Source organism: Panicum virgatum, chromosome 8N (genome assembly GCF_016808335.1).
Source record: "Panicum virgatum strain AP13 chromosome 8N, P.virgatum_v5, whole genome shotgun sequence".
NCBI classification, from domain to species: domain Eukaryota; kingdom Viridiplantae; phylum Streptophyta; class Magnoliopsida; order Poales; family Poaceae; genus Panicum; species Panicum virgatum.
In genome coordinates, this window is record NC_053152.1 from 1,665,002 (window position 1) to 1,808,375 (window position 143,374).

The 143,374-nt window shown below is 47.4% G+C and overlaps 6 protein-coding genes, 1 long non-coding RNA gene and 1 other non-coding gene across 8 annotated transcripts; 1 reads left to right on the forward strand and 7 right to left on the reverse strand.

Moving 5' to 3' along the window:
• Positions 1-1,818: 1,818 nt before the first annotated feature.
• LOC120685293 lies at positions 1,819-4,816 on the forward strand. The gene is made up of 2 exons (XR_005679460.1): positions 1,819-3,939; positions 4,043-4,816. It is a non-coding gene; the product is annotated as an uncharacterized LOC120685293 (long non-coding RNA).
• A 371-nt stretch (positions 4,817-5,187) lies between these two features.
• Positions 5,188-7,241, reverse strand: LOC120685292 (cyanidin 3-O-rutinoside 5-O-glucosyltransferase-like). The gene is made up of 2 exons (XM_039967122.1): positions 5,685-7,241; positions 5,188-5,334 (listed from the first exon to the last, which is right to left on the reverse strand). Exon 1 carries the CDS (start codon positions 7,136-7,138, stop codon positions 5,693-5,695), a length of 1,446 nt encoding a protein of 481 aa, XP_039823056.1. The 5' UTR covers positions 7,139-7,241; the 3' UTR covers positions 5,188-5,334; positions 5,685-5,692.
• Positions 7,242-23,636: 16,395 nt separating this feature from the next.
• Positions 23,637-23,743, reverse strand: LOC120686998. The gene has a single exon (XR_005680503.1). It is a non-coding gene; the product is annotated as a small nucleolar RNA R71 (small nucleolar RNA).
• An 18,281-nt stretch (positions 23,744-42,024) lies between these two features.
• LOC120686308 (structure-specific endonuclease subunit slx1-like) lies at positions 42,025-43,723 on the reverse strand. Its single transcript, XM_039968511.1, has 3 exons — positions 43,463-43,723; positions 42,718-42,824; positions 42,025-42,496 (listed from the first exon to the last, which is right to left on the reverse strand). The coding sequence occupies exons 1-3, from the start codon at positions 43,666-43,668 to the stop codon at positions 42,333-42,335; spliced, it is 477 nt and encodes a 158-aa protein (XP_039824445.1). The 5' UTR covers positions 43,669-43,723; the 3' UTR covers positions 42,025-42,332.
• A 2,587-nt stretch (positions 43,724-46,310) lies between these two features.
• Positions 46,311-48,827, reverse strand: LOC120685490 (protein Rf1, mitochondrial-like). Its single transcript, XM_039967449.1, has one exon. The coding sequence runs from the start codon at positions 48,762-48,764 to the stop codon at positions 46,380-46,382; it is 2,385 nt and encodes a 794-aa protein (XP_039823383.1). The 5' UTR covers positions 48,765-48,827; the 3' UTR covers positions 46,311-46,379.
• Positions 48,828-49,671: 844 nt separating this feature from the next.
• On the reverse strand, positions 49,672-59,082 carry LOC120685491 (suppressor of mec-8 and unc-52 protein homolog 2-like). Its single transcript, XM_039967450.1, has 7 exons — positions 58,994-59,082; positions 58,372-58,441; positions 58,154-58,222; positions 57,950-58,073; positions 52,225-52,568; positions 51,621-52,007; positions 49,672-50,219 (listed from the first exon to the last, which is right to left on the reverse strand). Exons 2-7 carry the CDS (start codon positions 58,396-58,398, stop codon positions 49,944-49,946), a joined length of 1,227 nt encoding a protein of 408 aa, XP_039823384.1. The 5' UTR covers positions 58,399-58,441; positions 58,994-59,082; the 3' UTR covers positions 49,672-49,943.
• A 793-nt stretch (positions 59,083-59,875) lies between these two features.
• LOC120685492 (CBBY-like protein) lies at positions 59,876-89,428 on the reverse strand. The gene is made up of 11 exons (XM_039967451.1): positions 89,041-89,428; positions 87,571-87,641; positions 85,827-85,985; positions 85,035-85,101; positions 82,459-82,554; positions 71,742-71,788; positions 70,746-70,826; positions 64,114-64,228; positions 63,774-63,846; positions 60,450-60,499; positions 59,876-60,365 (listed from the first exon to the last, which is right to left on the reverse strand). The coding sequence occupies exons 1-11, from the start codon at positions 89,350-89,352 to the stop codon at positions 60,348-60,350; spliced, it is 1,089 nt and encodes a 362-aa protein (XP_039823385.1). The 5' UTR covers positions 89,353-89,428; the 3' UTR covers positions 59,876-60,347.
• A 533-nt stretch (positions 89,429-89,961) lies between these two features.
• Positions 89,962-120,002, reverse strand: LOC120686553 (long chain acyl-CoA synthetase 6, peroxisomal-like). Its single transcript, XM_039968764.1, has 24 exons — positions 119,946-120,002; positions 119,389-119,527; positions 118,727-118,787; positions 118,580-118,657; positions 117,990-118,061; positions 117,816-117,897; positions 117,604-117,709; positions 117,443-117,519; positions 116,960-117,004; positions 116,776-116,862; positions 115,645-115,734; positions 115,458-115,537; positions 112,949-113,042; positions 112,735-112,823; positions 112,535-112,623; positions 99,722-99,851; positions 98,975-99,093; positions 98,170-98,293; positions 97,961-98,047; positions 91,449-91,552; positions 91,289-91,374; positions 90,830-90,916; positions 90,642-90,728; positions 89,962-90,559 (listed from the first exon to the last, which is right to left on the reverse strand). Exons 1-24 carry the CDS (start codon positions 120,000-120,002, stop codon positions 90,464-90,466), a joined length of 2,166 nt encoding a protein of 721 aa, XP_039824698.1. The 3' UTR covers positions 89,962-90,463.
• Positions 120,003-143,374: the final 23,372 nt, after the last annotated feature.

The window sequence follows — 143,374 nt, forward strand, 5'->3', positions numbered from 1 at the left end:
AAATTTCAAGAATTTTTTTTGCGTCATTAAAAAAATATTCATCAGAAAAAAATCAAAAAAGGAATTCAAAAAAAATTGTTGAAAAATTTTTGCAAAAAAAAAAACTGGAGGCGCGAGGCGGCGGCGGATCCGCACTGCCCCGTCGTCCTCCCCGCCGACAGGGGAGCGCGCAGCCCAGGGAGGCTTGAGGCCGCCGCACCCCGGGGAGGCGTATCCGGCGGCGGCGACGTCGGTGGAGCGCGCGCGGCGGCGGCACGCGGATCTGGCGACGGGGTCGCGGAGGAGCACGGCGAGGTGGAGCGGGGGCTCCCTCCTTGGCACGTCGCGGCGCTTGTCGAGATCCACCGCCGCGCCTGTCGCCGACCCCCCAGCAGCTCGAGCGCCGCCGAGCGCGCCCCCCCACGAGAGGAGGAGTGGCCGAGATCGGCCGGAGGAGGGCCGAGATCCGCTCGGAGGAGGGGGGGGGGGCGAGATATGCTCGGTCCGCCGGAGGAGGGCGGTGGCGGCGGGGGCCCGAGATCCGCTCGGAGGAGGGGGGGTCGAGCGAGATCTGCTCGGAAGGGGGAGAGGGAAATGGAAAGTGAAGGAGGAAGTGACCCGGGGGGGGAGGAAGATGGACGGGTCGACCGCATCGGGTGTCTGCCCTCAGATGTTTCTGCCATCTCAATGTCTCCGCTCCTAATCCTTTCCCCGATTAAAAAAAAACCCCTGGCGGTTCCCTCTCCCACTCGCGAGCCAGGTTCACCAAACCGTCGGTAACCGGTCCGGTTTGACCGGTTACCGGTTTGACCGGTTACTGGTTTGACCGGTTCCGGTTTGGTCCGGTATGAAACCGGTACAAATTCAAAATTTAAATTTGAATTCAAAAAAATGAAAAATTCCCAAAAAATTCCTAAAAATACTTCAAGGTGCGACGAATCTAATGGTGTCAAATTTTCTTAAAAATTCGTTCATTTAGTATAGTTTGCGGGGATTTGAAGTTAAATAAAAAAACGTGCATACAAAAGTATACAACTACAATGTAAAAGTAGTACAAAAGAGGGTTGGAGGATTCATTTAGACTAAAATATATTATACAAACATTTATTTAGTATACTTTGCGGGCATTTGAATTTAAACCAAAAAAGAAAAAAAATTGAATTTGACCGGTTACCAGTCAAACCGGCCGGTAAACCGGTCAAACCGGCTAGTAAACCGGTCTAACCGGCCGGTATACCGGTACGAACCAGTTGAACCGCGCCATTTGAATTCAAATTTAAATTTAACCGATCAAACCGGTCCGGTAAACTGGAACCGGAGACTGGCGGTTACCGCTGACCGGTCGGATATTTTAACACTGCTCGCGAGTCGCGAGCGGTTCCCCCTCCGCTCGCTGCCGTCGCCCCTCTGGCCTCTCCCCGGCTCGCCGCTCGTCCCTGCCCGCCGTCTCGGCCGCCGCGCCGCCGCCGATCCGTCCCTGGACGCTGCGCGCCTACGCCGTCCGCATCGTCTGCCCGCCGTCCCGGCCGCCGCTCCGTGACTCCGTCCGCGTATACGTCGTCCCCGCAGGCCGCCCTCCCCGCCAGCCTCCCTTCTCGCCGGCAGTCCCGCCGGCCCTCCACTCCCGTCGGCGCCTCTCCCGCACAAAGGTGCATCTCCTCGAGCTCCCCTCCGACCCTCCCCAATCTCTTCCTGACAAGATTAGTGGCGACGTCTCTGTTCCCACGCGCGGACCTCCTGCTGCTTCCTATCTAGGCCGGAGCGACCGCGGCTCGGATTCGGTCGCGCTGGATTCCGTGGCCTCGGCCTCCGCAGGACCCCCCCCCCAATCTGGTGAGACGACCGCTCCATGCTCCTCTTCCCCTTCCGTTTAATTGCCGCAACTCTCACTGCCTGCCTGCCTGTTGTTCGGAATGCGATTCTGATTACTACATGCATTGGAATTAATGTACTACTTTGCAAAAATTCTTGTCTGCTAATTCATTTTTCCATCCCACTGTCGTTAGTCTGTTCTTCAGTTCCCATTCATTTTATTTTGTCTCTTGTGTGAGATGTGTTCTGCAAACTGCTGTCTTCTTAGGATTATTTTTTTTATAGAGTAATAGTTTAAATTTTGAAGTAAGAGGTGTATCGGATTTTCAATTACATTATTTGCTAAATGAACTAGCCTTTGGTTAGTTTCCTGAAATCCTGTCAGTATCTCTTTTAAATTGTGTATACTGAACATTAGGCTTAGGTCCTATTTTGTGTTGGATCTGTGCAGCTAATAATTCATGAGTAGCTATATTATTTGATGGCTTCATGTTTCAAAAAAATGCTGGCTTAATGTGGTGCACAATTGATCTAATAGCTTCAGATTTCAGTAATACAGATTCTAGACTAGGCTCTTCAGATTTCAGCAATACAGAGGTATAATAATTACCTTACCAAATACTTATTCCATACCTAGGGTATTCCATACCAAATCTGCTGCTGTTTTGAGTCGATTAGCATTTGATCCTCCCTGCTGTCGCTTGATTGTCCGCATTGGTGGCAACGATTTATGATTGGATTCCTCGCGTTAAATCGAGTAGTAGGCGTACCTTCTGGTGTTTTCAGCCTATTAGCAGTCCCAAATGTAGTGACGGCTGGGTGCAGAAGCAACCAATTCAGATTTGTTCTAATTTGGTGATGTGAGCAGTTTGATTTATTTTTGTCATATCATGATTTCATTAGCCGGAGTGCAGGCTCGGGCCTTTGGATGTGGTACGACTGTATGAGCGCCTGTGAGTCATTTTTCCTCATTCGTAGTCCTTATTCATCGTGTGCGGGAGTGAGTTTAGAGGTTCCATTTCTGGTTCCTTTGCTCTGAGTTGATGTAAAAGACCCAGGATTGGGGGAGGTTGGCTGTTCGTCGCTTCAAGCTCCTGTTCGAAGAAATGCCTGCAAGCCGTGTGTAGCCAATGCAAAAGTAACGTAAACTTGCTATGCAATCTTGGCCGTGTACAGGTGTGGTCACTGAACGGAATATGACATCAAAATTGGTAAAGGTGTGGTCACTGGAAGGAATCTGACATCAAAATTGTATCTTGCTAGAGTATATGATCAATTTGCCGTACTCTCTGGTTATGGCTAGCATATATTGCGGTAACTGTGTCCAGCATAGCTATGTAAAAAGCTAACAGGATGTCTTCTGCAATGTATTGATGTAAAAGATCTGGTATTGGGGAGGTTGGAGATTTTGAAATCTGAAATACTTAGCACATTAATATTGCCTGAGCTATGTTTTCTATGCATTTTTGTTTGAACAGTTGAGAATAGAAGTACATCATGCAACCTTATATTTATCCTAGGTTCTATTCAGAAATTTGGTCCATTCAGATTGTTTATTGAGAATATAAGACTGCTGAAATTTCGTCTCTCATTTCACAGGTGATCCAATCACCCTCTACTTTGAGAAGCTACAAGCTAGATGGAAAATTGCTGCAGGTAGGTAGTAGTTCAAATCTTTCTGTTCAGAAAGAACTGAGGAGGAGACTGGGATCTTCTTTTATCCTGAAATAATGTGTCACTAGCAATGTTCTCACTAGAGGTATTCTATTCAGTTTCTTTGAACTTTACATAGAAATAGCAACAAGCTTGTAATCCCATAGAGTTAATTTTATAGTCCATAATAGACTGATCTAACCGATAAGCTGATTTCCTGCTACTTGAAACATGAGCTTTGCTAATGGGTGATGAGACGCTTCCCTGCTAGATCAGAGACAACACTTATCTCTACCATTTTTCATTCTTTCAGCTAAAAACTCATGAGAGGCTTACATGTTGGATCAGGATGTAAATATAAGTTAGATATTGTTACAAACTCACATGGCTTCTATTGGTGAAGTTTGCATCTATACTCTTTTCTTTCAGACAGATAGGATGTGCTTTACTCTAAACAAAAATAATTGACATTTGTCGAGGATCCACAGACAACAGGTACTCATCGTGCAGATCCCCTATTTGTTGAAATGTTGTAGCATGCAAACTATTTCAGTATTTTTGAAAAGAGAAGAATCATTTTGAGTGGTTTTGACAATAGGTCAATCTGGTAACTTATGGACACGCCAGAAAAATTGATGACCCGGTGTGGGCTAGAGATAGCTGCATCAGATGTCTAGACCTTTCAATCTAGAATTGTAATATTCTTCTCTCAGTGTTCAACTTCAGCTTGGCCTTTTCTCAACAATAGATAATTTTGATGCAACGATCTATAGCCATTCAAACACCTGGTTGCCGGGACATGAAGGCACAAGTATTTTATGGGATGACTGATATGGATGTATGTCCAGCAACTGAGTGTAGCAGAGATGCGGATGTTGCGGTGGTTTTGCGGAGCATACAAGGAGGGATAGAGTCCGGAACGAAGTTATTCGGGATAGGATCGGGGTGGCACCAATTGAGGAGAAACTTACCCAGCATCGGCTGAGATGGTTTGGACATGTCCAACGAAGACCTCCTGATGCGCCGGTGTGTAATGGGGTTCTTGAGCGGGTCGATAATGTAAAGAGAGGTAGATGTAGACCTAAACTGACATGGGATGAGTCAGTTAAGAGAGACCTTAAGGATTGGAATATCTCTAAAGAGATAGTTTTGGATAGGAGCTATTGGAGACTAGCTATCAATGTGCCTGAATCTTGAACTTATTTCTTTCGGGTTTCATCTCTAGCCTACCCTAACTTGCTTGGGAAAAAAGGCTATGTTGTTGTTGTTGTAGTAGTAGTAGTACTGATATGGATGTATGGCTTAACAAAGCTGAGCCGAAGGGAGAGAATTTTAAGCTTAATAAAAATGTAGTGAATCATTATATGAGATATCCATTGTTGTCATCAATTTTTTTTACCACCCGTAGCAACGTACGGGCATTCAACTAGCAAGATAAATGGTTAAAGTTATAAGAAAAATATTACTTGCGTACTTCCTCCATCCCAAGTTTACTAACCATTCAAAATATTTCTAAGAACGCTTCCAGCTAAAGCTAATAGAACTGCTTGTTACGTTTTATGCACTCTAAAATGACATGACAGGTGCTTTTGAATGGAGTGTACATCAAGTGTAAAAAATACTGAGGGCACGACCATGCTTGCATGCGCTGATGTGGTCAGAGATTTGTCAATGCATGCAAGTAGTCATATACAATGAAAACAACACAGCTTCTTTTTTTTTCTTTTCTAAAACCATGTCTAATTATTGCCTGAACAAATTCCAAGTTCAGGAGTCCATCTTAAATTTCCAGCTAATAATTTGGCTGGATTGAATTTGTGATACATACTGCGGTACAAGAACAAAAGAGGTCGCTGTCATGAATGGACCAGATCCAGTTTTCTATCATGGGCCGTGTTTGGTTGAGGTGGTAAAAAATTTCGCGAAAACTTTTTTGCCCTTTGACCACTAATTTAGAGTATTAAATGAAGTCTAATTATAAAACCACCTCCACAACCCCCGTGTAAATCGCGAGACGAATCTAACGAGGCCTTTGACGTGTGATTAGAGGATGGTTACTGTAGCATCACTGTAGCAAATCATCAATTAATTACCGTCATTAGATTCATCTCGAAGAGTTACCTCCGTCCCTGAAAAAGTTTTGCAAATAGACTACATGGTATTGCTTTGACAAAGTCACGAAGGTTTCTCTTAATTAGCGTGTAAATCTTGATATGACAAGTTACCAAACACGGCCATGGCTTTATTATTAATTCCGACATGGTATTGCTTTGACAAAGTCACGAAGGTTTCTCTCAGCAGCCCCGCCTATACCTGCTGCTGCTTGCGCTACCTCTTTCAAGGCCTTTGCCTTTTCCCTTATCGCCATTGCTTTTGCACCTTCACCCATGACCAGCTCAACACACCTCGCCAACTCTGTTCCCATCAACACACCATCATTGTTGCTCTCGGCTCTGATGCCAACCTCCCACTCCTCCTCAATGAAGAATACATTCGTTGGTTGGTCAAACATGTTCGGCGCACCGATTATCGGCACGCCGGACAACATGGCCTCCATTGTCGAGTTCCATCCGCAGTGCGAGACGAAGCACCCTATTGCAGGGTGCGATAAAACCTCCAATTGGCTGCACCAATCCACAACCATGCCCTGACTTTGGTTGTTCTTCTCCAAGCTGCCGCTTTCATCATCGTCGTCCACGAGCCCGTCCCTGCGCACAACCAGCAAGTACGGCCTCCCACATTGCCGCAGCCCTCCGACGATCTCCTCCATCTGAAGTTTGGTGTACTTTGATAGGCTCCCAAACGACACGTACACCACGGACTTCTCCGGGTGACCCTGAAGCCACTCCATGTACCTCTTCTTGTCGCTGCTGTCATGCTTGAACAAGTGGATGCGCGTCTCCGTTGAGCTCCCAACCATGGGACCAATGGTGAACACTTCCAGGTGTCGCTTCATCTCCGCGACCGCGCTCGGCTCCAGCTCGTCTAGTGTGGTCACAAGCACCTTAGGCTGCAACTGGACTATGTACTGGAAGAACTCTTGGAACACCTCGATGAAGGCCTTAGCGCTCTCGCTGCCTGACATGTCGATCAGGTAGGACGGGATGTTGCTTATCTGAAGAGGACGGCTCAGACCGGGCAGGCGCACCTCGTGCGCAGGGTCGGCGGCGTGGGGGACGATGAGCTCGCTGTAGCCATGGACGAAGTAGTGGTAGTTGATGGCAAGAAGAGTCGCCGTCTGGATCCAGTAAACGGCGACGGGGATGCTGTGCTCCCGTGCGACGTCGAGAACCGGGAGGGACACCACCGTGCACATGATGCACGTCACCGGCTGCCCGCGGCCGGCGAGGCGAGCGACGACGGCGGAGAGGCTCGCGGAGGTCGCGCGGCGCCGCACCGCCCTGTTGGCGGCGTCCCTGGGCATGGAGCCGTCGTCGACGCCGTCGGAGTAGGGGACGTACGAGATGACGCCGTCGTTGGTGGTCTCCTCCTCCGCCGCCGCGGCCTCGGCGTCCGGCGAAGGGAACATGGATCGGTAGGTGGCGACCGGCACGGAGAGCGTGGCCGAGATGGAGCCGTCGGCGCCGCCGAGCCGCGCGAGGCGGTGGGCGAGGACGCGCCCCGGGTTGATGTGGCTCTGGAAGCCGTAGCTCACGAGCAGGAAATGGTGGCGGCGGCCCTCATCGTCGGCCATGGAGAGCTTCAGATCAAAGAACTTCAGAAGATTGATGGCGAATGATATTAGAACTTCAGGATTGAAGAAGGCGAAGATCGATCGTGTGTGCGTGGATGGTCGATGGCCGTGGGATATATATATCAGGATTCAGGAGTCTGACGTGTATCGATCGTGAGCTTATCTGCTCAATGATAGATTCATTATAGGGTATCGATCGTGTGGACAGCCACTGCTTTTATTTGTGACGTTAGCAGTGACATCTGAGATACGCTAGTCTTCAAAGTACTACTAGCTAGCTAGTAGCATTGATCAGTGTCAAACTGTCAATTGCAGGGACTAATTAGCCGGCAGCTACCTATTATTGATTGGATGTGATCCCAGATGGCGAGAGGTGTGCGACCTTTCGTGCTTATTAGTAGGTGGTGCCACTTTGATTGAGGCAGGAAAAATGAGGAAAGGCACATTGCGTACAAATCGTTTGTACGTCACTCGTCGAGAGAGAGAGAGAGAGAGAGAGAGAGAGAGAGAGAGAGAAGTATCTCCACGTCTACTGTATTTCGCCTGCACACCATTGACTGATGCGCATGAAAGCAGGCTTGTGAGTTTTGAACGAGTCAGGGAATACAAATGGGTGGACTGGATCAAGAAGATGATGGGCTCTTTTTGCTACTGAAATTATATGTTGCTTCGTTCAAGCACTTAAAATTGGTGCAGTAGTGCAATGCAATCGCGTTTTGTACACTCTCGCCTACTCTATCAATAAATGTCTACGCTGCTAATAAGTCCTTTCAGCTAGCTTCAAAGCAGGCGCTTTGCTGATCATCATCTATCATATCATCCGGCTCCTATACTCATCCAGCGCATATTGCATCCGATCCACATGTCAAAGACTAGGTTGCAGGGCACTGGCTTTGGCACAAGCTTATCGAGACCAACCATCTTCCTACTGCTGATCCTGAGCCAGTTGAAGATGCACTGCTCATGGAAGGAGTGAGAGTAGGGCATCGTCCTGTTGTTGCTCCCCTCAAAGTTTTCCAGGCACACGCTGCCACTACTAGTCTCCGGTAGCCTCACGATCGCCTCACCTGAGGCCTGACGAGAAAATGACGGGCTCCTTTCGCTATTGAAATTATGTTGCTCCGTTCAAGCATTTTCAGTTGTTACAGGTGCAGTGCGACCCCATTTTGATGTCTACACTGCAAATAAGACTTTTTTAGTTAGCTTCAAAGCAGGCGCTTTGCTAATCATCAGTGTATCATGTATCTACCCTCCCTGAGTCCATGCCTTAAGATCTCCTGCACCCCATCGTAAGCTAGGTAGCTTAGTTTCCTCCCATGGCGATGGATCTTTGAATAATTGAACGGTCTCCAACATGATCGCTAAGTACCATGACATGGACAAGGTCGCCCCACCGGTTGATGTCCTCGTAGATGGGAGGGTATAATACGATGCTCCGTCTGTCTCTCTCCATCTCGCAAGGAACTTCACCAAGGAACGAATAGACAAATGAATCAACCACCAGAGTCAAACCAAAAGACAAAACAAAGTCCGTCTCCGGGTCCCGATCGCAAGCTTATTGACAAATCAGGTTGAGTTTTGCACCCCTAATCGGATTTGGGGTGGCTTTGGACAGCTAACGGTGAACAACCTTCCTATCTGCAACAGAATCAATTTTCCCTACAAATCTCACCCCAAGAACTCCAGGAGAAAGCCCTGTCCAGTGCTGCGCTGGGCCAACAACGACGGCACTTGTGGGCGTCGTTCCCCTCCCTGGAGGCGTTGTTGTGTTCTCTTGGGAGATGTCGTTCTTCTGCCTCGACTCCGCGTTACTGTTGATGCGTTCCACCGGTGCTTTCTCATTGGTCGCCGCGCTTTGGTGTGGTTGCCATCACCATATGTGGTTCCATCCCATCGGCACTGCTTGTGGAGGGTCGTTGTCGCTTGGGGCGGGGCTCTGGGGTGGGGCTGAGGCGAAAGCCTTTGCCTACTTGCAGGCCGATGATGGCGACGCCCTTGGGCGCCGTTTTTCTCCTTGGAGGCATCATTCGTTTGCCCCTTCCCCCTCCGTGCCCCATGGCTGGTCGCCTGGTCGGTGGTTCATCCTCTATTCCTGCCTCGCTTCATTTTACACGCCGTCGTCTTGATTGCCTAGGTCGTGGGATGCTTTGCTGCCTTGTCGCCATATCTGCTAATGTTGGCAGATGGTGGATCGTTGGCCCTAGCAGATGCGTTGCTGCCGTACTTCATCTCTGGCGGATGCCTTGCCGCTGTGATTGTGTTGTTACTTCGAGCTTGGCGGATGCTTTGCCGCCGTTCCTTTACTCTGACGGATGCTTTGCCGCCATGGTCGTGCTATTCGGTGGATGCTTCGGCACCATTTCGTGCTTCGTGCTTGCTCTCCCTTGGCATCTTTGGCGGCAATATATCCTCTTTGTGCAGGTTCAGCTCTCCGGGTGGCCTCTGTTTGGGTGGTAAGTTTGGAGTGTCCTCCCTCTTCGTGCTTCTTCTGTTGTGTTCGTGGCTATGGTCGTTTGTGTGTTTGTCTGTACTTTTCTTCAGTGTTTCTCTATCTTTAGTTCTTTGTGCTCTTGTGTTGGTCAAGCTCTGCTTGACCGCACCAAGATTGTGTCTGTAGCTGATTTCTTCTTAATGAAAAACTTGCTCAGGCACGGTTGCGAAAACAAAATCTCACCCCAAATTGGCTACATTTGGGGAGGATTTGCATGGGGGACGATAACCGGTGGGCGGTGGCGAGCTTAGCTAGGGTTGAGCTGGTTAGGAGGTAGAGAAATAAGAAGGCTCAGCTAGCACAGGCCTGTCATGCTAGCTCAATTTGCACACAAATCCAGTCATGCCAGAATAGGTGCGTAGCCACATCAATGCCTTATTGGTGTGAGCGTGGCTAGTGCATGTGTGATACCATTAATTAATAAACTAACATGGAAGGGCTAAAAGTAAAAAAATCCATTAATGTACTTTAAAAATCTCAACTTTCTACGCTTAGTTGGTTATGTTCTTATTGTTCTACACTATCAACTTTGTCCGTGTGTTATTGCCTGATAGAAAGGAGATCAAGAAACCTATCCTTGAATTTCTATTTCATTTTCTCCTGTAAACAAATAAAATTTTAAGTTTTTTATGTCTCTCATATACTTCATGTTTAGGGGTTGTGAGAAGGAATTGTCTAAAGAGTTAAAATGGACAAGAAACAATTGGGTTCGTAAGAAGTTTCTGCAAGAAGAGAAATTGATACGAAGAGAAAATAGAACCAAGGTTTGTATTTCCCTGAGATCATTTCTATTCGATGCACCCATTGTTTCATGTTTTACGCTTAATGTGATATTCTATGTGACCTCAGTCCAAAGGAAAAAAGAGAACACCTAGTGCAATAGCTGCTTATGTCCAGAGCTAAGTGTCCACTGAAATTCATATTGCTGCTTGAATATGCTCAGATTTTTTTCTATCGAATTCTCAAATATTCTTGATTTTTTAGAGAATTTGGAATGCAGACTAGATTTTTACTTGAAGAAAGTTCCTTTCTAAGAATTTTATTTTCTAAGTTTGTGCATTTCTTCTGATGTCATGAAACCCCCACATACACAACATGATAGAAAAATTGAAGAGTGACTTGAGCGGTAAAATTATTGTCATCTAAAAATACTTGTATTCTATTTGTGAAGTAAAGTATGACTTTTGACTTTGACTCTTAATTTGCTAAATTCAAAATCTAGATTCTAAGGCTGCGACACTACTTGTTGACTTGTAGGTATTCAGCGTTTGATGTGCAATATCTTATCAGTGCTAGATATGAATATTTCCATTGTGAAAGATGCAATGAAACTCTACTACATGTTTATAGTGAAAGCAAATACAAGTATTCTTTGGAGAAGGTACAAAATTTGAAGGTATATTTTACAAAAAAATATTTGCAGACGACTGTTTAACTCGTTCAATTGTTTGGGTTACATACATACTATTTGTGATCCACATACATGTTAGTTATATCCTTAATTCTTACAATTAGAATGTGATAATGTAGTAGGAGCCCATGGGAGTTGCTGTTCCATATGTCATTAGTCTACAACAATGGATATCTATCACACAAAATGTTAATGTTATAATTATTACACCAGATTCCATTATCGAAGCAACATATGTGAGTATTTATGGTGTTGTTTTTAGTGAATGAATATCAAGTATTTTTTTTACTAAACGAGTGCTTTATGGATCCTTTTCTTTTCTTTTCCAGATTAGATCATCCACAACAGTTGTCATTTCCAATGATGGTAAGTTGGTAACATAGATTTGGAGGGTATGTTCAGCCTGTTGAATATGATCCAATCTTTGGAAAGGTTAAAAAACTACTTTCCTGGATTATTAGGGATAGGGTGTGAATGTTACCCAAAAGAAAAGATAATGAATGACTTCTTTCTACACGTAGAAGCCAAAGATAATAGGAAACATGTCTATTGAGGAAAAAGAACAATGAAAGGATGCACCCCTAGCTGACTGTGCAAGAGCACTCACCACTACCAGCAATGTGAATTACCACATAGTGCAGTTTCGATCTTTAGCAAACTCTCAACCCAATACGTATTGTCAAATAAATACATATATAATGTTGAAAGAAAGCAAGGAAACCTTCTAGAGACTTCTCCATCATACATGTACTAGGTGATACCCCGTGCGTTGCTGTGGGATTTCTTAAATAAAATTTTAACGTGAAATTTAAAAGTAGAAAAATTAAGATGATTGCATGGCAACATTCACAAAAAAATCAATGGAAAACATAAATAGATGGCCCTAGTGGACGTTGATGTGACATTTGATATAATGGGTTCCTATATGATGCGGATAACTTGCATGTTAAGAGAAATAGAGTTAATAACTTTAGTGGGTGTCATCTATATAGGCTATATAGGTGATATGAATTTTACTTGCATGTTATTTTTTTTCAGGATCTGGTAGAAATTGATAAACTAACAGAAGTAACATCAATAGAATATTTGATCACATTATAAAAGAATAGGTGCTCAAAGAAATAGAGTATGTATATAAGTCTTTACGTTAATAGATTAAACATTAAAAGTATTGCAAAAATAGAGTATGTATATGACTTTATGTTAATAGATTAAAGATTAAAAGTATTGCACATAGTAGAGGTCATATGGACATTTTTAAAAGTATTGCACATAGTAGAGGTCATATGGACATTTTCTTGTTTATTGAATCTCGTAAAAATCGATAAGCTAAAAGAAGAAACACCAATAGAATATTTGATCACATTATAGAAGAATAGGTGATGAAAAAAATAGAGTATGTATATGATTTTACTTTACTTAATTAAAGATTAAAAGTATTGCATATTGTAGAGATGACATGCATATTTTTTGTAATTAATAAGGTAGTTGAAAGTTAGTGGGACACTTAGTGGAGAATGAGGTGGATACCTTGCATGAAGAGAGAAATAGTTAGTGGGTGCTATCTATATAAGATATATAGATTAGAGATATTTTTTAGAGTACTCTAGAATTGGTAATAAAGAAAATATCTAGATAATGTTGTACTATCCAGAAAATCTCTAGAAAGGGGACACTGGTCTCAACATCATGATCCCCCTTAGGCTATAAATAGAGCGCCCCTCCCCCCAATCCCTTACCATGTCATTCAATAATGAGCATGGTAGATGAGAGCAAGGGTGGTAGTACTAGGCAGAAAAAATAGTGAATGTGGGGCTAGCCACCAAAAAGTGTAAGAGTGTTCCGTTGTAATACTAATACTGCAAAAGGTTCATTTTTTTAGTAGCAACAGCTGTCAAGTGGTGGCCACCTCCTGAAAGTAATGTTACAGTTACTAGAAGCAAGATCAGCTACAAGCTAGTTTTTTATTAGAAACATCACAGAACATAGCAGTGACAACAAAAGCATCCAATCCACACACATTGCACAACATAACAGTTGCTAATTTTTGCTCAAAAAATATAGATGCATGTCCTTGTGATAGCTATATTATTCATTGTTCAAATAACTTTAAGCCAGAACAAGTCAATCATAGATAACCACAATATAATCACAAAGAAGTATGCAGCTTGCTCGGCTGCAGCCACTGTAGCAGCCGGTTGTAGGCAGCATGGTGATCGATGTGCTTGAGAGACTGTTTGCAGCCGAGCTGCTGTGCTGTAGCTGCCGCTATTCGGCGCAGCCGCAGCTGCAACAAGCTGCGGCGAGCACACACATTGTTGCCTGGATATGTCTTAGATACGTACAATGTCGCATAGAGCATCCAAATGTAAGTACTAGGATTCAGGGCTCTAGCTTTAGCACAAGATTATTGATCATCCTCCTATTGTTCCTCGGTAGTTAGCGGGAAGTGGCAAAGTGGGCAACCATGGATGATCATGAGCCAGCTGAAGGCTCATGGAAGAAGTGAGAGCACGTCATCATCTTGAGCTTGTTGCTGCTCCCCCAAAAGTTTTCTAGGCGCACCCTACACTCACTCTCCTTCACACTAGTCTTTGGCAGACCCACGGTTGCCTCACTAAGGCTAGCATACCGCCAAGCAATGCTGCCCATATGAGCTCTCCACCCCAAGCGCATACACAACAGGTCAGGGAAGCCTCATATCATTGTGATCCTATGGGTAGAAGTCTTTGGCTAGGTATCTACTCTCCCTGACACTATGCCTCAGTACCTCCTGCACCCTCATGTGAACTTCCTCCCATGGAAGTGGATCTCCAAATAGAATGATGGCCTCCGTTCGATTGCTAAGCACGATGTGGTAGACAAGTTCACCCCACTAGTTGGTGTCCTCGTAGATGGGAAGTTCTCTCTCACTCCATATGCGGTTGGCAACAACTGCTCCCAAGTGAACAATAGGGGGATGGAGGTAGAGATGACTGTGGCAAGATTGATCCACCAAGCCAACCGGATGAGGATCGATAGAATAGGGAGGGACTGCGGCAACGAAAGACCGAATAGATGAATCAATCCCCCTTACCACATAGACGATGATACATCTCCAACTCTGAGACCGATTGAAATCTGAAAACGTGTCCCAACCCTCAAAAGTCGGATTTGGTTTCTCGCCCTTGATCACATATTGCAGCCTGTTACCTGGAAAAAAGAAGGAGATTTTTTAGAAGTGTCCCAATCGAATATGATGCAAGCTACCCATGGAAGGAGAAGTGTCAGACCAATACTTGCTAGCAACATCATTGGACATTAAGGCAAGGATGCTGAAAGCCAATTATACTTAACAAAAATGGCTGAGGCGCCATGCGCATGGCTAATGCATAGTCAAGCAGTAGGTGGGCGGCGGATGGCGACTGGGGAGCCATGGAGGAGGACGAAGGCAACGACGACGCATGTCGGGGTGAGGTATTTCCGTTGTAGGCTGCCGCTTGAATGCATGGTGTGTTCTCCTTTTTGTACCTTCTCATTTTTTCTTTGGCAGAAGTGCAATTTTCATCCTCGAACTAGCACGATAGTCCGATTTTCAACCCTCAACTATAAAATCGCGTTGAAACCAGGCAAATTTGGATCAGACGGGTCCATGGACCCGGGGTCCCCAGGGGTCCTACTTCCTGCTAGTATTTATGCTGGTCCAAGACGACGCCCGTCTTTATGGGCCACAAGTTCAGCCAGGACGCTCCAGCCCACGGTCCCGATCAGGCAGTTGGGATGAGCCTGTGCCTGCATCCCCGACCGAGGGGATGACCAGGGGATGGGCCCGCACCACGGCTCCCACTGTGGATGCTGACCGGGCCCCGCCACACACGTGTCGATGTCTCCGACTGACAAAGTCGGAGGATGGAACATCCCCGCACGCCAGCTGGTCCAGGAGTGGGCACTGGGGATAAGGGCAAACGACCAGGGTCAACATACCGTACTTGGCCAACCACTCCCCCACGGGGGTCACACTCCCCCTCGCTGCCACAGTAGGGGGCACTATTCTACCTGCCTGTCCTAACAAGGGGAAGGGGCACAACGTCCTCATTATACGACGAGCACGCTTCCATCATGATGGAGTGATAAGGCGTTACGCGCGGGACGAGGTGTGGCTACCATACCATACTTATCGGCGCACGCCCATCCCCGACTGACGATCCATGACGAACAACAACTGACGAGAACGACCACTCTGTTGATGGTCCTTAAGTGCAAAATCAGACTGTCAACTATACACTTAAGTACAGGAAAACCATGCCTCTTACTCGCATATTTGTATCACTAACCTAACTCCATAGTTGTTTTGTCAATCTTATCATTCTAGGAGTACAAGTCTGCAATAAGAAGAAAACACAATGAATACACAGCAACAATGCACAGAAGATCCCCCGCTGTGACACACTTACAAAGAGGGCCCACCTGACAGAGCAAATGGGCGCACCAAGCAAGCAAACCTACGGAAACTACACAAGGATCCACCTGTTAGTGTACCAGAGGAAGACGTACCTGGGGTGTACCCAGGGTCGGCCGAACCTAGACGGGTTCCCATCCAGGTACGCTTCGACGTGGAGTCGCCCCCCAAGTCTCCTGATCATAGATTATAAGGTTTCCATACCCGGAGATGGCGGGAACTGACCTTGAAGACTATATAAAGAGGGCCTCACCCCTCACTTCAACACACACCTCACTTGAACCCTCTCTCCCTCTCTCACTCTCTTGACTTGTACTCTCTAGGGTAGTAGAGCTAGTCTAGCACTTTATTTTTTAGCGAATCCAGTCGTCCTTGGGGTCGTTGAGCAATCCTCGGTCTCCGATGGCTTTGTATTCCAACTATCGTTATGCTATTCATAAAGAGTTCGTTCATGGTTGCTTAGCTATTCTGATAGCCTGTCATACCATGTTCTGCTTATACTTAAGTTATCTTAGTTATATGCTTAGGTCAGATGATCTGGGTAAGGATATCGGTTCGTTGTACTTTCGGGCTTGCCTTAGCGTTTTACTTATCCATCCGAAGGGTGGGAGACCCGGGGATGTTAGGGTAGTGACCTCATACACGGGCTTTGTCATGGTTAGTGTATGTTGGCGGTCGATATTGATGATTTTCGCCGCCAACGCTCTGCCTGATTTCATGAAACCTAGGCCATAACCATGCTATAACCATTATACCTAATGAGTTCCCCAAGTTTTGGTGTTTATTTGATCTCAGAAATAACATATCCAAATTTGACCCAAAACGGACACTGTTTGGACCGGAAGGCCCGAGTCCAGCCGACCGGCATACTTTCTGTGGAATCTTGGCATGAGAATTTACCAAAGTCATCTAGAGGGAGAATCCAAGCCATTCCAATGGGTAGTTTCCTAAAATGCACAAAATGGAACTGGAAGGCTTGAACCCATATGCAAAATGAAGGAATCCTGGGCCATGATAATAGCACAAGATGTCTACCCATCAAGGAATGATGACCTACAGTCATGGAGGATCGTGTCGGTGCAACGGAGGGCCAAGAGGCCTCCAGAGCCAGGCCGCCCGGCCCAAAGAACGTCGGTTGATCAAACAGCCACAAGGACCGACCTCCAGAGGTGATCAGATCCACCCACACGAAGTCGGTGGACGCGTTGCGCTAACCCCAGGCCGGTCGGCCTAGGGGAGGCCGCCCGGCCCCACATTGCAGCCTCTCAGCTCCCGGCTTCGTGTGGAAGTTAAGCACAACTGCCACAGTTGCATGCCACCGGCGCTACCTGAATTACCTACAGGAACCAACCATGGAGTACTATAAATAGGACCTCCCTCCATCACTTGAAGACATGGAGAATTGGAGCAAGTCCAAGGTGAAGCGTAGTGCTCCACATATCTTTAGAAAATAGGGAGAGAGGAGAGGTGAGAGTCCGGAGAGGAGCCGGAGTTTCCGCCCCTCTCCAACTATGTGCCTCCGAGGAATGAAGCTTCGATTCGAGTAATTTCCTCTTCTTTCGTCAGTATTACTTTCTCTCCTTTACTTCATTAGTACTTGAATACTTGATCTCTCTAGTTGCGGGATCCCTTGTCTGCGTAAGTAGCAAGTTCTACTTATTTGATGTTGCTCTTTATCTTAACATGAGATAGGAGTAAGTAACTCGATAGTTTAGGTGTGGTACCTAGACTTGGTTAGTTACCTTGGGTTGTGTTCCACCCCACGAAACTACAGTGGTAGGTGGCAGGTGGTGACAGCCCTGTCTGTCCTTTGTAGTCCATCATGTTCGGTTGTTTTCATAGGAGTAGTTGTCGACGGACGTTGGACTCCCTTCTCATCCCAGTCTGAGTCCTTCTCTTAGGCCGCCGAAGCAACTAGAGTATAAGTCAAGTATTCTTGACAGGAGTAGTTAGTAAGACGATGTTAAACTACCTCTACCTATCTTATCTGGACCTCTTCACTCCCGTCATACCCCCTGAATAAACAAGAATCACTACTCAGTACACTTCTCGTTCCTCGTGGATTCGATACCCTGGAATACTCTAAGGTGAAAGCTACATCGGTATCCGTATGCTTGCGGATTTATTCTGTTAGGCTAAGGACTGCCAACAAGCTTTCTGGCACCGTTGTTGGGGAACGGTAGCTGTACTAGTATCGATTCAAGTTTATCCTTGTATCACTCCACCTTCCACATGGATTCCATGACTATCCGTGGTTTCTCAGCTCCAGGGCCTCATTATCTTGAGTGTCCACCTTCATGTCATCCCATCCTTACACAAGGCTATGAGATCCGCCCTAGTCTCATAGCCATGGTTCAATCACAATGTTTTTCTGGGTGCAAGGGTGAAAATCCTTACACTCACCTATGTGAATTTGAGCAGAACTGCTCTATCACTTCAATACCAGGCATGCACCATGAAACCGTGAAATGGAAGTCTTTTCCATTCTCTTTGACTGGTCGTACCAAAGAATGATATTCCATAACCGTAGGAAGCATAGAGGGTGATTGGAATATTCTGAAAGACAAGTTTTTGTCTCCGCTACTTCCCCGTAAATAAAATTGTTGACCTTCGTATAGAAGTTCAAACTTTCGAGCAACAAGAGGAAGAATCTCTAGGAGCTGCATGGGCTCGTTATACCGAGCTGATTTCTTCAGGCCCAGACTTGAGTATACCCGAGGATATGCAATTACAACACTTTTCCTATGGCCTTAGAACAGATAGTGCGACCTTTTTAGACAAGGCCTTCGGAGGGACCTTCTTGCACAAAACCGTAAGAGAGGGAAAAGCCATCCTTGGTAGAATCCTTCATAATACCGAGTGTACCGGAATATATGAAGACCCACCTGAAGAATCTCAGGAGCCCACTCGAAGAGCAGAACCTTTTGCCCAAACCCCAACATCCTGCCCACAAAAGATTGCTGAACCAAAACCTTCCACCTCAAATCCTGAGCCCTTCAGTGAAAATCATCGACCTTTCTTCTTGTCCATGTTTGACGATGATGAATCGACAGTAGATGGTGATGTCTCATCATTACCAAAGGAAGAAAGTGATGCTGATAGAGAATCTGAGGTAGTGACTCCTGATCCCGAAGAAGAATCCTTGTCCGAAACTGATCAAGTAAAGGAGGATTCATCATTCCCTAACATGGAGTTCCAATTGTCGGAGGATGAGTTTGAATTTTCTGATGAGGAGTTCAAAGCTTCTATCTCTTCAAGTTCCTCCAGGCCCCAAGAATCATATCAATGCCTTGATCCATTTGGTGACTCCGAGGAAAAATCTTTTCTTCTTGACCCGGAGCAATCCAAGGTTTTCCAAATCAGAGGAATTGATTTTGATACGCCTCATGAGTATTATAAGCTAGAGCATGAAGTCGAAAATGTCTGCTCTATGGATACTCTTGAGGCAGTAAACTCCATATCGGATTCGGAAGTCAATGATGAGCATGAAAGTTTCATCTTGGAAGGACCACAAGATACAAACTTCTTCGAGGAGACTCCATCTCCTCTCGCTATTAGCACACACACCGAGACCAACCATCATATGCCCCTGTATCAGAAAATTTTCGAAAAGGTGGTTGTGGATGATTTTGTCTATCATAAATATTGCAAATCTCGTTGTGGTTTGTTGTGCAAATCTTGCAGCTAGATATCATGAGTTTAATCCGGAGATTGGTGATGGAGGGAGCCACAACACCAAGCTAGCTGCAACATCAAGAAGAGGCTCCCAAGGTCGAGCTTTTGACCATAAACAAGCATTGCCGGGAGGTAACCCGTATTTTTTTTCTGGTCTTCTAATTTTTTTAAAAAATCCACATCAATATCAAAAAAAATCTTTACTTTCCAATAAAATAAACTTGAAAAAGAGCTTCAAGACTTAAATCTAGGACTCCCTCCCTTCGGGTATTCTTGCCACTAACCTTTCAAATGAACAAAGAGTTGGTACAATTGAAAAAAAAAGAGAGACTCACTTCCAGGCTTTAATCGAGAAAGATGACTACAACCTCTGACGCTCAATTTTTGGCATCAAGTGTCGCAACATCTGAGCGTGGGGGAGGATATAGTTCGAAAGTGAAGATTCCTTGAAGAGCTCGTGAGTACCCAGAGAACGATAGCACACAGAACGAAGGGAGAGCACCAGAGAAAGCTGAGCACAGTTCGCCACAGGAAATGCTGGGAGGTCTAATCCGGGCCGGCCGGCATACCAATTTTGCAATCTCCAGCAACACCCAGTGGATTTGTGACACACACATCGCAACGAACACAACGCAATGGGAAGCTCACAAATCGGTGGAAGATCAGGCCGCCCGGCCTATCTTTAGGCCATCAGGCCCCACTGTCAGCGAAACGCCGAGATCTTTCTCGTGGTGCAGGTTTGCGATCTCTATAGATCACTTCTCTAAAAGATCAGTTCAAATGATGCCTATTTTAATTCAAACTAAAATTTTGAACATGAACTTAGAGAAAGATGAAATCCTTTCATGAAAATCACCTTATGCCTAAGTCTTATTTCTCATGCAAGTATTTACATGCCTTTGGAACTAACTTTGTTAGGATCATCAGATCTTTTGTTTATTGACTCTTATGATACTATGATCCAAAATCATGCTTGCTCTGATTCAAGGACTTGGAGGAATTTATTTCAAAAATAAAACCATGGCAACTCTCTTGCTCAAACACCACCAATGCCGCATACATATATGAGAGTAGCGCTTATGATTCCATATAGCTATCTTGTACATTTTGAGCTCGTTCGAACTTATTGCCTCTTGAGTTATGCTTTGCACATTCGAAGCTTTGATCATTCACGTACACGACATCAAACACTGCCCATCAGTCATGAAAATCTTGCAAAAGTTCATCATCCCCCTGAAAGAAACAGAAAAATAGGAAGTGAGTCATCATGCTCAAAGTTCCTCGTCAAAAAAAAGAGAAAGATGGGAAGATAATAAGAGCAAAAGTATAGATGACAGACAAGTGTCACTGCTTACACATGCACAAGATCAAAGTGTTTGAATTGCATTAGCTACTTAAAGACACATTGTTTGAATTTGCAAAATAAATGGAAAAGATGAGCACATACCTTTGTTACAATATATACAAGAGAGAGGCTTTGCCTTGAGGGAATCATACTCCATGAGTGCCCAAGTGAATTGAGCATTCAAGAGTTGGCCTTATTTTCAAAGGACCGAAAACCCTCCAAGCTCCGAGAAGGAAGGCTCGTCTTGATTCTTGGTGATCGGTTCTGAGGATCAATAGACGAAGGTGACGATGTTAGCCACCTGGAATCCAAGGTATACAAAGAAAGCTAAGAAATAATTCTTATGCATAGTTTGAGTTCATGAAATCAGTCTTCGCTCTTTTCTCGACCTTATTGCTTGCGGCAAGCAAAGTCTGGCTGTGGGGGTGTGTTGGCGGTCGATATCGATGATTTTCGCCGCCAACGCTCCGCCTGATTTCATGAAACCTAGGCCATAACCATGCCATAACCATTATATCTAATGAGTTCCACAAGTTTTGGTGTTTATTTGATCTCAGGAACAACATATCCAAATTTGACCCAAAACGGACACTGTTTGGGCCGGAAGGCCCGAGTCCGGCCGACCGGCATACTTTCTGTGAAATCTTGGCATGAGAATTTACCAAAGTCATCTAGAGGGAGAATCCAAGCCATTCCAATGGGTAGTTTCCTAAAATGCACAAAATGGAACCGGAAGGCTTGAACCCATATGCAATGTGAAGGAATCCTGGGCCATGATCATAGCACAAGATGTCTACCCATCAAAGAATGATCTATAGTCATGGAGGATCGTGTCGGAGCAATAGAGGGCCAAGAGGCCTCCAAAGCCAGGCCGCCCAGACCCAATTTGGCCGCCTGGCCCACAGAACGTCGGTTGATCAAACCGCCACAAGGACCGACCTCCAGAGGTGATCAGAGCCGCCCACACAAAGTCGGTGGATGCGTGGCGCCAATCCCAGGCCGGCCAGCCTAGGGGAGGCCGCCCGGCCCCACATTGCAGCCTCTTAGCTCCCGGCTTCGCATGGAAGTTAAGCACAACCGCCACACTTGCGTGCCACCGGCGCTACCTGAATTACCTGCCAGGAACCGACCATGGAGTACTATAAATAGGACCCCCCCTCCATCACTTGAAGACACGGAGAATTAGAGCAAGTCCAAGGTGAAGCGTAGTGCTCCACATATCTTTAGAAAATAGGGAGAGAGGAGAGGTGAGAGTCCGGAGAGGAGCCGGAGTGTCGGCCCCTCTCCAACTTTGTGCCTCCGAGGAATGAAGCTTCGATTCGAGTAATTTCCTCTTCTTTCGTCAGTATTACTTTCTCTCCTTTTCTTCATTAGTACTTGAATACTTGATCTCTCTAGTTGCGGGATCCCTTGTCTGCGTAAGTAGCAAGTTCTACTTATTTGATGTTGCTCTTTATCTTAACATGAGATAGGAGTAAGTAACTCGATAGATTAGGTGTGGTACCTAGACTTGGTTAGTTACCTTGGGTTGTGTTCCACCCCACGGAACCGCAGTGGTAGGTGGTAGGTGGTGACAGCCCTGTCCGTCCTTTGTAGTCCACCACGTTCGGGTGTTTTCATAGGAGTAGTTGCCGACAGACTTTGGACTCCCTTCTCATCTCAGTCTGAGTCCTTCTCTTAGGCCGCCGAAGCAACTAGAGTATAAGTCAACTATTCTTGACAGGTGTAGTTAGTAAGACGACATTAAACTACCTCTACCTATCGTATCTGGACCTCTTCACTCCCGTCATACCCCCTGGATAAACAAGAATCAGTACTCAGTACACTTCTCGTTCCCCGTGATTTCGATACCCTGGAATACTCCAAGGTGAAAGCTACATCAGTATCCGTAAGCTTGCGAATTTATTCTGTTAGGCTAACGACTGCCAACAGTGTACTCCCCGACATTCAAGTACGGTGTAGGAGTTCATGCAAACATGTAACGGAACGGGACTGGATGTACTCCTGTGCGGGATATTCTCTCCGATCTCCCTAATTTCCCGGCACCTGCAGTCCTATGTATATAGCTAGAATAACCCTTGCTTGTACGAATAGTTGTACTAGGATCCTGTTGTTTGCCTATGCTCCCTCTAACCTTAGGTGTATCGTTTATTCTTTATCTTGAGAGTTGGCTGATGTGTGTGTCACATTACCCTTGATCATCATTTATCATGACTTACCCCTGTTTAAGTTGTGATCTACAGCTTATTTCATATTGTCATGCTTATGTATCTAGTAAACACCTTTACACCATGCCATCCTTTGGGAAAATATAAATAACGATACCCTGAATACTTTCGGGTGAAATGCTATAACGGTATATCCGTGCGCTTGCAGATCCTTTCGGATCCTTTCTTTAAACGTTAAGACATACCAACCTTGGCATTTCTGGCGCCGTTGCCAGGGACTTAACCGTTCCTAGTGATTAAGCTAAGAAATATCAACAAGCATTTCTGGCGCCGCTGCCGGGGATGGCATTGGTTTAAAAAGGATTTACTAATACATAATCTTGGTCATGTGAATAAGAAGTAGCTGCTGCTTATACAGGCTAATGTTACTTTTGTTTTCTCCTGAATTGGATGAAAACAGGGTAGTGTATGACCGGTTTCTCCTTGCCGTCAAACTTCGTTGAAAATCCAAAGAAATTCGTGAGAAGGGTCCAACTTCACGTCGTCCCTCCTCAGATCATCCTCTCGGCATGCGAACCAGTCACCCCCCGCACCAACAACCGTTATGGCTGAAAAGACTCTTCATGATTTCTCCGTCCCCTCCGCCACCAACGTGGCTACTGGACCAAACATTAGTGTCGGGGATGTGAACTTCGAGATCAAGACGAGTCTCAACAACATAGTGCAGGCTAGCCCATTCTTCGGCAAGCCTAACGAGGACGCCAACCCCCATCTCCAGACATTCCTGGAGCTGTGCGAAACTGTGACCATAAGGGGCATCATAGCTGACACAATCAGGCTTTGTCTGTTTCCATTCTCCCTCCTGGGAAAGGCAAAATAGTGGTTTTACAAGAACAAAGATGCTGTCAGCATGTGGGACAAATGTTCCATGACATTCCTTGTGAAATTCTTCCCATTGGGTAAAACCAACGCCCTTCGAGGGAAAATTTTAAGTTTCCAGCAGATAGGGATGGAATCCGTCCTAGAAGCTTGGGAGAGACTACAAGAATACATATTCGCCTGTCCTCATCATCGGATGGACGACTGGCTCGTCCTCCAAAGCTTCTACAATGGGCTAATGACAGCATCTAGGGCCCACCTTGATGCCGCTATTGGAGGAGCCTTCCTCGACCTCACAATTACCAAGGCTACTGCCTTGATTGAGAAGATGGTCTCCAATTAGGGTTGGAACAAGGAGCGTTCCCAACCCCGTACCAAGGGCATGCACACCATTAATGAAATGGACATGCTCGCTGCTAAAATGGACCTCCTGATGAAGAAGCTGGACGAAGGGAGAAAACAACAGCTATTCGCTCCCATCCAAGTTGTGGACTCGCACCATCCGTGAGAAGTCTGCAGTAATGTTGGCCACTCGGGTAATGACTGCCCCGAGACCCGTGAAGATTGCGCCTACATGAACAACAACAACAACAACGAGTATCATCCACAAGGAGGCCAGGGGTGGAATCAGTCACACCCCCAGTACCAAGGAGGAGGTAATAACTTCAACTCAAATTTCAATTCAAATTTTAATTCAAATCAACCCTCCTAAAAAGATCTTATTCTTGGCCAAGTTAAAATTAATGAATCTTTAAACAAAAAGTTTGCTGCCACTGATAAAACATTAGTATAAACATAAAAATTGAAATTCTTTCTTCTGCATTGAAAAATCAATTAAGTTTCAATAAAATGATCGAAACTCCATTAGCTCAAATTGCTGCCGTTGTTCCTGTTGTTGATTCAGGGAAGATCCCAGGGCAACCTGAGACTCCCGTCGAAAATGTAAGCATGGTGTTTACCGGATGGGGCAACTCATTACAGCGGGCACAACGCGCTAACCATACAGGAAGATCCACGTGTCACAAAATGAACGCGTGGGGAGGACTGATAACAAAATTACACGGAGACCCAGGGGTGCCCATGATCAGCTGTTCCATCTTTGATTGCTTCTACAACCGGGCCCTTTGCGACCTTGGGGCAAGCGTGAACATCATGCCCAAGGTAATCTTTGAGCAACTACAATATCTTGCTCTTTCCCCAACTCGTATGCTCGTACAGCTCGCAGACTCCACAATTCGACATCCCGAAGGGATAATTGAAAACATGCTCGTACGAGTCAGGAACTCCTTTGTCCTCGCTGATTTCGTTGTCCTCGACATGGAGGGTGATCTGGGCATGCAGCTCATTCTTGGACGACCTTTCCTGAGGGACGTCAGGGCAAGGATCGATGTTGGGACTGGAGAAATCCGATTTCACATCGGGGTCGACAATATATTTTTCAAATTTCTATACAGGAAGGAGCAATGCTTCGTGATCCAGCAGGCCCACGATGAAAGCATGCCTGGGGAGCACTAGAACCCTAGCTAGAAGAACCTTCGACCACACAGTCTAAGAAAAAGAAGACAAAGAAGGTGTGGTGGAGAACAGGAAGCTCGTCCCCATCTACTTCTCCGAGACGAGATGACAAGTGGTAAGCAACGCAGGAGAAAGGTCCTGCTCGTCGGACTCAAAACAACGAGCCATTGCCAAAGGTAAATCGGTACTTATCTCATATTTTATTTTTCCAAAATTTTACTTTCTTCAAACATTTTATTTTTCCACTGCATGTTTAAATTTTCAAAACCTCTCTTGCATGCTGGAATTTATTCTAGCCCTTTTCTGCTTTTACAAAAACCTGAAAAATATTTCTAAGCACCAAAATCATTTGAAAAAAATATTTTTTGAACATCTTTTCAGAGCAAGTTTGACCCAAGCACCAAGGCATGAAAGAACATAGCCGTTAGGGAGAAGGTGGGCCAAGGCTGTCAGCCGGTGGGGCCACCAGGGGTTCGGCCGAACCCCTGGATTGGCCGACCCAGGAGCAACGACTCTTGGGCCCCACAAGCTCCAATGGTCACTAGCCGTAGTGTGCTGCGCCTCCCTTCATGTTCCCGGCCATTGCTCTTTAAATAGAGGCTGAGGGGTGGGTGTTGAGCTCACACACTCAACTCTCATTCACACACTCCCTCTCACACTCTTGCAAACTTTGCTCTCGGGATTTCTTTGGTTTTGTGCTCAAGTTCAGGTGCAAGAAACCTCTCTCTCTCTCTCTCTCTCATTTCTTTGCTGCAAGAAAGTCTACACAATTGGAGGAACAACTTTCGGGTAAGAGATTTCATTTTGATTCGCTAACATAACCTGATTCGAGTTGTTCATGTTCATTTTTTTTTCTTCAAGCATGAAGGGCATTGGGCGGAAGTTTTTTGGTGCTATGAGGAAGATGACGGGTGGAAGCTCATCCCGTTCACAGGGTGCCTCGAGCTCGCACCACACGCCCGAACCTACGCCAAGCCCGAGCACGATGGACTACGAAGAAGAGCAAGAACAACACACCGAAGAGCAACCCGAACTGCAAGCCGAGGACATGGAGATTGATGAAGAAGACGCACCCTTCCTCGACTTTCAAGATGACCATGAACGACAAGGCTACGCCATCCTCAAGAATCGAAGTTTCGTGCACACGCGAGCCTTCGATCCGGGTCTCCTCACGAAAATAGGTATGGACGTGGACTTTACTAATGTTTGGCATGCAATTGGATGGGACAAGTTTGTGCCCGTTGAGGAGTACGGATCCCGTCTCCTCACCATCCAATTTCTTTACACTCTTTGGGAGGTGTATGATGGTATTTCTTTTTGCCTTTTTGAAAAAGAATATTACTACACTTGGAAAATTTTAAATTTTCAGTCACTACCTCGGGTTTAGCAAACGCTTGCCGGTTTCCCTTGAACAAGATTGCCATGGTTTTAATCATCATGAATTTTGGGGTTCAATTTCGGGTTAAGTTGTCAATGGCAAGTTTGCACCTCGGTGCAATGAAATTCAAAATCTGGCTCTTCGCTTGATGCACAAGTGGTTGGCAATCACTCTCTTTCCAAGAGATGATTATCGACCCATGCGCAACGATGAGTTAATGATTCTATACGCCATGGTCAACAAGATCAAAGTCAACCCCGTAAAGGCTATGGTTAAGCAATGGCTTTTGAACTTCAAGATGATGGGTCCTATTGAGTGTACTTCTTTGGTTACTCGCATCACGTCTAGCATTGGTGCCTTAGACGGGAATGCCATTCCCTTCATTGAGGGCGACCGCGCTTTTATCAATGAGACCTATCTGGTTCAAGGTCCCATACTCAAGAGGGGCCCGAATGATTCTTTGCTGTTCTTCACTCTTGGCTATGCAAATGAGATTCTGCTACCCAATGCGGGGTTCCATTTGTACAATTGTCAGTCGCTAACCATTCCTCTTGTTCCACAAAAGGAGACCCGCAAGCATAGTGTTTCAAGTTTACCTGGCAGGATGGCACGAAGCAGAGACCGAGCTGACACCACCGCCTCAGCAGCCCCAGTCTTCATATCACCATGAGGGCGGGTGGTTCGTCCTAGCACAACGCAGGTACCGACAAGTGGGCACGGCAGGCCCCAAGCCGCTGGTCCACCAGTTCCAGCTCGAGTGGAGTCTCGAACCTCGCACGACGGACGGCCTCGTCCCGCGGGTTCGACGCCGTCGCCCAGCAGCTAGGAGAGCTGCGGGTGCAGGCCAACGACATCCAAGATACACTGCACTAGCACATCGATACAACCCACGCATGGCAGCGGTACACCAGCGAGAGACTCCACGCCATGGAGCAGAGGCAGCTGCAGCAGCAGGAGGAGTGGAGGGCCTACTACCGTTGGAGGGGTTTTAACCCCGACCAGCAGCAGTGAGCCTGAAGATAGCTTTGGAGAGGACCCCACGAGAGGTACTTTTATCTTATATCTTTACAACTTTCAACCTAATGCGTGAAACAAAATAAAAATTTGCAAAACCCCGAAACCTAAATAAAAATTTGCAAAAACTTAGAAAATACCAAAAATATTTCTTGCTTTTTAATATGTGTAGTAAGCATGGTGTAGTTTTTCTTATTGAGATGATGAATAGTTGCTCTGTTAATCTACTTCATATATCTAGTTACAACTTTGTGCTCTACCTAGTTTTGGGTTTGTTGGCTAAAATGATGAAACCTTAAATTTCAAACTTGTGGGGAGCGAAAAGCATGATCCGAATCTAAGTTGTTGTGAGCTATGATATGGTTAAGTGGAGCTGCTATGATCTTCTCCTATGTGATGCTTGATATCCGGAGTATTTTAATTTTGAAAATACAAAAATATGATAAACTTCCTCGATGATAGGAATTCCTATCCATAGCCATATGTTGATCCTATTGCAAACTTTCCACATATGCAACTTATTATCTTATTGATCTTTGTCAAATTATTGTGACCCTTTGTGAGATGCATTTCATACTCCCATAATCAAGATCAGGTACACGTTACCACTACATGCTATGCTTCTACACTAGAAGTAAGCAAGTACTCCATTCATCCATCCACAAAATAAAAATCCATGTCGTACCATGACCACTCTCTCCCAAGTTACCATTATGAGAAAAGGATTTGGGCTATCCAAAAAGAAATAAACATGCTCAAGGAAGCATGATAAAAAAAAGAAAGATGCATACCCAAAGAAGGTATGCCACATGCTCACAAGGCATGTCAAAAAAAAAGAGATGGCCCGTATCCTATAGAAAAAAAGTGGGAGAGACTTGGTTCATAAAAATGAGTTCATACACCATCCACCCAAAAATATCCACACACTTGCACATCTTGATCAAGATTTATGACTTATTTCTCATTTGGATCTGGTCTTTGACTCAGCAAAATATGAGGAGCAAGTATGCCTCCAACTCCTCCATACCTACAGCTCCACAAAAACAAAGGCATTAGAGATAGGATGAGGAAGAAAGGCACAATAAAAAGCCTTGGTGAGAAATCATACACAATGAGCGATTCGAGAGATCATCCGAGGAACTTTATAAAATTCTTTTGAAAAACTTTACAAAACCTCTGGATTGACGGTTGAACAAAATATTAAAAAAATATATGCCCCACATATGAGGAAAAGCTATATGCCTCACAGGAGTAAGGTAAGAGGTAAGATCAAGACCAACTTATTCAAAATCATGATAAGAGCACTTGGTTGTGCCTAAGGTATATGTTGAAAATGGAACATTGAAGCAACTCCTGATCAAGAACAATAAGGCAAAGCTTTGCTCGAGATGAGCAAAGGGCTAGCTTGGGAGTGCTGTTGACGGTCCTTAAGTGCGAAATCAGACCGTCAACTATACTCTTAAGTACAGGAAAACCATGCCTCTTACTCGCATATTTGTAGCACTAACGTAGCTTCACAGTTGTTTTGTCAATCTTATCATTCCAGGAGTACAAGTCTCCAATAAGAAGAAAACACAATGAATACGCAACAACAATGCACAGAAGATCCCCTGCTGTGACACATTTACAAAGAGAGCCCACCTGACAGATGATAGGGAGGGAAATCTCGTGGGATCTTGTTTCTATAAACCCTAACCGAGATTGCCCTATATATGTACACCCTTGTATACCCTAATCATCAATCAATATACGCAATTATCATTGCCTTCATGGTATCAAGAGACCGGGCTCTTCCCGATCTTGCTTCCGCTCCCTACCGCGCGCCGGCGCCGGTGCCGCAAACCGCACGTGATTCCCTCGCGTTGCGTCCTCCCTAGTGCACGCCGCCACCGGCACCGGCACTGCAAACCGCATGCGATTCCCTTGCGTTGCGTCCACCCGCCCTCATCTCGCACTGGCTTCTTGCCGTCGCTGCCCGATGGCCAGCACTCTCCCTGCCGCGGCGGCTGCGGAGCGCAAGGCGGCTGCTCCCTCGGACGATGAAGACAGCGACGACTCCTCCGCCGTTGACTCCGAGCCTCCTGCTACTCCCGATCCGCTCCTTCTTCACGAAGCTGCGGTGCACCTGAACCTCCACGCTCAGACGGTCGCCGTCCAGAGCATCCGGAGCCTCGTCCCCGTCGTCCTCGACGTCAACTCCGGCAGCTACTCCCATTGGCGTGAGCAGTTCCTCCTCACCGTCGGCAAGTACTCCCTCCAGATGCACGTCTTCGACGACCGCCCCACTGCTCCATCCGCTGACTAGATCCGCATGGATTGCGTGGTTCGGTCATGGCTCTACGGGACCCTCTCCGGCGACCTCGTCGACATCATCATGGCTTGGAGCGACGGCGGCGCCACCGCTCGCTCCGCTTGGCTTGCCATCGAGGCCCAGTTCTTGGGTAACCGCGAGGCTCGCGCCCTCATTCTCGATGCCAAGTTCCGAACTTTTGTGCAGGGTGATCACTCCATCACCGATTACTGCAAGAAGTTCAAGCGCATGGCCGACGACCTCGCCGAACTTGGCGAAACCGTTCAAGACCGCACCCTCGTCCTCAACGTCATCCGCGGCCTCAACGAACGGTTCGCATCTATTGGACGTCACCTTCGGCGTGGCCGTCCGTTCCCCACCTTCATCGAGATCTGCGACGAGCTGATCCTTGAGGAGCTCACCATGGCGTCCCCGGCATCCACTTCTTCCACCGCGCTCCTGGCCGGCTCCACCTCCGGCGCCACCTCTGGGCGCGCCTCCGGCCAGCCCCCCCAGCACTCTTCTGGGCGCAACTCCGGCTCTGGGGGCGGCAAGGGCACTGGTGGCGGGGGGCTCCAACGGCGGGAAGGGCGGCCGCGGCAAGCACCGCTCCAACAACACCAAGGGCGGTTCCAGCAACACTGACTCCGCAGGCGGTGACAAGAACTCGAGCTCCATGGGCACCACCTCGTCCTTAGCTCCTCGCCAGGGCTCCGGTGCGCCGTGGCCCTCGTTCTTCAACCCGTGGACCGGGACGATCGCCATGTATCCCGGTCCGCGGCCGTCCGTCGCCCTGCTCCGGCCGCCAGCCCTGCTGGCGTCGCTGCACCCCACCAACAGGCGCTGGTCGCCCAGCAGCTCGCCATGTAGGCTCAGCAGCAGGCCATGCAGGCGCCCTTCCCGCTGGTCGCGCAGCACCCCTACTACGGTGCCGTCCCGCAGCAGTTCTACTACGGGTCGGCCCCTCCACCGCAGACCCCAGCACCTAGATAGGCCAACCCCACCACCGGCCTTCCATTGTCCTAGGATCAGCAGTCTCTCGCGTCGACCTTCAGCAATATGATGCTGCAGCCACAATCTCAGACTGATTGGTTCTTCGACTCAGGTGCTACCTCACATATGACCTCTCACCCCTCCACTCTTTCTCATATTTCATCCATGCGGTACCCTTTTCCTTCATCAATTGTCGTCGGCGACGGTTCCTTACTACCTGTCACTGCTACTGGCTCCACGTCTCTTTCTGGACCTTTGACTCTTAATAATGTTCTTGTTTCTCCTAGACTTATTAAGAATCTTATCTCTTTGTGCCAGTTTACCACCGATAACAATTGCTCTGTTGAATTTGACACTATTGGTTGTTCTATGAAGGACCTGGAGTCTCGGAGGGTGATCATCAGGTGCAATAGCTCCGGTCCGCTCTACCCCTTGCGCCTTCTAGCTGCGCAAGCGTTTGCTGCTTCGTCTGCTGCTGCTGCACTTTGGCATCGTCGTCTTGGTCATCCTGGTCGTGAGGTCTTAGCCAAAGTAGTGTCGGTCATTCCTTTTTGTAATAAAGAACCCAGCACCATATGTCATGCTTGTCAGCTTGGGCGCCACACACGTACCATTTCAGTCATCATCTTCTCGTGCTACTAGTATTTTTGATCTAGTTCATTGTGACCTATGGACCTCTCCTGTTCCTAGTGTTTATGGATACAAATACTATTTGCTTGTTCTCGATGACTGCTCTCATTATTTGTGGACTTTTCCTTTGCGCCAGAAGTCTGACACTTTCGCGACTTTGGAGAACTTCTTCGCTCATGCCCGTACTCAGTTCGGCGTCGTCATCAAGGCCGTCCAATGCGACAATGGCTGCGAGTTTGACAACCTCAGCATGCGCACGTTCTCCTCACTCATGGCATCCATCTCCGCATGTTGTGCCCCTACACTTCGCCCCAGAACGGTAAAGCCGAGAGTATCATTCGCATCATTAATAATGCTACCAGCTCATTGTTGTTCCAAGCTAGCATGCCTCCCTCCTACTGGGTCGAAGCTCTTCACGTCGCAACACATTTGTTGAATATTCTCCCCACCAAGAATCTGAAGTCCTCCACGCCGCACCTCAGTCTGTTTGGCGTGCAGCCCTCTTACGAGCATCTTCGAGTCTTTGGTTGTGCCTGCTACCCTAATCTTTCAGCAACTGCATCCCATAAACTCGCTCCTCGCTCCACTCTGTGCGTTTTCCTTGGCTATTATCCTAATCACAAAGGGTACCGCTGTCTTGACCTCCAGTCTAATCATGTCATCATCTCTCGACATGTTGTCTTTGATGAAGACTCCTTTCTTATGTCTCGACAGTCCTCCACGCCTTGTGCTGAGGAGTTTGAGTTCTTTGATCACACTAACTTTGTACCGGTCCCTATTGGTACCGTACAAGTGCCTACTGCTGTAGGTCATGGAGCTCCTGCACAGCCACGTGCGGCCCCTAGTGTTCCCGCACAGCCACGTGCGGCTGATGTTCCTACACAGCCATGTGCGGCCCCCGGTGTTCCCGCACAGCCACGTGCGGCCCCGTCTTCAGTTACTACCCCGGCGCTGCCCGACGCCTCTCTGGTGCACCCAGGAACCATGCCCGTGCGTCCCGGGCCTGCGCCTACTGCAGCTTGGCCGACTCCCAGTCCGGCTGCCGGCCACTCGCCCGCAGGCCACACTGCTGGTGCTAGGCCTGCACCTCTGCAGGTCTACTCGCGCCGTCCCCGACTTGCGCGAGTTCTTCCTCCTGGAGCTGTCCCGGTGCCGTCCGTGTCTAACCAACACACCATGGTGACACGCAGGAAGGCTGGCTTTCGACTGCCGGCCATCTACCATGTGGCTCCTCTGTCGCCCGTGCCTCACACTTATCGTGGGGGTCTTCCTGATCCTAATTGGCGCCAGGCGATGCAGGAGGAGTTCGATGCCCTGCTGGCTAATCACACGTGGGACTTGGTTCCACGTCCGTCTCAGGCCAACATTGTCACTGGCAAGTGGGTATTCAAGCACAAATATCAGGCAGATGGTTCTTTGGAGAGATACAAGGCTCGTTGGGTGCTCTGTGGCTTTACTCAGCGTCCCGGGATTGATTATGATGAGACTTTCAGCCCTGTTGTGAAGCCGGCTACCGTGCACACAGTTCTCTCCTTGGCGCTCTCTCGTTCCTGGCCGGTTCATCAGTTGGATGTGAAGAACGCATTTCTTCACGGCAGTCTGCCTGAGACTGTTTACTGCTCCCAGCCCACAGGTTTTGAGGATCCATCTCACCCTGATTATGTTTGTCGACTTAATCGCTCCCTTTATAGTCTTAAGCAGGCTCCACGTGCTTGGTACAGTTGCTTCGCCTCCTATCTCATTCAGCTTGGGTTCGTTGAGGCTAAGACGGACACTTCTCTGTTTGTGTACCACCAGGGCGCAGACACTGCTTACCTTCTGCTTTATGTCGACGACATTGTCTTGACTGCCTCATCGACTCCTCTTCTACGCCGCATTGCAGCACTATAGCGAGAGTTCTCTATGAAGGACCTGGGCGCCCTTCATCACTTTTTGGGTATGCATGTGCAGCGTTCTGGCAGTGGTTTTCTTCTGTCTCAGAGGCAGTATATGATGGATATTCTGGCTCGTGCTGGTATGGCTGATTGCAAGTCTTGTTCTACACCGGTTGACACCAATAGGAAGATGTCTGCTGATGATGGTCCCCCCATGGCTGATCCTATAGATTATCGCAGTCTTGCTAGTGCCCTGCAGTACTTGACCTTCACTCGGCCTGACATTGCATGCGCTGTTCAGCAGGTGTGTCTTTATATGCATGATCCTCGGGAGTCTCATCTTGCCACTCTGAAGCGCATCCTGCGTTACATACGCGGTACACTGCACTTGGGGCTTCTCATTCGGCTTTCTGTTCAGTCTGATCTTGTTGTCTACTCTGATGCTGATTGGGCTGGCTGTCCTGACACTCGGCGCTCTACTTCTGGCTATGCAGTCTTTTTGGGGGATAATCTGGTTTCCTGGTCTTCCAAGCGTCAGAACGATGTGTCACGATCCAGTGCAGAGGTTGAATACTCTGTTACCCCGACACTTCACTGAAGTCACGTGTTGATGTCGGACACCGTGTCGGACACTGATACGTCTCCGATACGTATCGAAGAAGTATCGGCGATTGAAACATTTAAAATAAATATTTTCGGTTTCTGACACGTTTTCGACACATCGCCGACTCGTCTTCGACATTGGCCAGCCCCAGAACAAGCGCTCGAGCCGCCGCTTCCTCTCTGTTCCACCCGCCGCGCTGCCAGGCCGCAGCTGGGCGCCAGGCCGCGGCCGAGCTCCAGGGCCAGATCATGATTTCCAAACTGGTAGTCGCTACTTATATTACATCCAAAGTAGCATTTTTCTTACAACCAAGCATCACACACCCTTACCACATATAATACAACAAGTGGTACTCCTTCCTAGGGCTATTTTACAACATCTCTTCCCTTTGTACATAAGCTACAACAAGAGAAAACACGAACTATCTAGGACTAGTCTAAGGCGCCTAGAAGTCGTCGAGGTTGCCCACAGAAGAGGCACTGCCAGAAGAAGAGTCGTCCGGCTGAGGGTTGGGCTCAGCAAGTGCGTGCTCTGAATCTAAATCAGATACTCCCTCAATCTCCTCTGGGTCCTCTTCTGCTGCTGCAGGCTCGGCTGGGGCATCTAGTTGCTCCTGGAGCATACCAACATGTGCTAAAGCATCAGCCCAATCTGCTTGGAGCTCATTCACCTGCCCCTGAAGAAAACCAATAACTATGTTGCGCTGCTCTATCTCAGCACCATGCTCCATAGCCTGATGCTCAAACTGTGCAATGGCCTGATCCCTCCCAGCAACGGCATCCTGAAGCCCCTGAATCTGGGTATCTCTCAAACGAAGACCTCGCTAAAAAGTCTGGGCCAAGTCTATCACCTGGTCCATGTGTCGCTGCTGGAGTATCTGGTAGTGTGACTGAGCATTCATATATCTGACTACGGCCTCAATAGTCTCATCCGCTACATCTCCAATTAAGTGCCCGAAGTGTGTGACCCTGAACAGCCACTCTGCATTGCCCGCACTGACTGCTGGAAACAAACCAATAGGATATGTAGCTACCTCCTCGGGATGGTGCTCACAAAAAGTAGTAATTGCTTTGAGAGCTGCTGTCTCAAAAGCATCAACAAGACGGTACCCAATCACCTCAATCTCAATCGGTGGCCACTCCAAGGTGGGGTGCTGAGGAATGGTCATTGTAACTCTGTTCTTCTTAATTCCATCCTCAGAAAACTGGTGTCCCGTGTACTGGGGTGGCTCTGGGTAGTGGAAGATACGAAGTGAATCCCAAAGAATCCTTGTAAAACCCTCCCAGTACAGACAGTCGGTATGAGCATTTCCCTTCTCATCCCAAAAGATATGGGGACAAGTCGCCATCTGAATCAAAAAGGATTCAAACGTGAGTAATGTGATTATCTCAAGACTTCTTAAATAAAGATTTTAAGAAGACTGCGGAAAAGCAAATATGATTCTAAATCAAAAGATGATATGGTTCCAAACTCAGAGAATAATAAACCACAATCGGTACTGGTTCATCATTTGAGATTCAAAGGAATGAAAAGATCCTTGTAACAACAAGATGGGGCTTAGGATGAAGGCATGACTCAAAACCATCATTTTCATCCAAGAAAGTCTAAGCATTTAACAAGCATGCTTCCAAAATCAAAATCTAACCCACTTATGGTTTAAGCACACTAATACTTATCTATGAGGATTCATACTAGAAATTCCTTAAAAAGCTCATGTAACAATTTCAATTACTAGGAACAAAATCAAACATCAACCAAATATGCATGCACGTCCTGACCGTTCTCACAAGATAAACAATTGCCAACTATGGTTGGGCTTACGTGGTTAGCACGGTGGCATACATAGATACGGCTCTCCCTATATAGCTAGTCGACACATTCTAACCGTTCTTAACTCATCGAATCGCGGTTAGTGTACCTGCAGAAGATTGACAGAACATATATATATATATCCAATGAACCTTTCATGCCAGCACTCATGAAAGCGTCCCCAAACATTACCGCTCACTATAGAAGCGGCAGCCATACAATTTCGCCATATGGCCAACGTTAACATACGCTACTCAGAGGCGTATTCACAAGTTCCTTTACTCCCAATATAGTCGACCGAGATCGGTATATTGGCAGCAGCTCAAGTAGGTCACTGCTTGAGCGCAGCGTTCGGTTCGCATCGCCGACGGGAAGGTCAGACTCCCTTAGCTGACTGAGCACACTTTACTTCCAATATAGTCAACTAATAGTCGATATATTGGAAGCACCTCAAGTAAGCCACTGCTTGAGGGCAGCGTTCGGCTCGCATCACCGACGGGAAGGTCAGACTCCCTCAGCTGACTGAGGATCCTTACCTTCTTACCTCAACGTAGGTGCGTCGTTACAAGAATTAAGAGTTGCTTGTGAGTAAGGTTTGACAAAATGTAAAGTGCTGGAAGTCAGATAACATAAACCATACATAAATAGCCACCTATTAATTCCCGTAACTCCCCTAGGACTTTACGTTCTAGGCACAACCCTTAACGAATCCAACGTAGTTTTTCCGAAATACCTCATTGTTCCAATTTTATACGGAAAATGATTTTAAAGGTTCCTATACCTCTGGTGTACGCTTGCAGCTCTGATACCAGCTGTGGCAGAACCGCCTAAATTATCCCGGCTCAAGTGCGCAGCCCATCACCATAAAGGCAACATTAGCTCAAACGCACTTCAAACGGAACAATTCTTGGTCTGTCGGGTAACGTCCCGATACAACCACCGGTTCTCGGATCGAACAAGCATACCCCGCACGAAGGCGAGTCCAGAGATATTACAACCACAATTTTACAACACAGGCATAGTAATGATTACAAACCAGTTAAAACCATTATTACAAAGCCAACTTAAGTAAAACAGTTATACAAACCATAATTTAAGTTCAGAGTTTAGACAGCGGAAAAATAAAATACGACGGCTACAACACGTCGTAAAAGGATACCAGGCTAGCCCAAGCATGGTATCACTCGTCAAAGTCATTGCCGGTCGAAGACGTATCCCACTCTACGGACCAGCCAGGAGGCAACGAGCAAGGATAGGTCAAGCTAGCGATCTGATCCTCAAAACTCATACCTGAAAAAGGGTTCAACAGCAAGGCTGAGTATTCTAATACTCAGCAAGACTTAACCGCCAACGGTATAAGTAGCCCACTTTAGCTAGACTATGCAAGGTTTTGTGAGGCTCTGGTTTTCCTTTTGCTGAAAAGCAATAAAGAGTATGTCCTTACTTTCAAGTTTTAGCTTTCAAGATTCTAGTTGATTAACCATTCTATGTAAGCAACTACTATTCAATCATGGTAGAACTTTAAGCAAACATCAAGATTGATCATAATATTGTTGCTCTTCTTACTCTATGTGGCAAAGAGATCAAGCAGTCTCATTTCATCGTGAGAGGCGGACGATTCTGAATCGAAATTCAACCTTGCAAGGATAAACCTAGCACACACGTCTGGAACACCGTCGGGTCATTCCCAAACAACCGTTGACCTTTCTTTCTGGCTTGTGGATAGTGCCACTCTCCCCGACTACAGGGCTCCAAGGCCGAACCTTGTCCCTTGAAGTCATAGTGTTGCGCAACATAAAAATAAACCTATCCCTAAGAGAGAGTGGGAGGTATATCCACTCCCCGGTCCAATGGGCTACTAGGCTTGCCGCGTACCATATTTACGGCATGTGACTAGTACTTTCAAAAACTTAACCAGCACTACCACACACCGCGACCTTAGCAAGTTCATCAACACAGACGGGGTCTCACATAAAGTCATGATATTGATCACAACCCCGTCCGTCGTCCTTATATTGATAACAGAAGTAACAAGCAATTCCTATAAAGCTCGCGAGTGATAGGCAATCACTCGACTTTTACCGGTCCTATAAGCTTAGCAAGTAGTCGAACTCAAGTCTAGTGTTCAGTACATAGGTTCCTAGGATCATGCATCTAGGGTTTCAATTCAAATCCTAAGAACTGTAAATGCACAAGTAAGTAATACAGTAAATGATATTAATTTATAGTATAGGTTATGTCCGGGGCTTGCCTTCTCAGTAGTTGCTAACTATTTCAGCCCTAGGCTCTTCCGAACTTTGGTTCGGGGCTTCAGTTAGTTCCGCAGTGTTTACTTGAGCTTCGAGATCACCTCCGTCAGGCTCCGGGATCAGCTCGTACGTCCCGTCTGACAAGTAGTCGTATCTATATGTAATGCAAGAATAACATTATAAATACACACATGGGCAATCGTTTATAGAGTAGTTAAATAACAAATTTAACTACACAAGGCATCATGATCAACAGCACAAGCACGTTATACTAACTTCATAAAATGAGTGATGGTTGATTCCTATAGCAATTAATTCAATGTTTGCTAATAAAAAAATAACTCAAAGCACAAATAGCAATAAATTTAGCAAAAATTACCCTAAGCAGAACATGAACATATTAAGCTACCCTGTAAAAATCATGCCAAAACATGTAGCCATTTCATCACAACAATTTATTCATTCAGACAACACCTAGCACAATCTTGAATTATACAGGTCAAACTAGAACAAATCAGAACCTCAATATTTAACAGCAGGCCTACCCAGGGATGATTTAGCTACTGTGAAGTTTTCATGATTTTATCTACAGAGAAATAATTATGAGAAAATAAACAAAACAGACAACAGATTAGCAAGATATATTTTTAGCTCCTAATCTAGCCATGAACTGAAGCTCAAATTTCCTGGACAAGCTAAGATGCTCCAGATGAACACTCAGGAATATTTTCAGGATTTAACAAGAACAGAAACTATTTAACATAAATAAAGTCTATTAAACAAGGATTAAATCAAATAAATAGCTACACCAGAGAACTGATCATGAAATTTTTATAGAAAAACTAGTGTTACCTGAGTAAACTACCATAAAAGTTTCACTACAAGACATGGCTTTATACAGTAGTTAAGAAAAAGATAAAACCAACAAATAATTATGCACTAGCAACACAAATCAAAATCTACCGCAAAAACTTGCAACTAAAGCCTAACATATTATGGTTCTACTACATAGATCTCTTCAAGAGGATTCCAAAACATCCAGATTTACTATTTTATGAATTTTCCACGAATTGATATTGAATTTCAAAGATCACAGCAAACTATTACAAACAAGTCCCTGCTGGCACTATTCCTATGAGTCACTGTCTATTCACAAAACCCCCCGAAGTTTCTGGAATTCTAAACCATAGGTCCCTGGGCCGGGTCAGAGGGGGAGCGCGGGTTTGACCGGCTGTTTCCCGGTGAGGGGCTCACCGGCGGCGAGGTATGGGTTGGGGGAAATGGAGTAGAGGTAGATGCGGTTCTCTGGAGGCTCTTGGGTCGCGAAATAAGGGCGGTAGGAGGTCGGTCCACGGCGAACGGCGGTCGGTGGAGCTCGGAGCACGGCGGCGGGGTGGCTCCGGTGAGGTTCGGGCCAGGAAAAAGGGCTGGGGAGCTGCGCGAGGTCGAGGCGCGGCTAAAGATGGGGGCTATTGGGGTGGAGCGGGTCTGTGGTGGCGGCTCCGCGGCGGGGTGAGCTCGCCGGGGTTCGGGGTGGTGCGGCGGCGGCGTTCTGAGGCGTGGGAGCGAGGGGAAAGCAAAAGAGAGAGAGGAATGGGTTTCTGGGGCTCTTGTAGTGCTCGGGCGCTCGCTAGCAGGGTGCGGCGGCTTCTGCAGCGGGCTCTCCACCGCGACGGCGAGGTGGCGGCGGCGCGGGTGCTTCTGGACTCGGCGGCGCACGTGGCACGGCCGGGGAGCTCCAGTGCGAGGCAACAGGAGGGGGAGGAGGAGCGGTGCGACGCGTGGGTGCCAGCGCGAGGCGAAGTAATGGCCGGGAAGTCTCTCCACGACGCCGGCGGGCGGCGCTGTCGGTGGGCGGCAGCGAGAACAGAGCAGGGAGGTGGGAGATGGGGATAAGGGTCGTTTTGAAATTTCCAAAAATTCCAGGGACCACTCTGTAAATCAGCAATAACTTTTAAAATAGGGCTCAAATGAAAAAGTGCTCAACATGAAAGTTGTTCAACTTTTCAAGATCTACAACTTTGATGTTGTGCAAAAATTCATTTGATCAAAGATTCAAGAGCTAAAATTAAAAACATTGAAGAGATTTTGAATTCAAAGGAAACTTGTCTTTTTCATTGCAAATTCACTTTAAATTCACACTTAAAAGCAAATTTTGCTGCCATGCATTAAATGCACTGAATTTTTGCAAAAAGACCCTCCACAAAAGCTATAATTACACAACCTATTCAACATAACTAGAGAAAGGACCTTGCATAAAATTATAATTACACATATAACCTTTGTATTTACAAAAAGATCCTTTTCAAGCAAATCAAGCACATGATGCATACGAAAAATACACAATTACTGTGCAGACACCTATTTAATTACTGTGCAGACACCTAGGGTGTTACATACTGGGCCCGGGCTGTGTCACGCCTAGGCCCATGCGCGGCTCATCCGAGCCTTCTAGATGATATGGAGGGCAATCTCGTGGGATCCTATTTCTATAAACCCTAATGTCCTATATATGTACACCCTTGTATACCCTAATCATCAATCAATACACGCAATTATCATTGCCTTCAGTATGGTCTAGTTAGAAATCCCAATTGATTATGCTTGAGAGGTTTTAGTTATCCCATTAGTGCTAAAATGTTTGGATGTTGGGTGTTCAATATGTACTAATTGGTGCGCCTCTTTGTGTTCCATTAGATCACACTTTGTTCTGCACTCATGAATAGAAAAGGATGTGTCCCAACAATGGCTCTTTTACACCTATGTTGGTCCATTATCTTGTTTGTTCAGAGTTCAGTTAATATAAATATTCCGTGGTTATTGTATATGCAGGGAGTGAGATATGCTACTTCGAGAATGGGGTATGCCAAGGCAATGCCTTCAAGGACATTCCCGGAGGGAGGTATTACCCAGCTGCGTCAATGTATACGCTCCCTAGCAAGCCAAACTGTGTAGTCAAATTCAATTTTGGGCCAGACTTCGAGTTCTTCCCACAAGATTTTGGCGACCTGCCAATCCCTCAACCAATGAGCGAGGTGCCTTATCAGGCACTTGAGGGTGAAGAATGAGGGGCCTGTCGAAAATGGTATTGCTGAAAAAAACTTGCTAGTGTAGTCAACAAGTTATTTAGCTATGTCCACTACCCCTGTGTAAACACCAAACAGGCCCTGACTAGATTATAGGCTTATGTTGTCACCAAATGGGTTCAATTTCCTTTCCTTGGCTGGGTGATGAAGTTATTATGTGCTGCCAGATGGTTGGGAAATGGTGGTGGTATGTAAGAGCAACCAGAGGGTGTTAACTGTTATTGGTCATGCGGCATTCTGCAGTAGTGGGACAAACGAGTAGTGATGGGAGGGGAGGTGGAGGGCGTTCTGGTGGAGCTGCTGGTGAAACCTTATGCTGGGAGTTTCACTGCTCATGATGGATTTGTATGGTTAGAAAAGTATCTGCATGTAAATTCGCCTCATATTTTCATTTTCCGTCCAAACCATTTAAGCAATCCAATGGTCTTTGCCAGTATTTCTCTGTAACTGTGAAATCTATCAGTCGGATTGTTGATAAACAAATGCAAGTACAGAGCACTGAACATTGCATTATCCAGTAGTGTACTTGTGTTTCTGTGTAGAATACAATGACAGCAAAAGTCCCTGTGGACCAAGAAGTAACACCTCGTGCTGTAGCTTTGGGTGCTGGATAAGAACATTGCAGTGACATTGCATATGAAAAATACATCAGCGACCTAAGAGTTTCTGAAGTCGAGCCTAAGTTTCACATGGCATCCTGCAAACTTCAGCTTTGCGCTTTGCTCAAATGGCAATCAATAAAAAATAGCAACACCAGAAGGCAAAAGGCAAGCAGAGGCAAGAAACACACAGCATGCAGAAAATGCAAGAATCAAAAGATTTTCAGCATCTTTTCTTGGCAAAAATTGATAATTGTTGAAATAGTATTGTTCATATTAATACGGGTTCCATTCTAGTGGAGTTGACTGAAGGTACCCAAATCCCAATCCACCCTTGGATTCATTTTTCTTCCTATTCCAAGGGGATCACAGGAAATGCCCACAGACACGCCTTAATGAAATGGGCAATGGCATTCTTAGCCCTACTTTCAAGGTCAATTATAAGTAATCACATAGTACATAAGTGTCATTTACAATTAGGCAGAGGTCCACCAAACAGTAGTTGGCTCCTAAAATAGAGGAGGATTTATCCTTTTGAAACAATTGCTCGTACAGATATAAATGAACAAAAACATACAATTGCAAGCTTACACAGTTACACATGCTGACCAAACTGACAGGAAACCGAAGTATTGTCTGCACAATGAGCTAAGACATGGAATTATTTTATACAATTTATGGTTAAGCAGTGATAATTATTTTTCACAGTTAGATGCCCGCAGCTTGCACAGTGTGAATAAATAATCTCAACTTGAGCGCCATTTGATTTGTAGGTGGCTACAATCCATACAGGTTTCCACTCTGCTCAATGCTGCCTGTCGATGTTGCAACACCGACTCCACACTAGGCTCAGTCCTTTTCCGTGCCATTTTCCGGGAGATATTTTTCCACTTCGATTCAAACTCACAAGCTGCAAAAAGGATAATAGAGTGATAAATAGGACACTTGTGTATTTATTTAAACTCGGATATCAATTGACCTTTTCTCCTTTCTACGCAGAAATTTCAGATGCTAGCAAGTACAATAAGCAATAGATTAAATAAAGAAACATTTATGGATTCAAGCATTCCAATTTATTGTTAACATTTTCATGTGCGACGCAGGAACCTAAAACTGATAGTTACCACTAACCTTCACTTCTGTTCGCAAAGCCTTCAACAAGGCATGCGAGATTCCAAGGCCTCCCAGCAGAGGCAGCTTTTGCACCACCTTTTAATTCACCATTATGTTGTCGCAAACTGCAAAAGGACTCCTTTCATTAACACATAAATAGAACTTCAATGTGTATGAATAGTACTACATATATTCATTCATTTTCAGTGATATACTAGTTCCTTAAACTGCTAGCCGTTATATACACCTATACAAGAAAAGCTGATAAAATTTTGCATTTTCAAGCATATGTAACTGACAAACCAGAGCAAGAGTTCTGTGATAAGAGAAGGACATGCTGAAAAATACCAACAGCGCGCCATGTATGCATTTATGCTCAAACTGGCGCAGCTGTGCACAGAACCTTGGATCTAGCTCGTAGTTTCTTTTTGTAGTTCTGTTTTCCTAGCATCGTCAAAAAAGGAACTGGAGAACGGCACAGCAACTAGAGCTGTAGTTATGTTTCTTCCTAGCAATCACCACGAGTCACCAAGCAGTGGTAAAATCATGCAAAGCTCTAAAACTTCGATCCTAACATCATCAAATAATAGCGTTGTGCAGCACTTTCTTGTGTGCAATCACAAGAGAACTTCAGAGTTCAGACGGCCTCCCCAAATGCTGCACAAACGCAGCCGCGCCGCAACTATCCTGGACAAGTTCAGGAACCGCCAAAGGAGAAAAAAAAAGAGGAACAGGGAGATAGGCACAGCGAGAGAGAAATCACCGGCGGGGGAAGTCGGTGGTGACGCCGACGTAGGTGCGGGGCATCCGGGAGGAGGCAATCAGGTACACGCACCACGGCGGCGGCGCCTTCCTCTTCTCGGCCCCCGCCGACGGATCCCCGGACACGGAGGCGGAGGCGGCCTCGCCGCATTTCGGAGGGAGCGTGCGGGGGATCTTCGCGGCTCGGAAGGCCGCCGTGAGGCTCATCGTCTCACCTCGACGGCGGGGTCGGAGCCCTCGCTCGCATCCATGGACGGCGAGTAGGGATGGCAACGGGTACCCGAAACCCGAAACCCGATGGGTTTTTGCTCCATTAGGGTGCGGGCATAGACTAAATTCTATACCCGCGGGTTTCTTAATGGGATAAACTTCGTACCCGTCGGGTTTGCGGGTGCGGGTTTGTTCTTCAAGTACCCAAACCCGCAAACCCGTGGGTACAATAAACCCGACAACATATAACCTAAAATACTAATGTCACAAGATCTTGTATCAAAATAAGGTCCAATCACATGCTAAGAGAGACTTAGACTCATGTACTTCCATTTCCATCGATGATTACCTATTCATAGAATCATTTGGCTATAATGCATTGTGTATTTGTTTATGTTTTCTATTAAATTTTGTTGCTTCTTCTATCGGGTACGGGAAACCCGCGGGTACAAAAAACCCGCACGGGTACGGGTACGGGCATGAAATCGTACCCGCGACGGGTATGGGTTTTTTAACGGGTACGATTTTATCCTGGCGGGTGCGGGTTTGGGTTAGTGATACCCGACGGGTTTGTACCCGTTGCCATCCCTAACGGCGAGATTCGAGGGGAGGTGGGGAATGGATGACGTCATCATGGTTGAATGGGCCGTGATGGACACACCGTCGTGGCTGCTGGCGAGTTCATAATTGGGCCGAATGTACGGTTAACCACGGCAGCAATCATGACTTTGAGCCCACGGGCGTGGTTGAAAACGTGCTGCGGCCTGCGGGTGACAAACGAACCAAGTTTGTGCAGACAGTGAACAGGTCCATTGGATACAAACTACTAGTTTCGGAGTTTCAGAGGGAGCATCGTACTTCCTGGCATAGTGGCATATGTGCTGGAACAGGCATGTGTGCAAAACTATTGAAAATGGTTTGTGCAAAAGGAAAAAAACATGAAAATGGTTTGTTTGAACTAAAAGAAAAATGAAAAATCCGTTTTAAAACACCGGACGGTTTTTAAAATGCGGCCACATTAGGATGCCCCTGTGCCGTAGTCTAGCTTAACTGATCGGCAGCCGGTAGCCTCATGCTTGACGAATGGTGGCTTTGTTTCTGTTTCTACGAGCGGTGTAACTGAATTCTGAGGGCAAATGCAAGGTACCGACCACAAATGTAGCTGAAAGGGTGTTGCTGAATCCCCTGAATGCACTGGCTGTACACAAATGTAAGTTTCTCGAATCCAATTCAATTTTGCAAAGACTGCCCTTTCATAAATGAAATCAACTATGGGGTCAACCTGGCAACCAGTGCATCAGTGCATATTACAAGTCAAGTGACAAATCCTCCACTCCCCACCTCCAATTCCTTGCACCCATGGCACCTCCACCCCCCTTGACCTCCCTCCTCCAGAGCATATCGTTGAGCTCTGGCCACCGCCATGCTAGGGATTTCAGATCACGAGCTGCCATTGCCTTCCCCGTCCCGAGCTCCACCCGTTGTCGAAATCCACCTTCTAGCCATCATTCGCTCCATCCAACCTGAAAAATCGGTTGCCGGTGAGCCCTTTATGCCCACGCGCTCGCTATCTGCTCGTGTTCATCGGCGCAGATATTGTATTCAAATATAGCAATGCTGGCTTTTTCATTGAAGAATCATAGATATTGCTTAGAACTTAGAAGCACAACAATTAAAGAGGACAGACATAATAACTCAAAATGCCTCCATGGTGTCATTAGTGATCTACCTGCCGCACATCTTCTGCATGTCTTGTGTAAGACAAAGAGAGGAAGTCAATCTTATTCGGAGCACCCCATTTTCTGATAACCCGAAAGCAGTTCATGCCTGTAAATCTTAAGCTGGACTAGAGGACAGAGATGCAACTTTACAATAATAAAGCTAGTTTAAATATTAAAAAAAACTTTATGATTTTAAAAGGTGACATTCTAAACGAAATGAAAAGACACCAACACAACAGATACACAAGGCTATACATCGTTCCTCTTGTGGTGGCAGTTGATGTATACAGAAACCTTGGACAAATATTGCATTTATAAGTTAAAAATGTTACATCACAAAGAAAGCAAAACAATTAGAAGTGTGCTGACTGCAGAGGGGAGAGAAACAAAAGTTCTAACCATTTCCAAATAACTGAAAAGATATGTCTTATGCACAGTTGCACTCATTATCAACAATCCAACCAAGGTCACAACGTGGATGCTATGATAGGAAAACAATCATCAGGGGGCATCTTGTAGCCCATCAATCAAAACAACATAGAAATCAAGGGCTTGTTGTTGGAGCTTGTATGAGGGGAAAACATATCAAAACCTTTTACATTGCTAACAATGGGGGAATACACAAGCTTAAATGATAGGAATCACCTCAAGGATCAAGAGGTCCAGACTCCAAATCACATATTTTATCACCATGAGTGCAGGGTATCTTCACAAATAAGCAACAAAATGCAGAGACTTAAGTGCTACCAGTTAATTTGAAAGCTAATTCTTCTGTAAAGCTAGCTTGGACCGCACCAAAGGTAATTTTACCAGGAGATACACTTAACTGCACTAGCACAACAGAATTTCTCTAGAGAAAAAAAAAGAGAGACAACAGAACAAAGCAAGTAAATTGGAGCATGAGACATGAATAGTCACTTCACCAAATTAACATGTCTCATTTAGATGTATCTGCACTGCTAACAATTTGATTCATTTACAAAAGACTCATTTATTGACCCCCTTAAGAAAATGATACTTTTCAGGCAGGGATTTTGCATGGTGCTGATGTTCCTCCCTCGAAAAAACTGATATTAGCAAGGAAGTAGTGGCTGCCTCAAGTGAGAAGTTCATCTCATCGATTTTGGAGAGGTAAACCCCAGCCCTCATTATCTCACCTCTATGCAACAGCCTCCTAACAAGAGAATTTAGCATATATGAGTCTGGAGTGCATCCACTCTTTTCCATTGCTAAAAACAGATTGTCAGACTCATCTAGCATCCCTTCTTTTATGAGATTTTGTATCATTAAGTGATAGATCCTAATATCCGGAACTAAACCATGGGCAGAGATAGCAGCGAACATATCCATAGCGCCTTCCTTTCTGCCAGTTTTGAACAAAGCTTCAATCATAATGCTGAAGGTAATGATGCCAAGTTGAAAATCCTTAGAACATAGACTCTTAAATATTTTAAATGCCTCATCAACACAATTATTTTTGCAAAGACCATTCAGAATTATGTTGTACGTGTAAATGTTCAGCTGCATTCCACTTTTGATCATATTGAGATAGAGTTCTTTTGCTTCAGGAAACTTCCCAGACCGAAATAAACCATGAAGTACCGTGTTATAAGTGACAATATTAGGCCTAACTTCATTGCTTAACATTTCTCTGAATAGTCTAACCGCATCATCTATCCTGCCAGCTCTACTATAGCCATGAAGCAAAGTATTATAAGAAAAGCCATCTGGTTTCAAGCCAACTCGGACCATATCATCAAGCAACTTCATAGCTTCCTTCATCCTACCAGCTAAGCAGTAGCCATCAATTAATGTATTATACGAGATAACATCAGGTCTCACACCTACACGCACCATCAAGTCAAGGAGACTCTGGGCTTCTGTGACCCGTCCTTCTCTGCAAAGATTACACATTATTGTGTTGAAGAACATGGAATTGGGACGCACATCCTGATTCAGCATTTCAGAAAATAATTCCTCAGCCTTCTCCCATTTGCCAACAGTGCACAGTCCATAAACTAGTGAGTTAAAAACAACGATATTAGGAGTCACCGCTTCATGGATCATCTGATTGAATTTAAGCATAGCCTCATCCACTCTTCCCAACTTGCAAAGTGCATCTATTATTGCTGCATAGGTGACTTCATTAGGATTCAACCCTTGCTGCCTCATTTGGTCAAATATATGCATTGCCTCATCAATCATACCACATTTACCATATGCACAGAGAACAATGTTAAAGGTATGATGGTCAGGTGAAATATCATTTCCTGCCATCAAATCCAAGAGACCATGCATATCAGAAAGAGCTCCTTTGGTAGCATACCCATTAAGCAGAGTGTTATATGTAGTTACATTAGGTTTTATGCCCTTTTCAATCATAGAATCAAAAATCTTTCTAGCCTCTGTGCTTCTTCCACTCTTGCAAAGGTAATCAAGCAGCAAACTATAAGTGACAACATTTGGCTGAAGACCATATGCGGACATTTCTCTGAGCATTCGAACCACCTCTTTCCCCTGTCCTGAAGAGCAATATCCATAGATTAGACAAGTATATGTTTGAATATCTGGCTTGACACCTTTATGAATCATCTGCTGAAGGACACCCTCGGCTCTGTCAACTGCTTGAGCTTTGCACAAGCCATCAATGACTCTGATGTAGGTCACAACAGTCGGCAAAAATCCCTGGTCATTCATTTCACGAAATAGGCTGTAAGCTCTGTCCACATGGCCATCTCTAAACAAGCCATTGATGATGGTGGTGTACGACACAACATCTGGTGGGCAGGTACGACCTCCATCATCTGCCATCATGTGGAGCAGCTCAAGTGCCTCCTCAGCTCTCCCTTCATCGCATAAACCCTTCAGAATTATGCTGTATGAAAATACATTTGGCATACAGCCAAACTCGGCCATTCGTCGGCTCAATATCTCCATGGCCTCACCCACCCGCTTTGCATCACAGAGACCTTTGAGAAGTGAACTGATGACTCTGGCATTCACCCTAAAACCCGTCTTAATGACGAGACCAAAGGCGGCGAAACTGAGCTCAAGGCAGCCCATGCTACAGAAGCTGCAGATGATGATGCTGTAGGTCGATCGGTCGGGAGCTACAGCTACCTTATTTGGGGAGGCACGGACCATCCGTTTGAAGAGGGAGACGATGAGCGTAGAGGTTGAGGATCCCCTTCCCTGGGCGCGAGAGACGACTGTGAGGAGCTGGTTGAAGGCACGAACTGAGGCGGCCCTGGCGATCGGGAGCAATTCGTCGAATAGCTTGATGGCGTCGTCGAGGCCAAGGCTTCCCGAGCGGAAGCGAGCAGCGATGGCGCGCTCCAGCTCCAAGCAACGGTCGCGCACGCGGCGGGACATGCCGACGGGGCACGGCACAGCTAGCGGCCTGGGAAGGAGACGGTCCGATTTGACCTGCTGCCCCCGAGACAAAAAACTTCACAAATCTGCAATCCACCACCAGCAATTTACCAAAACAAAACAAATGCCAAATGATTTGACGTCAAATTGGAAGTGCGGAAATTAAAAATTGCAATCTGTACCTCTCGATCAGGATTTTGCCTTGCGCTTGGCCTTCGTATGGCGGCAGAGGCTGGAGCAGAGCGGCGGCAAGGTGCTCCGCATCGTGAACTCGGACGACATCATGACCGAGGTGCCGGGCAGCCGGGGTTCTCTGTCGACGACGACCGCTGCCGCGGCGAGCCGGCGACGCGGAAGGCGAGCTAGGGATTAGTTTGCGCAGAGACAGTGGAACAGGTCCATTGGATACAAACTAATTTATTTCGGAGTTTCGATAGGGAGCATCGTACTTCCTGGCTGGCGTGCTAAAATATTGAAAATGGCTTGTGCAAAAGAAAAAAAATGTAAATGATTTGTCTAAAAGAAAATGAAAATCCGTTTGAGGACGAGCAGCAGCTGAGTCTAGTTTAACTGATCGGCAACCGGCAGCCTCATGCTTGATGCCTGATGGCCTTGTTTCTGTTTCTACGAGAGGTGTAACTGACAGGGTGTTGCTGTTTATCTTCTGACAGCAAATGTAAACCACTAATGTAGCTGAAAGGGTGTTGCTGAATCCCCTGAATGCACTGGTTGCACACAAATGTAATTTTCTCAAACCAATTTACCTTTGCAAAGACTGCCTCAACCTGCTCATGGCTAGATCAATCGGTTTCGGATCAAACAGGAAGAACGTAAATCTTCCACCTCTGGAAAGCGCCTACACCTCTTTTTCATAAATGAAATCAACTATGGGGGTCAACCAGGCAGGAGGCCGGCAACCAGTGCATCAGCACATGTTACAAATGTTAACCTCATCCCAAGGGGCAGACCAGAATCAACAAGAGCAGCGCGTTGAATCAAACTGTATTCAGCAGCGCCTCCCTGAACATATACAAACATACTTCTTCCATTGCTTCAGCAAGAGTCAAGAGCATAAATTTCGTACCAGCCACCTTTAACAAAGGCTGCACACCTCAGCTGCCAGCTAAACATGGCACATAACTTACGCTTTCTGCAACGAGGAACTAAAATTGAGCTGTGTCAGCCGCATTGCTTCTTCGCGCTAGGTAAATCATCATCGTAATGGCCGCCATCATCCGTTCCATCTTTCTCACCCTTCTTCCTAGCAAGGATCTTGTTGATCTTGTGGAGATCATTAGTGAGCTTCTGGTCCTTGTTCTGCTTCCTCGTTTTCCTGCCGTCCTGCATCTTCACCCCAAACTGGAAGGCGGCCTTCGGCATGGCTTCTTTCTGATCGTTGTATTTCGCCCACTCCTCTTCCGTCTCAAAGTCCCACCTATGCAGACGCCCCTTAGCCTGCTCAAAAATTGTATATCAGAATACACTACTGAGATGGTCCACGAATACCATGGCATGGATGAGATTCTGTATTGTTTTACAACAGATGTGATCATGGACTTAGGTAAACCATTCAAACCAAAAGCTACAAATACAGCCCAAAGCAATGACTACTGTATCATTAAACACCAGAACATGTAATGGCTAAAGTGCTAAAAAAACCAGAATGATTACTATCAAGATTCAAGAGCTCAGGACCGAAAATAAAGGAAAAAGTCCTTTTTAACCCCTTGAAATATTGGCCGAGTCCGAGTTTCCTCCCTGAACTTCAAAACCGTCCGAACTGGTTCCTCGAATTCCCGAAACCGTGCAAAAGACCTCCTTGAGCGGGTTTGAGGGCAGTTTTCCTATTTTTCTTTTATGTTTATTTTAACTGAATCTTTGAAAAATCATAGTAAATCACAAAAAATCATAAAATAGAAAACTCAATTTTGTTGGACTCCATATGAGTAGATATACGCAGTGAATATATTATATGGTATACTTTAGTACAATTTTTTTACTGTAACTTTAGATATATACTTTTCTGTAATTAATTTATAGCTATAGTTTTCGTCATCCCATTATGGTGAAATTTTTATGGTGAGATAATCATTATATGATTGAGCTGTAGTAAAAATTTTATGATTATTGGATCATGTATGACTAAGTTATAGATTTATCTATAGATTCGTCTAGATTTTTCTAGTTTATATAGATAAATCTATAGATCAGTCAAACATGATCTAATAATCATAAAATTTTTACTACAACTCAATAATATAATGATTAGCCCATCATAAAAATTTCACCATAATTGGACGACGAAAATTGTAGCTATAAATTAATTACAGAAAAGTATATATATCTAAAGCTATAGTAAAAAAATTGTACTAAAGTATACCATATAATATATTCATTGCGTATATCTACTCATGTGGAGTCCAACAAAATTTAATTTTCTATTTTATGATTTTTTTTGTGATTTACTATGATTTTTCAAAGATTCAGTTAAAATAAACATAAAAGAAAAATAGGAAAACCGCCCTCAAACCCGCTCAAGGAGGTCTTTTGCACAGTTTCGGGAATTCGAGGAGCCAGTTCGGATGGTTTTGAAGTTCAAGGAGGAAACTCAGACTCGGCCAATAGTTCAGGGGGTTAAAAAGGACCTTTTCTGAAAATAAAACACAGAAAACAGATATGTAGCAGTTTCGGGTTTTGTTTGACACCAGACTGAACAGTGAACAGAAAGTAAGATCTCACAAGAACAGTGAGAACAATACATCATTAAATTCTAGAACATCAAATCCAGATGAACAGTTATCAGTGTCTGTATCTCATTATGTGCATGCATGGTTTTGAAATTAAAATTTCACTTACCCGTCCACCCATATCCATCTTTGATAAATCATCTTCATCATCGCTCCCTGCAATCTCACTATGGTACTCCTGATAACCAGGATAACACTCTGAGTAGCTATCCGAAATAAAATTTGGATCTTTCTCCCGTGCATCTTTTTCCCTCAGCTGATTAAGCCTTTGATCATCACGTTTGAAAACAGAACCTAGACCCCGATCCTTGTCTGCTTGAGTCATGAACCTAGGATCCTGGGCTATACTAGGATCAGGTAACACATCATATTCCTGAGTGTTTTGTTGCACATACTGTTCTGGATAACCCAACTGCTGTTCTGCATACACATAGCCTGACCAATCGCCTTGATATCCAGCTGCTACCATTTGGGCTTGAACAGTATCATAACCATTCTGACACCAGAAAAGAAAAACACTACACATTTAATATTGATCGAGCTGAATAAAATATAGAACAAACTAGAAACAGTTTATAGAAGCTGCTTTTGTAGCAGGTCATAAATATGGATAAGCAACAAATAAATTGTTAGCCTCTTAACCTTCAACGTGCATGGTTCAATTTATACAGGTATCCATTCGAACCAAAGTCACAGAACATCTATAGGCTTACCGGCTGTTGCCAAGCTTGAGCAGGTTCAGATGGTGGTACTGGGCCATACATGGGTTCTGCGAAATAGGACTGCTTCTGATGGTTACGCGGGGATTCTTCCATATCCTCAGAAATAGGGCTCCGGCTCATTTCCTTGTTAGGAACAGAATAGTCAACTCCATCACCAACGAAAATGTCATCGTCGTCAGCTCTAGATTGTTTCTCCTTTCCATTGGAATCATTGTTCCGAGGGGGTAGCGGCGGTGGCGGCATATTCTTTTCTGATTGGTGTTTCAGAGCAGAACTGCTACTTTGCAAAGGTTTTACTGCCTCATCACAGTTACTACTCGCCAAATTGCTCTTCCCTGCATTGTAGAAAAACATAAAAAGTTAACATAAGCACAAAACTCAAGTGTCCTGGCAACATAAGTGTATGAGAGAATAATGTGTTGTATTCCTCCAAACCCTAGAATCCTAAGAGCTGTTTGAGCCAGGACGTCTCTGTCACGACGTTAGCGACAGCCCGGTACTCCGCCTCGGCGCTGGAGCGGGAGACAACGGGCTGCCGCTTGGACGACCAGGAGACAAGGTTGCCGCCCAGGAAGACGGCGTAGCCGGAAGTGGAGCGGCGAGTATCCGGACAGCCAGCCCAATCAGCGTCAGTGTAGACAACCAACTCAGCAGAGGGCGAGCGGTGAAGCACCAGACCGAAGTCAACAGTGCCACGGATGTAGCGGAGGAGACGCTTCAACGCAGCAAGGTGTGACTCCCGTGGATCATGCATGTGAAGACAGACCTGCTGAACGGCATATGTGAGGTCCGGCCTGGTGAAGGTAAGGTACTGCAAGGCACGGCAAGACTCCGGTAGGCAGTAGGATCAGCCACGGGATCACCCAGATCAGCAGACAGCTTCGCCTGAGTGTCGACCGGAGTGGAGCAGGGCTTGCAATCAGTCATCCCAGCTCGCTCCAGAGTATCGAGAGCATACTGCCGCTGGTGAAGGAGAAGGCCAGAGGGACGAGGCTCAACAGTAACACCCAAGAGGTGGTGGAGCTGACCAAGATCCTTCATAGCAAACTCCTGCTGCAGGAAGGAGATGACGTGCTGAAGCAACTGCTGATTGGAGACTGTGAGCACAATGTCATCAACATAAAGCAGCAGGTAGGCAGTCTCATCCCCACGGCGGTAGATGAAGAGAGAAATGTCAGACTTGGCCTCGGTGAACCCCCAATGTCAACAAGAACGTCGCGAACCGAGAATACCAAGCCCGAGGAGCCTGCTTCAGACCATAGAGAGACTTGTTGAGCCGACAGACCATGTCCGGGCGACTGGAGTCCACAAATTCCGCTGGCTGAGAGCAGTAGACTGTCTCTGACAGAGTGCCATGAAGAAACGCATTCTTCACATCCAGCTGGTGCACAGGCCAAGAGCGAGAGAGTGCAAGCGAGACGACCGTGCGCACAGTAGTAGGCTTCACCACTGGACTGAAGGTCTTATCATAGTCCACACCAGGCCGCTGGGTGAAACCCCGGAGAACCCAGCGAGCCTTGTAGCGCTCTAATGTGCCATCAGCCCGACGCTTATGCGTCCAGATCCACTTGCCAGTGATCACATTGCAACCAGACAGACGCGGCACGAGATCCCACGTCTAGTTGGCAATAAGAGCCACGTACTCCTCTTCCATCGCGCGACGCTAGTGAGGATCCGCCAAGGCGTCGCGGACAGAGGAGGGTACCGAAGAGACCCGCGGCTCTCCCTCGGTGGCGGAGAGAGTCGTGGCTTGAGACGCCATCCGCCGAGTCACCATGGGATGGATATGCTGAGGATCCCGATGGATGACTGGCGGGTGGTACACCACCGGCTCGACTCGAGAGCGAGTCGGCGGAGGCAGCGGCGGCCACGGCTCCGGTATAGGTGACAGCGGCGACGACTCTGGTGTAGGCGCCGTAGGAGCCTCCGAAGCCGGAGGTGGCGCCGGTGCCGGCACCGAACGACGCCAGTACACCTGCACCGGCTGAGCGTACCGCGCAGGTGAAGGGGGAGGCACCGGGGCCGCGCATGGCGCAGCAGGAGACACCGGGGCCGCGTGTGGCACGACAGAAGGTCCTGGGGCCGCGCGTGGCGCAGCAGAGATCACCGGAAGTGGTGCCGGTGTACCGGGAAAACCTGCAGGGAAAGGACAGACAGGTAAAGGTGGCTGAACCACTGGGTCAGTCGAAAACAGGGACTCCGACACGGGGTCAGGAGAAGGTGTGGAGGAGGTGGAGTAGGGGAAATCCGACTCGTCAAACACGTGTCGGGAGATCAGGACCCTGCGTGAGGTGAGGTCAAAGCATCGGTACCCCTTGTGGTCAGGGGGGTAACCAAGAAACACACAACGAGTCGAGCAGGGCGCCAGCTTGTGAGAAGCAGTGGCGGAGATGTTAGGGTAACATGCACACCCGAAGACCCGAAGGTGGTCGTAGCGAGGAGGGGTACCGAAAAGAGCGTGGTGTGGAGTGGGAGCAGGAGAAGTAGTGGACGGAAGACGATTAAGCAAGTAGGTGGCGGTGTGGAGGCTCTCAGCCCAGAAGCGGGGAGGCAGAGAGGCCTGAGTCAGAAGGGTGCACATGACGTCGTTCATCGTGCGAATCATCCGCTCAGTCTTGCCATTCTAGGGAGAGGCATACGGACAAGACATACGCAACTGAAAACCCCGAGAGAGGAAGAAGGAACGGGAGGTGGAGTTATCGAACTCACGCCAATTGTCACACTGGACGGCCTTAATGGTGAGGCCGAACTGAGTGGACACCCGAGCAAAGAAGTGGAGGAGGGTGGGGAAGGTCTTAGACTTAGCGCGCAAAGGAAAAGTCCAAGAGTAATGAGAAAAATCATCAACCACCACCAGATAGTATTTATAGCCAGAAATGCTGAGTACAGGAGACATCCACAGGTCACAGTGACCAAGATCAAAGGCATGCGTCGCATGCGAAGAAGCAGAAGAAAAAGGAAGTCTAACATAACGACCTAACTGGCACGTATGACAGAGGTGCTCAGCAGGAGTCCTAGTACATGGAACATCGGTACTACGACGGAGCTGAGCCAAAATGTCGCGGCCGGGGTGACCAAGCCGGCGGTGCCAGGTGGTGGAAGACGGCGTCGCAGCAAAGGCAGCAGATGAAGAAGAAGTCGAAGGCGAAGCAGCGGAAGCAAAGAAGATGAAGAGTGCAAAGGGGCCCTGAGGTGTCACATCGGAGGAGCGAACGCCGGGAAGCCGAATCCTTCACAGTAAGACAAGAAAAGTCAAATTCGATGGAACAAGAATTATCAGCAGTAAACTGGCGAATGGAAAGAAGGTTGTGAACCATTTGAGGAGCAACAAGGACATTGGGAAGACGAAAAGAACCAGGAGCAGAACCCACGGCGGTGAGAGGAAGGCAAGACCCATCACTAACCATGATGGAAGAAGGGCAAGAGGGGTGTAGGGGTCGGACAGAAGAGAGGATACCAGCATCAGGGGTGGTGTGGAAGGAGGCACCCGAGTCGGTGATCCACTCGGTGCTGACCGGCGGTGTCAGCCCCATGGTGCTGAAGGACTGCGCCAGTGCGGCCTGGTCCCACCCCCTAGGCCAGGTCGGCTGCTGGTTGGGCTGAGTGGGCGGGGTCCAGGATAGCGCGAACATGGGGGCAGCACCGGTGAACATGGCCGCCGGCTGGAGCTGAGGACGAGCCCCCCCACCCCCCCGGACCCTGGAACGGCCACATTGAGATGTGCCCTGACTATGAGTTGCTGAAGGATGGCCCGGGCGTACCTCCAAGGGCAGGGGCAAGGAGCCGGAGCCGGAGCCAGCGCACTCCGACGGCCACCAGCACCGCCACCGGTACCCCAAGAAGCAGGACCACCAGTACCACCACCACCCCGTCCCCCCCGCCGACGACGTCCATGCCCCCCCCACCGCTAGTCTGCCCGGTGGGAGCAGCACCAAGGAGGGAGGTGGCAGGAGCGGCGGAGGAAGCCGGTGGAGCAGCAATGAGCGCAGTAGGGGTGGACGAGGACGATCCGGGCGCGAGACCTTTGGTGATCTCATCGAGGACGAGGTCGTCCCGGACCTGCAGGGAGGGCAAGGGCCTCTGGCAAGTGATCCATGTCTTCAGGTGGTCATAGGTGCTGCTCAGGCCCCGCAGGACATTGAGCACAAAGACCCGATCGGACACCGGATACCCGATGTCGTGAAGAGCATCAGCCATGCCCTTCATCCTCCTGCAGAACTCTCCCACGGAGAGGTCTCCCTGCTCGAAGGTGCGGAAGGTGGCGTCGAGGTCGAGCTGGAGGACGCGGAACTCGGTGTTGCCGAGGAACTGCCCCTCGAGCGCGAGCCAGGCCTGTCGCGCGGTGCTGCCGTAGGTCCTGACGATGTCCTGAAGATCTAGGGAGATGGTCCCAAAGATCCAGGACATGGCGACGCTGTCGAGGCGCAGCCACACCACGTCCCGCGCCTCGATCGGCGTGTCGAGGAGGACGTGGTCGTCGAGGGCGTAGCGGCGGAGGGCGAGGAGGACCTGGTCCCGCCAACGTCCGTAGGAGGAGGACGTGGGGTCGAGGAGGACGGTGACCAGGGCCCTGATGTTCTAGACGCCGGCGGCCTGGAGGTGGAGCTGGGCGACCATGGGGTCGATCGGGTCGTGCCGGGGTCCAGACCCAGAGGGCGGGGCCTGGTGGGAAGAGGAGGCACCATGCTCCGGGACGACGGGCTGCTGGCTAGAGGAGACACGGAAGTAGTGCTCCGCCTCAGCGACCCGGAGAGAGAGAGAGCATCGGCCGTGGCGCGCTCGCGCTCCCAAGCGAGGGCAGCCACGCAGACCCGCACCTGAGCCGCCGAAGCCTCGGACTTGGCGGCGAGGAGGGCCGCGGCGAGAGCAGCGTCAGCTTGCTGCCCACGGAATGCGGAGGCGGCGAGCGGCGCATCCGCGGGGGGCATCCCGATGCCAGGCCACGCGGGCGTGAGCGCGGCCGGCGTGGGGAAGACCTCAGGAAGGGCGGCGTCGGCGGCGGCCTGCTTGCTCGCGGCGACCGCGGCGCGGTGTGTTGCAGCGGCGGCGGCGTCCGTGGCGGCGACGGCGGGATCGGGCGCCTGCACATGCAGCAGCGGTTGCAGGGGCCCCCGCGCCCCCCGCGCCCGCGGCCCCTGCGCCCGCGCCGGCAGGGGCGCGCTGCAGGGAGGCCGCGGCGGCGTCGCCCCCCGCACCCGCGACCCCCGTGCCTCCCGCGCCAGCAGCCGCAGCGGCGGCGGCGGCGCCAGGGGCGGGATCGAGGAGGACCAGGGCTGGCACGGCGGGTCTCCATGCGTGCGGCACAGGTGCAGCGGCCGGAGCAGAGGAGGGGAGGGGAGGGAAGGAGGAGAGAGGAGGTGGTGCCAGCGGCCGGCGGCCAGCCATGGCGGCAGCAGCGGCGGCGGCTGGAGATGGAGGAGAGGAGAGAGACTATGATACCATGTAGGTGAGAATAATGTGTTGTATTCCTTCAAACCCTAGAATGGTGGGTAATATAGTAGCTATACATGGGCCTCTATACATGGGCTCACATATACACCAACAATAAGTAGCACTTTTACTTTTTCTATATCACTAAAATATAATTATTCTTAGTTCTTCCAGACAAATGACATAAGCATATATTCTTATTCATTTACCAAAAAACTTTCCTGCTCTCAGTTTTCTCAATAAGATCCACTAGTATAGCACTCAATTTCATTTTGCAGTAACACACCTTTTGTGTCTCTTTCCTTTTTCTTTTTCTTTAAGACCTTCCCTGAAGATCCAAGTCGAAGGTATGTCATAATTTTAGCAATCCTGTCAAGTACAGAACCATCCACACTGACGGTTACCATCTCCTGCAGAAGTAAGAAGATCATTGAGAAAGAAAGTCAAATGACATTCAGCATATGCGTGGTCATCATATTTGCCATAATACCTCTGGAACAGGGCAATCAGCTTTGCTCCTATGAAGAGTTGTTGGGATGTCATTGGTGAGTCCCTCCTCCTAGTTGGATTAAAAGAAGATAATTAATGCCCTCACAAAAAAAGTTTCAAACAGAAAACAGAGATAATATGATACAAAAAAATGGAATCCAAATGGAAATAGCTAAAAAAATATAACAACTATTTCATATGAATAGGCTATGCTGACACCTCTATTGGATCGCCCCAATTGTTCATGAATAGAGAATGTACTGTGTTGCAATTATGAAGCCATGATGCACTGCAATGACAAATCAATTTTGCATGAAGCATGAATCATTGCATCAGAATTACATATTAACACTACACATGAATATAAATGAGCATAGCAAAATCGGAAGATTATTCAGTTCCTAGAACTTCAGAAAACTGGTGGAAGTAATGCATTTTAAGTGATGAGCAGAGAAAAAGACAAATAATGCTTATCATAGAACAAACCATAATCAGGCATTTTGTAAACTGTGAGAGGTAACAGGATAATCATGACAAAGACATGTTGAATTCTCATCAGAATAAAAAAGACTAAAACATGAAATGTCAATATCTATTAAAAAACAATATGAAAAAACTAATTTTGACTTTTCAGAATATTCTGGACATTTATACACAGATAACATGTCTGTCAGTACTGATGTGAGGTGAAAAAATAAAATGATATATGGATCTGGTCATTCTGTGGAGGATAATAGGTATGCCTATGGTTTCCAATTTTTGATACACGATTAATCTGAATGTTTTATGATCACCTCCATTATGGAACTGAAAAAGAAGGGAATCAATTTAAGGGCATTACCATATTGTAAATAAATGACATCCGACCAGGGAGAAACAATTCGTTCTCTTTTATTATGCTTTGTGGCTTTATGATCCATTGGTAGACAGACTGCGATCAACAGAAAATGACAATCAACATTCTTGTTGTATTATGTAACTTAACATATGAACAAATAAATAATTCAATGACAAACTAAAAGAATATATACCTTTGCAGTTGCAGTTCAGAAGGAGACTGCCTGATCTTCTTTTGTTGCCCTGTACAGCGAAAGTGAGGGTATTTCTTTTATTGTTGCATCTGAAATTGAGAGATACAAAAAATATACAACATCTATAATTTCATTGTGCCCCAGAGTGACGGTAATGATGCACAGGAACAGATATTTGGCTTAGACAATGTTTACAAACACTCTAAAGCGTGTTCCATCATTAGTTGTATAAAATAAAGACCTTACATAAATCTAAGTCAGCACACCTAACTCAGTGTGGATAAAGGCTTCAGGAAGATAGGCCTGTAAAGTTATTAAATACTACAAGAGATAAAAATGCAAAATATTACAGGAGGCATAATCCCCTTTTTCTTCAATTTATAGGAACAAGAAATTTATCAACAGACTCTTTCAAAATTCAAATAGAAGGCAAGTGGCTCTTTCTTATGTTACTCCAAAAAAATAAAGGTAGCTCCAATAAATTTGATCCAGATGATTCTGTCATGATGGTACATTTTTTGGTACCGTTTGCATGCTTTCTCTAGACAAGCATTAATGCACTATTATGGGCATATTCCAGCATCTGAAATGAAAGCTGCATCTGATAGCTTTTTAAAAACACTTACTGTAACAATCATATAGGGAAGGTATGATAACATGAGCTCAAAATACACTGTGGTGGAATACCTTGACTTTGCCTCCTTCCCATCCTCTGCATCAGGTTTCTTTTCAATTTCACTCCGTACTTTGTGAAGTAGAGCATAGTCCAAGCCTTTGACCAGATGTGTATGCTACTATGCTCCAAATCACCTTACAAGCATAGCATGGAAATGAAATGTCAGTCAAAGAGTAGTTCAGAACAGCATCTGAGCCACTATATCCACATCAATATTTATAATGCCACCTTCTATACCTTTCTTAGTCTCTTTTCAATTACGAGAAATTAAGAGTTAAAAAAATGCAATTTAGAGGACTGCATATGATTGATTGATTAGGCAATGGATCAAGCTGTTGTTCATCGTTTATATTTCATTAGAGAAAATGATTTTCTGGAACAGTGGACATGGGGCATTTACAAAACATAGAAGGTTATTTATGTCAAACAGTTCTCGTTTCCTCAGAAGTCATGATTTGGACAGCTCATGAACAGGTATCCCCGCTTATTCATTCGCATAGAAAGCACTGGAAAACAGAGGTGAAGAGTCAAAGATACTTCTCCCCATAAAAAGGAATTACTTCAAAAATGTATAGCATCACATAACCAACCTCCGAGGTATTTGCTTTTCTCAATTGAAATCTTGTGTGCATCAGCCAGCCTATAACACAAACATTGCAGAAATTAGAAATCCAGACAAAATAAAACATAATATGAGTAATGAAATCCATTCTATAAACTAAGCACAAATGGACAAATAGTCACCCTGACGACGACGCGTGTGCTGGATCAAGATCGGACGGTCCAAATCAGAAGAGTCACCTAGCCGAAACAGTAGCTGACGTTGCACAACCCCTTTTGCTTGGTAGATGTACACGATATATGGGCCCGTTTGGTTTGCAGCGTGCTAGTGAATAGTAACAATTTGACCACTAATTACAGTGTCAAACAAAGGATAATTTTGCTCAGAGACATTGTAAAAATTTCTAGTATGCTGTTGGACACCGCCAACTCCAAAATATGCCCAGTACCATTATGGCTGTGTTTAGATATGTAAAATGGTTGTAAAAAAGATTACATTTGACACCCTAACACACCGTAGCACTTTTTGTTTGTTTGTGGTAATTATTGTCCTATTATGACCTAACTAGGCTCAAAAAATTCGTCTCATCGTGTACATCAAAACTATATAATTAGTTTTTTTATTTACCTACATTTAATGCTCCATACATGAGACAAAAGATTTGATGTGATAGATAAATAATGAAGTTTGGAGAGATAAATTTTGGAAACACAGCCTATGAAATCTTGATTCTTTGCGGCTGGACACCATAGCCATTAAAATATTCAATTTCATGGTGCAGGAAAGACAATGGATGGTGAATAGACCAAATTGCCCCTCGGAGTCATCTTCCACCTCTGTCCATGGCTGAGAGCTGTGCGCGTGGGTGTGGGAGGGGGCGAGGGGGGGTTCGGGTTTGGGGCAGCTCCAGCGGCAGCACGACAGTGCCCGCCCCAGGCCGTGGCCGCGCCCCCGAGAAGACCGCGCCGCCCCTGGCGAGGTCGCGAGCCCCCGGCGAGGCCGCACCTGCCCCAGGTCATGGTTGCCTGTGACTACGAGGCTGCGCGCCACTGCAAGGACCCAGCCTCCCCCCACTCCATCCTGTGCGTGCGCATCCCAGCCACCATAGCCGTCATGGAAGCGAGCTCCGCGGCCCAACCCTCCTCCCCATCTCCTACTATAAAAGCAAGGCCTTGACTCCGCAGGAGCATGCTGCATCCACCTACCCCCTCCCTCTGTCCTCTCCCTCGCCGCAGAGCCCTCAATCGTCACCGCCGCCGCCATTAATGGAGCTTCACCGAGCTCATGATTCCCCATCCGGACCACCTCCCATCCCCGGCGAAGGCCGCGCCCGCCCCAGGTCGTGGCTGCCGTCTGCCGTAGTCCGGACCAAAGGATCCCCCCCCCACCACCAAATCGGTAGCCATGGTGCGCCGACGGTCTGTCACCGCAAATAACTGGTGAAGAACCAGAGCTTGAAGACGAGGGCAGCTTAGACATTTCTCCCACCTTCTCTCTCTTCATAACTGAAAAATGAATAAAATAATCGATCCGGTGTCATTGAGCAAAAAACCAAAAATTTGTAATGTCCACCAGCAAATTTCGACATTGGCGGTGTCCAGCAGCATATTTGACCTTTATGCAATGTCCGTGAGCAAAATTACTCCAAACAAAATCAGTTTACAAAATCAACTTCAGAACCCCCGCGCTAGTGACCCTGAAGAATCTAATGAGGCCTTTGACCGCGCGATTAGAGGATGGTTACTATAACATCACTGTAGCAAATCATCGATTAATTACCGTCATTAGATTCGCCACGAAAAGTTACACTTATCCCTAAAAAATTTTGCAAATAGACTTCATTTGGTCTTTCATGCGGAGACTAAAAGAGGCGCGCTAGAATCCTAGCGCGCTAGCCAAACAAGGCCATGTTCACTTGTTCAGCAAACTTGAGAATCAAAACACAGCAGGTAGATGTCACGGTGGAGGGTGACAAGGAGTGACCGACTACAGTTGGCGCCAGCGTGGTGAAATTAGCGTGCGTGCGTGGTCACCTGCGTGTGGCAAGCGTGTAAATAGTGGAGCCCATGAGGCAGTGAGTTACCAGCTGATATAAGCCAATCTTCTGTAAGAGACAAAGACAAGTTGAATTTATCTGAAAGTAAACAGCGAACGAGATCAAGGGGGTTCTTCCTCCTCCCCAAGGTTTCTCCGTATCTGACCCTCCGATCTATCTCACGCCGTCGAGTCGCCGGCGGCAACGGGTGTGACAGTAGACGAGCGGATGGTCTGCTGTCAGTTGTACAAGCATGCTCGGGCAACACGGACCTGTCTGCAGACATCCATCCTCTTAGCTTATATCATAGCGTAAAATGCTAACCAAGTCCGAAATTAGGGGTGTTATTGGTGACTTTTAAGTACTCCTCCAACCATATTTAGTTCAAAATTTTGTACTACTTTTCCAAAATAAAGAAAAAGTGGTACAAAATTTTGAACTAAAAAGTATTGAAGAGATACCTCAGAGTCAACAATTAACTAAGTAGCATGTACATGGAGGGCATGAGCAACTAACTACCAGAAATCGACCGTTAGTGGAGTTGCTGAACATAATCCATTTCATAATTTTCAGGTTGGATGCTATGCTCCCGTTGCATAGTAAAAGGCCTCTCTGCCTAGTTTTTTGGAAGTAAAGAATACTGTAACATATTCACTTCATAAGAAAACATATTGTCTCAGCAGTCAATCATCACAATTGGTTCGATCTCAACTCCGTGCTAAAATGCCCAGTAGGAGGCCTAAGCACCATATAGTTTTAAAAAGTACTTTTTTAGGCTATGTGCATCCTGCTACGTAGAGGTCCGGAGTGTAAAGAATATAATAGAGAATATTAATCAGATTTTGCATATAAAATATATTAATCAGATTAAAGGCCCAAGAAAAGAAGAATATTTTCTGACGTATATTGTGAAGTATGAGAACAATATAGGATAAAGATAATACACAAACGTGATCACTGGAACATGGGGTTTGGAAACTAATCAGTCAGAGCAGGTGATTTAGAAACTGGTTCATAAGAGCATAGGCTAGTTTATTTCATGCATGCCAGTCAACCAAACGCAGCTGTGTATCGGCCAATCTTCCTAGCCCCGTTTGGTTGCTTTGCACTACTGGCGCTACAAAAAGAATCTTCCATGCATGGAGTACTAAATGAAATTTTTTTGCAAAACCTTTTCACGGATGGGTGTAACTTTGCATTTCCAAGTCAATAACAATGTAAAGATATCCTATGACAGCATTTCCAAGTAGCAAAGCCAATTCCAAGATGCCCAATTTAGAAACATAGAAAATGACCAGAAACAAATACAGGGCTTACATATTGTTTGAGGGCGTCCAGTAATTTGGAGTTGAACCAAATGGTGGCAAAATACTTGAGGAATTGCCAATTTCTATAGGGTAGAAAAAGGGAATTAGTGGGACATGTTGGTCGGTCACTGATCAGCTATCCATGTGAGAGCAGAGAGGATTCAGTAAACATGCAACTTGGCACTTCGGTTACCACTAAAATGAAACGAAAGATTACTAGCGAGATTTACCAGAAGAATAGTTACATGTATAACACATTGCTGTTTGTTTTTATATTTGAGGTCCTTTGCAAATAATAGTACTTGTTTTCTAACAAGATGCACCATGAATGTGCCTTTCGTTTAGCTTACATATTGTTTCTGGAGCAGGCCCGCGCAAAAATCCAAATCAAAGCGTGCTTCAGGTGGGTCTCCGATGCAATCGAACACGGCATCTGCTGTAGCAAAGTCCTCTTGTGCAGTGTAGCTGAAAAGAACATTCATGGTACATCTTGTTAGAAAACAAGGTTCATAATTTTAATTGAATAATAAAAAAGATGGCTTTATTCTCACTACAAAGGATGTAGCATAGAAGTAACGAAAGTGATAATTTAGGATAAATAAAAAAATTTGAAGATTGCGAAAGTTAATTGGCATGTGGATAACATTAATTCAATTGTTAATCAGAATGATGCTTAAATGTACGACAATAGTTACTCATGTGGATTTACAGCTTCGAACCATTTCACCTTTTCTTCTCTGTTTTAGCACTCGATCAATTGTAAATATATCCTTAATCAACATAAAGGTACAATCTCATACGGATTCGTTCAAAAAGAAAAAAAGAAAAATGATAGACCCATCTGCATAACATTCAATTTAATGCAGAAAAATGCTCCAAGTAGAACATACAGCTTCCTCATAAAAAAAGTAGAACATAAGTGCCTGCTCCCCAACTGCAAACTCTGAGCCTGACCGGAATTCTTGGATCTCTCCTGGGAGGCGATCGTGATGGCGATTCCAACTCCGGCATAGGTCTCTGTCTCCGGTGACCATGCCCGCATCGTTGCTGGTTGCCGACCACCAGCGCCAAGCCACGCCTGCAGCACCCTGCTGTTGGCGGCCACCCCTCAATCGCCGGTTAGCCGTCCTGGCGCCGGCGACCACAAACTTCCCCTAGGGACTTAAGCTGCTTAGGAACCCTAGTTTTGGGATCGCCTTTGTCCGCGGCCATTCGCGAGACACTTGTTTTCTTCTCTGATCTAGCACTATACGACTATGTCGTCCGGAGCCGGAGGAGATCGTGGAGCTCATCGGGAGGGCTCTGGCTCGATGCCAGATGCGCAACCTGGTGTGGCAGAACTTCTTAAGAGGCTGAACCTCACCGAAGAAGAGGGGGAGATAGCCGCCTTCAGTGATGATGAAGAGGATGAGGTCGTAGAGGTGGAGCAATGGGCGTGGCGGAACTTCTTAAGAGGCTGAACCTCACCGAAGAAGAGGGGGAGATAGCCGCCTTCAGTGATGATGAAGAGGATGAGGTCGTAGAGGTGGAGCAATGGGCGGTGGTGGGGAAAGTCCTATCCCCATCGACGATTCATGCGTCAACAATTAAGGGCGCCATGACGCCGGCATGGGGCAACCCCTGCGGGCTGAAGATCCGCTCTATTGGTGAGAAGGCCGATAATCTTTTCATCGCTGAGTTTGGGGATAAGTTTGCCATGGACCGTGCCCTAGAGGGATCGCCATGGTTGATTGGCAAGCATGCTGTTATCCTCCGTGACTATGATGATAGGCTGATTCCTTCAGAGATTGTTTTTGACAAAATTGATCTCTGGGTACATATTCTGAACCTTCCTCTAGGTTGGATGAATTCCCATCGAGGAGCTAGAGCGATGGGCCTGATTGGAGAAGTCAAGAAGATGGATGTTGATGGGGATGGTAAAGCAAGCGGTCCTTTCCTTCGTGGCAGAATCGCTGTGGATCTTTCAAAACCCCTCAGGAGGGGTGTACTTCTGAAGACTGACAAAACAGGACCTCCGGTCTGGTTTGATTTGCAATATGAGAAATTACCATTCTTCTGTAAATCCTGTGGTGTGATGGGGCACGGAGATCTTGAGTGTGCCAACCCGGCACAACGGAATGCCCTGGGTAAGCTGCCCTACGATGTCCTTCTGAGGGCGCCTGAGGAAAAGAAGAAGAGGATCCAGGGGCTGGCGCAAGCTGCTGCTGAATCTTTTGGAAGCACCTCCTCTCTGAATCCGCGGCAGTCTCACCGCTCGACGCCAAGGGAAGGAAAGAGCACGTCGTCAACTTCTGATGCAAATGGTGCCGGCATTAATGACAAGGAGGTCTTGTCCCCTCTCAAGCGGAAGGAGCCGGAGGCAGACCATGGGATGAAGACAACGTCTAGCCACGTTCGGCAAAACCTCTTCCCTGATGAAGAACCGGTTCTCCCACGTCAGAACGTCGTCAAGAAACGCAAGGCAAAAAGGCAGACCGCGAGCGTGATCACACCTGATACTACAGGTGCTACTGGTGGGGGTGTGCTGTTGGTACCGATCGGTACGGTACAGGCACGTCTATCTGAACTCGTTGGAACTAGAGAGGGAAAGGGCAAAGACTCGGGGGAACTCCCGAAGAAACAAAGAGTTTCACCTGATGCAAAAACGGCGGCGGCTGCTGCTGAGGGCAGTCCCCGCCGAGCACAATGAGTCTCATAAGCCTGAACTGTCGTGGCTGTGGGGAGGTCGCGACAGTTAGGGAAATCCGTTGCATAGCGGATACTTTTAACCCCTTGTTGCTCTTTCTTTCGGAGACAAAGATGAGAAGTCAACGAGCGGAGGAGCTTAGATGGCGCCTGGGCTTTCAAAATGCGTTTGGAGTGAGCTCTGTTGGGCTCAGTGGGGGTTTGGTCCTACTGTGGAAAAATAATGTAACAGTGGATCTCAAATCCTACTCGAAATTCCATATTGATGTTTGGGTGACGATGGAGAATGGAAGACAGTGGCGTTTCACCGGCTTCTATGGCGAGCCGGTGCGGGCGCGAAGGAAGGAATCGTGGCGCTTGCTTCGTTTCCATAGAAATCAAACGGACCTTCCGTGGCTCTGTGTAGGGGACTTCAACGAGGTTCTACATGAGGACGAGCAGATGGGAGGCAATGATCGAGAAGAATGGTGTATGGAGGGTTTTCGCGAAGCGGTGGACTATTGCGGCTTCTCGGATTTGGGTTTCCGGGGTCTTCCCTATACTTGGGATAACCGGAGAGAGGGCTCGCGAAACATCAAAGTCAGACTTGATCGTGGACTGGCTGACGCTGCATGGCTGGATTTGTTTGGGGGCTCTTTAGTAACCCACGTCCAAACCGCTGAATCGGATCACTGCGCAATTCTTGTACAGTTCAGGGCGAGTTTCTCTCTTGAACGTGGACGAGGCAAACCTTTCCGGTACGAAAACATGTGGCAACGCCACCATTTGTATCAAGATACTGTGGCCGGGGCGTGGAGTAGCGGGTGCTCTAGTCTAAATGATGTCAATGCAAATCTAGGAAACTTGCAATCCACGTTGACTCGGTGGGGAAGAGAGGAATTTGGCTCGGTTAAGAATGAGCTGCGGAAACTAAGACAGCGGCTGGAACTCATTCGCAGCCGAACGATTAGAAGTGGGCAGGCACATGAGGAGCGCCGGATAATGGCGAGATTATCAGAATTGCTGGCAAGGGAAGAGGCAATGGAGAAGCAGCGGTCCAGGGTGCTTTGGATCCATGAAGGCGATCGCAATACTGGGTTTTTCCAAGCCAAGGCGAGAAATCGTGCTAGAACAAACAGAATTACAGCCCTGCAAAGGCCAGATGGAACGATATGCGACACACAAGAAGAACTGGAAGCTTTGGCGGCCGAGTTCTACCAAAACCTTTTCCTGGCACAGGAGAACACAGCCCCGGAGCTGGTGACACATGCTGTACCAAGAAAGGTTACAGAGGCGATGAATGGCGCCCTTAACGCTGCATATACTCATGAGGAGGTGGAAAAGGCGTTGTTCATGATGCATCCGGATAAATCCCCGGGACCGGACGGATTCACTGCAGGTTTCTACCAACGGCATTGGGAGCTGATTGGACAGGATATATCAAGAGCTGTTTTGGCGTTCCTGAACGGGGGTGAGATGGCGTCGGTGGTCAATAGCACTGTCCTTGTGCTGATTCCCAAGGTTAGAAACCCACAAAATCTTACTCAGTTCAGACCTATTTCACTCTGTAATGTTCTGTACAAGATATGTTCCAAGGTGATTGCAAATAGGCTTAGACTGATTTTGGATGAGATCATATCAGAGGAACAATCTGCCTTTGTTCCGGGCCGGCTAATCACAGACAATGTCCTTGTTGCTTACGAGTGCATACACTATCTGAAGCGGAAAAAAGGAAAATCTGGAGCTTGCGCAGTGAAGTTAGACATGGCAAAAGCTTATGATAGAGTTGAATGGGTTTATCTGAGGAACATCCTTCTTACAATGGGTTTTGATGAGGGCTTTGTGCAACTGATCATGAAGTGTGTGGAGACAGTGTCTTTCCGGGTGAGAGTTAATGGGGCCTTTTCTGAACCCTTTGTGCCTTCTCGAGGGATTCGGCAAGGCGACCCGCTCTCGCCGTACTTGTTTCTCTTATGTGCAGAAGGGCTTTCTTGTTTACTGAAGAGTATTGGTCCCCAATATTTGGCAAGAGGTGTACGGGTGGGTGTACACTCCCCATGGATATCTCATCTCCTCTTTGCTGATGACTGCCTAATTTTTACTCAGGCTTCAGAGAGAGGTGGTCAGCGCTTAATGGATATTCTTAATCATTATCAATTGGGTTCTGGTCAGCTGGTCAACATGTCGAAATCAGCAATTTTCTTCAGCAAAAATTGCAGCGACACTGACAAAGAGATAGTCAAACAGACAACAGGGATTCAGAGTGAAGCTCTCTGTGAAAAGTATTTAGGCCTTCCAACTGCTGTGGGAAGAAGCACAAAGGCGGCCTTTGAATCTATCCCAAACAAAATTCGTGGATTAATGGGGGGTTGGGGGGAGAAGGAACTCAGTTGTGCTGCTCGGGAAACACTAATCAAGTCGGTGGCACAAGCTATACCCACCTACTCTATGAGTTGCTTTGTTCTTGCTCCCTCGACTTGCCAGAAGATTACATTGGCTACCTCTAACTACTGGTGGAGTAGTAGTGTTGATCAGAGAGGGATGCACTGGAGGAACTGGCCGGATATGTGTTTACCAAAGAACCAGGGAGGATTAGGATTCCGGGACATCAAGCAATTCAACATTGCGATGCTCGGCAAACAAGGCTGGAGACTCATGGTCACACCTGAATCACTTTGTGCTCGCGTGCTTAAAGGCAAATACTATCACAACAGTGACTTTATGTCGGCCACCAGAAAGAAGAACGCCTCCCACACTTGGCGTGCAATTTTGGCAGGAAGGAAAGTACTCCAATTGGGTGCAATCAGGCGCATTGGTGATGGGTCTACAACTAATATTTGGCGTGACCGTTGGCTGCCAGATGGAGTAGGACTAAAGCCCTTGTGTCGCAAGGAAGGAGCAGTGGCTGAACAAGTTAGTGAATTGCTAAGTCCGGATGGCCAGTCTTGGGATGAGACTGCTCTTGAACAGAACCTGATTCCTCTGGATGCGGCAGCGGCACGCCGGATCCCGCTGGGTCGCTCGACGGTGGATTTCTGGGCATGGTCTGGGGAGCGTCATGGGCTCTATTCAGTCAGATCAGGCTACCGTTTGTTGGCAGAGGCGGAAGCTCAGCAAAGAGATTGTTTGCAAGGAAGGGCTACCCATTCTAATAATTCTGGTGACCCTCGATGGAAAAAGTTATGGAAATGTAAAGTGCCCCCAAAGGTACGTGTGTTTTGGTGGCGTATCATGCATGATTACATCCCCAGCAGAGCCAACCTTCATCGGAGACATATCGATCCGCTCAGCATATGCGATACTTGTGGGGCTCATGAGGAGACAACATTCCATGCACTCACGGAATGCACATATGCAAGACAATTCTGGTTTAGACTTCGTGAGCTCACTGGCGTCAAGCTCCCTAACCTTACACCAGACTCGTGGACAATGGAGCTGCTTGAGGACAGGATCTGTGGTGAGAAAAATCGGGCGCTTATCCTCTGTGGGATGTGGTCAATCTGGCGGTCCAGGAATGACCGACGCCATGGCAAAATACCAATTGACATGGGCGCAGCAATCAACTGGGCTCTGGATGTTTGCTACCACCTCATCACTGTAAACGAGAGTTCAGATGTTCCCATAAGTCGGCTGCCGACTCAGCGGTGGCAGCGACCACCGAGTAACACACTAAAGGTGAATATTGATGGGGCCTTTATTGCAGAAACGAATGCAGGAGCAATCGGAGCGGTGGCAAGGGATGACGCCAGGGATTTCTTGATGGCAATGACCAAACGGCTTCCGGCTGTTGCGTCGGCTCTAGCAGCAGAAGCAGAGGCACTCCGCGCTGGTGTACAATTGATTTATTCAGTGTCACATGGGTCGGTGATTATGGAAACTGACTCGTTAGAATTGGTTGGGCTTTGGAACAACAAGGAGACTCAGAGGTCGGAGTTTACACCGATCTTCAGTGATATCCAGGAGATGTCCTCTTCGTTCTCCTCCTTCTATGTAGTGCATGCTAGGCGTTCTGCTAATAAGGCAGCTCATGTTTGTGCTAGTTATGCTGAGCATAGCGCTTTTGATGTTTGGGCAAATGACCCTCCTAGCTTCCTTTTGCAAATTTTGCAAGATGACTGTAATCACTCCGATGAATGAATGAAGAAGCTATTTCCCAAAAAAAAAAGTAGAACATATACCATAAACTACAGAAAAACTATGTAAAATAGGAATTTCAGAAAATTTAAAGTCAAAATTTCCTTTTCATAAAAGAGATGAACACCTTTAGTATGACTTTTATTAAGCAACAGAATATAGTGTTCAAAGAAGAAATTTGTACCCGCTTTTTGTTACAATACACTTCATGCCAGCAGCTTTTGCCGCTGCAAGTCCTATAGTACTGTCCTCAACCACAACACAGCTGCATATGGAAGAAGAATGATTTACAAAATGGAACCAAATGATATATATAAAATCACATCAAAGATAACAAAATTATGCATTTGTATCTATGGGAACATCCTAGCATTATCTAGTCATAATACAATGCAACTACATGTTGAATACATGTACAAAATATTAGTATGTCTTAAAAAGGGGAAAGTTGAATTTCCACCCTCGAACTAGCACAATTGATCGATTTTCATCCTTCAACTAAATAATCAAATAACAGAGGTCATTGAAATGTCAAAACCGGGTAAATTTAGATCTTAAAAAAGTTTAAAAAAATTCTAATTAGATCTAAAAAACCAAAATAATTCATTCTAAATCAGAAAAATATGAATGCGGTACAAAAATATTTCTAAAAATGTAACCTATCTATTGGTACTGTATTTGAATCTTATTTTGTCAAAAAAAAATAGGAAAAACTATAAGCAAGCAAATGCTAGGAGCATGAAATTTTGGATCCCAACAACTAACATGTATAGTGCCAATAGATAGGTTACATTTTTAGCAAAATGCTAATGCTCATTCCTTTTTTATTTAAAATGAATAACTTATGAATTTTTTTAATTTAAACTTGAATTCTTTATTTTTCACAAAAAAAATAAAAAACACCTTTGAAACCACTCATGGCGCCATATTTGTCTAGTATCAACAATTGGATGGCTCTCGCTATCAGATTTTATAGTTGAAGGAAGAAAATTAGACTGTTGTGAAAATGTACATTTTCCTTTAAAAAATGCACTATGCATCGGTACACAACTGTACTAAATCAAGTTAATAGTAAGCAATTGAAGATATAGCAATTACCCCATCATTCTTTGCAATGGTATTTGTGAAAATAATAGATAGAAATTGATATAAAAGTTGTTGAAACTTGTATTGTCAATACCTAGATCGATCAATTCCAAGTGTAGTTGCCGCTAATACGTAGATTGCCTGTAAAGGCCCACAAAGAAAAACACATAACCTCTGACATATAATGAATTTTGGGATCCAATTGTTATACACAAACTATGGCCGTGCACAGCAAGATGAACAGTGCAATACAATACCACACCACCACGGGCCCTTCCCCATATCAGGACATGTTATCAATGTCTATTTATATTTTGTAAAATATTTGTAAATAACTCAAAAGGGAAAGGTGAACAGTGTTGTCGGTACCATGTAGCAGGGATACCCACTTCTACTGCAGCAAGGCAGGACTCGCGTAGTCATCCATAACTACGCCCTAAGGGGCGGAGCAGCCGGGCCCTAGGGGTCCGGCTCTTACCTCACCGGGCCAACGGCCCCGGACCCGTTCCCCGCTCTGGGAACGGGTCCGGTGACGCCACGTGTCCCTGAGGAGGGGAAGCTCCGCGCCAACAGCCGAGGACTCGGACCCCCCATAGGGGTCCGGGACCTCCCCGTGTCCGTTCGGACCTCCCACGCGCGTAGAACCAATATACCGCCGGGGCGGGGTCCGGGGCTGCCACGTGTCCCGCAGGCACGGGCGCGAGTCTTCTGCTGGAAGACTCGCCCACCCATCGCATTCAATGCGGGTGGTTGAGGTGTGCTCTGCAGCCACGGCACGCGGGGCAGCTTTTGTCAGGCCTCACTGTAGACCGCATATTACCGAGGTACACAGTGCAGCCGCATGCGCCGCATCCGCGCAGAGCCCGTCTGCCGCATTAAATGGATACGACGGTACGGCACCCTTTCATCATACCGCCTACGCCGCAAGCTACACGGCCATTCAGCTACGCGGCAGGCTACGGAAGCTACGCCGTAAGCTACACCATGGCGCCGTTTCGACAAGACAGGGCATGACTATGCCAGACGGAAGATTCCCACGGGCAAAGCAAGGAAATCCGGGAATAAGGTCTCCGTCGCCTGCAACACCATAATATATGTACAGTATGTTATTTTATACTACATCGATGGGCCCATCTGTCGGAGACCCAACGGCTATGTACACTCCTCCCTTGAGATATAAAAGGGAGGAGTACGTAAAGCCAAGCAAGGCCAAGCAAGGGCAGACACAACACAAGCTCGGATTCACTCTGAACAATCCCGTTCTCAACCTCTTGAGAGCACAAGCAATACAACACACAGTGGACGTAGGGTATTACGCTCCGGCGGCCCGAACCACTCTAAACCTACTGTGTTCATCGTGTTCTTGCATCTAGATCGGACTAATCCTAGCTACCCCCGAGTACTCACCCTCTGGGTTTAGGCGGGTGCACGACGCCATCCGGCTGTGGGTTTGCACACCACGACATTTGGCGCACCAGGTAGGGGAAGCTTTAGCTAGTTTTAGTTCATCTCTTGCTCATCTCCATGGTTCGGGTGGTTGAGCACTCCCACCACGACGACGACGTGGAGATGACGGAGGGTGTGGCGTCTTCCGCGCCACGCGCCTCTTGCCTTCCTGCGCCAGGGGCAACCGTGCCCGTGGAGCAGCCACCATCGGCAGCGGCGCGCACTGCCCGTCGGCAAGAGTCAGGGCGCCCGTCAAGGGCCCCTCACAAGCTGCGAGTGGCGGAGCGCTGGCGGCAGCTAGGGAGTTGCTTCACAACCCTCCGGCTGCTGCAGCCTCGCCAGACGCCCTAAGGCAGTGGCGGGACGACGTTGACCGTCTCCTCCATCTGGCTCAGGCCTCCCCCAGTTCTGCATGGACTGGGCAACGACCTCCGCCTGGCAATGCGGTGGTACCCTACCACCGGCGCCAGGGCGGTGCGCCGGCGTTCGTGCGCTCCCCCACGGTGAGGGGTGCGCGAATAGAAGACCTGCAGGCAGAGCTCAACCGCAGGCGCACGGGTGAGGACGCCCGCATCTCCGTGGAAAGGGCGCGAGAATGCCGCCTCAACATCGAGGGCCGCAACCTCAATGCCGACTTGGATGCAGCGGCACCCAAGCCTCCGGGAAATGCCCGGATAAAGGCGGGCGCCCAGGTGGCTGGGATGGGTTGCGCTGCGCTGGCGGATCACCTCCGCGCAGTGGCATGGCCGTCCAAGTTCCGCCCGCACCAATCGGAGAAGTACGACGGTACCACTAATCCGTCGGAATTCCTGCAGGTGTACGTTACCGCCATCACAGCAGCTGGTGGCAACGATGCTGTCATGGCGAGCTACTTTCATGTTGCCTTGACTGGGCCAGCCCGGACTTGGCTCATGAACCTCACTTCTGGGATGATTCAGTCCTGGGAGGAGCTCTGTGAGAGGTTCACTGCGAACTTCGCCAGTGCGTACCAGCAGCATGGTGTGGAGGCTCACCTCCACGCCGTGAGGCAGAAACCCGGAGAGACGCTCCGGGCATTCATCTCACGCTTCACCAAGGTACGGGGTGCCAGTCCTCGTATCTCTAACACATCTATCATTACTGCTTTTCGTCAGGGGGTACATGATGAGAAGATGCTCGAGAAACTGGCGACGCACGAGGTGGAAAGCGTTACCACGCTTTTCTCCCTGGCTGACAAGTGTGCCAGAGCCGCTGAGGACCGCGCATGGCACTCAGCCCCCCAAGACGGAGACGCCAAGGCCGGTGGCTCCGGAGCTACTGTCCAGGGCGGTGGCAAGAAAAAGAAGAACAAGAACCGGGGTCGCGGGGAGCCACAAGCCGGTGGTCCGGTCGCTGCAGCAGTGTCACCAGCTGCTGCGGCAGTAGCTGGGGGCCAGAATGCGCATGGCAAGCATCCGCGCCCGCAAGGTGGCAATGGAGGTTCATGCCCAGTTCATCCCACCGCTCGCCACAGCGCCGCTGACTGCCGCGAGATCCAGAAACTCGTGAAGCGGGTCAGTGGGCGGCGTGAGCAGGCCTCCAAGGACGGCTGAACCCCACCTCGCCAGTGGTCTGGTAAGGAGAAAGCCTCCGATAGTGAGGCCGCTGCCGGGGAGAAGGAGCTGGGGTACCAATCCCCCGCTCGGGAGCTGAAGGGCGTTTACAACCATGACAACTCCGACTCTGACAACGAGGAGCGCCGCAAGAAGCTGTACGTAATGTACGGCGGAAGCTGGGAGCTTGTCTCCTGGCGGGACGTGAAGACCCTTCGCCGAGAGGTCCTTTCGGCGAAGCCGGGGGTCCCGAAGGCGGCGCCGCACCACAGGTGGAGGAACACCACCATCTCCTTCGGGCCATCTGACTGCCCGGAGAACATGGCCGGGGCTGGTGTACTACCTCTAGTCACCGCCCCTGTCATAGCCAACATCAGGCTCTATCACGTGCTGATTGACGGTGGGTTTGGCCTCAACGTCATCAGCTATGCAGCGTTCAAGCAGCTGCAGATCTCGGAGTCCAAGCTGACTCCCTCTCTCCCATTCTCCGGAGTGGGCCCACATCCGGTGTTCCCTCTGGGGAGCCTCACTCTGCCGGTCACGTTCGGGACTGAGGAGAACTTCGGCACAGAGAGCGTCCAGTTCGATGTTGCGGAGGTGAACCTCCCGTTCAATGCCATCATTGGTAGGCCGGCTCTCTACCGTTTCATGGCCATTGTCCATTACGGGTATTTGGTCTTGAAGATGCCTTCCCCTGCCGGTGTCCTCACCATGCGGGGTGACCGCACCACTGCCGTCACTGCAGTTGAGAAACTGCATGCTCTGGCGGCAGAGGCTGCACGTTCCGAGGAGGACCCATCCACCTCGCGAGCCAAGGTGCCTGCCAGGGCACATAAGGTTCAACCGTCCGACCCGGACAATGTTCCCATGAAGACCGTGCAGGTCGGAGCGGATTCCTCCCGGACCACCCGCATCGCGGGGAACCTGGAGGAGAAATAGGAAGACGCGCTCATCACTTTCCTCCGGGCAAATGTGGACGTGTTCGCCTGGGAACAGTCACAGATGCTCGGGATCCCCAGGGAAGTGCTCGAGCACGATCTGAGGATCTACCCTGACGCCATGCCGGTACGCCAGAAACCTCGGAAGCACTCCGTGGAGCGGCAGAACTTCATCCGTGAAGAAGTCCGCAAGCTGCTACACGCTGGCTTCATCGAGGAGGTCCACCACCCCGAGTGGTTGGCCAACCCCGTCGTCGTCCCAAAGGCCAACGGGAAGCTTCGGATGTGCATCGACTACACCAGCCTCAACAAGGCATGTCCTAGAGACCCCTATCCTCTTCCACGTATCGATTAGATTGTGGACTCCACCTCCGGGTGTGACCTTTTGTCTTTCCTAGATGCTTACTCTGGTTTCCACCAGATACAGATGTCTAGAGAGGATAGGAAACATACTGCTTTTGTGACAGTGGATGGACTTTATTGCTATATTGTCATGCCATATGGTCTGCGGAATGCCTTACCCACGTTTGTGCGAGCTATGAACAAAACTTTCAACAATTTAATTAGAGATATAGTTGAGGTGTATGTCGATGACATTGTAGTCAAGACTAAGGTAGGGTCAACACTAGTTGAGGATCTGTCCCTCATCTTCGACCGACTGCGTGCCACATGCACGAAGCTGAATCCCGAGAAGTGTGTTTTCGGTGTCTCGGCAGGGAAGCTGCTGGGTTTCCTGGTCTCACATCGAGGCAAACCCAGCCAAGATCAAGGCGATCGAGGCGATGAGGCCTCCTGGCCACATCAAGGATGTCCAGAAGCTTACTGGATCTCTGACCGCTCTTAGCCGCTTCATTTTGAGGCTGGCTGAGAGGGCCCTCCCATTTTTCAAGCTATTGAGAAGGTCCGGTCCATTCTCTTGGACTGAAGAGGCTGAACAAGCCTTCCAGGAACTGAAGCAGCACCTCACCTCACTGCCAGTATTGGTGACTCCAGAGCCAGGTGAGACGCTATTTTTGTATCTTGCTGCGTCTGTAGAGGCGGTCAGCATGGTGCTGGTGGCCGAGAGGACGGAGCAAGCTCGCCAGGGGGACACCAAGGTCCCCCTGGCCAAGGATGGTGAGCCGGACCACGGACATGGGGGTCCGGCAGCTAATCCTCTGTCTGAAGGTCCGGACCCCAGACAAGGGGGTCCGGAGGAGCCTTGACCCAGTGGGAACCCAGAACCGCTGGGGGCCCTAGGACCTGACGTGGTGGACAAGGGCGAGCCGGACCCGGTGGCCAGGGTCCGGACCATCCAGAAGCCAGTCTACTATGTCAGCGAAGTCCTCCATGAGGCAAAGGCCAGGTATCTTGAGACGCATAAGCTTATCTATGACATACTTATTGTGTCCAGGAAACTGCGCCACTATTTTCAGGCACACAGAGTTGTCGTAGTGACCTCTTATCCGCTGAGAGCGATCCTGCACAACTCTAATGCCACAGGCAACATCGCCAAGTGGGCAGCAGAGTTGGCTGAGTTCCAGCTGGACTTCCAGCCCTGCCATGCAGTCAAAAGCCAAATCCTAGCTGATTTCATAGCAGAATGGACTCCTTCCCCAAGCAATTCTGGGGGTCCAGACCTCAACGCCGGACCCCCGGAGCCGGAAGTCAGGACACCAGTCTTCACCGAGCCCTACTGGACACTCTTCTTCGACGGGTCCATCCGCAAGCAGTGGACTGGAGATGGTGTGGTCCTCATCGACCCAAACGGAGATCAGCTGAAGTACATGGTGCACCTTGAGTTCAAGGCCACCAACAACATGGCAGAATACGAAGCTTTGATCTTTGGCCTGACAGAAGCCCTGTCTCTGGGGGTCCGGCAGCTCCTGGTGAAGGGAGATTCTCAGCTGACCATCAAGCAGGTCCGGGAGGATTGCAGCTGCAACAATCCCCAGCTCGCGGCATACCTCATTCACGTGAGGAAGCTCGAGAAGGACTTCGACGCCTTGGAACTGCAACATGTTCCCTGCGAATTCAACTCAGCAGCAGATGATCTCTCCGCGAGAGCATCTACCTGGGCACCCGTGCCCGAGGGCGTCTTCGAAAGACGGTTGCTGAGACCTACCGCCCAGCCTGCTGAACTAGGTGAAGGGGATCAAGCTAGCACCTCGAAGCTAGCAGTCCCGGTGGCATTCCATCCGTGGTGACTGCCCAGGGTTGTGTGCGCTGTTGAGGACCCTGGAGATCTCATAGAGCCACTCCCACCTGCTTAGGGAGGTCCCGATGCAAGGATCTCCGAGATCCGGGACTACCTGAAAGACAATATCCTTCCTGATGACGATGTGTCCGCTGAGCGCATAGTACGATTGGCTAAATGCTACGCGGTGGTAGAAGGGGATCTCTACCACCGTGGCGCCAATGGTATCCTCATGTGGTGCATTTCCCAGGAAGAGGGCCGTGAGTTGCTCGCGGAGATCCATGAAGGCGAGTGTGGAAGTCATTCCCCATCTCGCATGCTTGTTGGTAAGGCCTTTCGGCATGGCTTCTATTGGCCGACATCACTCCAGGATGCAGCTGAGCTGGTAAGGTCCTGCAAAGCATGCCAGTTCCATGCAAAGCAAATACACACACCGGCTCAAGCTCTGCAAATGATCCCGCCCTCATGGCCATTTGCCGTATGGGGCGTGGATATCCTGGGGCCGTTCCCCCGGGCCGTCGGCGGGTACCGGTTCCTCTACGTCGCCATTGACAAATTCACAAAATGGCTGGAGGTTACCCCTGTGGTGAACATCACCAAAAAATCAGTAGTCGCATTCCTCAAGTCCATTGTGTGCAGATTTGGCGTCCCAAGCCGCATCATCGCGGACAACAAGACCCAATTCAAAAGTAGACTCTTCCAAGAGTACTGCGAGGACATCGGCATCCAGCTATGCTTTGCGTCCGTGGCACATCCCCGCAGCAATGGACAGGTCGAGAGAGCGAATGCAGAGGTCCTTAGGGGACTCAAGACCCGCACCTATAACTGCTTGAAGAAGCATGGTGCAAAATGGGTTGATGAGCTTCCGTGCGTGCTATGGGGCAACCGGACCACACCCAGCCGAGCCACCGGGGAGACCCCATTCTTCCTGGTCTACGGGGCTGAAGCATGCCTTCCCCCAGAAATTCACCTGGGCTCACCACGGGTCCAGGCTTTTGACGAATACATGCAGGAACAACTGCGGCGTGACGATGTGGACTTCGTTGACGAACGAAGGTGGCGAGCAGCAATCCGAAATGCATGCTACAACCAGGTGCTCAGGCGTTATCATCAACGGTTCGTGCACAGTAGGGAGCTCCGGGCAGGGAACCTCGTCCTAAGGCGGATCCTGAACCGAGCAGGGCTCCACAAACTCTCCCCCATCTGGGAGGGTCCCTTCAAGGTTACAGAAGTATGCCGGCCCAGATGCGTTCGCCTTGCCACAGAAGAAGGGGTGCCGCTACCCAACCCATGGAACATAGAGCATCTGCTTAAGTTTTACACTTAGACAGAGCAGGAAATGAATTTTTCCTTTGTAATAAGATAGGATCAGCATGCGGTCCAGAGCGGTGGGGGTCCGTCCTCGTAAACCCGGCCTCTGCATCCATCGCACCATCGGCTAGCATTAACGTGCGGCCCAGAGCGATAGAGGTCCGCCCTCATAAACCCGGCCTCTGGCATCCATCGCGCAAGCCATGTATATCATGTTACAAAGGAAAGATTTGCTCCCAGTTCTGTCTTTGTGTCAAAATTTTATTTCGCATTTCGATTCTCGAGCTTTTCCCTTTCTAACCCCCACACGGACTTCCACTCTTGTCGCTACAGCTAAGATCTGTATTGAGTTGCCGGACTGCCGTACAGGTCCGGACCCCCTTGCTGCTGGGAGAGGGGTCCGGACCCCTAGGGACCTGCTCTGGAGAGGGGGTGCTTGTTTCCTGGGGTGGTCCGGAGTCCTGTGTAGCCGCTTAGCCGGTTCCGTACCCAAAGCCTACACGCTCCACCACCCTGTAACGAGTGCTCTAGTACCCGGAGCTGGGTAATTAGGGGCCCGGACCTCGTTCTAGCTCAAGGGTTGGCTTCCTAAGTCCTACACGGCAAGTCCAGCTCCATATCTCAAAGGATCGAGTACGACATAATGGCCTCACCCACTGCTAGGGAGGGGTCCGGAACGTCGGAGCCAGGTCCGGTAAAGTCGTGCTTGTTTCCTGGAGTGGTCCGGAGCCCTGTGTAGCGGCTTAGCCTGGTTCCGTACCCTAATCCTACACACTCCACCACTCTGTAACAAGCATCGTGCTGCCTGGACCTGCGTATCCAGAGCTCCGGACCTCATACTAGCTTGGGGGCCAGTTTAGAATAGCTCCCGCGGGCCTGCTACTAAGCTTTGACTTTGAGTGGTATGCAGGTTAAGCCTTGACTGGTGGTAGCTAGCCTCAAACCATTGAGCCTACCTACCAGGGGCCCCGGCATCCGCTTTAAGGCTTCATACAGATCGAGGTCCAGTCTCGGTGGTAGACAGACTCAAACAACTGAGCCTGTCTCCCAGGGGGCCTGGAGCGTTCGCTTTGAGCCAGATACCAAGGATCGATTCTGCATGCGTCAAACAGCTAAGTTGTAGTATCATTACTACCATCCCAGCGAGTTAGATTTTCCTCTATGTAGTTTTTTTTCTGCTATTCAGGGAATAAGTCGCTCATTTGACTTACAATCTGTGCTACACCTATGCCCAAGAACACTTGTTCAACCTCATAGGGGGGTCCGGAGCGTCTTCTCGGCTCGGATGGCAGATAGGTTCTAACAACTGAACCTATTTACCAGGGGGCTAGGGCGCCGGGGTGCTGCATACCGCAAACCAGAGCAACTGACAAACAGCTAAGTTGAAATCTCTTCTATTAAAATTTCAACAAGTACAATGTTTTTACATAACACAAAAAACAAAAATTCTACTGCTGTGATGGTCCAGCTCAGGAATCTACAGGCTCCCGCTTGAAATAAGCAGCTACAAAGTCGACGACCTCCCGCACGCTTTCCCGAGCGGAGGCTTCCGTCTCCGCCACTGGACCATCGACGACGGGGACGAACGAGGGACGCCATCTTGCTGTGGAGGCGAGGAACAATCTGCGCAGAAGAGCAAGGGGCGAGCAGGCTCAAAGGCAAAGGGGCGCAAAGGTTTGGAAGGAAGAATGCGAATGCGGTAAAGTAACCGTGGCATGCGGTTCGGCCCCTTATGAAGCCTGATCCATCCGGCGCGCCCCGGAACCATCGCTGGAAGCCAAACGACGCTCACGCCTGGTGTTAGCCGCCCGGTCCATGACAAGGGGGCCCAGGCCCGCCTGTCAGGAGAGGCGGGTAACAAACAAAGGTGTGAAAAGGAGGGATTCGAACCGTCACGCGCGCGCAGAGCGAGGCAGAAGCCGAACCGATGCGCCTGTATGAGCGCTGATAGGGTCAGACCTTTCGGGAACCGCGCTGGCGGAAAAGAATTCCTTTTACCCCGGCGGCAGTAGTACCGAGCGTCGTACGCGTGACTACCACTGTGCGTGGGGGCCTTGAGTCAGTGAGCCGTTGCGACGTGATGGGCTAGTAGGGAACCCAGTGGATGGACAAAGCCGGACAAGACTCCTGCAGCGCGCACGGTCTAATGTTGGAGGCTTCAAATTATGCAGAGCTAGATCACAGTAGTGGCCCCACCTGCGGGTTCGTAGCCTTTCCCGAGGTGGGCCCGGGGGCCACTGTCGGTACCTTGTAGCAGGGATACCCACTCCTACTGCAGCAAGGCAAGACTCGCGTAGTCATCCATAACTACGCTCTAAGGGGCGGAGCAGCCGGGCCCCAGGGGTCCGGCTCTTACCTCACCGGGCCAACGGCCCCGGACCCGTTCCCCGCTCTGGGAATGGGTCCGGTGACGCTACGTGTCCCTGAGGAGGGGAAGCTCCGCGCTAACAGCCGAGGGCTCGGACCCCCCATAGGGGTCCGGGACCTCCCCGCGTCCATCCGGACCTCCCACGCGCGTAGACCCAATATACCGCCGGGGCGGGGTCCGGGGGCGCCACATGTCCCGCAGGCGCAGGCGCGGGCGCGAGTCTTCCGCTGGAAGACTCGCCCACCCACTGCATTCAATGCGGATGGTTGAGGCGTGCTCTGCCGCCGCGGCACGCGGGCCAGCTTTTGTCAGGCCTCACTGTAGACCGCATATTACCGAGGTACACAATGCAGCCGCATGCGCCGCATCCGCGCAGAGCCCGTCTGCCACATTAAATGGATATGACGGCACGACACCCTTTCATCATACCGCCTACGCCACAAGCTACACGGCCGTTCAGCTACGCGGCAGGCTACGGAAGCTACGCCATGGCGCCGTTTCGACAAGACAGAGCATGGCTATGCCGGACGGAAGATTCCCACGGGCAAAGCAAGGAAATTCAGGAATAAGGTCTCCGTCGCCTGCAACACCATAATATCTGTACAATATGTTATTTTATACTACATCGCTGGGCTCATCTGTCGGGGACCCAACGGCTATGTACACTCCTCCCTTGAGATATAAAAGGGAGGAGTACGTAAAGCTAAGCAAGGCCAAGCAAGGACAGACACAACACAAGCTCGGATTCACTCCGAACAATCCCGTTCTCAACCTCTTGAGAGCACAAGCAATACAACACACAGTAGACGTAGGGTATTACGCTCCAGCGGCCCGAACCACTCTAAACCTGCTGTGTTCATCATGTTCTTGCATCTAGATTGGACTAATCCTAGCTACCCCCCGAGTACTCACCCTCTGGGTTTAGGCGGGTGCACTACGCCACCCGGCTGTGGGTTTGCACACCACGACAAGTGTCTACCAAATTGCAAAATCAAACTTACCGGATTTGGTTTCTTGCGAGGAACCACATCCCCGGCAAATATGGTAATCTTTTCTGCTCTGTCAAGCCCTAATAAGCATGACACTATTGCTGAAACCTGAAATAAGTAAAAATCAATTCACTAGATGATATACTTATAAGCTTACAAAATTGATGTCAGGAGAATGTGAACAAAAGGGCTGGAAGCAATCTAGTTCTATTTAGCAATCTTCAGCAATTGTCGGCAGTAGATCTTGGGACTTGGGTGCTAGAAATAATAGTGGCAATGTTGATGATCAAAACAGGCGATATAGGCAGTTTGGGAAAACTGGAGCACCTGATTTCCCAAAACTGGCAGTCCGATTTTGCGTTTGTGTCAGATCACATTTTGGAGACCACCGAATGATAACTCTCATCGATACAATCAAAATGCATAAATTGATCGTCCAATTTGGAGTTCGAATAAGAAAATTACTGAGACCAGGAGGTTCCACCATCTGGAAAACAGATCAATATGTATTTTATGATGTGTTCAGTCTCTACATTGGGCAAGACTTCCCACCTAAAAATATGAAGTGACACAACCGATTGAGGCATCCAATCGATAAAAAATCCATCTATTGTCTGTGTTATCTCTCTGTCCCGAATTCCCTTCAAAACCCCAATATTTTGTTATTCCTTACTCTCAGCGGTGATTGAGGACATCCTAGCTGGCTAGGCGATACTAGGGCAACCCAAACTTTGTTTGCCTCAATGGGGCCCCTTCGGGAAAACCCACATTGATCACCAAAGAAACCTGAGCAAACAGGGGCATCCAGTTCTGGCAGAAGCATTGCAACGTGTGTTTTTACGGGGTTGCATGTGGCGTGCTCATGTACCAGCACATCTGAGTGTCAATAGACAACATGTTGAAAGCGAATATGGATCGGGAGACAATAGATTGATTATGAGGTGCAAGGCACATGTACATATATATGTGAGTGTCTCTAGGGTTTATGGAAACATAACCAACTGGGAGATCCTCGCATAATACAATACCTATCGATCTAACCCTAGGGCGACACACAACAACAGGCTGGTGCGGCTAGCACTATACCTGATCATGGGCTGCCCTACCCGATGAACCTGAACCGACCCACCCGAAAAAAGCCTGACCCGAACTGATCCGAAAAGTGCTTGGGCCGGGCACGGGCCTATTTTTTTTACCCAGCCAAAAATTCAGGTGAGGCTCAGGCTACAATTTTAGCTCATGGGCTAGCTCGATGACCCTGCATTATATTGAAAACCCCACTTTCCTATGCAGCGCATAGAATATTTATGGCCCAGCCAACAAAAGAACACATAAATAGCTAATTCTAACTCTAATTTCCAATCAGCCCCCCCACCCACCCACCACTCCCGCAGCCGCCGCTATCTCTTCGTCCCCTCCACAACTTCTCCCCTCACATCTCCTTTGCGCGGAGCACCAATGACCAGGGCACGTCCAAGTGCAGGGCTAGGCGCGGCGGGAGTGGCCAATCACGGCCAGATAGGTGGCAAACGACCAGGTAGGGCTGGGCATATTACCCGAACTCCGAACCCGAAAACCCCGAACTCGTACCCGAAAAATCCGATCACTACTTTGGGTAGCAAGTCTCGGTACTCGAAATTATTATGGGTAATTCGGGTATTGAACCCCGGTACCCGAAATACCCGAAAAACACGATGTTTGAGGCGTATCATAGAATAGCAATAGGTATCAACCATTCAGCCCATGTATAGGCACAGTGGCGTGTAGCCTAGTGGATGCAAGCGGCAGGCAGCTAGGTCGCAGATAGGTGCAGGCGGCCGGCGGCCAAGGATTGTCAGGCCGCCGAGTCGGCCCGTGGGCCATCGGGCAGGCATGGGCAAGAATTTTGGCCCAATGCTCGGGTCGGGTTGGGCACAGGCCGGCAAAAAAGAATGTTAGGTTTCTTTTGCCCCGACCTGAACCCGACCCGGCCTGACTTATGACCAGGTCTAGCCAGCACCCAAGGCCCATTAGCGCTGGCCAAATATCCCTTTGCTAACAGCTATAATCCTACTAAATTAAATTAGAATAATATGGCGATAAGATGTAATTATTTCTCTCAAAGCTAACCTTTGAGTACAACAAATCCAATGAAAATTTTGTATAGCAAAGAAAACCCAAAAATAAAGTAAAAGTGCACAAATTAAAAAAACGAGTGTTTTTATTTGATCCAGAAGCTTGGCAAAAGGTTTTGCTGCTTAAAGATATTATATAGAATTTTGAACCGATTCAATGGAAAAAAGGTTGAAAATCTGGATTAATAGGCACTGGATTGATAACTTGGGCTAAACATCCACAATGTTTTCCTTCTATCAAGAATTTTTGGTATTTAAATTTTGTTACATCAATTGATGTCCTACTAAGTGATCAAATGAATTTCTCATCATTTGACAGACCAGTAATTGCTGCATGATGGTGGAACATATGCTCATATCTTGCTCAAAATTGAAAGAAATTATTCTCCTGGATATGGTAGATATCTATTGTAACTCCTAACCAACATATTCTCTGCAAAAGCACTTCAAGGTGGGAATGACTGGGTTACTTACAGCTTTCTCATTTGATGTACTGCCCACTGCAACTTTAACTTCCTTTCCTAAAGCTTCATCTGTTAACCTGTAAAGTTGAAAATTAACCAAGCTTAGCTTTACCTTTCATTTTCATGAAGCCAGAGTTATTCACATTTACATTTTGTTGGCATGTCTTTCTCTCAGTTGAATCCCTTATGTGTTGTCAACAAGTGTGTCCGCATCTAATACACATAATATGGATGTCAACAAATGAGTGCTAAATTTACGGTATTTTCAACATATAATAAGTTAATGTATTACCATATCAGGTTGGTAGATATATTTAGTTTTCCAAAGTACAACACCTTGGTCACACCACAATGGTTTGCATCTTTTATTTTATTTGAGCTAAAAATAAGAACCTCTTTTAGGGTCTGTGTGTGGATTGATGCATTGTGAAGATCTATTCTTGATCTTGTTTATAAGGAAGATATAACATCTCTAGAGGAATATTTGCTATTATAGATCCAAAAAAAATTCTCCAAACAAATAATTGCCACCAAAGCTAGAAATAAACAAGCACTTTTGAAAAATCACCACAGTTCCAAATGGAGCCTTACTGTTTATTAGTAATTGAGATGTTGAAGTATATTGGTTTCGTGGTTTACATGCAACATAAATATATTTTAAGCAACATTTTTTATTATGTTGTACAACGTCACTTGATAACACTTGTCTCAAGAAGCAGGCGAGAATATTTTCTAGCATCGCAACTTATGGCTTCATTAAACTGTAGTTAAGTTACTAAAGTCATCAAGTTGTTGGAAATACCTTTGAACACCTGGGCGGAGAGGAAGCAACTTCTTCTCAATTAGGGCCATGAATAGTTCTGTTTTCCTCTTGTGCAGAGAAGCAATAAACTCCTTTCTTTCTTCATCAGTTTTTGGTGCTTTAGCTGGCCATCCTGTCTTGTTGAAGTAAGCCGTCATCCTGAAAATAAATATTTAAAATTTGAAAAGCTGAGGCTTCAGTTGAATTAAAATAAACTATTCCTTTATTTGAATTCAATTGTCCTTAAAACACTCATAATTGTTTCATGAGACCGTTTCCAACCAATCTTCCTATATCCTATTTGAATAATTATCTTAGATTCTTCAGACAGTGTCTATGAGGGCACCCTTTGGTGCATGGCTGGAGCCATCAAGCTTAAAGAGCTCCTAGATAGGCCCCTGCCAGCCCCTTAGGTCCTGGTCATGGGTTGTTTGTATTTAAGTGGCAAGTTGTAGTGGTGTGAGTTTGTACTGAGTGCTGAGGTTCTCGAACTTCTGCACTCTTCCCCTTTTCTTTCTTAAATGAAATGACACGCAGTTCTCCTGCGTGTCATTTACCCTAAACCATATTTCCCCTTTTCTTTCTTAAATGAAATGACACGCAGTTCCCCTAAACCCTAACCCTAAACCTAAATCCTAAACCCATAAAAAGAATAATTATCTTATTGAGCTTATATTTTCTTTTTGATAGGAAATTAAATCTCTAAAATCAATTAGAGTTGATTATACTCAATCACAGCAACAAAATGAAACAATTTTTTGTGTTTGTAGTAATCATACCAACATATGTCGGTGTTTCTATAGTGGCTGGTAATGTAGAGGTTCAAAAGTTTTGGGATGGAAAATATATATGAGATGATAATATATTTTTGGTTTTTTTAGTGTTCTTACCCTTACTTTGAAGTGCAATTGTGGTTTTGCCCTTATTTTTTAACTTTGTGATTTTACCCTTTATTTTTCACTAGTCATTGCAATTTTGCCCTTAATCTTTGCGTATTTACCCCTATTTTGACCGTTGACTAGGGGTAAAATTGCACTGAATTGTGAATAGTAAATTGCAAAATCACAATTACACTTCAAAGTAGGGGTAAGAATACAAATGCCCCCTTTATTTTTTGGGTGGAGATGCTTCATAACATTCAATAATGACTCAACTACATTTCACCTTTCGTCATAAAAGGCAAACACATGACCTGAATAGCCGTGTGGCATATCATTAAGTTTCACTAGAGATCGATAATGGCTGCAAATTGTTGAACCCATGAACTGATTGCAACAATAATATGTTCCAATCCAGCCTGACGGTCAATATTTGTATAAAAAATGGAATAGGATGATGTTTAATTATATGAAAAAAGTTGCATTAGGAATTGGATGTGTGTCCTATGTAGAAAGTTTACATTTATAATGTTTCCCATCCAAATGTCCATTTTCTGATTGTAGAATGAATTTTGCAAAAGCCTAATTACATCATTCTTTTATTACATTTGCATGATAACCAGACCAAAGTTCTTATAGAAGTTCATATAGATGCGAATAAATGACAAATTCCACATGAAAGTAAAGTGATATATCCTTAATTTCTTAATGAAAGTCAACAATCATTCAACATAAATGTAAGTAACTGATTCATATTTCGTTCCCACCACTTATTTGGGCATAAATTTTTATAGGGGGAGTACTGAAGATAATTCCTAAAAGTAAATGAACAATCATAATTCGAGTTGAGTAAGTAATTGATTCACCTTTCCTTCCCACCACCTATCTCGAGCAATTCTCCGTACAATTCAACATCCCAGCTGACACCTAATTCCCTCTGTAAATATCAGCAGCCCATTAATCAGCAAACTTCAAGAGACATCAACAATTGATAGGTTTAGTTTCTTATGGTGTCATTTCTTGGATTTATTGATCTTGATAAGAATGCACATTAGAATTTTTTCCAACATACAAACGATCACATGAAACAACTTTACAACTAGAGAAATGGTTACGTTTTCTTTTTCTGAAAGCTCTAGTGGGTCCATTTGCAGCTAACTGCTTAGGTACGGTTCTTAAGAAAAACAATAACCAATGCTCAAAGGTGGACCTATTGTATTCAAGAATACATTAGTTTCTGGGTTAAAGTTAGAGGTCTTTCAATGGTCATATCATTCGTTTTTTTCCAACTCAGGGCACACAATAGTCAAGTAATATTTGAACAGTTTTTTTAACAACAAATTTATTCCTCACTAGGAATTATGCCTATGCATTGCTACGGATAGAGTTTGTATAAATATCGGATGCGTATAGTAGTTGTTTACGGAGGGCTGGTCCGACTCGTATACGGGATGGACTAAGTCCCACCTGTCAATGACACAAGACAGGCCAAACCAAAAATTGAGGTGGAAACCTTACTTGCTTTAGAAATGGATATAGATATAGATTTAGGAAATGGATCAAGCACGCAAAAAATTTAAGCATGTAAACATATTCCAAGTTTTATTTACACTAGCTACCGGTAGCCTTTATGATTTAATTCATTAGGCCAGTCCTAATGGAAGTTTCATGGAGGATGATATTAAATATCATCACTTTTGCTGGCATGACAAGAAGAGAGAATGATGGAGTTTCATGGGATGTGAATATAGTTTCATCACCATGAAACTCATCTGGTACAGTTACCTAGTTTTCAGTCTAGGTAACTGTGTCATGAGACTGTGCACTGAGAGTGGCCTTATGTTTACGATCTATGATGATTAAAATTATGGCTAAGATGGACCCAATGAATGTAAGCATAACGAACATAACTTGAATGCTGCATTAGAAGTCAATTTTGGAGCAAAGATATAGATGCACAAAATCAAAGTAGCATTGAGATTGTCAACCTCCAACCACAGGTAAGGTAATTAAGCAACACGAAGCCACATTGTTGAAAGAAGACGATCCAGGTTCAGCATGAGTACTAAAATGACTATTCATTGCCTCTTGGTTTTCCCTTTTCTTATTAATACAATGGGCAGCTCTCCTGGCTGTTTTTTTTTAAACTACTCATTCAACAATTTATCTAGATGATATCGATTACTTGGAATGGCTATTAGTCAATTAATGGTCGGTTGCAGCAGAAATTTATCTGAACCCATTGATTTCTATGAATCGATAAGCCGTTTATTCTAACATTTTTTTAGGAAAAAAGTACCACAGAAAATTAAAATCAGGGGAGCATTGTGCTCGACCTCGGCAAAGGCCTCGTTGAAAGAGATGCGGTGGCCGTCCTTCTCCGTGTCCACCAGCACGCCGTCGCAGTCAAACAGCAGCGCCGCCGGCAGGGAGACGGCCGGCGCACCCCCGTCGCCCGCCGCCGCCGCCGCCGCCGCGCGGACGACTGCCGCTGTCCGCTCGCTCCCGGCGCGGAAGCAGAGTGAGGAAGGCGCCGATCTCCTCACTAAGCCACTTGGAATGCGCTGTTGACTGGAGGTTCTTGGGACACGGTGCGCGTTTGTGAAGTTGCTTCCCTGCTGCAGCGTGGACGACGCGGCGGCCGCCATGGAGCGAGACGCCGAGATGGTTCCGTTGGGCGGGAAACGGTGGCCGGTCAGTGGATTAGCGAGACGCTGGCTGCCGATGCGATAAGGATTTTAAAGCTAATCCACTGTCCAGTGTCCACCACACATGCCTCTTTCGTGTACCGCGCTAATGGCTCACGATCGATGACGTGGAAGTAGGCCCAGAAAGATCACCGTTCGCCTGCACCTCCATCATTGGCTCATCAGAGCAGCTCCAACGTGGTTACTAAGGGGATACTAAGAAAAGAGAGAAAAATGAAGTTGAGATATCATACATTGGAGAGGTGCAATACATTGAATAGAACCTGGCTAAACCGAATTTTGCTAAGCTAGCAACTATAATGTGACTTGATCTTAACACCACCTCAGGTTCCGTACACTGCGGATGCCCTCACAAACCGGACTGTCTAAAAAATCTGGACTTTGCGACAGAAAATGTGTTATACCAGTCAATGGTTGCAAAATGTGCTTTGTTTCAGTTCCACATGACATTTCAAATTTATCAAAAAAAATTCTTATTCATTCATACTTCTGATTCAAACACTTGTGATGCAGCAGTTCATGGTTCTGAGCTGTCTCAACAGCTATACAACACAATCCAAAGAGGCATTCGTATACAATTTGCCGTGAACTTTTTACTTCAGTGCTGCCGTTACATTACATCTTGCAGCATATGCATATTGTTGGGCAGAATATTTTTATATGAAGTACCATTTAGGGCACAGATGCAGACTCACATGGCACGTCTACAAGAGCACGGTTAAATGGACAGTGTATTCACCAAAAAAAAAATGCACAATGTATTCAAGAGTGCAGTGGACACGGACAGAAATTCAACATGAACTCAGCATCGGATTTTTCTTTAATAGTACAAATCCAATGGTTCATATAGCAAGTACCATGTATTCATTCTGCACCAAGCACTGCCCCCTGTCTTGTGGAATCTTTTCCTGATCATTGCAGGAACAATTATCTGCCATTCAGAAGATTCAACTTATTTTATGATATGAAGAAATAATCGTGAAATCTTGGAATCCAACAATCTCCTGTAAGCCTGTTATTTTCACTTTCGTTCTGATGATTACACAAGCGATTACAACTTCGGCCTAGCTGGCTCCGTCTCTCTCAACTCTGCATACATATCTGATATTTCTTTTGCAAAGTATGTCTTAGCTTGCGGTCTTTGGACCTGCAAAAAACATCGGGACGGTGTGTCAGTCACACAGCATTTCAGTTTGTAAACTTCCTCTAGTATCACCACTGGAGCCTACCTTAAATGTTGGGGTGAGGAGACCATTCTCCAATGTGAATGGTTCAGCAACAAGCGTAACAGCTTTAGCAAATTCAAAACCTCTTAGCTGATACAAATAGGCATAGAGATATCAATAAGAATCACAACACAACAGTTTCATTTGGACAGAATATTAGAATAGGCTAGGTAAGAACAAACGAGAGAAACCTGTGCTTCCTTTCCAATAGAATCCATATCAGCCAGGACAGCAGCTCTTGCTCTAGGATCAACACAAAGCTGCCTTAAGTCTTCATACTACATGTTAGAAAGGACAGTTTAGAACATAAAAGTCTGTGCACATGTTAAATACTTATGCTTGAAGTTCTACTTATTGAAGAAAAAGGCTGTACATATTATTCGGTGGTGAACTGCAGATAACATATCGAAGAGGGAAACAGGTTGTAGGCATGAAACATGTAAAGAATGAGCAAATGACAACAGCACAGTAAAGTTGGATAGTATTTATATATTTGCATATGATGGGAAATGATTCCTCAGTTTACAATTATATATTTGATCAGTGTCACAACTAGTTACACTGACATTTTTTTTCGAAAGCTACACCAACATTTCTTTTCATGGGGTGAAAATAAATAGATGACAGATGTTATGGTTAAAATATTTTACCTGGATTCCTTCAGATGCAGCCCAAGCCTTCAAAACCTCTGGTTCAACTGCAACAATAGCAACTAGGGAAGAGTTGAAACTATCACCTGCGTTGAGACACAGATTTAGGACACCACAGCTTAATTGATAGTCATAGACAATATAGAATCATGAACTTTACCATATATAAAGCATTGGGCAATGAACTTGCATTTGGCATAGACATTTTCAATCTTCTCTGGAGCTATGTATTCTCCTTGAGCTAACTTGAAAATGTTCTTTTTCCTAGAGTCCAGAAGAACATGTAGAAACATTAGTAATTAAGGAGGAACAATAACGAGACAACACTATGCCTAGGGAAAATGTATATCAACATTCAACAAAAGAATCTAGGAAAAATGTTCTGTGAGAACACAAGTTCCAATGAATATAACAAAGGTTTTTAATTCCTTGGACATTTTGGATGTACAGAAAAGCTGGCAAGAAAGAAATGCAGGGATCTTCAAACTCAGTTATTCATTATGAGTTGCACTGTTCAGATTTTCCAATTCAGTTATTTTGATTTCAATGCCAATATATTTTAGTTTTGTCATTTGCTTTGTGTTTCTTTTTCTTTTCTTTCTTTTAGCGAAGCTTTTCCTAAAATTATCGCCCTCACTATGCTCTCCCATAGGGTTCTCCCGTATGCTATAATAAAAAAATGGATGGACATGAAAATAAAAGGATAGTTTCTAGCAAATACAAACTTTCTTTTTTTTTTCTCAAACACGCAGGAGAGCTGCGCATCTTTGAAGCCTGAGTTCACCAACATCATCAACTCGGCCTGACTGGTGCAAAATACAAATTTTCTAATAGTCTTTCCTAGTTTCTTTTTGTTCACATACGGCCTCATAAAATTTTCTCCTTATGTTCATACTTGGACATCACACTAGATGGTAGTGTTAGAATACGTGTGTGTGAATGGGTCTCTCCCTGTTCCCTGTGCAGCCCCCTAGTTCCTTGTGCTAGTTTAATTCCCGGCCAGACCTCTCCTGGTAGTGTGTTCACACCATGGACCCTTGGTCTCTTAGGCCTATATATATGTAATCTCCCTGTAATCCTTATTCATTGAGAATCAACACTCTTTCATGGTATCATTCGCCTAGGTTCTACAGCCTTGGCCCTTCCCCTTTCTTCCGCTCTTCCTGGCACTGCTATCAAGCGCGCCCCCACACAGCTCCACGCGCGCCGCTTGGTGCTGCTCCGCTGTGCCCCTTCATCGCCGCTCCAAGCGCGCCCACCTGACGCTGCTCCAGCGCGTCCCATGGCAGGTCTGCAAGACGACGAGGCCGCCGCCGCCGCCGAGGAGCGCGCCCGCGCCCAGGCCGCGCGTGATGCTGCCCTCGCTCGTGCAGCCGACGCCGAGCAAGAAGCCCTCCTCGCTCAGGCCGATCGTGACGCGGCCGACGCTCGCATCCGCGCCGCCCGCGAGCGCGCCGCTGCCAACCTTCCTCCCCCGGACGACGGCGACAACCTGTCCGACCACGCCGAGGACGCCGACGCTCCAGACTACGACGCCATCGCCCACCATGAGGCCGCTGCGCTCCTCAACCTTCACGCGCAGGCCGTCTCGGTGCACAACATTCGCGCCCTCATCCCGCTCCTCCTCGACGTGACGTCCACCTTCTACCCCCGCTGGCGCGAGTCTTTCCTCCTCACGGTTGGAAAGTACTCCCTGAACCGCCATGTCCTCTCCGACATCGCCGTCCCCACCTCCGCCGACTGGGTACGCATGGATTGCGTCGTCCGGACCTGGCTTCTCGGCACCATCTCCGACGACCTTTCCGACACCGTCTCCGAGCGCAACACCACCGCCCGACGGATGTGGCTCGCCATCGAATCCCAATTCCTTGGCAACCAGGCGACGCGCGCCCTCTACGCCGACGCCGACTTCCGCGCCTTCTCTCAGGGCGACCTCCCCGTCGCCGAGTACTGCCGCCTCTACAAACGCAAGGCGGAGGACCTGCGCGATCTCGGTGAACCCATCTCCGACCGCACCCTCGTCCTCAACATCATCCAGGGACTCAACGGGCGGTTCACTGCCATTGGTCTTCACCTCCGGCGCACCAACCCTCTGCCCAGCTTCCTGCAAGTTCGAGACGATCTGCGCATCGAGGAACTGACCATGGAGAAAGCGCCCCCAGCCACCGCCCTCTTCACCAGCTCCGGCGGGAAAAGCTTCACCACCACCCGCTCGCCCGCACCCGCCCCACAGCCACCGCCGCATCAGCAGGTCCCCCCTGGTTCCACGCATGGGGGTCCTCCAAGCGCGGCAAGCGCGGTGGCAGGCGTGGCAATGGCGAAGGCGGGGGCGGTGGGGGTGGCCCTGCCGGCGGCGACGGTCTTCCCGGCCACCACGGCGCCAGCGGCTCGGCGCCCCCTGCTCTCGGCGCTGGCTCTTCCCCTACGCCAGGAGGGCCCGGCTGGCCCAGCTTCCAGAACCCGTGGGCCGGGTCCATTCACATGTGGCCCGGACCCCGGGGTCCCTCTGCCCCACACCTTGCTGGACCGGCCCAGCAGCCTCAGGCTCTTCTTGCTGGCTGCCCTGGCCAGTGGGCCGGCCAGTGCGGCGTTCCAGCGCCAGCACCAGGCCCCGCTGCCTACTCCTCGCCGGCCCTCTACAACAATGCTGGCTGGGATCAACAGGCTCTGGCAGCCCAATTTCAGACTCTCCAGCTCCAACAGCCCGCCCAGCAGAATTGGTATTTCGACACTGGAGCCACCAATCACGTGGCCTCCGACGCTGGTATTCTTTCACCTACCACTTCTTCTGTTCATTCTCCTTCTAGCATTGTTGTCGGTAACGGAAACCTTGTACCTGTTACCTCCACTGGCACTGCCCATCTTTCGGACAACCTTCATCTTAATAACGTTCTTGTTGCCCCGAACCTTATTAAGAATCTAATTTCCGTTCGCCAGTTCACCATTGACAACAATTGCACCGTGGAATTTGACCCTTTTGGTTGTTCTGTGAAGGATCTTCCCACTCGGAGCGAGATCGTCAGATGTGACAGCTCCGGGCCTCTTTACCCCTTGCATCTCCCGGCCTCGGCACTCCTCGCTTCGTCACCTTCCTCGCTTTGGCATCAACGTCTCGGACACCCGAGATCTGAAGCTCTTTCCAAACTCGCCATCTCCTCTGTCATTAAGTGTAATGCTACCACAGATGATGGTCTCTGTCATGCATGTCAATTAGGACGACATATCCGTCTCCCATTTCATGCATCCTCCTCCCGTGCCACTCATAATTTCCAGTTAATACATTGTGATTTATGGACCTCTCCCGTTGTTAGTGTCTCTTGTCACAAATATTATCTGGTTATTCTCGACGATTGTTCGCATTACCTATGGACGTTCCCATTGCGTCTGAAATCTGACACCTTTTCCACCTTGTCTAATTTCTTTACTTATGTGCGCACACAGTTCGGTGCCACCATCCAAGGAGTTCAATGCGACAATGGCCGTGAGTTCGACAACCTCCGCGCCCGCTCGTTCTTCCTGTCCCATGGCATTCACCTTCGTATGTCATGCCCTTACACCTCCGCGCAAAACGGTAAAGCTGAACGCATCATCCGTACTACAAACAATGTCGTTCGCTCCTTGCTGTTCCATGCACGCGTCCCCCCCCCCCCCCCCCACTTCTGGGCCGCTGCCCTCGGGACAGCCACCTACCTCCTTAACATCTTACCAACCAAAACCCTCCAGTTCTCCACACCCCACTTTGCCCTTTTTGGCATTCAGCCCTCCTACGAGCATCTTCGGGTTTTTGGCTGCAAATGCTATCCCAACCTTTCCGCCACAACCCCCCACAAACTTGCCCCTCGCTCCTCCCTATGTGTTTTTCTTGGATACTCTTCACATCACAAAGGGTACCTCTGTCTTGATCGTAACACAAATCGGGTCATCATTTCCCGACACGTTGTTTTCGACGAGTACTCCGTTCCCTTTGCCGAAGATTCCTCCCCAACTCCACATGAAGCTTTTGATTTTTTAGACGACACTAACCCCTCGCTGGTGCCATTTCCACCATCTCCCCGTGTTGTCCCTGCAGGTACACCGCCCGCACTGCCACGTGCGGCCTCCTCCCAGGCAACAGGACCGGTACCAGCCGCGCCATCCTGGGGCTTCGGCCTGCTGGACTCTGGTCCGGCTCCTGCGTGGGCTGCCCCTCCATCAATTGGGCCGTCCTCTGCCTGCCGGCCGGCGGACCCCTTCGGCCCACAGAGTGCGCCGCCCCCAAGCGGCTGCCTTCCTCCCGAGGCCTCGACGCCCAGTAGGGCGTCCCCTGCTACCGCCGCCGCCCCATCCACCGCGACTCCTTCCTCCGCCTCCGGCCGCTCCACCGTCGCTCTCCAGACGCCCGCTCCTCCACCGCGCGGACGCTTCGGGGCCGTGTACACCCGACGCGGCGCTCCTGCCTCAGGGGTCACTACGGCCCCCAACGCTGCAGCAGCCGGCGCCGAGGAAGCGGCATCCACGGCTCCCAACGCTGCAACAGTCGACGCCGCGGCCTCTACAGCCCCCAATACTGCCGCAGCCGGTGCTGAAGCTGTGGCGCCTACGGCTTCCCCATCTGGCGCAGGCGCTGCTCCACCTGCGACACCCGCCCAGCGCCTCCCTGCCGGTGCCGTCCCCACTGTTCCGATAACAAATCAGCACGCCATGACAACACGAGCCAAGCATGGTTTTCGTGTTCCTGCTCTCTATCAAGTGGCACCTCTGTCCCCAGTTCCTCGGACATATCGGGCTGCTCTCGCTGACCCAAACTGGCGTGCTGCCATGGAGGCCGAATACTCTGCTCTTCTCGCCAACAACACATGGGATCTCATCCCACGACCACCCAGCTCTAATGTGGTCACTGGCAAGTGGGTGTTCAAGCACAAATTCAAGGCTGATGGGTCTCTTGAGCGCTACAAGGCGCGTTGGGTGCTCCGTGGCTTTTCACAACGATCTGGAGTAGATTTTGACGAGACATTCAGCCCAGTGGTTAAGCCAGCAACAGTCAGGACAGTCCTCTCCTTGGCCCTTTCGCGTTCTTGGCCAATCCACCAGCTGGACGTCAACAACGCCTTTCTCCAAGGTAATCGGTCTGAGACTGTGTATTGTGCTCAACCGGCAGGATTTGAGGATTCAGCTCGCCCAGGTCATGTCTGTCGACTCAACCGCTCCCTCTACGGCCTCAAGCAAGCACCACGAGCTTGGTTCAGTCGGTTTGCCTCCTTCCTTCTTCAGCTCGGTTTTGTTGCAGCCAAGACAGATCCTTCTTTGTTTGTTTACCACTCGGGTCCAGACACAGTCTATCTCTTGCTGTACGTTGATGATATTGTCCTCACAGCTTCCTCCATGGGACTTCTGCAACGGACCATCAGTACTCTCCAGCACGAGTTCTCCATGAAGGATCTTGGTCAGCTTCATTACTTTCTCGGCATGCAAGTCCAGCACACTCCCTCTGGTTTGTTTCTCTCCCAGCGTCAATATATGATAGACATTCTTGACCGCGCCGGGATGTCCAACTGCAAGCCTTGCTCCACTCCTGTGGATATGAATCCAAAACTCCCTGCTGATGGCCCTCCCGTCTCTGATCCGACAGACTTCCGCAGTCTAGCAGGCGCTCTTTAGTATCTGACATTCACGCGACCAGACATCTCCTATGCAATGCAGCAAATCTGCCTTCATATGCACGATCCGCGGGAACCCCATCTTGCCACCCTAAAGCGCATCCTGCGCTATATCAGTGGCACACTGCATCTGGGCTTGCTGATTCGACCATCATCCCATACTGAGCTGATCGTCTACTCAGATGCGGACTGGGCAGGATGTCCAGATACAAGAAGATCCACTTCCGGATATGCTGTATTCCTTGGTGACAGTCTCGTCTCTTGGTCGTCTAAGCGCCAGAACACAGTCTCTCGTTCTAGTGCTGAAGCAGAATACAGGGCCGTTGCAAATGCAGTTGCTGAAGCTTCCTGGTTGCAACAGTTGTTGTCCGAGCTGCACACCCCATTGCGCAAGACAACTCTGGTTTACTGCGACAACATCAGCACAGTCTACATGTCTTCGAACCCTATTCAGCATCAGCGCACCAAACATGTGGAGATTGATCTACACTTCGTTCGGGAGCACGTTGCCCTTGGCGATGTTCGTGTTCTTCACGTCCCGACGACCTCCCAATTTGCTGACATTTTCACCAAGGGGCTGCCCACTTCAGTATTCACAGATTTTCGCTCCAGTCTCAATGTCTGGACACCAGACGCTTCGACTGCGGGGGCGTGTTAGAATACGTGTGTGTGAATGGGTCTCTCCCTGTTCCCTGTGCAGCCCCCTAGTTCCTTGTGCTAGTTTAATTCCCGGCCAGACCTCTCCTGGTAGTGTGTTCACACCATGGACCCTTGGTCTCTTAGGCCTATATATATGTAATCTCCCTGTAATCCTTATTCATTGAGAATCAACACTCTTTCAGGTAGATCAATTCTAGCCCTAGCTTCAATAGAGATTTTACGATGACTTTAATGCATGTTATGTGAAGACTGGAGCATAAAGAGAACTAAAAGATAAATTGCGCACCGTATTCACTAAAACAAGAGAAAAAAACTTAATTGACATCTCAACTCCAAAAGGAAAGGCTAAAATAAAATAGTGCCAACTAAGTTTTACCTATCAATAATCTTTAGACGCCCTTCAGGCAACCACAGACCTATGTCTCCAGTGTGCAACCAACCATCTTCATCAATGACTTCTCTTCTGCAGGTTTTCAAATGTATTTGTTGCAGTTGCAGCCGATTCAATATACAACAACAACATAGCCTTTTTTCCCAGCCGATTCAATATAGAAAGGTAAATACAAGTGAAGGGCAGAAATTTACGTTTGTACTTCATCTTTGTAGTAACCACGGAATATCGTGGGTCCTCTAACACAAATTTCTCCACGAGGATATGGTTGATCATCAGAAGTATAATTCATTTCTGGGACATCCACAAGTTTCACCTCTGAAAATGGAAAGAAAACGATCCACAATGAAAGTGTGAGAACAATGCAAAAAGGCATACTTTTAAGTATTTTGGATACGGGGCATCATCTGATAAGTGTCATGAGAGAATTTATTGACATAGTTCTCAAGAAACAGCCTAGTTTTATTCCAAAATACATGCTCCAATCAACATGGTGACTATGGGACCTTGCTAAATGGTTGACCTGAAACACGTCAAACTAAAACTTAAAGACTAAACCTTGAAACTGATATACTCCCTCCATCCTTAAATATATGACATTTAGGACAAACTTTTTAGTTAAAAAATGAACTAATTTGCTTCTCCTAAACGTCATATATTTAAAAACAGAGGGAGTAGAACTTAAGGCATAGAAACAATATTTTAGGATAAGTTTATTCACCGTGACTAACTTCAGTGGACATCCATTAGATTTTTTAAAGTACCATCACCATAAAATAAGATAAGTGGTATAAAAAAGTTTTAAAAACACATAAAGACGATAACTTTAGTATTGATTCTCTATGTATATTAATATATCAAGTTGAATTCATGAGGCTATACTTTCAACATTAGTGCAGAAGTGTTACTCAAACACATTTTAGGAGCCCCCCCCCGCCCCGGGGGGGTGCAAATTTATTTATATCCTTGGAATGCTTGAAATCAAAACACCAAGCTTACCACAAGATGAAATAGGGGATCCAACATGACCAATTGATTTATCACCAATATCCATTGCAGATATGATACAAGATGTCTCTGTCATTCCATAGCCTTCAAGAACTTCACCACCAAAGCATCTAAAAAATTTAAACAGTAATTACATTTCGCAACAAGAGGGTGCCACAAAAGCTAAAAGGCAAGTTCTATAGGACAGCAATTCGTCCGGCGATGTTATACGGTGCTGAATGTTGGCCTACAAAAAGGCGACATGTCCAGCAACTGAGTGTAGCAGAGATGCGGATGTTGCAGTGGTTTTGCGGGCACACAAGGAGGGATAGAGTCCGGAACGAAGTTATTCGGGATAGGGTCGGGATGGCACCAATTGAGGAGAAACTTACTCAGCATCGGCTGAGATGGTTTGGACATGTCCAACGAAGGCCTCCTGAGGCGCCGGTGCGTAGTAGGGTTCTTGAGCGGGTCGATAATGTAAAGAGGGGTAGAGGTAGACCTAAACTGACGTGGGATGAGTCGGTTAAGAGAGACCTTAAGGATTGGAATATCTCTAAAAAGATAGGTTTGGATAGGAGCGCTTGGAGACTAGCTATCAATGTGCCTGAACCTTGAACTTATTTCTTTCGGATTTCATCTCTAGCCTACCCCAACTTGCTTGGGAAAAAAAGCTATGTTGTTGTTGTTGTAATTACATTTCGCAAAGCCAAGATCCAAACAATTATCCATGAGAGCTCAGAAGAAGTCAGCTCTCACATTCTTAGGAATTCCATGACATCTGCTGACAGTGGAGATGCACCTGAAGTCATAAGTCTCACGCGTCCACCAAGCCTAGCTTTTATTTTGTTAAATACCAACTTATCCCACATTGGGGATGGATTTCGACCTGAAAACGCATAGTATATAAGTGACATATTACACAGTACACATATATGATAGATGCGATAAGAACTGGATTAATGATGGCATCAAATTGTAAAATTGACCTAATTCAGTTATTGCTAATTAACAGATACAAACCAACCCAAGAGGATTACTATCTGAAGTTTCTGAAATATCAGTTAAGACTGTGCTGTATAAAGAAGTCCTGAATAAACTACAAAAGCTTCATGTTGGAAAGTGCTAGAAATATCAGCCCCTTCCCATCTTATGAGTGATCAACAATCTTACAGGAATACCATTTGCACAGTCAAGCCCAAATGGTTGACTGCACCAGATTCTATCTTCCAAACTATACTTGGGAAACACAAGGAAATATTGTAAAAGGTACTCTATTTTCCAAATAGAAACAGGCCGTAGGATATTGAGGTCTTCCTAAAGATCGTAAGGTATACATAAAAATAGAACACAAGAACTCCAAACCAAAACACAATAATAATTATATGTTATTGGAACATTGAGTGGTTTGTTCCATACAGGCTGCATCAACTTTCTGCCAATAAAATGGAAAAGAAACCTAGCCATACCCGTGCCATCTAGACTTCAGTATTGACTTAAAGCAGGAAAATGTCATTTAAGTAACCCAGGTATTTTGATCAAACGGGTTTGTCTAGCTGTTAGAATGTATTGCTGTTATTCATTAGTGGGTCATTAGTATTGGCTTCTTGGGCCTGATGGGCTGCGCTGCACAGGGCCATGCGCCCAGTCCTGCATGCGCCAGCGCCAGGCACCTGTGTGTGCCTTAGGGTTTTGTGTTGTGTTAGGCAAGGATCCCCTAGATTGGATATTTCCTTTAGACCCTATATGATCCTTGCCTATATAATGTAACACCCCGTTCATTGGAATACAATCACAATTCCCGTGCCTATACTTTCCTTCATGGTATCACGAGTCCGGGTTTCCATCCCGCCTCACCTTCCGCAACCCTAGGGTGTGCGCCGCCCTGGCTGCACCCCTCCCTTCCTCGGCGGACCTTCTGCGCGCCATGGCCGGCCTCACCGACCTCGCTGACGCGACCGCCGCCGGCGACATCGACCCCGAGGCCTCCAAACGCGCTGCTGAGCGCGCTGCAGAGGCTGAGCGTCTCGAGGCCGAGCGCGCCGCTGCCCTAGAGCACGTTGCGCAGGCCGAGGAAGAGGCCGCTGCTGCTGTGCGCGACCGCGATGCGGCCGCTGCGCGTGCCGCCCTTGATCGCACTGCGAAGGAGCGCGCCACTGCTGGGGGTTCGTCTCCCAACGACGAGTCCTCTGGAGATGATGCCGGCCACACCCCCAAGCCCTACGCCGGCAATCAAGATCTTCAGGACGCCCTTCTTCTCCATGAGGCCGCCGCCATCATGAATCTGCACGCCCAGGCTGTCGGCGTCCAGAACATTCGCGGCCTCGTGCCCATCGTCCTCGACTCCTCGACGGACAACTACTCGCACTAGCGCGAGTCCTTCCTCCTCACCCTCGGTAAATTCTCCCTGCAGGATAACGTTTTGTACGATGGTCCTGCCCCTGTTGTCCCAGATTGGATCCGCATGGACTGCGTGGTGTCGTCGTGGATCCACGGCACCGTCTCCTCCGACATCGCCGATGCCCTAGAGCGCGGCTGCACCGCGCGCGCCGCCTGGCTCGCTGTCCAGGACCAGTTCCTCAGGAACAAGGAGCACCGCGCCCTCTACCTCGACGCCAACTTCCGCGACTTCCGTCAAGGCGATCTCAGCATCAACGACTACTGCTCCCAGTTCAAGAAAAAGGCCGAGAAGCTCCGAGATTTTGGCGGGAACATCACGGATCGCACTCTCGTCCTCAACATCCTTCACGGCCTCAACGAGCAGTTCTCCGTCGTCGCCTCCCACCTCAAGTGCGGGCGGCCCTTCCCCACCTACGCCGACGCCAAGGCCGAGCTGCTCATGGAGGAGCTCTCCCTCAAGCACCGCTCCACCGCTCCTGCTACTGCCCTGGTGGCGGCCGCAAGCGCTTCTGCCCCGGCCTCCTCTGCAGCGCCATTTGCATCCGGTGGCAAGCAGCAGCAGCATCGTGGCAAGCACGGCGGCCAGAAGAACAAGACCGGCGGGTCTGGCGGCTCCAGCAACTCATCTACCGCCGGCCAGAAGGCTTCTGGCACCTCTCCAGGCGCTCCCTAGGGCTAGCCATCTTTCTACAATCCCTGGACAGGGACGATACCGATGTGGCCAGGCCCCCGTCCCCCTCTGGAGCCCATCCCGACGGCGCCGCAGCAGCCGCAGCACCAGCAGCAGCATGCGCTGGTCGCGCAGCAGCACCAGCAGGCGCCCACGGTGCCCTTCCAGCAGCCTGCAGGCGCTGGACAGTGAGCCACCCCTGCGCCAGGCTACTACAACCCGCTGGTGGGATCCCCCACCTGGGATCAGCGCTCCCTCGCCTCCACCTTCAACACCATGACGGTGACTCCACCTTCCAGCGGCGACTGGTACTTCGACTCCGGGGCTTCCTCACACATGGCTTCCGACACCGGTATCCTTTCTCGCTCAACCCCTCGGTCATCTTCTCCTTCCTCAATTATTGTTGGCAACAGGTCCCTTGTTCCTGTTACTTCCACTGGCTATACTACTCTTCCAGGTTCTTTTCAGCTTCATAATATTCTTGTTTCTCCTGGGCTGATTAAGAACCTGATTTCCATACGCCAGTTTACTACTGGCAATAATTGTTCTGTTGAGTTTGACCCCTTTGGTTGTTCTGTGAAGGATCTTCCGTCCAGGAGCGAGATCATCAGGTGCAATAGCTCCGGTCCGCTATACCCCCTGAGGTTTCCTCAGGCCACCTCCTTCGTCGCCAGTACACCGCAGTCGCTTTGGCATCGCCGTCTTGGTCACCCTGGTCATGAAGCTTTAGCTAAGCTTGTGCCTCATCTCCCATCATGTACCTGAGATATTAGTTCTACAGTTTATCATGCGTGTCAGCTTGGTCGTCATGTTCATCTACCTTTTCCTGTATCGACATCTAGAGCTACTCATAATTTTGATCTTATACATTGTGATCTGTGGACCTCCCCTATTGCGAGTATCACTGGTTACAAATATTACCTAGCAGTGCTCGATGATTGTTCTCATTATTTGTGGATGTTCCCTTTACGCCTCAAGTCTGACACCTACACTACTCTGACTAATTTCTTTGCCTACGTGTCTACTCAGTTTGGCGCCACTGTCAAGGATGTCCAGTGCGATAACGGCCGCGAGTTTGATAATCCTAGCGCCCGCACATTCTTCCTCACCCGTGGCATGCATCTACGCATGTCTTGCCCATACACCTCGTCTCAGAATGGTAAGGCCGAGCGAATCATTCGTTCTACGAATAACATTATTCGTAGCCTTCTTCTCCAGGCCGGCTTGCCGCCATCCTACTAGGTCGAGGGTCTTCATGCCGCCACCTATCTCCTCAACCGCCTACCCACCAAGACGCTCAAGTACTCTACTCCACATATGGCTCTTTTCGCCACATCCCCGTCCTATGAGCACTTACGCGTCTTTGGTTGCCGTTGCTATCCTAACCTGTCAGCCACAGCACCTCATAAGCTAGCTCCTCGTTCTGTGTCTTGTGTCTTCCTCGGCTATTCACAACACCATAATGGGTACCGATGTCTTGATCCTATTTCTAATAAGATCATTATTTCTCGTCATGTCGTTTTTGATGAGTCCTCCTTCCCCTTCCCCCTTTTTGGAACAGCGTCCGACGCTGCTCCTCCGACTTATGATTTTCTTGAGGATTTCACTAACACGCTGCTGGCACCGATTGGTTCCCAGTCTGCTGTTTCTCCTGCAGGTTCACCTACAGCTTCGGCTGCGGTCTCCTCTGGCGCTGGCGCTGCCATACGTCCCACAGCCAGCGTGCCGGCTCCTCCTCTTGCTGCGCCACACGCGGCCACGGACAACTCCCTAGCTGCGCCACGCGCGGCATCGATCGGGCCTCCACTAGGCTTCCCTCCACTTGCTACGCCACGCGCGGAAACAGCTCCTACTGCGCCATGCGCGGCCCCGGTTTCTCCCACGCCACGCGCGGCCATGAACGTCGCCTCTCCACCACCCTCCTCTCCTGTGGGGACTCCCTCGCCAGCGCTGGGCGCGGCCATGAATCGTCCTGCGCCAGGAGTACTGGACAGTCCGGCTTCCTCGCCTGCAGCGGTCGCGGCTTCACCACCGTCACCTTCCAGCGGACTTCGGGACCTCCTGCTGCCAGCCAAGGATGTTCGGTTCGTCTACTCTCGGCGCCCCAAGGCGCCAGCTCCTGTGGAGTCTGCTGATGCTCCTGCGCCCTCCCTGCCCAAGGGAGCTGTCGCTGTTCCTAAGCGTCCGTCTAATCAGCACTCCATGGTGACTCGCGCCAAGCATGGTTTTCGAGTGCCCTCAGTCTTCCATGCTTTCGTGCTCAGCCCCATCCCGAAGACTTTCCGTAGTGCACTTGCCGATCCTCAGTGGCGTGCTGCTATGGAAACTGAGTATGCTGCTCTTGTCCAGAATCACACCTAGGACCTGGTGTCGCGAGCTCCGCGGGCTAATGTGGTTTCTGGCAAGTGGGTTTTCAAGCACAAGTTCAAGTCTGATGGCAGTCTGGAGCGCTATAAAGCTCGCTGGGTTTGTTGTGGTTTTACTCAGCGTCCTAGAGTTGATTTTGGCGAGACCTTCAGTCCGGTTGTCAAACTAGCTACTGTTTGCACCGTGTTGTCTCTGGCTCTTTCTCAACATTGGCCAATTCACCAGTTGGATGTCACCAATGCTTTTCTTCATGGCACTTTGATAGAAATAGTATACTGCACACAGCCGTCTGGACAGGGGTGGGCGTTCGGGTAACCCGAAATTTTCGGGTCGGGTTTTTCGGGTTTTAAAAATTTCGGGTTTTGAAAAATACTACCCGAAATAAAGAAAACCCGAGAATTCGGGTTCGGGTAACCCCGAACTACCCGATTACTATGCAACTAGATCGCAGGTCACAGCAGACAGGAGGCGGCGGCGCATGGTAGTGCTAGCGTGCTGCTATCAGCCATAGCTCATGCTGGTGGAGTTGAATGATTTTGTGGACTTCTTGGCGTGAATCCCCCTCCCTTGGCTGCTGCACAGGGAGTGGATTGGAGCAATTAAAGCATGCAGTCTTCATCCTTGCAAAGACCAACAGGGGAGATGGAGCTTGCAGCTCGAGGTAGTATGCAGAGGAGCTGGAGAGTGAAGAGGGAGGAGGAGAAGAGAGGTAATTGGACTTGCGGGCAATTCACGAAGGCTCGCGAGATCTGGACGGGGAGGCCCATAGTCACAAAGTTCCTGGGTCGACCGGGTCGAGGAACGGGGTCGAGGGTCGTCATTTTATAAAATTGTGGTACGAAGGGGGTATACATCTATGGAACGATAAATTATTATGTGGGACGCGACCCTGATTCATCGGGGTCGATATCTTCAGGTCGATAAAGACAAAAACTATATATGTGCTACTAATGAAGAAACTAATTTGCACAAGCATATAAGAAACATATAAAAGAGTACATTTAGACCATGCTACAACAAAAACCACACCAATCCACTGTCCTTAACCTCCTTATCCCAATTAAATCTGCTAGCAATGGGACTACGACCCCTTTCAAACCGGGACACGATCCAACCTTGAATGGGACACTGACCCTCTTCGACCCCGACCCTCGAATCGGAACGACGTTCCCGGGTCGAGAGACGAGGCATCGACCCCGGATCCTGTGACTATGGGGAGGCCGAGCGAGTTGCTGGCTTGCGGCTGCAGGTTGAGGGTGGGGAAGCGAGGGTGTTTGTTGGGTGGTTCCATTAAATAGCTAGGGTTACCTGCTGGATGTGAGGGTGTGGCCTTTGGGCTGGGCTGAATTTAGTGTTGGGCTGAGTAATCGGGCTATTCGAGCTGTTCGGGTACCGGTGTTTTAAACCCGAATTACCCGAATTAATTTCGGGTTTTCAGATTTGATACCCGAAATAGCTTCAGGTTTTTCAATTTTCGGGTTTTTCGGGCTCGGATTCGGGGTTTTCGGGTTCGGAGTTCGGGTATCGGGTTTATGCCCACCCCTACGTCTGGATTTGAGGATCCCTCTCAGCCTGGACTTGTCTGCCGCCTGAACAAGTCGCTCTATGGTTTGAAGCAAGCTTCGCGCGCCTGGTATAGTCGATTTGCCAGTTATCTGCTATCTCTGGGATTTACAGAAGCCAAGTCTGACACCTCTCTGTAAGAGAGAGAATTGGAGAGAATAATGGCTTGTATTCCTCCAAACCCTAGAAGGGTGGGATATATAGTTCCTATACATGGGCCTCTAGATGGGCCTCTATACATGGGCTCACATATACACCAACACCCCCCCGCAGTCTGAACTACCGGCGCAGCGGTGTTCAAGACTGGACAACAAGAAAGCCAACACCCCCCAGTCTGAACTACCGTCGCAGCGGTGTTCAAGACTGGACAAGAAGAAAGTACAAATGGCAAATACCCCCCCCCCCCCCCCCCCCCCCCCCGCAGCCACAACTACCCACCTGCTACGTTGAGGCCGGAGCGAAACTCGGAGAAGGTCGAGGAGGGTAGTCCCTTGGTGAGGATGTCGGCAAACTAGGAGGTGGTCGGGACATGGAGTACCCGAACATCGCCGACTGCGACCCTGTCGCGCACGAAGTGCAGGTCGATCTCCACGTGCTTCGTTCGCTGATGCTGAACAGGGTTGGTGGAGAGGTACACGGCGCTGACGTTGTCGTAGTAGACGAGCGTGCTCTTGGCGAGCGGGTTGTGGAGCTCCGCCAAGAGCTGTCGGAGCCAGGACGCCTCCGCCACGCCGTTAGCGACAGCCCGGTACTCCGCCTCAGCACTGGAGCGGGAGATAACCGGCTGCCGCTTGGACGACCAGGAGACAAGGTTGCCGCCCAGGAAGACGGCGTAGCCGAAAGTGGAGCGGCGAGTGTCCGGGCAGCCAGCCCAGTCAGCGTCGGTGTAGACCACCAGCTCAGAGGTGGGAGAGCGGTGAAGAACCAAGCCGAAACCAACAGTGCCACGGACGTAGCGGAGGAGACGCTTCAGTGCAGCAAGGTGAGACTCCCGGGGATCATGCATGTGAAGACAGACCTGCTGAACGGCATAGGTGAGATCCGGCCGGGTGAAGGTCAGGTACTGCAAGGCACCGGCAAGGCTCCGGTAGGCAGTAGGACCAGCCACGGGATCACCCAGATTAGCAGACAGCTTCGCTTGAGTATCGACAGGAGTGGAGCATGGCTTGCAATCAGTCATCCCAGCCCGCTCCAGAATGTCGAGTGCATACTGTCGCTGGTGAAGGAACAGGCCAGATGGGCGAGTCTCAACAGTAACTCCCAAGAAGTGATGGAGCTGACCAAGATCCTTCATAGCAAACTCCTGCTGCAGAGAGGAGATGAAGCGCTCAAGCAACTGCTGACTGGAGGCGGTGAGCACAATATCATCCACATAGAGCAGCAGATAGGCAATCTCATCCCCATAGCGGTAGATGAACAGAGAAGTGTCAACATTGGCCTCGGTGAATCCCAAAGTCAGCAAGAACGTGGCGAACCGAGAGTACCAAGCCCGAGGAGCCTGCTTCAGACCATAGAGGGACTTGTTGAGCCGGCAGACCATATCCGGACGACTCGAGTCCACAAATCCCGCTGGCTGAGAGCAGTACACTGTCTCTGACAGAGTGCCGTGAAGAAAGACATTCTTCACATCCAGCTGGTGCACAAGCCAGGAGCGAGAGAGTGCGAGCGAGAGGACCGTGCGCACAGTAGTAGGCTTCACCACAGGACTGAAGGTCCCATCGTAGTCCACACCAGGCTGCTAGGTGAAACCCCGGAGAACCCAGCGAGCCTTGTACCGCTCCAGTGTGCCATCAGCCCGACGCTTATGCGTCCAGATCCACTTGCCGGTGACCACATTGCAACCAGACGGACGCGGCACGAGGTACCACGTCTGGTTGGCAAGAAGAGTCGCATACTCCTCTTCCATCGCGTGGCGCCAGTGAGGATCCGCCAGGGCATCGCGGACAGAGGAGGGTACCGGAGAGACCCGCGGCTCGCCCTCGGTGGCGGAGAGAGTCGCGGCCTGAGACACCATCCGCCGAGTCACCATGGGATGGATATGCCGAGGATCCCGATGGATGACTGGCGGGTGGTACACCGCCGGCTCGACTCGAGAGCGAGTCGGCGGCAGCGACGGCTCCGGTGTAGGAGGCGGCAGCGACGACTCCGGTGTAGGCGCCGCGGGAGCCTCCGGAGCCGGAGGCGGCGCCGGTGTCGGTGCCGAACGACGCCGGTACACCTGCACCGGCTGAGCGTACCGCGCAAGTGCAGGGGAAGGCACCGGGGCCGCGCGTGGCGCAGCAGGAGACACCGGGTCCGCGCGCGGCACGACCGGAGGTCCGGGGGCCGCTCGTGGCACGACCGCGGGCACCGGGGCCACGCTCGGCGCAGCAGGGATCACCGGAAGCGGTGCCGGTGTGCCGGAAAAACCTGCAGGGAAAGGACAAACAGGTAACGTTGGCTGAACCACCGGGTCAGTCGGAAACAAGGACTCCAGCTCGGGGTCAGGAGAAGGTGTGGAGGAGGTGGAGTAGGGGAAATCCGACTCGTTAAAGACGACGTGTCGGGAGATCAGGACGCGGCGAGAGGTGAGGTCAAAGCATCGGTACCCCTTGTGGTCAGGGGAGTAACCAAGAAACACACAAGTCGAGCGGGGCGCCAGCTTGTGAGGAGCAATGGTGGAGGTGTTAGGGTAAAACGCATACCCAAAGACCCGAAGGTGGTCGTAGCGAGGAGGGGTACCGAAAAGAGCGTGGTGTGGAGTGGGAGCAGGAGAAGCAGTGGACGGAAGGCGGTTAAGCAAGTAGGTGGCGGTGTGGAAGCTCTCAGCCCAGAAGCGCGGGGGTAGAGAGGCCTGGATCCGAAGGGTGCGCACGACGTCGTTCGAATCATCCGCTCAGCCTTGCCGTTCTGAGGAGAAGTATACGGACAAGACATACGCAGCTGAACACCCCGAGTGAGGAAGAAGGAACGGGAGGTGGAGTTATCGAACTCACGCCCGTTGTCACACTGGACGGCCTTAATGGTGAGGCCGAACTGAGTGGACACCCAGGCAAAGAAGTGGAGGAGGGTGGGGAAGGTCTCGGACTTGGCGCGCAAAGGAAAAGTCCAAGAGTAGTGTGAGAAATCATCGGCCACCACCAGATAGTATTTGTAGACAGAAAGGTTGAGAACAGGAGAGGTCCACAGGTCACAGTGAATAAGATCAAAGGCATGCGCAGCATGCGAAGAAGATGGAAGTCGAACATGACGACCAAGCTGGCACGCATGGCAGAGGTGCTCAGCAGGAGCCGTAGTACAAGGAACATCTGTACTACGACTGAGCTGAGCCAGAACGTCGTGGCCTGGGTGACCAAGACGGAGGTGCCAGGTGGTGGAAGACGGCGTCGCGGCAAAAACGGCAGACGAAGAAGAAGGCGAGAGTGGTGCAGCGGAAGAAGGAATGCGAAGGGTGTAAAGGGGCCCCGTGCTGTCACACCGGAGTAGCGGACACCGGAAGGCCAAATCTTTTACAGTGAGGCCAGAAGAATCAAACTCGATGGAACAAGAATTGTCAGCTGTAAACTGACGAATGGAGAAAAGATTATGAACCATCTGAGGAGCAACAAGGACATTGGGAAGACGAAAAAAACCAGGAGCAAAACCCACGGCGGTGACAAGGCAAGACCCATCACCAACCATGATGGAAGAAGGACAAGAGGGGTGTGGGGGTCGAACAGAAGAGAGGATACCGGCATCAGGGGTGGTGTGGAAGGAGGCACCCGAGTCGGCGATCCACTCGGTGCTAACCGGCGGCATCAGCCCCATGGCGCTGAAGGACTGCGCCAGTGCGGCCTGGCCCCACCCCCCAGGCCAGGCCGGCTGCTGGCTGGGCGGAGCGGGCGGGGTCTAGAATGGCGCGAACACGGCCGCCAGCTGGGGCTGAGGACGAGGCCCCCCCTGACCCTGGAACGACCACATCGGGATGCGCCCTGACCAAGGTGCGCCGAAGGATGGCCAGGACGTACCTCCAGGGCCAGGAGCAAGAGTGGGAGCCGGAGTCGGAATGCCCCGACGGCCTCCACCAGTACCACCAGAAGTAGCGTCGCCAGCACCACGTCCGCCCGACGACGACGCCAGCGGCCTCCCCCATCCCCGGTCTGGCCGGTGAGAGGAGCGCCAAGGAGGGGGTCGGTTCGAGGTCCAGATCCAGAGGGCGGAGCCTGGTGGGAGGACAGAGCGCCGTGCTCGGTGAAGGGGACGACGGGCTGAGGACGCTCCAAAGCGAAGGCAGTTGCACAGAAGCGCTCCTGAGCCGAATCGTCGAACTTGGCGGCGAGGAGGGCCGCGGCGAGAGAAGCTTCGGCCGGAGCAGCGTCGGCGGCGATCTGCTGCTCGCAGGCAGCCGCACGGACGCGCTCCTGAGCCGCCGACTTGGCGGCGAGGAGGGCCGCGGCGAGAGCAGCGTCGGCCTGCTGCCCATGGAGGGCGGCGGCGGCGTACGGCGCATCCACGGGGGGCATCCCGAGCCCAGGCCACGCGGGCGCAGAGGAGGCGGCGCCGGGCCACGGGCGAGCAGGAGCCGCGCCCACGGAGGCTGCGGCGGGCCACGCGCGCGCAGCGGTGACGGCTTGGGCGGCCTGAGCAGCCCGGGCGGCGGCGACGGCAGCGGCTGGCACGCCCGCGCCTGCGGCCCCCGCGCCGTAGGCGGCGGCGGCAGCGGTGGCTTGGGCCGCGCTCGCGCCCAGGGCCGCGACGGCGGCAAGCGAAAAAGGTGAAGTTGGGGCCCCAGCGCCCCCAGTTGCTGCGGCGAAAGCGACCGCGGTGGAGGCAGGCCGCGGCGGCATGCCCAGCCCGCAGGAGGAGACAGGGGCAGGGACCCCCGCGGGAAGGAGCCCGACGGCAGCGCCAGCGGCACTGGCACACGCGCCAGGGACCTGCACCTACAAGAGGCAGGCCGGCGGCAGCAGGGGCGCCCAAGGGAGCGCGCTAGGGACCAGCACACCTGCAGGAGGCAGGCCGGCGGCGGCAGGGGCGGCGTCCGCGCCCAGGGGAGTCGCGCCCCCCATGGCAGCAGCGCCCGGCACCAGAGGAGCGGCAGGCGGTGCCCGGCTGCGATCCTCGAGAGCCTCACCTTGCTGCTCTTAAGCACATTCTGCGCTATCTGCGCGGTACACCCTCTCTGGGATTGCTGATTCGACCCTCTGCTAGTTTTGAGTTGATTGTCTACTACTCCGATGCTGATTGGGCAGGCTGTTCGGACACTCGGAAATCTACTTCTGGGTATGCTATTTTTCTTGGAGATAATCTTGTGTCTTCTTCCAAAAGACAGAACACTGTCTCCCGCTCCAGTGCTGAAGCTGAATATCGCGCCGTTGCTAATGCTGTGCCAGAAGTTTCTTGGCTGCGTCAGCTTCTGGGTGAACTCTAGGCTCCACTTCGCCGTACTTCTTTGGTCCATTGTGACAATATCAGTGCCGTCTACATGTCCTCCAATCCTATGCAGCACCAGCGAACAAAACATATTGAGATCGATCTTCATTTTGTTCGAGACAAGGTGGTTGGTGGTGATGTCAAAGTTCAGCATGTTCCGACTTCGTCTCAGTATGCAGACATCTTCACCAAGGGACTTCCGTCTTCTATCTTCACGGAGTTCAGGTCCAGTCTGAACGTCCGCGGTGCCGCCGATCAGACTACAGGGGGGGTTAGAATGTATTGCTGTTATTCATTAGTGGGTCATTAGTATTGGCTTCTTGGGCCTGATGGGCTGCGCTGCACAGGGCCATGCGCCCAGTCCTGCATGCGCCAGGCACCTGTGTGTGCCTTAGGGTTTTGTGTTGTGTTAGGCAAGAATCCCCTAGATTGGATATTTCCTTTAGACCCTAGCTGATCCTTGTCTATATAATGTAACACCCCGTTCATTGGAATACAATCACAATTCCCGTGCCTATACTTTCCTTCACTAGCTATAAATTTTTTTACTGTGCACCCCTTTGGTTAAATGAAGTTAGATCAATGACAGGCATTTGAAGGATCCACATAAAAAAACGTCTATGTGATGTAGGTAAGGAATGACCTATGAATATAGAAAGTTAGAAACATAAATAAACGACTCTCCTGCAAAATACAAGGACAAATCTTTTCCAATCGTTTGGCATATTTGTTGTTGCATTAAATAAATGTATCACAGTACCAGGCATATGCTTTGCACAGATAAACTTAGGGGAAGACAGCCTTCAACAAAATCAAACAAAATAAGGAGCAGAGGTCTAACAACTAAGGTGGTTGATGCAACTCCTTTAGGAAATAGATGAAAATTTGTGAATACATGCATAGCCCATGAACAGTGTGGTTCACCATTTGAACGAGACAGCGGGAAGACATTCCCCAACTGTTCATTAAGCAGATGAGGAGAATCAAAACCAGGTGGGTTGGTTGAGACCTTGCTCACCTAACCTTTCTACCCATGAGAGGAGACACTCACCATTTGATAAATAGGTTGTGCAAGTCCCTGTATCGACTCTATGCTTCAATATTGATGCAGAAGAAATTTTCATCTGTTACCCAAACAACAAAAGGGTATTTAGCTTCAATGAGCTTCATACTGTTCTTACCTGAAAGGATTGCTTGCCTCTTGGCATTGTATGCAGTATGAAACAATTTTTCTTTCAGGCCACCAGACTCCTTCACAGCATTTGTAATTCTACACAATAAATAAGTAACTAGCTTGTTAGCAATACCAACAGAACATGTTACTCTTTAATATTTATACTGAACATAGAACATAAAGAACTAGGTGGTATAGTTATATTACGCGGCATAAATTCTGTTATATAACCGGGAAACACTTGCGAATACTGTCGGTCTCAAAACAGCCAAATCATCCATCAGCTTCAAATTATCCTGGAAATTAACAAAGTAAGGAAAGATAACCTTGCAAAACTGTCCTGTAGATTACATATGTATTCAAGAATAAAAATGAAAAGTAAATATATAGTTATTTTCTGCATAGTTTCATGTCTGCATACCCCTTGGTAGAATCCAATGGCACCACCATAGTGCAGCAATGCAACCTGGTTAACCCTCTCATAGATGTGAGCCAAAGGTAGATATGAGATATATCTGGGGAAAGCAATTCATAAATCCATTATCAGAAATGTTAAGAGCTGATATGAATTGGACAAGTTATGCAAGCAGGAACAATTCTATTCAAATGTAAAATACTCACACATTTTTTTTTCTCGAATGCGCAGGAGAGCTGCGCATCAATATATTAAGAAGAAAGAAAAGGGGGGGAAAGAGCCCCCAAAACAAAAATGTTACAGGGATAAAGGATCTGTAACACACCCTAGGAAGAACACACTCTCTTAGACACACTAAACACTTAAAGGACCAGACCACCTGCACAGGGCAATTAGGAGGTGGGAGCTAGGGCAAGGAGATAAGAAACTCCTCGAGCCCCAGCTACAGACCACAGTTGGACCTCTTCTCTAAAGGCTGCCATGACCCGGGATAAATTAGGAGTTCCTCCATCAAACACACAGTAATTCCTGTGCTTCCACACTAACCAAGATCCTAGAATAATGATGGAAGTGATTCCCTTTTGAACCTGACCCGAGAACCTGCTGCTAGTTTCCCCCCACCAATGAATAAAGCAGTGATCATCCAACTGTGGCGCCAAGGTTTGCAGCCCAAACTGCTGCAAGGTGTGGACCCAGAACTGTCGGGTGAAGACACAGGAGACCAATAAGTGATCAATTGTTTCTCCAACCTGATCACAAAGTGGGCATTTCGGTGGGTGGTTAAGGCCCCTTTTAGCAAGTCTATCTGCTGTCCAGACCCTAATGTGTGCCACCGTCCACATAAAGAACTTGCATTTCACTGGAGCCCAACTTTTCCATATTCTCTCCCACGAACCAAAATGAGTAGCTCCAATGAAAAAGGCCTCATAGGCTGATTTAGTGGTGTATATCCCAGAATTTGAAAACCTCCAAATATGTAAGTCCTCCACTTCTGGCTGCAATTCAACAATAGAAAGGAGGTCCCAAAGGTAGAGATATTCCACTAGAACCTGCACACTTCTCCTCTAATGTCTGAAATCCATCTTCCACCTGTGAGAGCATCATAAACCATTCTTTTCCTTGCTCTTGCTGGTATTGCACTAAACAAATGTGGCAGGAACTGTTTTAAGCTTTGACCAAGCAGCCAGCTATCTGTCCAAAAACAGGTATTTTTTCCATTACCAATTACCGTTTGAACAGCCATTTCAAAGAAAGAGTGGACTTGGGGCTGTGCTTGGACGGGGAAGAGTACCCATGCCTTTTCAGGCTCTGTTTTCTGCAGCCAAAGCCACCTCAACTTCAGGGCCCACCCCAATTTTTGAAGATCAGAAATACCAAGCCCTCCCAAGCAAAATGGTCTTGTGACCTTTGGCCAAGCAAGCAGGCAATGTCCTCCTCTAGCATCTTTTCTGCCTTTCCACAAAAAACCTCTCCTTATTTTGTCAATTGCCTTTAAAACACAAGGTGGTAACTCAAGAGCCAATAAAATGTAAATGAGCATTGAGGTAAGCACAAACTGTACCAAAATCATTCTACCAGCTTTGGTGAGCAGATCAGCCTTCCAACTTGGGAGTCTATCTGCTAATTTGTCAATAATGGGCTGTGCTTGTGCCTTAGTAATCTTATGAGGAGAGAGAGGAACTCCCAGGTACTTACAAGGGAATTCAGAGATCTGACATGGCAGGGCTTCTTGCAAGAAAGCTTTGTCATCTTCAGCACATTGTATGGGAAGAACACTACTTTTCTGGAGATTTGTTGTGAGCCCAGAGGCATTACCAAAGAGCTGCAAGATATCAAGAGTAGTTTCAATATCTCTTGCTGAAGGTCTCAAGAAAAGCACAACATCATCTGCATATAAAGAGATCCTATGTTGCAGCGCCCTTCTAGCAAGTGGTTGTAACATATTCTCATCCGCAGCTTTCTTTATTAAGTGACAAAGCACATCCATGACTAAGATAAAAAGCATGGGAGACAAAGGATCTCCCTGTCTTAGGCCGCGCTGGTGATGTATCCTTTCTCCTGGTGAACCATTGAGTAGTATCTGAGTAGAGGATGTTCGAAGCAGCCCACTTAAGATACCACACCAAATTGGACCAAAACCCAGCTGTTTCAAAACTTCCAAGAGGAAAGGCCATGAAACTGAGTCAAAAGCCTTGTTAATGTCCAATTTGAGCAGAATACGAGCCTGTTTCTGTTGGTGTAGGAACTTTGTAGTATGCTGGACCAACATGAAGTTGTCTAGAATGAATCGACCTTTGATGAAAGCACTCTGATTAGGAGAAACCAGCTGATTTAGATAACTAGCCAATCTGTTGGCAAGGATTTTTGTTACTAGTTTGGCAAAGGAATGAACCAAACTAATGGGTCTGAAATCCTTGACACTAGTGGCATCCTCTTTTTTAGGCAGCAAGGTGACATAGGCTGAGTTTAGCAACTCGAAATTGGCAAATTTTCTGCTCCAAACAGCTGAAATTGCAAACATTTGCAATAAAACTTAATGTTCAGGCTTGATCCTGCTACATTTGCAATAAAGTTCCCGTGAGAAAGAACAGCTCCCTGGGAAAAGATTGGTATCCAACATCACGGATTTGAAATGCACTACTGTATAAGAGAAAGAACTTTCCCGATGGAGCAAAGAATAATCAGAAGGGTGGATGAATTACCTTTGGCGTGCCAGTAGTGCCACTAGTGTAACAGATAGTGGCAACATCTTCAGGTTTTGGAGGACGAAAAGGTTGAGGACTAGACTTTCCCTGGGTTGAAGAATTGAAGGATTTCAGAAAACAGAGGTGCACAATATATAGGAACAAGCAGAAAACATGAGGTGCTACAATTCTTTTTAAATGCCAATGACAATGTACACAAAATTAACATTCAAATTCCATGAAAGAATTAATTGATACAGAAACAGCTAGACATGTTGTATGTAAAATGAAGGTAATATGGCCAGCATGAACATGCTATGTATGCCTATAAGGATTGAACACATGTACATATAGTTACAACCTACAAAAAATTTGACTTGACCAGCGAGAACGTTTGATCTGTGGTAGACCTACCATTTGTGCTGCATAAGATTAGAACTATGCTCTCAGGTGTACTGTATACAAGTAAAATACAAAAATTGACCTTTGCATAGAAGCACATTGACACAAACATTATTCCATATCAATTTAATCTGAAAAAGAAGATTCAGTTTCACATTCTAGATAGATGTTACTTTCACTCAACAACGGAGGGAAAGAGAACTCCATAACAACGGAGGGAAAAGCAGGCTGATTTCAGCTGATTCAATAGTGTTCTGTGAGAGAGAATAGGACGGAGTAAGGCGAAAGCAGACAAGCTGAACAGAGTAAGCCGAAATCAGCCAGCTTTTCCACCAGCCGAACAAAGGGAATACATGCATCGTCTAACACAACTACATATGTGCTGCTTAGGTGTCACGTCACATTGACTTTTTAAGGGAGAAACCATTGAAGCACATGGGCAAGGACAAAAAACAAAATGAAAGCAGGGAACAAAAGGACTTATATTCTGAGTGCATCCACAGAAACTGACTTAGGCTGTTCCAGATTATTGACAGCAACAATGGCTATCATGTAGTTGATATCTATCAAAATTTCTTAATTTCAGGTGCGCAGGAAAAAGAATAAAAGGCACCCACTTCGGTTAAGCTATGCAGTTTATGAGAAGCGACTTATATAATTGATAACCTTTATGTAGTGATTGAAACAATTAATAGGATTTTATTTTTTGATGAGAAAAAAAACTCAAGAATCATTTAGAGAGCACACCTGGATGAGTAACCTGGAGTAAGTTATGATTTCCACTCCACTAGTTACAGGAGTTGAAGGCATCTTTGCATTGTCTCCACCAACTACCTAGACAAAAGAAATTAGGAAAAAATTAGGAGGGAATGTCCTTGAACAATAATGACTGTTACATTGTGTTTATCAACTGTAAGTGATCCAGACTTACCACTATAAGCCGAACACATGGCATTTGAGCGATAAAACTTAACAGCTGCAATCAATAGGTAATGATGAGTAAAACTATATGTCATTAATCAAGTTACTTCTTTTGAATGTAGAATGGTGCAATGTGAAGTTCAAAGCTAAAAGGCATTGATAAACTGATCTACCATTTCAAATAGGAAAAAAAATTATTGTTTATAAATGTAAACCTACTTTAAGATCAGGCCCCAATATGGGCCAGGAAAAATATAGTCGCTAATTGTGATGCCTGCCATATGAACCATAATGCAATATGTTTGACACTAGAGAAACCAGTGACCAGAGTTATACCCAAACAAATAAAAAATGACCCAAATTCCTGGAGCAGTTCCAGCCTCACTAGTTAGGACAAGTGTGACTTCTAACATATAGCCTCATAGGTTTCATTTGTAATTTCATTGTTGGACCTGGTAATTGTCTAAGATTGAGAGCAGAGATTAAAGCTCACAATGCTTAGTGTTTGAGGCACACAGAATATAACTTCCACAGTTGCATGGTTCAGAATGAACTGAACAGCATCTGGACCTGCAAGTACAATATAAACAACTGTCACTAGATGAGTCAAGAATGAACAAGATGCCTATGGTCATTCTTTGTTTGTGGACGTACCAAGAGTATCATAAAGTGGAACAGATATGTATGAGTATGAAGCACAAGCATGGTCAACTATAATCCACTCAGGTCTGTTTATAAAATACAAACCAATGCGTGCACCCTGATTCCAAATAGAAAAGATATTTGAAGTAAGTTCAAATATGCACACAATATAACTTTTCGGTCAAAAAAAAGGACAAGTGCTTGTTCAGATCATGATGACTAACTTCAGGTGCTCCATGATAAATAAGGCCAGAACCTACTGCAGTCCTGCTTGTGCTAGCTTCTCCATATGTCATCCATTTGTAGCTACAATATTATTAGCCACTTAGAGGAATTAAACAAATCTGGATAAAAGAGGTACAGAAGGCAATTACTCCTATCAGATAGCTAATCCTTACTCTCCAATTGTCCCATCTGCTCTGATTCTTGTTCCCAGGTATTTACAATCTCTAAAAGTCTCAACTGCATACCTGCAAACTTTTGGAATATCATATACTAGCATTTTGCCTGAAAGATTATTACAATGTTTTTCCTAATTTATTAAGTAGACTGCAAAAGGCGAATATAATTTTACCAGCTTTCATAAAGCCATAAGATACAAACTTCTGCATTCGAGATTTTCATCGGCTCTTAATTTAGCATCAGATAAAAGATGCTAAGCCCATCATATTTGACCTAGATATTTCTTTTTCCAGACCTATTACCTTCTCCAACTACATCATGACAAACAAGAATCCATCCTAACCCAATTCAGAAAGCAAGATTATGGAGAATATCCCAAGGTAACAAAAAGCTACCACTGGTTTGACTGACTCTGTTTTTTTTCTAGCATGTCTTCCTGGAATAATCTAAACACACAAAAGGGTTTGAAAATAAACAGTAACAAAGATTTGATCATGATGTTGGTAACAACAGAACTTTCTCACAACATTTAGATGAACACTAGAAAACAAAAGTTAGTCTCAAGAGAGATGGTGCGACTTCTTACGCAAAATTATCGTGCAGCGTTCCAATGTCCAGATTGCCAGGATATCTACTAATCAAACTTAGAGGCGAACGCGTGGATCTGCAAGATGGCGGAAGCAATTATGAGCCCTCACAGAAGTGAGCACAGCTTAACATACAAATTACCTACCGATACACATTCCACTTTCCAGTCTGCAACTTCTCAGGGAGAACAACACTGTAGCCCTGCGCTGAAAAGATCATGTAGAGCGAGTTACTAATGATATCCCGTTTTGAAGGCGCTATTTTCTCAAAGTAAAATAGCATATGTTGTCTGCGAGGAAAAATGCCACTTGCTAAGTCAACTCAAACAAGCACAGTTGGAATGGAGAAGGCATAGGCTGGCCACCGGCAACAGCAACCCCGGAAAAGAAGTGTGCACGAAACAGATAGCAGCAGCAGCATATACGCATCCATATGTTAAATGTGGTTAGGGGTGTGAAGGTCAGACAGATATGATGGTGTACTAGTTGCCATTCAGAGAGAGTTGCGTTGCCAGAGGCCAAGGCGAAGAAACTGGTCGGCAGTGGCAGCACCCCCAGATTCGGAAGCTAAACCCCCTGTAAGATCACCATTACGGCCGGACCTGGACCACCGCGCCACATCCCCACCACCACTTCGGAGTCGGGGCTGGGCGGCTGGCCACCCGCCGCAATAAAGGACCGTCCAGTTCCCACCGGCCGCACCGCGGGTTCCAAGTCGGGGGCATCGCATCGCCACACGGGACGGGAGCACCGGTGTTCCCGCAGGGCAGCAGCAGGTGAAACGAAACGCAGGGATAGGGGGACGCACCGTGGGCGTACTCGCCGGCGGTGGGGTTGGCGGCGAGGCCGCGTCCGGCGGCGGGCGTCGCCGGCGGCGGCTGGAGGTGCGCGGCGACCGCGCGGACCCTGCGCTGGGCGGCGTCGGCGTCCTCCATTGCGGCCGCTAGCTAGGGACTCGCCGCCGCGTGGCGGTTGCTTCCCTCCCCTGCGATGCGGCGGCTTTCCCTTGGGCGCCGCCGAGCTCGATTTGACCCCGAGGGGCTCGGCGCGGCGTTCCGTACGGAGGGGAGGGGAGGTGGGGGAGGAGGCGAGCTGCTACCGCAAGCGAAAGGGAAATGGATTTCTCGCGCGAGAGCCGAGCGAGAGAAAATTCGATATTTGACACTAAATTCACATGCGTAATACCATTTGCCATCCAATTCACATGGCTTTTGAAATTTGATATTCCACACGCAAATTGTTTCGATCTGAGGGTTTTCAGCCTATTTTCTCAATTCTTCTCATTTTAATTCTCATTTTCATTTTACAAAAACCTAAAGAGACGAAATTGCCCCTTCCTTATCTTCACCGTGAGATCGAATCGGCCTCTTCTCTCCTGTGCGCCTCTCTGGCGGCGGCGCTGGGGCTCAAAATGGTGGCCATTGCGACCATCCTCATCTCCGGCGCGACTGGCGTCGCGATCCCACTCGTCAGCCGCTGCTGGACGCGGTGCCATCCTCGTCCTCCTGCACCGGCGGCCTGTTCGTGCTCGCCAAGACGTTCGCGGCGGGAGTGTTCCCCTGGGCACGGGATTCATGCACATGCTGCACGATGCCGACGATGCGCTCACGTACCCCTGCCTCCCGGCCGTGCCCTGGCGCCGATTCCCGTTCCCAGGGTTCGTCGCCATGGTCGCCATGCTCGGGACGCTCGTCGTCGACTTCGTCAGCACGCATACAAGCAAAAGCACCACAACGAGGAGGAACAGGCTGCCGCTGCTAATGGCAGCCCACGAGAGGAGATCATGACGGCGCTGCTCGAGGATGGCGCGCTCGCGGCGAGGGGCGACGTCGATGGGAGGGACGGGGGAGACCAACAAGGACACGCCATGCACATTGTGGCCCGCACATTGTGTCCCTGGGGAGGCCCGCGTCGGCGGCTGCGGGTGCCAGCGGCGGCCGCCGGTGCCCTGGTCTTGGAGATGAGCGAGAACAGAGACGAGAGACGGAGGCTCACGAGAGGGAGCTAGAGGCTCGATTAGATCTCACCGGTGAAAAAGGATAAGAGCAGGGGCAAAATCGTCTCTTCAAGTCCTTGTGCAATAAAAATGAGCAGCAAAAAGTAGAGAAAATAGGCTGAAATCCCTTGAATCGAAACAATTCTCAGGCGGGATGTCAAATTTCAAAAATCATGCGAATTAGATGTCAAATCGTGTTACGCATGCGAATTCAGTGTAAAATATCAAAATTTCTAGCCGAGCCCTGCCGACGATGCGTGGGGGACTACTCGACCTCGTGGTTTTTAAACCGAGGCGTCCTCCGATTTGGATGGGTCCTCCGATGTGGACTAGACCTGGGCATGGGGTGCCCGACCCGACGGACCCGACCCAACCCGCCCGAAAATAGCCCGACCCGACCCGACCCGAAGAGTTTGATGGGCGGGCTCGGGTCAAAATTTTTGACCCTGTATGACTGACGGGCCGGGCACGAGCTAAAAATTTTGACCCGAAACCCGAAAAACCCGAAGGAACCCGACATTTTACATAGGCCCGGCCCGGCCCGACCCGAACCCGACCCGACCCGACTGGCTGTCGGGTCGGGTGCGGGCTCAATTTTACGGCCCGGCCACTGGGTCGGGTCGGGCACGGGCCGCTAGAAAAAACACCGGGCTTTTTTTGGCCCGACCCGAACCCGACCCGGCCCGGAGGATGCCCAGGTCTAGTGTGGACGGTGGTGGGGGGAGTCTATTCCCCGCATATGCGAGGGGCGACAAACGCATCGCAGAAGGGATTCGCCGCCGCTCCCCCGCCATCCGCCGCCTCCCCAAGCTCCGGTGCCGCCCCCGGCGCCTCCGCCGCCGCCCTCCACCGCCTCCAACCCTAACCAAACTCGTCGCCACCGCGCCACCGGCTTCTTCTCGCCCCCGCCGCCGGCCGCCGCCCACCGGGGGTCCTACCCCGCCCGGCCGGCGGTGCTCCCGCGCCGCCTCGCCCTCCGCCGGCCGAACCGTCGCCGCCGCCCGTCCTCCGCCACCCGGGGCCCCTCCTCTTCTAACGCCGGCGGCCATGGAGCTCCCCGAACCCAGGTAACCCGGAACCCTAAGCTTTGCCGCCTCCCTCCACCACCCCGGTCGCCGGCGACCTCGCCGGCGGCCGCTCCCCCCACCTACCACCCCTCCCCGACCACCCCCTCCCCCTCCCCAAGCTCCGGCCGCCGCTTACCTCAACGGAGAAGATGAACAGGAGCCACCGCGCCGCCGCCCTCCTCTTCTGCGATGGATCAATAGCAAATCACATATGCGATATATAGATTTCCCCCGGTGGTGGCACCCCACGGCACGGCAGGGGGCATGGGTCCGGGCGCAGGGGGCATGGGTCCGGGCGGTAGGTACCTGCTCTTTTTTCCTTTTTTTTTTTCTTGGGGTGGTGACGTGCGGAGTGGAAAAGGCACGTACCGCGCGTAACGGAATATGGCCTTGTTTGCTCGCTACCAAAAAAACTCGTATGCATAGTGTGTTAAATGAAGTCTATTTGTAAAATTTTTTCAAAGATGGTATAACTTTTCGCGATGAATCTAATAATGGTAATTAATTGATAATTTGCTACAGTGTTGCTACAGTACCATCCTCTAATCGTGTTGTCACAAGCCTCATTAGATTCTTCAGGGTCACTAACGCATGAGTTCTGAAGTTAGTTTTGTAAACCGGTTTTGTTTGACACCGTAATTAGCGATCAAAGTGTCACTATTCACTAGCACGCTACAAATGGGAACTATGGTAGCGTGTGCACTTTTGCTGCTAGCTTAGCCTTCCTGCCGGTGACTATACATACTAGGACGATCAGTGTATAATCGTCATATCAGTCAACTGTAAGAAAACATGGTTTTCCATATCTGCCTTTTGGAATTAAGATCATTAGAAGCAACATAACTGTAGGTAAGCAGGAACTGATAGATATATATTTGCACGTCTGATTTGGCTGGACAGGACATTAGATAACCATCCAATCAACGACTCAATTGGTAAAACATAGTCATCTGAGATGCTGCCTGAAGTAGTACTCGCAACTTATTCAGCTTTCGTGCTGCCTGTTACTCTGACACTTCATGGTTGCATCGATGGTATAGAACAGTAAAGGGAGATTTCTCACTAATATACTTTTGACATGATTAAGATTTGTTATACATATTGACATTGCTAAACTCTTGAACACATTATGGTATATTGTTGTGAACATTATAGCAAAACAGCAGGGCATAGGAGGCATATAACGAAATATTTTGGTATGCTCTGTTATCAGTCCTAGTTGTTGGATGATAAGAAGGCATGGAAGGGGAGTAATGAGAAAAAGGCGAGATGTTCACCATACACGGGGGACGCGTCTGTCTGGGCCCACGTGAAGTACGCCTACGCACAAGGTGAATGGATGGAGTCGTGCAGAGAAAGCACGACGCCACGCAAGCGGGCACCTTTGTCGGCGCCTGTTTTTTTTTAAACATCCAAAGAATTTAGTTGGACACCTATGCTGATCGCACGTTCAACACAGATGAGCTTCCAGAAAATCCGAAGACGCGCCTGCCGAAACTTATACACGTACACACCACACACCTATACACACACGCACACACCCCGATACCCTCCCTGGAGATAAACCCCGGTGCCACACCGGGCGATCCCAAATTGGAAATGGAACCCGGGCGGGTAGCCTCCGCGACGAGGGGAGTCCTACCACTGCGCCGCAGTGGTTGCGTGAAGTAGACGCAACAACAGTAGACGCTCAGCGCTCGTTTTGCGCAGCATGATTGCGTGAAGTAGACGCAACAACAGTAATTGCAGCAGCAGCAGGTTTCGCCAACAGTAACAAACAGTCGAGCCGAGCCAGTCTCGTTATCCAGCCCAAATGATTATAGGAAGAGATGGAATTAGAAGCCCGGGAGCTATACATAAATCCAATAAAAAAATGAAGTTGTACTTTACTACTTCAAAAAAAAAATACAATTCAGCCATGGCGCGAATTCAAGGGATAAGTCTATTTTACAACCTCGAACTAGTCAAGAAGTCTGTTTTTCAACCTCCAACTACGAAACCGGGTAACATAGGCCCTCGAACTGGCAAAACCGTCCGAATCACCCCCTCGATCACTGTAGCAAGCTGTTTTGAGGGCGGTTTTGCTATAGTAACATTTCTGAATTTCTGGAATTTCACACCTCTCAATTAAATAATAAAGAAAGCATAGTTAATATTGTCTAAAAATCATGATATTTTTTGGGAGGTAGATAAAAAGACAAGAAATTTATTTTGGCTAGATGTGATACATTAAACATAATGAAATTTGAATTATAAAATTTTAAAAATGGGTAGAATTCAAAATTCCTTGAATTTTTGGGTTAGCTAAACCTTTGATAAAAATGAAATAAAATATGATAATTCATAATTTTTTATTTAGTTTAATAAGATATTTTTTATTGGCCCAAGTTTTTATGAAAGTTTTTGAATTCCTTCGCAATGCTCAAATTTGAATCAAATTTGATTCCTCAAATTTTAATTTATGAATATTCTATAGAACTTGGGCCAATAAAAAGTACCTAACTAAACTAAATAAAAAATTATAAATTATCATATTTTTAATGCATTTTTATCATAGGTTTAGCTGACCTAAAAATTCAAGGAATTTTGAATTCTACCTATTTTTAAAATTTTATAATTCAAATTCCTTTATGTCTATTGTAGCACATCTAGCCAAAATAGATTCCTTGTCTTTTTATCTACCTCCCAAAAAAATATCATGATTTTTAGACAATATTAACTATGCTTTCTTTATTATTTAATTGAGAGGTGTGAAATTCCAGAAATTCGGAAATGTTACTGTAGCAAAACCGCCCTCAATACAGCTTGCTACAGTGATCGAGTGGGTGATTCGGGCGTTTTGCCAGTTCGAGGGCCTATGTTACCCGGTTTCGTAGTTGGAGGCTGAAAAACGGACTTCTTAACTAGTTCGAGGTTGTAAAATAGACTTCTCCCCGAATTCAATCAGCGCATGGCCACACGCCCATACCGCTGGTCGATCAACCACCAAAACCCTACACTTCGGCTTGCGTGAGGACCTACTCGGGCCAGTGTGCGGCTCGCGAAGAACAAGCTAGCCAAGGTGCCTGTAGCAAGAAGCGGTGAAGTCCTCCTCATGCGGCGGCTTGACCTCTTGCAGTCTCGCGGATGCGGCGAACATGCCCACGGCCAAAGAGGAGCTGCAGCAGCGTCTTCAGGGCCGCCTCACCTGTATCCATGCCACGAAGATCCAAGGCGCCTCCCCGCTAGAAGCTTGCTTCAGCCGGAGCTGAGCCACGGTGATCACCGCACTAGTGGTTCGCTACTACGGTTGTTATGAGGACGACTGGATTCCGGTCGACGTCCGACATCTCGGTTGTTTATCCCTTGAGTAATCACTTTAATTTGCTTAAAGCCTTGCCACATTTTTGCTCTCCTGTAATCCGTAGTGGCCTCGTGGGGTTCATAGTGCCTTAGTAAAACTCTTTCTACTTAATACAAAGATACACAGCTCTCTTACGTACTTAAGAAGAAAATCATTAAAGGATCAAGCTTAATTGATGGTGGACACCACAATAGGAGCATAGCAAGGAATGAAAGTTGATGGTGTGATTACCTTGTCAACTGTAAATGCAGAAAAAAAAAAGATCTAGAATATGATGCAGCTTGTGGAGATCTAGAATATGATGCAGCTTGTGGAGATTCTAGAGGATGAGACCAAACCAAGCACACATACCGACATACGACTTCTTGGTGAGACACTGATGCTTTTCCCGCCACTTTGTTTAATTGCTACCGCGTTAAACCCGTCGAAACAACTGCGCCGTCACCGCCGGCTGCATTCTGCACGCAGCTGAACATGCCCTAGCTAGCCACCGTCGTGCCCTAACTAGAACCTCCGTCCCGTCCCATAGCTGCGCCGACCCCATGCGTGCCCGGCGCCCCTCACGATCGGCTTCCAGCTGTCGGCGCAACTGCTTCGGCCGGGCTTGGCCGCCGGCCGAGCGTCCGCGAGCGTGCTCTGCTTTAGAGATCGCAAGGACCAGAGAATGAAGAAGAGAACGAACTATAGGGTGTTAGATGCAAAACACTAGATTTATGGGAATAGTACCTACATCATATATGAGATTTAGAAAGAAAACGGAGACTAATATGCATCATGGCCCGCCCACCCCACTGGACCCACGCGTGGGGCGGTTTGCCTCGCGCTGGGCCGGCTTGCCCTTTCCCACGCAGGCCTACTCGCGCCTGATCTAGGCCGAATTTAGCCCGCGGCCTCGTTTCTTCTCTTCTGCGATTTTTATCATTCAATGAATCAGCTGGATCTTGTGAAATGCATAATAAATCAAATAAAAATCATAAAATGGTAAACTAAACTTTTTTGAACTCTTAAAAATTAGTACTACACTACGAAACTATAAAACCCCTACTGAAGCAATAAGTGTTTAGTTTAATAATTAAATTGCAGTTTGCTTTAATGAAATAAAATAGTCTATGTGGGGACATGACATCACTGTAGCTATAGCACAGACCATGCATATCTGCCATAACGGACTGTAGCAACAAGATCCAATGTAGTCTCATTTGGTTTGTGAACTCTTGGTGAATTCTCTTATATTCGTATGAGTTCATTGCCAGGCCTGCAAAAGATATAAAAAACAAGCACTACTGCTCCAGGGCTTATCTAGATTTCCATTTATTTAGCACTTGAATATGTGTTGACATCGAGCCTAGCTATAGCCGGCCCAGGCCCTGCATTTCAATCTATCGTCTCCAGCAGGCAGCAGTTAATTGTAGAAAAAAAAGGAGAATGTAGTGGTTTGGTTTGTGAATTTTTCGTAGCTATATGCATGTAGTGGTTTGGTTTGTGAATTTTTCGTAGCTATATGCATGTAGTGGTTTGGTTTGTGAATTATTCGTAGCTATATGCATATAGTGGTTTGGTTTCCAAACTCTTTAGTAGATATTTATGTATCTTTATTTGATTATTTCAGATCCATTACTTGAATGTTAGGCCTGTGAACAACTGAACATACATAGAGTACTAAACAAACCTCTCCTTTTTTTTTAGATTTAGCACTAAACACCGTGTTTAGTAAAATTTTACACAAAAAGACGAATGCATGCATGGAGTACTAAACAAAGTTTATTTGCGAAACCTCTTCATGGATGTGTATAACTTTTTGAGACGAATCTAATGAGCCAAGTTCTATCATGTTTGGCTATAGTGATGCTACAGTAGTGTCTAATCATTTCCTAATCGCACGGGCAAAAGATTCATTAGCTACAGTAATTACTACAATACTATAGTTGTTCAGTTGGCTTTGTAATTAGATTTCATTTAATACCCCTAATTAATAATAGTCAAAGGGCCAAAAAATTTACATGAAAATTTTTCCATACTCCAACTGAACACGGCCAAAAAATGGCATCAGCCCTTTTTAAAAAAACCAAAATGACACCACTCTAGCAATAGCAGACCATGCATGACAATCTCTAGCGGAAGCAACAATGAATTGCAGGAAAAGATGAATGTGGTGGTTTGTGGTTTGGAAAATCTCTGTAGATATACGTATGTTTATTTGCATGAATTGAATTACCACTATAAATGATGAGCCTCAAGTAAGATTTTGGGAAGACACTTGGTTAGGAAATAGTCTGTTACGGGATTAATACCCACAACTTTATAATATTGTCAGAAAGAAGCAGGATATGGTGGCTGACGTACTAAGTACAGATCCCGAACCTCTCCTGGCGTAGAGATCTAATTGGCAATAAGTTGGTGATGTGGAACAATCTTGTCTCACATCTATCAACTATCGTTTTAAGCCAATAAAGAGATGGCTTCAAATGGAACCTAGACCACACATGTATCTTTTCGGTAAAATCACATTATCTGGGATTAATCAATCAGAACACTCCTAACCCAAATACGAGAATATGGAAATTAAAAACCCCACTCAAGATAAAAATTTTCCTCTGGTATCTTAAACGAGGCGTTATTCTTACAAAAGATAATTTGGCAAAACGAAATTGGCAGAAGAACCAACAGTGTTGTTTCTGTCATGAAAATGAAATGATACAACATCTTTTTTTTTTACTGCCGATTTACGAGAATGGTATGGGCTTCGGTCTATGCGGCCTGAGACATACCAAAATCTCACAATATGGCTAGTATGTTTGGGAGCTGGCTCAATAGAATTCCTAAAGAATATAAGCCACTAGTACTTCTGGGCGTGGCAGTTTTGTGTTGGTCTGTTTGGCTATGCAGAAATACTGTGCTCTTCGATAACAAAAAAAATTCTTTTTTGCAGGTTATTTACTCAACTACGCACTGGCTCCGTACGTGGGCTATCCTTCAGAAGCATACTTTACAGGACAAGCTTGTAGCAGCATCTCGTTTCTTAGAACAGGTGACCAAGGATTTTTTTGCCCGGGCACATGGGTGGCGGTCTAGTCTTAGGATTGACAGTCATTAGTGTCAAAGGCTCTTTGTCAAACTCTTTTAGGCTGTGTGTCGGTTAGGTAGTGGCCGGGAAAATTTCAAGACGATGTATCACCTTGATGTATTGTGCTTGCAATCAATAAAATTTCCCTTTTCAAAAAAATACACAAATATTAGCACTATTATATGACGGGCCTCTCTTTCTCTAGATTGTCGTTTTTAGCACTTGAAATGACATCAGTCTAAATATAGCAGACCATTGACCATGCATATTTAATTGAATGATTGAACGCCATATAGCTGTAAGCATATAAAAATACTAGAACTAGTTTATGAAACCTCACTTTCTCTAGATCGTCATTTTTAGCACTTAATAAAATGACATCATCTTAGCTATAGCAGACCATGCATGTATATCTCCAGCTGTGGAAATAAATTGGTAAAAATAAATTAATGCAGCATTGGTTGTGAAAATCTTCATAGATATTTGTATGCTTGCATGAATTAAATGCCAAATCAGAAAAAGATTTAATCATATTAGCACTACTATGTAAACCTCATATATATTTTAAGATATGAATTAATGCCTCCCAGAGCTCATATATATCATTTCTAATATGACAAGCGACACATAATTGCAACCAGCAGTGATGTGCATCTGTTCTGTTCGTGAATTATTTTTGGCTCCTTTCGTGCCTCCGGTTGTCACTCGGGAAAAACTCTTGAGACCACGCTTAGGAGTTGTCTATCTCTAGCAGACCATGCATGCCTATCTCTATTATTCGTGCCTCCTTTCTGTACAATCGATCAAAAAATGTACAAAACAGATGTTGGACATATTTGCACGTACGTAACCCTAAACACAATGCTTGTGAGTGTGAGGTGAAGTTAAACAGAATACAAGAAAAGGAGTTATTTGCTAGCTAAAAGACACGAACAGACCAACATAAAAAAAACAAAGAAAGTTTAAGAGTTGTCTATCTCTAGCAGACCATGCATGTCTATCTCTAGCGGCCTCTATCACTACTACAGAATAGGCCTTCGTTCCAGGCCATTTGTCCCGGCAGCCTTTGGGCCCGGGACAATAGGTGGTTTTTGTCCCGGGTCCAACGGCTAGCCGGGGGGGGGGCAAGGCCTTTTGTCCCGGTTGGAGACACCAACCGGGACAAAATGGGGGCCTTTTGTCCCGGTTGGAACCAAGGCCCGCGTACCCTTTTGTTCCGGTTGGAACCACCAACCGGGACAAAAGGCCCTCATTTTGTTCCGGTTGGTGTCTCCAACCGTGACAAAAGGCCTTGGCCCCTTTATCCCCTTCCCTCTCCCCCCGCCCGAGCCATTCAGCTCACTTGTTTCATGCTGTTCTCGGCTCGGGAGGGAGGAGTTCTTGATCATTTCTTCACCACATTTGTGAAGATCTTTGATTCCCCGTCCATCCATCGGCGCTAAAGGTTTGGGGCTTGTTTTTCTCTTCGTCCTTGGCTTGTATAGCTCATTTCATGCTTTAGAAATAGAGAAAATGTGTAGCTAGCTCATTTCTTGGACATTTAGCTAGATTGCATATGTAGGTGTGATTTTCTTTTAGATTTAGATGAGTATGTGGATAGTAGAAATTTTTAGAATGAGTGTAGACACTTCATGTGATGTACTTGTATACATGACCATATTGTGGATAGTTGATTTTTGTATTCATGAATGAATTAATGAAATGAGTATATTAGAATTTTTTGTAATATGAATGAATTATTCATGAATGTATTTATTCAGTACTCTAGTGTACTCCTGGAACTGAAGGGTGTCAAAGTAATTTGAAGTTATAGAGAATTCTTTCAATTAATTAGAGATTTCTTTAGGATTAATGATACATTTCGTCTTTTTTATATGATTTCATTGTTATTTGCAAGAGTTATTAATCTGATCATTGTAATTGTAATAGTAAATAATTTTTGCATTGTAATGGTAAGAATTTATAATTATGTGGAAAATAAAGGTATTTTTCAGTAAAATTTGGCTTCAACAGTTGGAGAGAGTGGTGCCGGTGGGGGTGATCGTTGTCCTTCTGGAGAGAAGGGCACAACTCGAGTAGGTCGTCGGTCCAAAAAACCTAGTGCTTTTCATAGGGCAGCGCTCCGTTATTTGGAAAAAGAATATAGAGAATGCATGGCAAGGGGCGAGGAACCTCCGTTTGATCTTGAGGATTTATTGCGGCGTTACGGTTCGTCACCACCAAACTCGGAGGTTTCAGCTCCGCCATCTTCTTCTGCGCCAGCAAGAAATCTGTTAGAACATTCTGCGTTCCAACGCAAGGACGGTTGAAAACCTATGTGTTGTTGACCGAATTTTTAAATTTCATGTATAGTACTCCTTTGTTAAGTTCTGTAATGGATTAAGTACTCCTTTTAATTAATCAAGATGTATGATGGATATTGTATATCTTTTAATTATTCATGTTATGTTACATTTAGTTTAATTTAGGTTTGATATATTTTATTTATTCGATACGTGTAAAGAATTCAAATCGATTTATTTAAAATGCAGATGGATCGGCAATGGATGTACAATGCTGACCGACGTTCGAAAGAATTCATTGATGGCAAGCATTATTTTTTGTCTGTGGCTGAGGCAAACAAGCAGAATGGTTTTATGTGCTGCCCGTGTGTTCATTGCAACAATAACAAGGATTACTCATCTTCAAGAATCCTACACAGCCACATTTTCGCAAATGGTTTCATGAAGAAGCATGTTTGTTGGACGAAGCACGGAGAACAGGGGGTTACTATGGAAGACAATGAAGAAGAAGATTTTGACGACCACTTTCCCGGGAATGCTGGAATCGGTGCATTCGATGATGATATTCCCATGGAAGAGCCCGAAGTAGATGTAGCAGAAAATGATCCCAGCGACGATCTGGGGCAGGCATTGCACAATGTGCAGGCAGACTGTGAGAGTGAAACGGAGAGGTTGAAGTTCCAGAAGTTGTTAGAGGACCACCATAAGTTGTTGTACCCAGATTGTCAAAATAGATTTAAGAAACTTGGCACCACCTTGGAGTTGCTGCAATGGAAGGCGACAAATGGTGTATCCGACAAGGGATTTGGTGAATTACTCAAACTTGTTAAAAAAATGCTTCCTAAGGACAATGAATTGCCTGCCACAACGTATGATGCCAAACAACTTATTTGCCCTTTGGGACTGGAAGTGCAAAAGATACATGCATGCCCCAACGACTGCATCCTCTACCGAGGCGAGTACAAGAATTTGGATGCATGTCCCGTATGCAGTGCATTGCGTTACAAGATTAGAAAAGATGATCCTGGAGATGTCGAGGGGGAGCCTCCCCGGAAGAGAGTTCCTGCGAAGGTCATGTGGTATTCGCCTATAATACCACGTTTGAAGCGTCTGTTTAGAAATAAAGATAATGCTAAGTTGATGCGATGGGACAAAGAGTAACGCAAGAAAGACTCGATGTTGAGACACCCCGCTGATGGGTCGCAGTGGAGAAAAATAGATAGAACGTACCCTAAATTTGATTTGGATGTGGGAAACATAAGGTTCGGTTTGAGTACGGATGGCATGAATCCTTTTGGTGAGATGAGCAGTGGTCATAGCACTTGGCCTGTGACTCTTTGTCTGTACAATCTTCCACCATGGCTCTGCATGAAACGAAAGTTCATCATGATGCCAGTGCTTATCCCGGGTCCAAAGCAGCCCGGAAATGACATTGATGTGTACCTAAGACCATTGGTCGAAGAACTCTTATTGCTCTGGGGCGATGAAGGTGTACGGATGTGGGATGAATACAAACAGGAAAACTTCAACCTACGAGCATTGCTGTTCGTAACGATCAATGACTGTCCTGCTCTTAGTAACTTGTCAGGACATTCGAACAAGGGATACAAAGCATGCACACACTGTTTAGATGATACCGATAATATATGGTTGACTCACTGTAAGAAGGTTGTATACATGGGTCATCGTTGGTTTCTTCCCATCAGGCATGCGGTACGAAAGAAGGGCAAGCATTTCAAAGGTCAAGCGGACCACCGAACAAAACCGATGCACCGTAGTGGTAAAGACGTCTTCAACATGGTAAAAGATCTAGAAGTTATTTTTGGAAAGGGGTCTGGTAGCCAACCTGTTCCGAACGAAAACGGAATGGCGCCCATGTGGAAGAAGAAATCTATATTTTGGGAGCTACCATATTGGGAAGTCTTAGATGTTCGTCATGCAATTGATGTGATGCACCTCACGAAGAATTTTTGCGTCAATCTGATAGCATTCTTGGGAGTGTACGGAAAGACAAAAGATACAGTAGAAGCACGTCAAGAATTGCAACGTATGGAAGAACGAGATGCCTTACATCCACAACAACGAGATAATGGACGACAATACTTAAGTCCTGCCAGCTATACTCTTAGCAAGGAAGAGAAAGAAACCATGTTTGACTGCTTGAGCAGTATTAAGGTTCCATCTGGATACTCATCCAATATAAAAGGAATCTTAAATTTGGCAGAGAAGAAATTTACAAATCTCAAGTCCCATGACTGCCATGTGCTTATGACCGAACTTCTTCCGCTTGTGCTGCGGGGGATTCTGCCTGATAATGTCCGGTTAACCATCGTGAAGATATGTGTCTTCCTCAACGCAGTTTCTCAGAAGATAATTGACTCGGAGAATTTGATAAAGCTGCAAAACGATGTGGTGCAATGTCTTGTTGGCTTTGAGCTGATATTTCCACCATCTTTCTTCAACATCATGACACATCTTCTAGTGCACCTTGTCAAAGAGATTGATATCCTCGGACCAGTATTTCTACACAACATGTTCCCATTCGAAAGGTTCATGGGGGTACTCAAGAAATGTGTTCGTAATAGAGCTCGTCCAGAAGGAAGCATCGCCAGTGCCTACGGAACTGAGGAGGTCATTGACTTTTGTGTTGACTTTATTGATGACCTTAAACCGATTGGAGTCCCTGAATCGCGATATGAGGGGAGACTAACTGGAAAGGGTACATTAGGAAAGAAATCTTATGTCTGCACAGATGATTTCTCATTCAAGAAAGCACATTATATGGTTCTTCAACAATCATCCTTGGTTGACCCATATATCGAGGAACACAAGAAAATTTTTCTCTCTGAATTCCCGGAAAAGTCTGAGGCATGGATTACACGTGAGCACATAAACACTTTCTGCAGCTGGTTGCGGAAGCATCTAATGCATAACATGGATATAAGTGAACAACTGTTCTTATTGGCTAGGGGACCATCTTGGAATATCTTAACATACCAAGGGTACGAGATAAATGGAAACATATTTTATACGATAGCCCAAGATAAAAAGAGTACCAAACAAAACAGCGGTGTTCGTATGGATGCCACGGACAATAATGGAAAAAAGGACACATATTACGGCTACATTGAAAAGATATGGGAGCTGGATTACGGTCCCAATTTCAAGGTGCCTCTATTTCGTTGCCAATGGGTTAAGCTATCTGGAGGAGGGGTAACAAAAGATGAGTATAGAATGATAATAGTTGATCTCAACAATCTTGGGTATAGAGACGAGCCGTTTGTCCTAGCTCAGGATGTCGCTCAGGTTTTCTACATTAAAGACATGTTCAGCAAGCCAAAGAAGGGGATAAACAAGCAAAAAGATCAGGAGCCTAAGCGACACATAGTTCTATCAGGGAAGAGAAATATCGTTGGAGTGGAGGACAAGACAGACTTATCAGAAGAATATAATAACTTTGTTGCCATTCCACCTTTCGAAATAAATGCTGGTCCATGCATCCTGCTAGCCAATGATGATGCTCCATACTTGCGCCATGATCATAATCAAGGGACATTTGTTAAGAGAGAGTCTGTTACCGCTAATCTTTCATGTACTCGAATCAGTTTCTATTATTATATACAAAAGTATAATGACAATTCGAATACTTTTATTATATATGTACTGTACCATTATCCTTTATGTGTTATATATATATAATTTTTTATAATTTTCACTTAATTGTCAGACTCAAGTATAATTTTCATACAGTAATATGGATTACTCAACTAATTTTATTTATTTCATAAAATTACATTCATATTAACACACTATACTCTCTCACTAACACACACAATCTTACTAACACACACTATCTCTCAAACTCACACACTACTCATTAATATCATGAAATTGCTTAATTTTATGTAAAATTCACTTTTTTAATGTTAATATCGTGATAGAATCCACTTTCTATCGAAAAGCAATAGTTTGAAAAAAAATTTTCACCTAATATATTTTTGCATGGTCAAAATAACAAATATGATTTCAAAAAAGTTAGATATTTCGTTGACCCAATCACTCGAATGAAAATTAATTATTTTTGTTGCGTGTATCAAGTTTATATAGAGATAAGAAATTTTGTTCCATAATTTTTGGAATCACAATTTTATTGTCTGAATTAACAAATGAAAGCCTATTTTAAAAGAGAAGTGAAAAGAAACAAAAAAACATAAGATTTGGCGGGAATGAGGGAAAACGGCCCTCTTTTGTCCCGAGTGGTAGATCCACCCGGGACTAAAGGTGGGCCGCTTGCTAGAAATTTTTCCGGCCCGCCAAAAAATACCTTTTGTCCCGTGTGGAGCCACGACCCTGGACAAAAGGCTCTTTTGTCCTGGGTGGTGGCTTCCCCCGGGACAAAAAGGGGCCTTTTTGTCCCGGGTGGAGCCACGACCCGGGACAAAAAACTTTTTTGTCCCGGGTCGTGGCTCCACCCGGGACAAAAGCCCCCCTATATTACTCTCCTTCTTCCTCGCCCCCTGTTCCCCCAACACTTAGCGATTTTCTTGATTTCCGCCGGCGCGCCGTCGTCCCGCTGCTCGATCTGACGCCTCCTTCTCGCCATCGTCGTTGTCCCCGAGCGCCGCCGTCCACTACCGCCAGAGGACGCACCGCTCGAGCTTCGCCACCCCATCGTCGCCGACCACTGCCCCCGTGCCGGCCCCGACCTCGCCCTCCACCCGCGCGCGCCGCCCGAGCTCGCCGGCCCCGCGCCGTCGTCCCGGACCCCGTCCTCGACCTCCACCCGCCGCCGGCCCCGACGTCGCCTGCCTCCCGCCTCGAGCGCCCTCCACCGCCGCCGGCCCGAGCTCGCCAGCCCCGACCTCGACGCTCGCCGTGCCCCCCCTGCGACCGCCGGCGCGCTGCACCCCTCGGCCGCCGCCTCAGCTCGCCGACCCGACGCACCACCGCCGACGCCGGCCGGCGCCTAAGGACGTAAGCCCTTTGCTGACGTCAGCACTACTATGTGCTGATGTCAGCTTTTTTTATTATGTTAGAAATAGTTGGAAATAGATAGGAGTTTGTAGAAAATAGTTAGAAAATAGTTGGAAAAATTGTAGAATCATGAAAAATAGTTGGAAAATTTTATTTATTGTATATTAAGTAGAATTGATTTATAGATATATTATTAGATTCAAATATGGAAATATTATTAGAATTCAATTTTGGATATATTATTAGAATTTAATTTTGGATATATTATTAGAATTCAATTTTGGATATATTATTAGCGACAAATTATGGATATATTATTAGAGAGAAAAAGAGAAGGAAATATAGAATTAGAGAGAATTTCTAATATGATGTATTCATTATTTAATTATGTCATTCAAATACTTTAATATATCATGTATTTATTATTTAATTATGTCATTTATATTACTTCTCGAGCTCGCAAACTCGCGCTAACACAAAATCGTTTCCGATAGTTTTCGATCGTTACCGATACCGACCGAATCGTTTCCGATAGTTTCCGATCGTTACCGATACCGACCGAATCATTTCCGATAGTTTCCGATCGTTACCGATATAAATATGTGGATTATTTACAGAATTTTCTTAAGGATTTTATTTGTATTCATATTTTAGTTACGATGGACCCGCGACAAACAGACGCGGAAGACGAACAGTTCCTGTTGAATATGATTGCCGGAGGTCAAGGAGATGCCCCTGAACAAGCTGATGATGGCAGCAATACCGACATATATTTCAATATGTCCGGTGATGGAATTGAGCCACCATCTATTCAGGATGACGCTGCTGGTGAACAAAGTGCTAATGTACATATCACAACTATACTTACTTGTATTGAAAATCATATTTTCATCTGAATCTATATGAATACTATGAATGTTTTTTTATAGCCATATGGATCGTCGTCGCAGCAGAAAAAAACAAAGTGCGGCCCGACAAAAAAACTGGAAGGGCAGTTCATTATAACGGAAGTTGGTCCAGATGGCAAACCGATAGCTCCAAAAGCTGCCGCCAAAAAATTCATAAGACAATCCGGATGTATTGTCAGGGACCACATCCCGATCAACTTCAGGCTATGGAAAGCTTCCAATCCAAGCGAGGAACGGGATGCGGTACCCGAAAGAGAAGAAGAATGGTGCTGGTAGGAGCTTAAGAAAAACTTCACGGTTCCAGCTGAATCCGAAGAGATATGCAAGCGCTAGACCCTGAGCAAGATGGCAGAACAGCTGCAATCATTCAAGAAAATTTTGACGAAGAAATATATCATGACCGGGACCACGCCCGTGTTTACCAGCGAGCTCGAAAAGCTCAGGGGTCACTGGGATGCATTTGTGCAATACAAGTCTTCAGAGCTTGGACTTCAGAAGGTGCAGAAGGCCAAAGACAACACCTCGAAGAAAGTGTACCATCACACTCTAGGCCAAGGAGGCTACAAGCTAGCAATACCCAAATGGGAGAAGATGGAGTAGGATCTGCTTGACGAAGGCATCCAACCTGCGACCATGAACTGGCCTGAATGGTCAAGGACCTGGTTTTATGGTCACGGGGGAAGCTTGGACCCATTGACTAGGGCCTGCATCTATGGGCCAAACATCCAGCTAGCAGCCCAAAGACTACAGGAGGTCATACAAGCAGTGGCCGAGGGAACATTCCAGCTGGATAGAGAGAGGGACGAGCTGACTTACGCCCTTGGGAATCCAGAGCATCCGGGCCGCACAAGAGGCAAAGGCGTGGTTCCGTGGAAGTATGGGTTCAGGGATTACATTGAATCATATAGAAGCTGGCAAATAAGAAAGAATGATGAGCGGGAGCACTTGCGAAGGCTAGAGGAACGGCTCATGTCACATGATCAAAGACTGGAGGAAGAGATTCAACGCCAAGTGGCCATAGCAATGAGCCAGCAACAGCAAGCGCAACCGGTGCCTCCAGAGCCTAATGTCGCAGCCGATCATATGTCTCAGCGGAAAAGCAGCTGCGCTTCCACAGACATCGCCGTCGAGCCAACGGGGATCCAGGCCGCAGTTGAAGCGACGGCCTCGCAGTGATTTCCAGTGGATGAGATCACCCAGCGGACACCTTGTGACATGCAGATTACCATTAAGAACTTAATGTTCACTGTTGCGTACGGTACCGCCATGCCAACCCAACCAGGAGATGTGTACCACGGGCAGCAAATTCCGGCAGGATATACAAGATTTGGCATGGAGCAGGTGTGCCAGGGTTGGGAGACGCTCGAGCTTGATATTCCTGGAGGCGATGGGGAGAGGACATTAGCAGAAGCCATTCATGGCTACATTCTATGGGATAAGCGCTACATTGTCCTAAAGTCGGATGATCGAACACCAAGACCGGCATCTCAGCATGCCTCTCCAAGGCTGTCATCTCCGCAAAACCCCTCAAGGGCAGCATTGTCTCGGCAAGTTTCACCGGCACATTCTCCATCACCATCATCTCATGCGTCGATGAACACTCAAGTGTCACCGTCGCCTTCATGGTCACCCCCTCCGCCGCCGGCAAAGAAGCAGACACAGACGCCGGCAAAGAAGGTAGCTGCACCGGCTAAGAAGCCTCCAAAGAAGAAGGAAAAGAAGAAGAAAACCAAGGAGGCTCCTATTAAATCCTGGGACATGAGCCTTGAAGAATGCGATCGGATAACTCAAGAAAGAGTTAAAGAGCACTTCAAGCCGAAGCCGAAGCCGGAGCCCGAGAAAGTGATAAATCCGAGAGATTTGAAATTTTCTAAGGGAATATACGAAGCAAATAAGAGAAAATTCATTCCGAGAGATCCCCCTTCAGACTACGACCGCACAATTATCAAAACTATTGAGAAAAAGAAGAGACAATCAAAGTCGTCGTCGTCCGACGTTCCACAGCTCGGAGCCCAAAAGAAACAATCAATAGAGCCTCTCGTAGTGGGATAGACGACGCAACAACAAGACTTTGTTATATTTTTGAAAGAATCAAACCTGACGGCGGCTCAGATTGCAGGGGGAGAAGATATTCCAAAGGCCGATATGGTCGTCAAATGGACGTATGAGCTGGGCAAATCTCTTGTACCCCCCGAAGTAGTGTCCGTGCTTCCAACGCAAATGTATAAGCTGCACCAGCACTACATGCGTGCGATGGCCGATTGCATCTTCATGCAGGGCACAAAGATTAAAGATGACGATTTCTTAAGGGGGAGGCCATTATATGGATAAACTGGGAAGAAGTTTATCAACTATTCCATCAGGAGGACTTCGACATCTCTATGGTCGGCTTGTGGGTTCTGTAAGTTTTTTTTACTCTCCTTACGTATTGTTTTGCATGATCTCAACATACTGATCCCTTAATTTATTCGGTATCATGTAGAATGGAGATACAAACTTGCAGGAGAAAGGGATACTCTCACCTCGACTTCATCGACCCAATTACTTGTAATTGGAGGCTTCTACGCGACAATTCCGATGAGATATTTCAAAATTTGTTCAAGTACATAAGCGTTCTTCACAACAACCAAATGATATTGTTTCCTTACAACTTTGCGTGAGTGATTCCTTCCGTCTAACTCTTTCTATTCGGTAATCGAATTGTTTAAACCTTAACTACCAAGAACTGCCTCTATATAATCTTGCAGTGAACACTGGGTCCTAATTGTCATAATTCCCGAGAAGAGCCTACTCGTGGTTATGGACACATTGAGGAGAAATCCAGAACAATACGAAGATCTTCTTAACATGATGAAAAAATAATTCTACCACTACTCCATCGATGACCGATAATTTGAATCACTTTGTTACTTGACTATAATTGTTCTAATCATGCACTGGATTTGGAAACAAGTCGCTAAAAATCATCCAGGAAAATTGGACAAGGAATTGAAGATCAAGACAGATTTTGCGGTACGCACTTGGATGATTCGTTGCACATTTCATTAGTTTTATTATATATTCATGTAAATACCTGATGATTTCTTCTCTCTTAAAGTCTATGAGGTAGGAACAAGGCACCAATTTATGCACATACTATGTATGCGAGAACATCTATGGTCTGGTAGGTCCTCCAAGAGCCTGGACAGATTGGGAGGAGGAAGTAAGTAAAAAATTTATTAATGTTTGAACTCGTATTTTAATTAGTCAAAATTAATTATCCCCTTTTTCCATAGGTCGAGGAGATGCGCGATAAACTCATACCGGAGGAAAAAGTTATGACGATTCAAGAACAATTGTCCGGATTTATTGTTGAGCAAATCCTCGATCCAAAAGGCGAATTCTACTATGATGGACAATCTAACATTGACAATCACAGCAAATATGATAATATACGCGTATATATGTAATTAAGAACGAATATACCTATGTAAATATATATGTGTGTGTATGTATTATATTTCTATTTATGAGTATGTATGTATTATATATATAAGCACTCCAATAATATATATGTATATATATTTATATAATATTGGTCCTAGACATTTTCATATGTAATAGAATTCACACGTATAGATATGTGTATACATATATATAAGTGAATTAATTTATATATGAAAACTATCTAGGACAAATATTATATAAGTAACTATATATATTAGTGGATATCATACACACTGAATTCCAATACATAAGTTTAATTGAAATGCAAAAGTATAATTGAAATAGAAAAAAAATTAAGAAAAAGAAAACAAGAAAAAAAGAACTTTTTGTCCCGATTGGTGTGCACCGGGATAAGTTTTTCATCCGGGACAAATTAGCGTTTGTGTAGCAGTGCACCGTGGCGGGCGGTGCCGCGGGTGCTGTCGTGGCGGCGCACCTCCTCGCCGCGGGTGTATCGGCAGACGCGCTCGCCTTCTCGGGACTCCGCGCCGGCGACCTCCTCCCGCGCACCAACGCCACTGCCGAGAAGGACGGGAAGCTCTTTGTGCTGCTCAAGTCTCTCGTGGTGTTGCCGTCGACCTCACCCAAGAAATCCGCCATGCCATTGCCGGCCCCGGAGCTAAGGAAGTAGTACCCTCCCAACCTCACGCTGTCGAACCTCAAGATTGACGACAGCTTCAAGGTGAAGCCCTGCTGTTCGCGAGCAGCGCTTAGAACAGTTCTGCCAGAGGAAGAGAAGATAAGGCCGCGGGGGTAGAATTGTCATTTATTGTTGCTCTGCAATTAAATCAATTAAGACATTGCTGTTGATGTCTTTCGGCAAATGGGTTCAGTTGAACGATGTCTTTCAGCATAGATGCGATTTTTTAGTGGCTTTTGGCAAAGTGCACATTCCAACGGTGTCTCAGGGCAAATTTTGCCTCTCTAATATGACAAGCAAAGCAGCACATAATTGTCACAGAAAAAAAATCTTGATACCCCTCATCACCGAATCAATCAAAAGTTCAAAACAAATGTTACGCATACGTGCTGTATGAACCTAGACACAATGCCTATCAATGTGAGGTTTAACTTAAACAGAGTAGGAGAAAAAAGAGAATTACTTGTAGCTAAAAGGCACTAACCAATGCAACAAAACGGCAGCAAAGTTTAGGAATTGTTGAATAAGAGTTACTGCTGCTAAAAGAAGATATTAATATACTAACAAAAAAAGAGAGCAAAGTTAATTTGGAGTGAGAGTCTTTCAGAAAAAAAATCATAATGGAGTGAGAACTTAATGAGCCCAACTCATCACTACCTTACTCGCCGAAGTTCATTGATTTGGCGGTGGAGAGGGTTGGGGACGGTGAGGTCCTGGCAGGAACAGTGGTCTGGCACGGTGGCGCCATCATCGGAAGCCACAGACCTCGGCACCTCGCCAAAGGCCAATGGCTTTTCTAGTCTCTGCATAAAACACCAAATGAAGTCTATTTGGAAAACTTTTTCAGAGATTGGTGTATTTTTACGCGACGAATCTAATAACGGTAATTAATTGACGATTAGCTACAGTGATGCTATAGTAACCATTCTCAAATTATACGGTCAAAGGTCTCATTAGAATCTTCAGGATTCCTATCGCGGGGGTTCTGGAGTTGGTTTTTAAACTAATTTTATTTGACATCATAATTAACGGTCAAAGTGTTACTATTCTCTAGAACTACGTAAACCACCAAAGTTCATCTATCGGGCGTTTCCGGCAGCCATTGGCCTCGGGAAAAACACCTAGAGAGAGAACATGCTACAGTGAACGTACAGAAGCGATCGGGGCTAGCTGCTGAGTTGCAGAGATGGTGTGACGTGATGTTAGGCAGCTCGGACGCACGTCAAGCTCTGGCCATGTTTGGTTTCAAGTCTAATCACAATTTCACAAAAAGACGAATGTCCGCATGGAGTACTAAATGAAGTCTATTTGCAAAACCTTTTCAGAGATGAGTGTAATTTTTCGAGACGAATCTAATGACTCAAGTTTCATCATGATTGGCTACAGTGATGCTACAGTGACCGCGCTCAATTATTCACTAATCGTACGGTCAAAGACCTCGTTAGTTAGAGCAACTGCTACAGTACCATAGTTATGGAGTTAATTTTGTAATTAGACTTTATTTAATACCTTTAATTGGTGGTCAAAGTACCAAAAAATTTTCCTCAAAACGTTTTCACCCCTCATCCAAACATGGCCTCTTGCAAAAGCAGCAAAGAGGAAGATAGGGGACCGAGTATGGTACCTACCGCTTTCTTTCTTACCACAACTCGAAGCTTTGTAGCTAGCTCTTGCTCTTGTCGACGGCGAAGCAGCGAGGGTAGAGATCGATGCGGCGGTGGCGCTTTTGCGAGCTCGGAGAGATCCTAGAACGGGTGCTGCGAGCTCGGAGATACAAGGGGGGCCCGGGCTGCACTAGGGCTGCGTGGCACAGGGCCCGCCCTTTATAAGCGCTTAATTCCCTGATCCTCGCGCTCCTGATGGATCGGGCAGTGGCGATGCCATCTGCAGAGCCTGGCTTGAGCACGGATAGCATTGCGTCACATCGATGAACTAGATTATAATAATTCATTATTTTTTTATATTAGATTGATTTGTCATGAACTAGATTGTGTAAAAATCTTAAATTTTATGTGCCTCTAATATTTAATTTTGGCAATTCTCACTGGCTCGGCCTGCTAGCCTCTAGGCCACGGGACGCGGCCAGAGGGCGACGGGTCAAGGTGGAGAAAGGGATGGCTTAGGCAGGGGCGGGGCCAGGAAGTTGTTTTTTTCATTATTAAGGAGAGCCAACTATGCTAATTTAAATAAAAATTAAATCAAATTTCAAATTTCCAATGTAAATTTGGAAACCATAGGGGGGCCAGGCCCCTATTCGCCCCCTGTCTATGCCCCTGGGCTTAGGAGAAAAAGATGGGGAGGAGATGGAGTGGGCTCGAGGGAGAGCTGGGAGGTTCGGGCTAAAGAAGTGAGGGGGAGGGTTTTCACTTTTCGTTTTTGTTTTTGTTTTCTTTTTCTTTTCCATTTTCAAAACCATTCAAAACATTTTCAAACTGTTTTAGAAAATTTTCAAATATGAATATTTTCAAGGTTTCGTAATCGACCAGATTATTTTCAAAACCCTTTTTAACACTTTCAATCCTTTTGTTTAAATGTTTTCGGAATAAAATTGTTGTCAACTTTTATTTTTAAACCCCCTTTTTAACTTGTTTTCAGAAATCTTTATAATATATTTAAATAAAATTTTCAAAAAAATATTACTTTTGCACTTAAGCCACTCAATCATATGAAACCAATACAATAACATTTTATTTTAGAAAAGGGCTTTACCCTACTTTTATAGAAAGCAAAAACCAATACAAGAACATGAATGCACAAACAAGTTGCTAAAATCCTATGATGGATTTTTAATTTAATGAATTTTTCTATGTTTTCATGAGAACAAAAATATATAAATAAATCATTTTAACTCTATTTTCAAAAATGCAAATTTTAGGGTTTCTCATTATGTCTACATGCATACCATGTAGACAGAAAAACCAAAAATGATTTATAATTTGGATAGGAGAGGGAGTAACTATTAGTTGCTATTTAGCTCGTTTGCGCCAACTAATTCGATAGTTGTAACCTTGTTTGCATCCATAGAATTAATAGT

Excerpts from the sequence above, each read along its gene's own strand:
- LOC120685492 (XM_039967451.1), bottom strand. The coding sequence starts at position 89,352 with ATGGCGGCCGCCGCGTCGTCCACGCTGCAGCAGGGAAGCAACTTCACA. Across the intron at positions 64,229-70,745 it reads TGTATTGTAACAAAAAGCGG|CTACACTGCACAAGAGGACT; the intron begins GTACAAATTTCT and ends TGTTCTTTTCAG. Across the intron at positions 63,847-64,113 it reads GCCTGCTCCAGAAACAATAT|AAATTGGCAATTCCTCAAGT; the intron begins GTAAGCTAAACG and ends TCTACCCTATAG.
- LOC120686308 (XM_039968511.1), bottom strand. The coding sequence starts at position 43,668 with ATGAGCCTCACGGCGGCCTTCCGAGCCGCGAAGATCCCCCGCACGCTC. Across the intron at positions 42,825-43,462 it reads ACCACCGACTTCCCCCGCCG|TTTGCGACAACATAATGGTG; the intron begins GTGATTTCTCTC and ends GTCCTTTTGCAG. Across the intron at positions 42,497-42,717 it reads CTTTGCGAACAGAAGTGAAG|CTTGTGAGTTTGAATCGAAG; the intron begins GTTAGTGGTAAC and ends TCCTTTTTGCAG.
- LOC120685491 (XM_039967450.1), bottom strand. The coding sequence starts at position 58,398 with ATGAACAATTGGGGCGATCCAATAGAG. Across the intron at positions 58,074-58,153 it reads CTGATTGCCCTGTTCCAGAG|GAGATGGTAACCGTCAGTGT; the intron begins GTATTATGGCAA and ends TTACTTCTGCAG. Across the intron at positions 52,008-52,224 it reads CTCAAGCTTGGCAACAGCCG|AATGGTTATGATACTGTTCA; the intron begins GTAAGCCTATAG and ends TTCTGGTGTCAG.
- LOC120685490 (XM_039967449.1), bottom strand. The coding sequence starts at position 48,764 with ATGTCCCGCCGCGTGCGCGACCGTTGCTTGGAGCTGGAGCGCGCCATC.
- LOC120685292 (XM_039967122.1), bottom strand. The coding sequence starts at position 7,138 with ATGGCCGACGATGAGGGCCGCCGCCACCATTTCCTGCTCGTGAGCTAC.
- LOC120686553 (XM_039968764.1), bottom strand. The coding sequence starts at position 120,002 with ATGGCCACCATTTTGAGCCCCAGCGCCGCCGCCAGAGAGGCGCACAGG. Across the intron at positions 98,294-98,974 it reads ATCCCCTATTTCATCTTGTG|AGGTGAAACTTGTGGATGTC; the intron begins GTAAGCTTGGTG and ends TTCCATTTTCAG. Across the intron at positions 91,375-91,448 it reads TGCCCAATGCTTTATATATG|GTGATAGTTTCAACTCTTCC; the intron begins GTAAAGTTCATG and ends GTCTCAACGCAG.